We start from the raw sequence: 109,029 nt of genomic DNA, 5'->3' as shown, positions 1-109,029 counted from the left end.
GTCAAGAACAGTGGAGGTTTAGGTGAAAGGCAACGGGGAGGAGATTCATAGATTTTTAAGAAAACACAGCCTAGACAATAGGCTGGCTAGTTTACGTAAGAGAACCATGGAGTAAAACAGCTGGGACAACCCTCCTGGGGTCAGAAAAAATATCAAACACAGATTTCAGAAACTATCCCTTCAAAGGTGCTACACTTTGATTGGATTAGTTTGTAGGACAATTTATGCCCCAGGGCATTGTTGGAAACAATAGAGCAATCAACTAGCAATTAATGGAGTTTAACAGCTGGATGTGGTCCTGGAAAGAGAGAAAGAGAGCCCTACCAATACCATTGTCATCCCGAGGTGACTGGGGGTATACCCAAATTGGGCCTCCCTGAGGAGCAACATCGGAGGTTTAACACTGTATGAGAAGGAGGGAATAGACATCACTAAAATAATCCAGCCAGTCACCAAAAAACAAACAAGCAAATAAAAATAAATCCTGGGGGGTAGGAGGGGCAGTACCCAGAGTTACTACAATTCATTATCTAAAATGTTCAGTTTCTAATAAAACAATTATGAGGCATGCAAGAAACAGGAAAATAGAACCCATATACCATGGAGAAAAAGAGTAACAGAAACTGCCTGTGGAAACAACCAGATATTAGATTTCACAGAAAAAGACTTCAAAACATCCATTATAAATATGTCTAAAAATGAAGACATTCACAGGTAAATAAAAACTGAGATAATTCATCAGCAACAGACTTGCCCTATAAGATATACTAAAAGGAGTTCTTCAAGCTCAATTAAAAGGACACTAGACAGTAACTCATATCTACATGAAGAAGTAAAGAACATCAATAAAGGTAACTACAGAGGGAAATATATAAATGTGTTTTTTATTTGTAACTCTTTCTCCTATTTGACACATAAAGCAATAATTATATATCTATGTTGATGGGCACGCAGTGTACAATGATGTAATTTACACAACAATAACAGCACAAAGGAGGGAGGATAGAATGCAGTACATAGGAGCAAAGTTTTTATATAATACTGAAACTAAGTTGGTATTAACCCAAACTCGACTGTGGTAAGTTAATATGTTAAGTATAACTCCCAAGACAACTAGTAAGAAAATAATTTAAAGTATATAGTAAAAGAAAAGACAATGGAATTGATATAGCACACTAGAAAATGTCTATTTAACACAAAAGAAATAAATAGTGGAGAAATTGAGGGGAAAAAAGAAGACATATAGAAGACAAATAGCAAGATGGCAGACATAAGTCCTACCTTATCAGTAGTTACGTTAAATGTAAAAAGACTTAACACTCCAATTAAAAGGCAAATATTGGCAGAATGGATTCTTTTTTACATGACCCAACTATCTGTGGGCTGCAAGAGACACATTTTAGATTCAAAGTCACAAACAGGTTAAAAGTAAAAGGATGGTAAAAAGATATACTATGCAAACAGCAACCAAAAGAGAACTGGAATGACTATACAATAAAAAACAAAGAGACTTTAAGAGAAAATTTGTTATTGGAGACAACATTTCATAACAATAAAGGGATCAACCTATCAAAAAATCTATAACAGTTATAAACATATATGCACCTAGCAACAGACCCCAAAAATACATGAAGTAAAAACTGTCAGCATTGAAGGGAGAAATAGACAACTCAACAATAATAGTTGGAGATTTCAATAGCCCATTTTCAATGATGGGTAGAAAAACTTGACAAAAGATCAATAAGGAAATTGAAGATTTGAACAACATTATAAACCAACTAGACTTAACACACATCTATAGAACACTCCATCCAACAACAGCAGAACAGCACATTCTTCTCAAATACACATGGAACATTCTCCAGGACAGACCAAACATTAGGCTATAAAACCAATTCTAATAAATTTTCAAAGACTGAAATGATACAAACTATGTTCTCCAACCACAGCAGAATGAAATTAGAAATCAATAACAGAAATAAATTTTGGGAATTCACAAATATGTGGAAATTAAATAACATACTAATGGGTCAAAGAAGAAATAACAAGGGAAATTAGAAAATATTTTGAGATGAATGAAAACAAAAACGCAACATACCAAAGCTTATAGGATACAGCTAAAGCAGTGCTTAGAGGAAACTTATAGCTGTAAATACTTATATTTAAAAGAAGAAAGATCTCAAATCAATGACTGAAGAAACTAGAAAAGCAAGAGCAAACAAAACCCAAAAAAAAGCAGAAGGAAGGAAATGACAAACTAGAGAGGAAATAAATGAAACAGAGAATAGAAAAACCATAGAGATAAAACAACAAAACAAAAAGTTGGTTCTTTGAAAAGATCAACAAAATTGACAAACCCAGACTGATCAAGAAAAACAGAGAGAAGCCTTAAATTACTAAAATCAGAAATGAAAGCAGGAACATTACTACTGGCCATACAGAAATAAAAAGAATTATAAGGGAATACTATGACCCACAAATTAGATAGCCTTCTAGGACAAATTCCTAGAAAGTCACAAACCATTGACACCAAGTCAAGAAGAAACAGAAAATCTGAACAGACCTGTAGAAAAGGTAAGCAACAAAAAGTCTGAACAGACCTATAACAAGTAAAAAGACTGAATTAGTGATCAAAAAAACTTCCTACAAAGAAAAGCCCCAGACAAGGAGTCTTCGTTGGTGGATTCTACCTACGTTTAGAGAAAAATTAACAATAATCCTTCACAAACCCTTCCAAGACATAGAAAATATGGGAATAATTCCTGTTATGGGTTGAATTGTGTCCCCTCTAAATCACATGTTGAAGTTTTAACCCCCAAGTACCTCAGAATGTGACCTTTTTGGAGATAGGGTCTTTACAGAGGTAATAAGTTAAAGTGAGGTCATTAGGGTGGGCCCTAATCCAATATGACTTGTGTCCTTATAAAAAGGAGAAATTTGGACACAGATACACATAGAAGGAAGACGATGTGAAGAGCCTTAGGGAGAAGGTGGTCATCTACAAGCCCAGGAGAAAGGCCCAGAACAGATCATTTCCTCATAGCCCTCAGAAGGAACCCACCCTGCTGCCACCTTGATTTTGGACTTCTAGCCTCCAGAACTATGAAACAATAAATTTCTATTGTTTAAGCCACCCAGTTTGTAGTACTTCATTAAGGCAGCCCTAGCAAATTAATATACTTCCCAACTCATTCTATACAGGCAGTATTACCCTGATACCAAAACCAGACAAAGACATCACAAGGAAAGAAAACTACAGACCAATATCTTTTATGAATGTAGGCACAAAAAATCCTCAATAAAATACTAGAAAATTGAATCCAGTAACATATAAAAAAAATGTTATACATCATGACCAAGTGGAAAATTAATGCAATATACCATATTAATAGAACAAAGGACAAAAATCACATAATTATCTCATGGATGCAAAAAAAAAAAAAAGCATATGACAAAACCCAACACCTTTTCATGATAAAAATACACTAAAAATTAGGAATAGAAAAGAATTTCCTGGGCTGGCCCTGTGGCTTAGCAGTTAAGTGTGTGTGCTCCGCTACTGGCGGCCCGGGTTCAGATCCCAGGCGTGCACCGACACACCGTTTCTCCGGCCATGCTGAGGCCGCGTCCCACATACAGCAACTAGAAGGATGTGCAACTGTGACATACAACTATCTACTGGGGCTTTGGGGGGAAAATAAATAAATAAATAAATAAAATTTAAAAAAAAAAAAAGAAAGAAAAGAATTTCCTCAATCTGATAAAGGGCATCTATGAAAAACCCATAGCAAACATCATAATTAATGGTGAAAGACTGGATGCTTTTCTCCTAAGATCAAGAGGAAGACAACGATGTCCGCTTTCAACAACATTGTACTGGAGTTCTATTCAGGGCAATTAGGCAAGAAAAGAAATAAAAGGCATCCAGATTGGAAAGGAAGGATTGAACTATCCCTGTTTACATATGACATGATCTTGTATACAGAAAATCCTAAGGAATCCAATAAAAAATTAGAGCTAATAAATGAATTCAGCAAGGTCACAGGATACAAGATCAATACATAAAAATCAATTGTACTTCTATATCCTAGCACTTGAAAAATACAAAAACAAAATTAAGAAAACAATTCTATGAATAATACTTTCAAAAAAGGCTAAAATACTTAGGAATAAATTTAACAAAAAGGTGTAAGTACACTGAAATACACTGAAAACTAAAAGACATCATTGAAAGAAATTAAAGAAGACCTAAAGAAGCAGAAAGACATCCCATCTTCATGGATTGGAAGACTTAATATTGTTAAGATGACAATATTCCCAAAATTGATCTATGGATTCAGTGCAATCTATATCAAAATTCCAACTGGCTTTTTTTTAAAGAAATTGACAAGCATATCCTAAAATCCATATGGAAATGTGAAGGATACAGAAGAGCCAAAACAATTTTGAAAAAGAACAAAGTTGGAGGACTCATACTTCCCAATTTCAAAACTTACTACAAAGCTATAGTAAACAAGACTGCCATAAGGATAGACATATAGATCAATGGAATAGGGTTTAGAGTCTAGAAGTAAACCCATACACCATGGTCAACTGATTTTCAACAAGGGTGCCAAGTGAACAGTGAAAGAAGAGTCTTTTCAACAAGTGGTGCTGGGACTGGATATCCACATGCAAAAGAAAACAGTTGGACCTCTACCTCACACCATATATAAAAACTAACTCAAACGGATCAAAGACCTAAATGTAAGAGTTAAAACTATACAACTCTTAAAACAAAACATAGATGTGACTCTTCCTGACCATGGATTAGGCAATGGTTTTTAGATATGGGACATAAAGCACAAGCACCAAAAGACAAAACAGATGAAGTGAACTTCGTCAAAATTAAAAGCTTTTGTGCTTCAAAGGCCACCATCAAGAAGTGAAAAAACAACCCACACAATGGGAGAAAATATTTGCAAATCATTTATCTGATGAGGAACTTGTATCCAGAATATGTAAAGAACTCTTACAACTCAACAATAAAAAGACAACCCATTTTTTTTAAATGGGCAAAGGATTTGAATAGAGATTTATCCAAAGAAGATATGCAAATAGCCAAGAAGCACATGAAAAGATGCTCAACGGGGCCGGCCCCGTGGCTTAGCGGTTAAGTGCGTGCACTCTGCTACTGGCGGCCCGGGTTCGGATCCCGGGCGTGCACCGACGCACCGCTTGTCCAGCCATGCTGACGCCACATCCCACATACAGCAACTAGAAGGATGTGCAGCTATGCCATACAACTATCTGCTGGGGCTTTGGGGGGGAAAAAAAAAGGAGGAGGATCGGCAATGGATGTTAGCTTGAAGCCGGTCTTCCTCAGCAAAAAGAGGAGGATTAGCATGGATGTTAGCTCAGGGCTGATCTTCCTCACAAAAAAAATAAAATAAAATGTCTAAAAAAAAAAAAAAAAAACTGATCCAACAACTTTAGAAAACAATCTAGCACTATCTTGTAATGTCAAATATTTGCCCTTAGAATGTGCACTTAGAAAAATTCCTGTAGGTGTACAACAGTAAACGTGGATAAAAATATTCAGGGGGATTCTGGGAAGGCAGCAACCGTGGTGGTGTAATGTTTAATCTCTCCAAACCCCCCAGAAGGATACACACAGCAGCCAGGATTGCAAAACTAAAAAACCCACACACAATAACTATGACAAACTAGATGACACGGATCCCGGAAACCCTAAAACCCGAGTGGGTGGAGAAACACCTACCAGACCTGCAGGCAAGGCAGCGGTGTCAGAGGAAGCAGAAGGGAGCAACAGGACACCTGACTGACCAGAGGACCTCAAATAACCAACTGTCAGTCACGGAAAAGCCAGCGGGCCAACTGGAGAAGGGCGCCTGCTGCCGGAGGGGATCTGCTTATTCTGATAGCAGCTGAGGACAAGTGGCAAAATCTGAAGGGGCCGGCAGAGACAGGGCCTAAGAAACCGTCAGAACTGACCAGCCCAGGCTCCACTCAGGACGAATCCCAACTGAGCAGTAACTGCTAGAATAAAATCCAAATGGGGCAAGTCAGGAAAAGGGAGAAAAGAAAAAGAACCTCCAGATAAAGGTACAGGAGGAGAACAGAGTCAGAAGATGTCTGGAAGTGAGGTGCCATGGTCTTTACTACCTAACAAAAACAGCAGAGAGGGTGCTCTGAAGTTGTGAAATTAGAACAACTCTTAAATTAGACCTCCTGTAGTTCAGGAAATTTAATCTTATGTCAACGTAAGTAACAGAAAAGAATTGAAGTCAAATCCTGTACCGTTAGTCAAGGAAAAAATAAGGAGCAGAATAACATCCCTGCAGATAATAGAAGCAAACCAGAGAAACGCACAGGTGCAAACTATCGCCTAATATGTCAAAGTGGCCCAAGGAAGGAGGGGAGGTGGAATGGGAGCCTACCGATTAAAGGGGACCTAAAAGACACTTCAAAAAACAAAATAAAAAACTGGCACAGCTAAGTGGTAGTGTTTAGAATTGGTGACACTACAGCAAAGAAAAGTAGAAGTGATCAGACAGAAGTCAGGCTGGAGGAGGAGGGCGTCGTGCTGGGAAAGGGAGCACAACAGGTGGATGGGGTCAGAGTCGGTCTCCTTTCCATGGGGCATTTAAAAGTGTTCACTTTTTCATTCATTAACTTTTCATTTTTGTCTTATGCTGTATATATGTGTGTGTATAATGTTATTTTAACAACTAAAATTTTTTTAAAAAGAATGTTCATAGCACTATTGTTCATAATTGCCCCAAAGTGGAAACAACCCAAATCCCACTGACAGGGGAAAGCAAGAATAAATTGTACTGTTCAGCTGATGGACTATTTATTATTCAGCAGTGAAAATAAACCATCTCTTGTTCCAGTGAAACTTAGAAACATAATACACAGTGAAAAAAGCAAGTAGCAAAAAACAATAAGCTGTATGATACCATTTTTATAAATCTCAGAAACCAAGTAAAAACTAACAGTACAGTGTTTAGGAATACATACGTACATGATTTTAAAAACTATTTTAAGGAAGCAAGGGTCATAAACACAAAATTTATCATGGAATATGTACATATGTGATTTTTAAAACTACACGTTTAAAATGCAAGGGAATGATAAATCCAAAATTCAGGATGGTTTTTATTTCAAGGGAAACAAGGAGGACGGGATAGGGGAGGTACACACAAGCTTTTTTCTTAAGTTGGGTAGTGGGTTAACAGTGTACCTCTCATTATTATGCTCCATAATTTACAAATATGTTGTATATTAATAGTTTATCAGACCTGCACACAAAGAATTAAAAATGTAATTCTCCCTTTCATCGGCCACTCGTTCATTCATTCAGCACTCAACAGATAGTTACTGTGTGTCTACTATATGCCAGCACTGTGCTAGGTTCCAGGACAGAGCAGTGAACACGACACACACTGCTGCCGCCCTGTTGCAGCTCACAACCTCCTAGGACTTATCATGTCCCTGGAGGTGGTGCTGAGTGTGAAGTCGCTTTTTAAAAATCTGCAGAAAGTATGGCGCCAGCCCCGTGGCCTAGTGGTTAAGTTTGGCACACTCCCCTTCAGCGGCCTGGGTTCATGAGTTCAGATCCCAAGTGCAGACCTACACCACTAATCAGCCATGCTGTGGTGACGAACCACATACAAAATAGAGGAAGATTGGCACAGGTGTTAGCTCAGGGTGAATCTTCCTCAGGAAAAAAAAAAAAGTCTGCAGAAAGTAAGGGCCAGGACAATCCACAGTCAGAACAATCAGTTTCAGGATAACTGGAAGATACTTTCTTGGTATCATTTGAAGGAGATAATTTTAAAATTAAGGTAATTAAGCAGCCAACAGGAGAGAGCAAAAACAGCAGACAGGCACTCCCAGACAGTGGTTCCCCAACACTGCCAATTTGGTTTCATAAAGAAGAAGTTTTCATTTGTCTTAAAAAATATGATATACATAGACACACATACATGCCTACACACAGATTATTCCGAGTTTGTGTCCTCCCTATGTTTCTGTGTTCAGATCTCCTTTCACTTATGTATTGACAGTGATGATAGACGGTTGTTGGACTTGGTTACTGTTTAGTGAAGTATGGATTTGTTTTTAATGTCCTTACTTGGTGAAATAAACAGCTGGCAAATCCAAATCAATCTCTAAAATTTAAATTATTTACTATTTAAATCCCAGAGTCTCAGAATTGAGGTCCAGAGTCACGTTCAGACCCAACATTTTCTTTTTTGGAAGAGAATGCAGGAAAACTGAGCTCACTTTTCAACAACAAATCACTGACAGCATAACGCCTTGGTTAAGAACTTGCGTGGTTTCAGGAGCGGCCTGGGCTGATCTCCCAGCACAGCTCCACCCCGTCTGAGGGGCCCTGGACAAATTCCCTGGCTTATCCCGGGCTCCACTTCCTCACGCAGCACTGGGGATAAAAACCACCACATGGGCTGTCGTGAAAATCAAAAGAGATGATACATGTTAAAGAAAATAAGGAATGGTGATGATAATGCTGTATGGCTCAATTCCTGGGGCACAACAGCAGTGAAAGCAGCCGTGTGTGTATGCATGTACGTGCGTGTGTGTATATGCCCGCATTTGGGTGTGCGTGTATATATTATTACAAATACATTACTCCTGCAGGATGTCTCCAGTACAGAATCAACCTGCAAGAAGTTTTATCTGAAGCTCCAGGGATCCTTTGGGTGGAGTGTGCTGTGTCTGAGGTCAAGTGTCAATCGGCTGTCACTTCTTCATTCTGTAGGCCAGGGTAGCCACCAACTGCACTCACTTTAGTTCACCTTCACAATCTGCCATTTCCAATAGTGGGTGAACCTTATTTTCTTTATATCAATGTTTTCTTCAAATCAACTCACTTTTTTCCTTGAATACATTAATTTTTAAAGTGTTCCTTCCAGAGAGGCAGCATAGCACAGAGGTTAAGAACACAAAGCCCGGGGCCAAGCCGCCCTGGTTTCAACACTGCTTCTGTCACTTCCTAACGATTTAACCCACTTGTGCCTCAGTTTCCCCAACTATAAAATGAGGGTGATTATAGTTCTTATCACAGAGGTTTACAATTCTGTTATGAGAATCACAGCATTTTTCTTTGTGAAGCATTTAAAACAAGCCTTCCACAGAGTAAGTGCTATGTGTTTGCTACATAAGCATCCAACGTAAATGGAAAACCAGTGTTACTTGACATAAAGTCTTAAAACAAATAAAACCTTAAAATAAATAAAAACAAAATAGTGTTATTAAGTTCTAGCTAGATATTTACCTGCTCAAATGCTTAGTGGAGTGGCCCTGGTCTCTTTAAAAATACAGAAGAGACAGGAGGGAATGAGGCTGAGGGAATCTTAAGGACACGCCAAGACCAACCCAAGGCCTCCTCCTCCACTCAACCAGGAGATGGGGAGAGAAGTGAAACAACTAACTTTCTCACTGTGCTACCACCGGAAATCATCCCCAGATGCACCACGAGTAGGCTGTTCCTGCGCTGGAAAGTTCTGGAAAGGCCATTAAGATGTAAAAACTTGGGAAAGTGAGGTGTCCCGAGTAGCACACACAAATGAAAAATGGAACCAGGCATTCCTGGGTCGATCTATTCATCACAAACATCCCTGAGCTGAGAGTGAAATATCTTACACTGAGAGGTCGGCTCCAGTGCAGAGAATCTGTTTTCACTTTGAATTGAAGCTTCCTTGCACAAGGCACTGCCGGGGGGACTGTCACTCACCAAACCTCCTCTCTGTCCTTTGTCTTGGGGTGACTCAGCACATCCCAGTAGGTGATTCCAGGTGACAGCCTACAGCCAACTTGCCTTCTTTCTCTTTTGCAGGCAGAGCTAGCTTAATCTTCATGTATTTATTCTTTAAACCACCAGTGTCACCTGAGACAGATGGCTAGAGGGGTGGGCAATGGATTTGGGATCTTGGTGCCTCGAAACCTCCTGTTCTGTGTGGCCCAGGTTATAAGCGCCTGTAAATTGTCAATCTTGGCGGGCCCTGATGGATGGGGTGAGCACCCTGGTACGGCCTCCCTCCAGAAGAAGATTAAGGGAATGTTTAGATAGCAGAGCTCTGTCCCTGGAGGGAAGGTGCCAGAGAGACATCAACACACAGTTCTGCATAATCAGTTCAACACCAGAACAACAAAAATGGGAAGGGAAGATTAAAAAATAATCCCAATTTCATAGCAATGAGGGGTGTGATGAAATGGGGAATAGGGTGAAAGCATAAAGCCCAGAATCACAAAACACTCTCATTTCACTCTTAAAACCTCAAGGCTGAGGTAGGAAACAACATTCTTGCCCTTGAGAGAATTCTTCTAAGTCCCTCTGAAAGAGTGTCCACTTCCGAGGCTCTCTCTTTGTGGGTGAGCACAGGAGGAGCTGTGAAAGCTGAACACCTTAGGTGAGTATCTCGAGTAAGTAACTGAGCCGTTCACAGTGGAGCATGGTCCTAGTAGGCCCCCTCCCAACCGGGGACATCTCTCTATGGGGCCCTTGGCGGGAGGCCAGGATCCCTGAGAGATGCTGGCGGCCATCTCCTTCAAGGCTTCAGGCTGGATGCCAGTGGTGGCACAAAGGGCATGGGCAAGTGGGGGCCAGGGGGTGTGCAGGGGTTTAGCCCTCAGCAGCCTCGGTTGGCATCCCCCCTGCCCTCCCAGTCTTTGGCTATGTAATGTGCTAGCCCCCCCGCCCCCAATGTTGCAACCCCCTCTCCTGACATTCCTGGGCGTCCAGCCCAGGGTTTGCGTTGGTTCTGACTTTCTCCTCTGTCCTTCTTGCACTCCTCCCATCTGCTCCTATTTTTTCCCTTTCTCTTCTCCTTGTCCCATTTCTATTTTATAATATAAAATTTAAAATTTTATTTAAATTAAATTTACTTAAAGACTGAGACTGGAGGATTTTTACTCTTCTATTATCAAATCCAAAAATCAGAAAATGAGCTTTCACGAGCGGACTGAATCTTGGAATCTGAGACTTCTCAGAAAGTCCAGAATACAAGCCCTATATGACTGCATGATGCAATGACCACAGACATTCGGGAGCACAACCAAGACATTCAGTGTTGGCCTCTTGGGAGAAGCCAGCTTTTCATCCCACTCATCCATGATATGAAAACGGTTTCAGAGATCATGCTCACATCTCCTCTAAGCCATGTCGTTTCTCCCTCCAAACACGAGGGTTCCCAGAAGCCTTCCGTGATTACCCAGCAGCCAACTTCAGTTTCTCCACGTCCTCTCAATCTTCATAATGAGGAGAGCAAACCTCGCTAACTGAAGCAAAGGAGTGTGCGTACCCAGCCCATGACAACAGCCACCTACCCCTCGCTGAGCCATACTATGGACAGGCAGTGTGCTAACCACTTCACAGACATCCTGATATTTAATCCTGACAATACCCCATGCAGTAGATGCTATTAGTCTAGTTTTACAGATGAGGAAAATGGGGCTCAAAGTAAATTGCCCAGAGTCATACGGACCCCAGAGTCTCTGCTCTTAACTACTGTGTCACTGTGCCCACAGAATCCCCGAAGAGGTGTCAATGAGTCATTGGTTTTATTGACTCATTGGCAATATTGATTTAGGTATATATTGTCAAATTACCTGCACCCGAAATACTATTCCAGGTTTCTTTATGCTATTACTACATGGAAATACTGAGGCACATCAGCCTGTGTTTATTTTGTATACTGTGCATCTTTTCTTCAATCTAACAGCTAAAATATTTTTCACGTTTAAAACTTAAATACATGTATATAGATAAAAAATAAAAAGAAATAAATATACTGTGGGTATTGCCAACAGAATCTTATCGTTGACAATTTTCTAAAGGATTTAACCCAGAATTGCATGTAAATGAATTTAGATTTGAATATCTATAGGTAGCATAATGTAAAAAACCTCTAAAATTTGGAGGCTACACTCTGCGATATTGGGTGTAGAGACCTCAGGCAAATTAATGTGTCTGAGCTTTGGTTTTCTCATCTGTAAGGAGAGAACGCGATATCTATGTCCCAGGTTATGCAGAAGATCAGATAAGGGGGTTCATAGTCAAAAAGCCCACCAGAGTCCTCACTAACCATCACTGTCTTGTAATTCCCTTCTTAGGTTTCCTTAAATAAGGGATACACATTTGTTTTCATGTTCTTACCAATTTCTTAAAAATCAATAATTTAGTCAAATCCAACTCATCTATCTATCTATATATGTATAATAAAATTATCTGCTGTGCATAAAATCATTTGAAAAGAATGACACAATAACTATCAAGTGACATTTTATTTAACGTGATAGAGTGCCACAGTCTCAGAACAAAGTGACCTTAACTGCTTCGAAATTCCTTCCTTAGTTTTACTGCAACAAATCACATGGTGAAGGAAGACCTTCTTCAGGGTCATGCAACTCGGAAGGGCTTCTCTGGGGATGTGTGCAGACATCTTTGGGGACTTTGGAGGAAAGTCTCGGTAATTTGTTTTAACGCGGATTTTTTCCCCACAGCATCTGTCCTGTCTCCCTTTTTATGTGGCAGGTCCTCAATCACGGGACCACATTTTCTGTCTTTTGTATCCCACCCGCAACACCTTGCCAACCTAAATCAACAAATATGTTTTAAACAGGTAGTGCTTATCCAACACTGCATCAGGGCATGGAAAGAATATAAGAGAGGCAGAAATTGTGGCCCTAGCTGTGAGGCACAGATAATCTCATCAGGCAATTTTGGCAGATGCTGAATTATCTGGATATTATTGCTGGTATCTAAATTCTGTAAAATAAGTTCCAGAAAGTCCAGTAACTTTTAGAAGAGTATATGATGCAACAGGGAAAGCAAATCTATTCATTCCTACATAAATAAATAGATCTACACACTTATTAACTCCTGATATGTGCCAGGCAGTGGAGCTCCAACAGTAAATAAGACCCGATCCTCAAACTCGGGGAGAGCCCCATCTTGTAGGGAAGATCAACATACAAAAAGCAAGGCCACAGCATGCAATAATTACTACAGTAGACTGGCCAGGACATGGTGAGGACCCAAAGGAGAGCATACTTGCGTCTACCGACCATGAGTTGGTGGGAGGGGTGGGTCAGAAAAGATCTTAGAGACCAGGTGATCCTTGATAGTGTCTCCCAAGATGGATGCTAGTCTAGTGGAGAGGGGGTGGAACATTCCAGAGAACAGTGTGAGAAACCTGAGGTATGTGACCGCATGGTGTGTCCAGAGGGAATAGGTGATGGGGACAGAGGAGGGCTGTGGGAGAGAGGAGGGAGGTGCCAAATCACATAGCAAGAGAAAGGTGGGAGATGTGGCTAGAGATTAAACCAAGAAGTCCCCAGTGCCATGCTAGAATGTGCACTTTATCCTGAGGGGGCCCATCAGGTGGTTTTAAACAGGGAGGGACATAGCCAGAATCGCATTTTTAAGAGATAGCTCTGATGGCAAGCGTGACAGATGGACTCGATGGATGCGAGTCTGCAGTAAGGACACTAGAATGGGAGACTGTCTCGACGGGCAAGATGAGAAATGATGAGAGTCCAAACCAGGGCAGAAGCAGTGGAAAGAGAAGAGAAGGGTGTTCTTATGAGATGGCAATTCCAGGAGTCCTGAGCTGACTCTTCTTGAGGAGATATCAGAAAGTAGTGAAAGGCAAAAGCACTCACTCTAGCTACAATTAGAAAATGTTTTCGAGTACAGTCGGTGAGTATAAGGACCCTCTCTTTTACCCTTAGAGTCCTTTCTGCCTTCCCTACAAAGACAGTGTGATGGTTGATTACAAGCAGGCTTGAAACTCCAGCTCCACCCCTTACCAGTGGGTAACTGAGTAAACCTACGTGAAGTGCTTTAGTGAGGTCCGGCCCAGAGTATGCACTCACTAAACGCTAGTTGTTAGCAACTGTTACCTGGCTCCATCTCTCTTCTGATGGCCTGGCTTGTCCTGCAGAGGTTGCTGAACCTGGTTGTGGGAAAGAAACCCAGACTTGGTATTTTTAAATATGGCTTTTGTCATTCATGGAGGGTCTACATGAAGGGAGCAACCACCAGGCAGAAACCAAGCAACTAGCACACCCCAGTTCTCAACACACCACAGGTTCCCTCTACATACACAGCACCACCAAGGTCCACCCCTCACTGCCACCCCTGCCATGAGGGCCTGTGCCCACACGTGCACACAATTCAGAAAGTATCTGAAAGGATGGCTAATCATATATTTTTTGATACAAGGTCAGATATACATTTGAAAACAAGGGAAATTTTTGTTCAGAGTAACAAAGGGGAGTATGACCTTAAAGGTCTGTAAAGGGGACATGATGTTTGTTCAAAGACATTAAAGATCTTTTTTGATTACTTGAATTTTTAACTAAATATGTGATATGAAGTTCTGTTGATTATGGAGGCATTCCTCAAAAGCCTTTCTAGGTAACAATAAACTTCTCTTCACTCCTGACAAAGGAGGTTAGATTTGGACAAAATTCTATGCTTACTTTTTTTTTTTAATAAAATAGCATTGCTCTCACTTAAATTCCAATTTCTTGTAATAATAGAGCTGTTCTTCAGTTAGTTAACTTGGGAGAGTGATTTGTACTGTATATATATTTCCCTCAAACATTCAAAAATGAGGGCCCCAAACTCATCCATGTTGACAGAACAGTGGCTGTTGACGGTGGAGAGGCAGGGAGGGAACTGAAAAGGGCCATGAAGGAAATTTCTGGAATGATGGGCATGTTCTGGAAAGATATAGATTGGGATGTAGGTTACACATTTGTCACAACTCATAGAACTGTACACTACAGATCTTTGCATTTTACTGTATGTAAATTATACTTCAATTTTTTAAAAGGAAAGAAGCAAGCAAGCAGACTTCCAGTTAAACATGACAGGCTGACTACATTCACTATATCATCTCCTCTGGAACCCCACTAAAATGAGAGTAAAAGGATAATACAAGTATAAGCCCACGAAGACAAAGGGACCAGGAGAGAAGACATCAGGGACAAGAGAGTTCATCCCATTTTGAAGATGGAAAGTGGATAGAGGAGTAGGAATTGCCAAGATGGAGCTGAGGAAGCTCCGACTGAAGTGCTGGCAGAAAGTGAATCCCTAAAATGCTGGCTTATCCACCCGTCCCAATCCTGGGAGCCTCAGGCCATTCCCAGGCAGGAGACTGGAGATTTATCTCCAGACTCTCGAGGAAGAGCAGGTCCCACCCGAGCATACAGCGCTTGTAGGAGCTTTATAGCACCTCAAGCTTAAATATAAATGGACAGACATTTGAGGAATACCTCAACCATGTAAGAAAGAAACCAAAGCAAACTGGGAATAGGAACCCAGAGGAAACACACAATGTGACGAGCAGAATAAAACATTTAAGTGGAACTACAGCTAACATCTTCAGAGAGAAAAGAGAAGACATCACACCCATAAAATAAGAAAAGGATACTGTAGAAAAGAAATAGAGAACTAGAAATTGGAAATATGATAGCAGAAATATTTAAAAATTAATAGAAAAATAGGAAGATAAAACTTAGTCAATTTCCCAGAGAGGAAAACCGGAAGATAAAAGATAGAGGCCTTAGAGGAACAATCCAGGAAGTCTCATTTCTGGCTAATAAGAACGCCAGAGAAAACAGGGAAGAAAGAAATCATCAACCCATGCAAGAAAATTTCCCCAAACTGAAAGACAGGAGTTTCCAGATTAACAGGGTCCCCCAAACACCCAGCCCAGAGGTTTAAAGCACACCCTCCCCAAAGCACAAAGTTGTGAGATTTCAGCACACCTGTGATAAAGAGACTATCCTAAAAGCTTTTAGAGAGAAAAAATAGTTTCCATACAAAAATATGAATTAGAATGGCACTGGCCCTCTCAACAGCTTCCTGTAAGCAAAAAGGCAATGGGATAATGCCTTCAAAAATCTGAGCAAAGGTGTTTTCAGCCTAGAATTTAATAGCCACCAACAGTATCTGAGAGAAAAATAAAGACATTTTCAAACATTTTAAAACATGTATCATCTATGCACCCATTTTTAGGAAACTGTTAGAGGCTATTGGTGGTCTAGTGGTTAAGACTTGGGGCTCTTACCACTGCAGCCTGGGTTCGTTTCCTGTGGTCAGGGAACCACACCACTCACCTGCCGGTTGTCATACTGTGGTGGCTGTGTGTTGCTGTGATGCTGAAAGCTATGCCACCAATATTTCAAATACCAGCAGGGTCACCCATGGTGGACAAGTTTCAGCAGACTTTCCAGACTACACAGACTAGGAAGAAGGACCTGGCCACCCCGTTCCGAAAAATTGGCCATGAAAACCCTGTGAATAGCAGTAAAGCACTGTCTGATAAAGTGCTGGAAGGCCGAGAGGACGACGCAAACAGACCAGGCAGGGTTCCATTGTACTGTACACAGGGGCGCTAGAAGTCAGACTTGACTCCACAGCACTAATGACAAACTAGAGGCCATGCTACAGCCCAACAAGTGCGTGAAGCAAGAAAGAAAATGATAAAGGATTCAGGAAACAGGGAATACAGGAAAGCAAGGAAGGGAAGCTCTTTCCCTCCGAGGTCGGGCCTCCTCCTTGGAAGGCAGACCTACTAGGCCTCCATCTCCTTCCGCCTTGGGGAATCTCTCCAGCCTCCTAACCCCGCCCCCACTTCCCTCTACCTCAAGCCATCTAACAAAATCTGCCCGGCCAGCTAAGGCTCTCAGGAAAGACTGAAAGAATCTGTCTTCAAGCTCCTCTGCTTTCAACCCTTCAAGCGCCCCTGGGCTAGGACACCAAAGAGGCCAAGTACCTTGGAATGTGAGGAGAGAAGACAGAAGCACACACAAATTCCTGTCTCAGTAAACTACTCTGTCCCACTGATCTGCAGACCCTGAGGAAGGCCAGTTACCAGGACCTCTGCACAAAACGTCCCGACACATTTCTACCAAACATGGGAGACCTAATACCACAGAATGCTCACTAGGTCAGGGGAGTCCCCTTCAGCCCAGGGCTGTAAGAATTTGGAAAAGGGAGAGCTGGGGAGGGGTTGGAACAGCTCCTACCTCAAAGCGGCCTTCTTAGGATTCTCCTCTCTCCTTTCCAGCTTCCATTTTCATCTTCCACTTGACGAAGTCTCTCCTCAGCATCTTAGTCTGGAAGCACCTACCAGCTGTGATGCAGGCATTAAAGAGATGAGTGGCACAGACAGGACTGGTGACTGCAATTAGACACCAGTGGAGTCCCCAAATCTATAAAGAGACCCTGCCACCTCAGAGCTCCTCCGAGGCCCCGCTCCTAGCACCAACTCAGCCCTCTGCCCAGATAGTTTTCTTCTATCAACCAGACCCGAGCTGAACCATGAAGAGAACTCAGGGAGGCAGTTCTGCACCATGGCAGATTGATTTTTAAGTCAGTTCACTACCTTAAAGCTATATTTCTTAATTATTTAAATAATCTAGAAACAAACACAAGGTTTTTTGTAAACTAATTAAAGAGTTAATGACATTGCCTAACCATATGTAAGAACTTCCAGCCTTCAGAAGGGCAGAGAGACACCACTTCATGCAAAATAATTCCTATATCCCTGAGGTGGGAATCACCCTTTGCTCCCAGAGCTCTAGGCACTGCTTTACCTCTCACCTTTTCACACGCAAAAGAACAGCTTTCCAGTGCTTCCACCAGTAGAATGTATTCTCTAATATCAGTGGTTTAGGAAGGAATTTGTTTAAGCATCACCTCAGCCAAACAAAGGAAGCTACATATAATGCGGTACACCCGGAAGCTTTTAACAAAGGTTCTATTACAACTTGCTTGCCACCTTTCAATGCTTAGCTTTAAAAAGTCGACAAGTAAGCAGGGGCATTTTCTGAAATGTTAACACATTACTGTTATTCACTTCAGAAATAAGATTATAGAGGTCTAACTGATTAAAGTTAGGTATTGGCTTTGAAATAATTAGGCACTGACTTTTGAAATAAATCAAAATTTTAGGCAGTAGTAAGCACATGATCGCTTTTGAAGACGAGTACATTCCATACCATTTACAGGCTGAAGGCTTTGACTGTCAGCTGAAGGACTCGCAAGGCTGACTTGACAGATGGACAAACCTACCGGGTAAGCACAGTCACGGACAAACGCCCAGCCCTCTCCGCCCTCATCTTTGAGGCCCAGGCAGACTCTGCTGACCCCTGGTGGCAGACAGCAGGCAGACGGGACCCAGTCCAGAGCATACTTCCCTCCACCTGACCTGCTGCCTGGACTTCTAGTCTGTGTGATGAGTATTGGCTAAAACAGCTGGAAAGGTGTTATATTGGAGGAAGAGCTGCTCTACAAGATCTACAGATTAATGGCGGGCATTAATCAGCACCAGTAAAGACGCCTGAGCAGGTGTCTAGAAAATTCTAACTGCGAAACCTGCCTCTGCAAGATTTTTCCTCCCAAAGATTATATTTGTTTGAAGAACTTCTGTATTCACCTCTGCATCTATTTATTCTACCGTCCCCACCCCTACTCCCGTTTTAAGTAAATTATGTCCAGAGAATAGAAAAAGGGATAGCCTTATTCTTACAAAAAGGAAATTTAAATTGTTCTGCTATTGTTAATTACCTTCGTCCTAATTGGGAACAATTCCAACCAGAAGAAAGAGGACATATACAAGAAACATGTGACAGGTCATGTGCTAAGGGTTAGTTGCATCCGAGGGCAAGGTACCTCAGGAAAGGGAACAGGAAGGGCAGGTTTCTTGGAAAATGAAAAATGAGTCCTTCCCTGGGTTCCAGGAGTATTGCTGGGCTTTGTTATTGGAGCCGACAGGTCAAGGAGAGAGAATTGGCAAGAAGCGGGAAACACCTGACTTGTAGGAAAAGGCCTGGCTCTGCTGCCCAACATCTAACGTGGGAGAGCCCCTCATTCTGTGTCTAAATTTTCCCTCTGTGTAATAGGATGAATAGTGTTCTTTGTGAGACAGCAACGCGACAGTTCTCCCCCGACAGAGTATGTGTGTGCCAGACACCGAGCTAGGTCACCAAGGCCTCAGAGCAACTCTGAGAGGTCCGTGTCATTGTCCCCATTTAAGAGGAGAAGAAACTGAGCCCCAGAGAGGCTGAGCGGCTTGCTCAAGGTCACACGTCCAAGCTAGTGGCATCCCCCCTGCATTCTTCCAACCCAGGGCTGCCTGACTCCAATGCTCTTGCCTCCTCATCAGGCTTGCCTAAAGCAAACACTGAAAGATAAATAATTCCAATACACACAAAAGTGCCCCATCTGCCTTTTTCAATTTGTCTAATTTTAAATGTCACCATGAGTTCAGTTCTAGGTCACTTTTAAAACAAGTAACTTTGCTTTAAGGCAAGTGGGGAAAAAATCCTGCTGTAATTTGTACAGTTGTAGAATCGACTGTTTAGATTTCTACTCAGCTTTCCAGGGACAGTTCAAACAGAAACAAATGACAATCTAGGACACTGATCTCACCGATGGTGAATAACCGCCACAGTGTTTCTTCCAGCTGGTAGAAAAGCCCCCACAGGAGGTGCAGGATCGCCTCCGGCACACACAGGAACCGCAAGGCACAGAGGAACTGTCAGGCGCAGGAAAAAGCAGGTGTCGCAGCAACCAGGTTCAGACCAGCAAAAACAAACTGAGTGTTAACATTTTCAATCTCGTCTCCTCAATTCCCGCGGAAACACATATGTATTTAGGACCGCTGAGCAATTTCTCCAGAGCCCAGTCTACACCGGGGTATAAATCCGGAAGACCATTCTTCAAGGAAAGAAGCTTCTAGAGTTGATCCAATCTACATAGGTCTACTTTGCTAAGAGATGAGCTTCAAGAATCCGTGAAGTTTAGCTTTAAAATTCAAATACAATCTCAAAGTCATTCATTCATTCAAGAAATATTTATGCTGGCCTATTAAGTGTTAGGGACTATTTTATATACTGGGGACATTCTAATAGCAGGAGACAGACCAGAAAAAGATTTTTTAAAAGTAGAGTGCTGCAGGGGGCAGGCATTTGCTATTTTATGTAGGGTGAGCAGGAAAGCTTTCTTTAATGTCATTTGAGCAGATGCCTGACAGAAATGAGGGGACAATGCCACAAATAACTGGCAGAAAAGGCATTGCAAGCAGAGGGAAGAGCAAGTGCAAAGGCCCTGGGGTATGAGTCTGTTTGGCATGCACCAGGAAGAGAATGAAGGCCAGGTGGCTACTGCAGAGTGAAGGCAGATGCTAGATGAGGTCACAGAGGTGGTAGGGGCTGATCACGTAGAACTGTGTAAGCCTCGGCAGGAAACTGGCTTTTCTCTGAGTGAAGGTTTTAAGCTGAAGCATGACAGGATCTGATTTATGTTCTAGAAGAATCACTCTGGCTGCTGGGTGGAGAATTGTAGTGGGGTAGGGGTGGGAGCAGGGAGCCCAGTAGAAGGCGACTGCAATAATCCAGGTGATGGATGGTGGTACTTTGGACCAGGTGGTGGTAATGAAAAAGGTGAGACGAGGCTGGCGGCTGCATATACTTTGAAGGTGGGGCAAACGGGACTGGCTGATGCACTGGATGTGCGTATAAGGGGGAAAAGAGAAACGACTCCCAAGTTTTTGGCCTGAACAAATGGACAACTAGAGTTCTTTCCTCTGGTGGGAAGACTGAGGAGGGGCCAGGTTTGGGGAGAGAGCTCAGCAGCTCAGTGTCTAACATGTTCCGGTCTGTGGTATCTATCAGCTGGCACCTATTAACCACACTAATGGAGATGTCGAGTTGCCAGTGAGATATAAGTGTGGGATTCACGGGAGAGATCTGGACTGTGGTCTAAAATTGGGAGTCTGCAGCATCTAGTTGTTATTTAAAGCTGTGAGATGCACGAGATCACTGAGGAAGTAGATGTGTTTATAGAGAAGTGAGAGGACTGAGCCCTGGGCGTCCCAGTGTTGGAAGGCTAAGGAGATGAGGAAGGACCAGAAAAGGAAATGAGGACAAGCGACCAGTGGAGCACAAGGAAGCCAAGCGAAGAAGGTGTTTGCAAGAAAGAAGGTGTCAACTGATTCCGTGTGGCAAATGCTGCTGACAGGTTAAGTAATGTAAAGACAGAGACTCTTATTCCTTTGCTAATAGCAGAACCACTGGTGACTTGACCAGAGCTGCTTCAGTAGAGTGATGGGGATGGAAGCCCAACTGGAGCGAGTTCAAGAGAAGAGGAGAGCGAGTGGGAAAAGGAAGGTATGGATTACTCTGTTAAGGACTTTTGCTGTAAAGAGAATATGGGACGACTGTTGTGGGAGGGTCAAGATGGGAGAGATGACGGCTTGTTTATATGCTGGTGAGAATGATCCGGTGGACAGGGGAGATGTGTGATGCCAGAGAGAGCGTGGACAAGCGCTGCGGTGGCGCTCACGGGTGCTCCAGGAGGTGGTGGCATGGATGCACAAGTAGAGGACAGACTTAGAAAGGAGCACTACTAGTTCACCACTGCCACAGGAGGGCAGGCAGAGTACCCAGCACAGCTACGAGGAGGGGAACAGGAGCAAGCCATCTTCTGATGGCCTCTGTTTTCTCAGTGAAATAGGAAGCAAGGGTAGCAGCTCAGAGTTAGGAGGAGAGGAGGTGTTAGGATTGAGGGCCAAGAACCCGGGAGAGTGAAGGAGCTAGGGAAGTGGAGCACCGCAGGGCAGCGTTAGGAACTCACCTAAAATTCACAGTCGTGACTTAAAGCTTTGTCAGTCAACGTGCTTTCATCCAGCCACGTGCAGCTATTCCACGTCAAGTGTGGAGAAGGCAAAGTGGAATTAAACCCTCAGGGTGGTAAGAGAAATGAGGATCTGTACAAAGGAATGATGATGGAGAACCAGAGAATCTCAATTAGTTAGGGGAAGGGACAGTGAAAAGATGGGAGGGTCAATGAACTAGGTCCAGTGGAGTGGAAGGACTGATGGACGGGGGCACCAGAGGGAGAGAAACGGAAAGACAGGAGGCAGTGGTCGCAGAATGGGAGGCGTGATACTGAGATTATGCTGTAGACTAGGCTGTGGTTACTGACGATGACCGCGGCTATGGTGTGACTTTGGGAGCAGGTCGCTGAGACAGAGTAGATGATACGAATGTTACAGTCGAGCTGGTCAATGACTTGAGAGGCCCCGCGGTACTAGAAGCCCTGTCTATGTCTCTACTGAATTACGACAGGAGGAGTAGTGGAGATAGTGACAGTGAGCCAGGAGCTAAGATGGTCAAGGAACAGAGGGAGCGGCATGGGGCCCTGCAGGTATCTGTGATAAGGGGGTGGGGAGGCAGGCAATGTGCAGTCTGATGGCATAGGGCACAAAGCTGGGGTTAGAGGGAGGAGGAGGGGGTTAGAGGAGCTGAAGGGCAAGGATCAGGAAATTAAATGAGATTTGTTTTTTGCTAAACAGAATCTAACACTGAGAGGATTGAAGACGACAGCTCTTGATCTTTCTGGCTCTCCTTTCCCACCAAGTGAGAAATGAGGGGGAAGAAGCCCTCACAATCCTCGTCCTTACCACTTGCCTTAGTCCTGTTAGAGTCGGAGACTTAAGGGTACTCTGGTCACTGCTTTGATTCATCACAAGACTATCCTTGTTGGCGAAGGCATTCTTCTCATGTATCGGACTTAATAGGAATGAGGCTAAGACTGGATGCTTGAGTCTCTAGGATTTGGGAAGGCATTCCCAAACCGTCTGCCTTCACTTACTTCAAGAGTCATATGACATCACCTGGGACCTGAAACGATTTTCTCCATCTTAATCTTGCTGCCTATGAACGACATTATCTACCGCATACTCACATGAAGTGCCAAAAGCACAGAATGGATCAGGGTCAGTGCTCCCTAAAAACCACACTGCAGAGCAGCACGACACACATCCTGTGTTTCTTCTAAATCACTGCACATTAGATGATCCTCTCACTGACCAAGGATCAAAAAATGAGTCTCCAGGGCCGGCCCCGTGGCTTAGCGGTTAAGTGCGCACGCTCTGCTGTTGGCGGCACCGCTTGTCCAGCCATGCTGAGGCCGCATCCCACATACAGCAACTAGAAGGATGTGCAACTATGACATACAACTATCTACTGGGGCTTTGGGGGGAAAATAAATAAATAAAATTATAAAATACATCAAGTGACAATGCTTTAAAATGTATGTTTAAATAATGATGTATTTGCAGAAAAAAGAAAAACTCTGGAAGTATGAACCCCAAGTTATGCAAAGGAGTGACCCCTGAAGAAAGGGATTTTTACTTTTATATCTTAGAGTTGTTTTTAACATGCCAATATTATTTGTATAACTTAAAACACACCAAGATCAGAAACATTAAAAAATCTAGAAAAAATAACCTAGATGGAATATGCCAAAGTGTTAATGCCAATTGCCTGATGGTTTTTTTCCTTCTTCTTTTAATTTCCACACATGTATTAGTTTTCACTAATTCTATTTTTTTTTGCTGGGAAAGATTCGCCCTGAGCTAACATCTGTTGCCAATCTTCCTCTCATTTTTCCCTCCCCAAAGCTCTAGTACATTGTTGTATATTCAAGTTGTTAAGTCCTTCTAGTTCTTCTAAGTGAGCTGCTGCCACAGCATGGCTACCGACAGACGAGTGGTGTGATTCTGCACTGGGAACTGAACCTGGGCCGCCACGGCAGAGTGCGCCAAACTTGAACCACTAGGCCATCAGGGCTGGCTCAGTTTTTACTAATTCTTAATGCAAATACATTCTCCTTGTAAAGTTAAATATTACAGATCAGGCTTTTTACCACCCTCACCTTCCAATCCTAGTCCCCTCCCCAGAGTGATCAATGTTATCAATTTGGTGTACATTCTTTTGTGTATATGTGTATATATATGTGTATATTCATATACACATACATAAATACACATTGTATACATTATCGTTTTGTTTTTAAAGTGACATCACAGTTTATGAGTCGCTCTGCAATTTCACCCATCAAGATGTCTCAAAGACTGTCCTGTGTCAGTAGATAATATGGATGTCCCTCATTGTATTAGATTAAGTAGTAATCCAGAATATAGATATACCAGACTTTATTTAGCTAATCTCCTATTGACATCATGTAGGTGGTCTACAGTATTTTTCTATTATAAGTAACACTGCAGTGAATTCCCTTATAAATGCCTCCTTCTGCAGGCATGAGAAGGTTTCTTTGGGACAGATTCTAAGTGGAACTGCTGGGTCAACAGAATATGCACATTTGTTATTTTAACAGATACCACAGCAAACTGCTTGCCTAAGTGTCTGTACACAAGTCTACTCCTACTGGCAGTGTAGGCACACACGCCAATACTTAAACCTTTTACTTTTTGCCAACGTGATGAATGAAAATGGTACTCCGTTGTTGTTTTAATTTCCTTGAATAACAGGACGTGCATCTTTTCACGTTTGTAAGTCATATATGTTTCCTTTTTTTACGAATTTCTTCTTTATAAAATGTGTCCATTTTTCTGTTGTTTGTCCTTTTGTCAATGACCTGGAAGAGTTCCTCATATATTCTGGAAACTAATCTTTCGTCTACTTTATAAGTGCAAGTAGTTTCTCCCAGTCTTTGTCTTTCAACCTTATGATTTTTTTTTTTTTGGAATCCAGTTTTCCACAGATATGTCAAATTTAGTAAATTATGGCATTTGCATTTTATGTTTTAAGAAGGCCTTCTCTACCCCAAGGTCATAAATATAATCCATATTTTTTTCTAAGCTCATCATCTTGTTTTTCATGTTTATTTAACCCAGATGAAATTTTAGTGAATGGTAGGAAACAGGGCCCTTAATCATTTTGGTAATGCCTAGCAAGGAGCTAAACATCCTTTTCTCCACTGATTACAAATACTACATTATATACTAAGTTTCCAAATACATTAGTCATTATCTCTATTCTAGTCCACTGATTTTTTTGGTCTATTTTTGTACCACTACCAAGTTGTGTTCACCACTACAGCTTTAAAATATATTCTGATATCTGGTAGGCGATCCCCCCTCCTTTTTGTTTTTCCAAATTGATCTTGGCTATTCTTGCACCTTTACTTTTCCAAATGAATCTTAAAATCAAATCTGTCAAATTCAAATATAAATCCTTTAGGATTTAGATAGAGGTTGCACTCAATTACAGGTTAGGTATAAATCTACACCTGAAATACACCAAAACTTCCATCTTTGAACACGCAACCTCTCTCTCTTTACTTAGGTCTTTTATATCCTCTAGTAATATTTTATTGCTTTTGTGCACGTTTCATTTTAGGTTCATTATCAAGCACTCCTGAAGTCTCTCATTAGTTTTCATAACTTGTCAGTTGATTCTCTTGTATTCATGTTGTCTGCAAATGAATGTTTTGTCTCCTTTTCAATATCTGTGGTTCTTACTACTTTTCTTTTCTTATTGTATTGGCTACAATAAGACCAGCAGAACAATTCTGAATAGTACTGGTAATGGTGGTCCCCCTTGTCCTTTTCATACCTAATAGGTTTGCTTAAACACTCCTCCATTCAGTAGGTTTTCTGTAGGTAACCTTTGTCAAGTTAAGGGCATTCTGTTCTATTCCTAGCTTTTATTCGCACATGGAGTTGCATATCATCAAATGCTTTTTTGGTATCTACTGAGATAAGCATAATTTCTTTCTCCTTTAAAATATAGATTTTGTGAATTACATTGATAAATTTTCTATAGTTTTGAACCAATCTTCTATTTCTAGTAAAAGCCCTTTTTAGTCATATTTCTATTTTTGATTTTTACATCTAAGTTTATAAGTGACAAAAGCCTATGTGTAACTTTCTAATATGGAAAATAAATACACACCAAAAAAAGGATTATATATAAATATTTTTGCATTATTTGTTAAAAAGAAAATATATAGGTAAAGATATACTTAATTTTACTTAAAAAAGAAAAAGCTAGTGTGTAAATTGAATGTTTGCAAAATGAACAAATGGAATATGCTTTGACGTGTTCTTCTATTTATTAAATTCTCTCTTTGGGTCAATGCTGTCACCATCAATTGAGTCACTCACTCCAGCAAGCATCACTGAAGTCTCCACACAGCCTTCTCCTCTACCTTCCACACCCAGCCATTCACCAAGCTCCAAAACTCCCACTGGTCATTCCACCTCACACCTCTCCTGGGAGGCCACCACACGGAATGAGCAAGGTCAGGATTTTAAGACAGACCTGGCTCCAATCACACTGCACATTACTGCATTGCCTTGAGTAAATTACTTTACCTCTGTGGGCCCCAATTTCCTCATCTATAAATAGATATGATGCTATCAAGACTGCAGTTTCGGTAAAAATTAAACGAGATAATATGTGTAAAGTACCTACCACAATGCTTGCCATCTACTGCATGACCAAACATTAACACTATCTCAAGATTTCCTCTCCTCTCCTTCTCCTCTGTTGTGCCTTAGGTGGGACCTTCCAGTCTTCACCTGGTCTGTGACAACTGTCTTCTAGTCTTTCTGCCATCTGTACACTGCTGCCAAGCTCACCTTCCAAACTACAAATCTAATCATGTAATTCACCAGTTTAAATCTTTCCACTGGCTCCCACTACCTACTAAAGTTCCGACCCTGTAGCACGACTTGTAAGGCCCAGCTCAACCTACCTTCTGGCCTTATCTTCCTCCACTCTATTCCAAGTGCTTTACACTCCAGTACATTGATACTTATATTTTCTATTGAAAACCCCAAGCTTTTTGACTGTGCTTTGCCTTTACATATGCTGTTCCCTCTTCCTGAAAGCCTTTCCTTTATTTTCTGCTACGCAAAAATTCCTATGCAATCTTTTAAGACAAAGCTCAACTGGTACTTCTTTTAAAATAAAAATTAATCCCACACAAAAGTAATTACCCCATCATCAACATGGCAGTTTTCACTGCTATAATATTAAAATTACTCACTTATATATCTTTCCCCACTCACTGAGGCAAAAACTGTGTCTTATTTTACTCTTTATTAACTCCCCAGAAGCCTAGGTCATTTGTGCATTCAGCACTTTGGTTAATGAATGACACAATGAATGAAATAAATAAAATTTGGTTTTAACAAGCCTTTATTAAATCTTTCAACAAAGCAGAGTATCTTCTGATTATGTTAACTAGACTTTGAAAGTTGATATTTTTAAAAGAATGAGTTTTCTTAAGTTAGCCTTTACCACAATGAAACCAATTTGCCCTACTGGCAATTTTAAGGGTTCATGGAGTAATTCTGGAGCAAAGGAACCCCTCTGGGAATTCTGATTAGCTACGTGCTGGCTGAGAGGCCGCTTTGAAACTACTACTCTTCAGGTGCTGACAGTCAGCCATTATTAGGAGCCAGAAGTATTACATTATTTTGAAAGAATGTATCTTCCATGACTTAGACCTGTTCTCAATGAACAACTTTCTTCCAAAGGTGCAAACATCCTGCTACCTTCTCTCTCCAAATAAATGAGTTTGCTCCTGAAGTCAGGAAACATAGCTCAGACAAAAACATTTCAGCAATGTTATTTGTGTAGGCTGAAATATGAAAAGAAGAAGAAACCCTCTTACATCAGAAAACCTCCCTAAAATATACACAATTCAATTTCATGTGTGGTGGTGTGTATTACTGTGAGCGAAAAGATGGCATTGACGGCCATAAGAGACTCATAATCTCTGCTAGCCAAAGATAATAACAGTGGCTCTAATTAGAAACTATGGAAAAAATACAAAATAAACAGAATGACCTTAGTCTCATAGTCTTTTTAAAGAACCCAACATACAAGTCACCAAAATAACCTCTAATTTCAGAAAAACAAATTATGACTAAAGAACCGATATTCCACGATGATTTTTGAATAATTCTTTCACTTTAAAAAAAATCAAATGTTTTTCTCATAAATAAATATATTATTTTACAACAAGAAAGAAAGAAAAAATGAGACCTGCAGAGAGAAAAAAACACCACCGATTTTAGCTCAAATAGTAGAGCCTGGGATTAATTTTTTAAGTTTATTTGTCAATTTCAAAAACTCAGTAGTGGAATAAAGAACTTAATACAGGTATGCAAAAAGGAAGCCCGTGCCGTTTTCACCAGGATGAAATGGGATTAGCTTTGAAGTTCTTATAATCTTCTTCACAGAAGAATGCAATTTCAGTTTCATTGGCTGAAAAAAAGAAAAACAGAAAGTGGAAAAAAATTTTAATGTTAAACTAGATTTTAAACAAGTATGGAAGTCCGTATTACTTTGATTCAGTGCGTTAGACACCTAAAGTGAGAAAGATGAGTCATTTGTTTGGTTTCACATTTCACCAAATAAACAAGAAGCATAAGTTGTAGTTATAAGAATCTAGAATTCAAATAACTTAAAAGTGAAAAGAAAAATAACCAAAAAAATTAAAAACAAGAATTAACACAAGAATCTGGTTCTCAGGAAATCATAAAATTGCTCATTTATAGTCCTCTTAACAGTCCTAGAAAATAACAAACCTTTTATTTTTTTCAAATTTGCTACTCAGTTGCTGAAGGAGGAGGAAAATCTCTTTTTTTCTCTGAAATTAGCCTGTAGGTATAATAATTTAATACTTAGAGGATCAGTAGAATATTTTACAGATCACTTTACATTCTCCCTCATGACCCATCAAAATATGTGTCTGAGGAAGTTAATTTTTTGTCTGCTTATGATTAATTCATGAGGCTTCAACAATATGCAAAGTGAAAGACACAAATTGGCTTCTACCGCAATACCTTCAAATACCTCTAATTATTCACAGGGGATATGGCACAGCTAAAGGACTCACAAAGGTTCAGAGCAGTCACAGTTCTTTCAACTTAGCAGGTCAAGGACTCCGTCTTCTAAAACAATAAGTCAGCAACATTATTAATTCAGACTGGAGACAAATCTGACGGAAAGCCTTCCAATTATTAAACATGCAATTCTTTAAGGTGTTGCGCCAACAAGTTGCACATTCGTTTTTTAAATTAAACCAGAAGTTAATACAATCTGCTTAGCTTTTACAGAAAGAGCAAAAGGGCCTTCAGAATCTCGACAAGAAAACAGACAAGATTATTTGTAATGAATACTGATCACTCAATTAACATATCCTCTAAAAACAGACAAGTAAAACTCTTCAAGCCAAATAAACAGGATAATAAGGAAGGATGCCAAGAATTACCACCGGTCTCTTGGTTTAACACCCATCTCCTCAATAGAATTTATCACAAAAGAATGAAATTAAAGAGCTCAGCATGATATTTCATTAAAAATGTTTTTGCTGAATACGAAATTTAATGTTTCTCAATTGTAAGTTACCCGTGCTCATTACAGGAAATACAGAAATGTTGAAAGAAGAAAATAAAATCACCCATAGTTCAGATTAAATGAGGATTAATTCTGATGAAAATCAGATTGCAAACTCCTGTCACAATAAGCCTGGGGGTGGGAGGTGAGACACAGCAGAGAGAAACTGGGCATTAACGAGGAGGGGCTGTAAGCAAATACACACTGGCAAACAGTAAGTTAATGGACAGTTAAATTTTACAATAGCATTTAAAAGAATGGCTAAGAGACTCCACGCTTGGAGTCAGTAAAATGTTGAAAAGGAGGCTTCAAAAAATTCAATATTCAAAGAGAAGATATTTTGAGATCTGTCCTTCATATAAAAAGCTCCTGGGGTTTCCTTTTTTGAAGGGAAGCAAGCCCAAAGGTAGACCTATATAATTTGCAAGTGATTCTAATCCTCCTCCTAATGGAGAAGGAGCAAAAGCACTGTTCTTAATAATCACGATGCCAGGTTTTCTCTAGATGTGCTATTTACATACAGAACATCACATCGTGCTTTGCCCCCACAGCACTTGGCTCCATACACACGAACTGTAATTACAATGTTCACTTACTGCAGTTGACATTTATCTGTACCCCTTTTGAGAAACTAATACATCATACAGCTCTTCAGTATGGTAATAAAAGGTTCAAAATACGCTGATGTAAAGAAAGGTCAAAACAAAAATGCTTTGTCAGTCACGTAGGTTCTCTTGGGTCTAATTAACTTATCGATTGATCCATTCTTTATATAAAGTATTTACGCCATCTCTCATAACACAGGCTCAAAATGAGATCATCTAAGGCAAAGATTTTATTTTCAGACAAATGCGTTTTTTCAAGAAAACTAGATTGAGAAACAGGTTAAACTCAAATATTCCAGGTTGATAAAATTTTTCACCCTTAACAAACTGGAAAACAACACATAAATTAAAAGTTAGTTACTCTGAACATTGAAAAGTAGGATATAAAATGGATTTTAAACTTTAGTAATGTGGTCCTCAAACAGAAATAGAATACGATGTTTTTTGAAATCTGTAAATCTGCTGAAAACATCGGAGAGAATGATTTCATGTACTTCTACTACTGCAAATTTACTTGCCAATTAAAGTGGAAATGAATTATGAAAGATTTTTCAAGACCTCTACATAATCACTCTTTCCACCATTATCCCTTAAATTCTTGCTTCCCCAATTCTATTTAAAATGGCTCCGGAAGAACCCTCAGGAAGTCTACCGTGTGCCGGTCCCCTAGGGCACCTGATTTTAAATTAAATGTGCTGCAGGCGGCAGTGCACTCAGGTGCACAGTGCCTTGGCATGCGAATCTGAAATGAATGTGCAATCTAAAATCCAATAAATACATTGCCAGTTCATCCCTTTGTCTTACTATCTAATCAAATCAAGTAAGAACCCTCCAAATACATCTGTGGATCATTTGAATACAGACTTGCAAGTTTAATGAAATGAACACAAGCCAGGACATTCAAACTTTGGATATTATGTTGCCAAACAGGTCAGACACACAGGCATACGCCTTTAACAGGAAAATAATGACTTTAAATAAAAGAATATAAGAAAAAACAATTTAAATGTAAAATCGCAAGAAAAATTACATGCAATGTATTTAACTCCTCAACTAACTTAAAAAATTCGCCTGTGGATGAAGATTTATTGCATGGTTTCTAAGTCCCTAGCCTCGTACTAGTCACCAGCAAAGTAGCGTAAGGCACAGCAACTGTGTCTGAGAAAGGAGAGTGAGACATGGGCACTGACTTTGTGGCACAGATAATGAATGACCAGGGCAGGCTGTAGTACGGCAGGCTATAATATGATAATAATCGCAGATTATTGGCCAAAAAAATTTGGGCAGAGCAAGGTGTGGCTTCTCTGGTCTCAGCAATTTGGTCTCAGCAACTTGAGACCAAAAGGACAAAGTTTCACCCTGTCTCCTGTCCAGGAATGTGCCCTACCCTTCCAAGTTTCACAAAATCCTAATCTACAAATCTTTCAGAACAGTGCTCACAGCTGAGTTATACTTCTAAGTTTTTGCTGAAGGAGGTCAACAATCCAGTGAAGAGCTCCCAACTTCTGTGCTTTTTATTTCATATTTGCTTCAAACGTCTGTTTTAGATCAGCTGGCAGAGGAGATTTCAAACTACAGTTTGAAGAAAACAAACAGTAAAATAAATTTGACCTTTGACAGACAGGACACTGTGATTTCCACCATGGCGAAGGGAGCGTGAAAACAGAAGAACAATCTCTGGGAGGTTCACTCTGACACCTTGCTCTGGAATCCCAAATTCCCTACCCTATCCAGTACTAGACTATGGCTGTTTCGATGTTAACATGAAGAACAGTCACTTTAACATGCGGTCAGAGGAGAGCATGTATGCCCTAAGATGGTACTACCCACAAAACGAATGAGAAGGGGACTCAAACCCTAAGGAAACACAAACTGAACATGATCCTGATGAAGAAGTGAGTCAGAGAATCCTACAATATTAGCTGTCCACTCGACACAACCAAAAGGTGCTGGGCACAGAGACAGAGTCCGGTCGTGGAGAGACAACAGGAATGACACGCAAAATGAAGATAAACCACAAGGGAGTTTTGGAATTATTACAGCACCTGGCTTGACTCGAACTATGCCCTCAGATAACCATTCAGGGTTTGGCCCCCTGTATCTTGTTCTAAAATATTTCCACTAAAATACAACTGGCTTTAAAAGAGTTCCCCTGCCACAATTTCTTTCCTAAACCAGAAGATTCAAAAGACAATAGCAGCAGAATGTAGCAAAATGAGAGAGATGAAGTATCACCAAACGAAAACTTACATGCAAATTTATTACTTAGGGGAATTAGTCTATAAAACTACAATCGTTAATAAAAAGGTATGAATCTCTAAATTATAAATAACAATTCTAGGTAAAGCCTCTTCCTTCCACAAAGCAAATCCTTTTACTTACGTGTTTCAGCACCAAGTCCACAAGCAAAAACTTCCCCCACATCAGGCATAGAATGTATAATTGGGATCTGCAATGCAGATAAGAGGCCAGAGAAGGAACCAAGAATTTCTCTGTGAAAAAAGAAATCTTCAGACAAGTTTGTTCACCTAATTTCCCCCCTCACAGTCTTTCTTTTCCTTTCACGAAGTTTACAGAAAAGTCATAATGATAAATTTGTTACATGGGCATTATTCCCATGGCAACCAGCTGTGATAGCAGAGTGACAACTCCACAGCAATATCAAGTGATAAAAAAGGAGAGAGTGATGACTTAGAATTTTTCTCTTAAACCTCTTAAAAACTTAACCAGACACAGCACCAAGAGAGAGAAAATTCTCTAGGAAAATCACAGACTTCAAGTATCATTTTTACAACTCTACTCCCACTTAGAATTTTTTGTTGCTCTCCAAGGACCATGACCTCCTTTCCACGTATAACCGTGGCTTGTTCTCCAGGGTATGGCAACACTGCTCCAGGTAGCAACGGGGAACACGCAGGAGAGGACATTGCTCCCGGCAGGGACTGAAGTCTCCCTTGACCAGGGCTGCGGGCTTGCCAGGGCAGGAGGGCAGTTTGAAGTTCTAGTGGAGAACCCGTGAAAAGGATCTGATTCTGACCCAAGACCTATGGCCTTAAAACAAGAACAACAGAAAGAGGGATCTGATTCTTTCCTTTATGGGTGGTTCATTACATAAGTCTGAAATCAATGATAATTAAACCAACAACTTAATATTTTAATAAATTCAAAACATTTGCCAGTTGCCTTCTCCAAAATGGTTTCTAAATGAAATAAGTATCTTTGAGGGCCTTTACATGCATTGCTCCAGATGCTTTCATATGCGTTCTTTTTTTCTTTTGCTGAAGAGGCGTCACCCTGAGCGAACATCTGTTGCCAATCTTCCTCTTTCTGCTGAGGAAGATTAGCCCTGAGCTAACACCTGTGCCCATCTTCCTCTGTTTTGTATGTGGGTCACCGCCACAGTGTGGCTGCTGCCAAGTAGTGTAGGTCGGCACCTGGGAAACGAACCCAGGCCACCAAAGCAGAGCACACCAAACTTAACCACTAGGCCATGGGGCCAGCCCCTCATATATGTTTTTACTCAACCCTTATGACAAATAGGGTTTAATCACTTCTGTTTTGTTTTACAGAAGTCAAAATAGAAGTTCAAAAAGGCTAAATGGCTTACAGAAGGTCATAAAGCAAGTAAAATGTAGAGTCTTCATTCAAACCAATGTTCTCCAACTTTAGGAGTTTATTCTTTAAAATTGGTACCTTAATTTACAAGTAATACATGTAAACTGTAGAAAAAATTTTAAATTACAAGAACAATTACATAATACAGAGAAGAAAGGAAAAATCAATTGCTGGCAATGCCACCACCCAGAGAAACCATTTCTATAATTTTGGTATATGATCTTTTCTCCATATACACATACAGACATGTAAATATGCACATTTTTAAATCATAATGGTATCACACAATATATTCTATTTCCATTTGATAAATAAAGCTCTACATCAGGATTCACAGGCAGAGAAGGTGAGAGAGAACCCCACCACCCCTCTGAAGGCATATCACAGCCTCAGGGGAGTCACAGAGCTTGAGGAAGCACAGTCCCATTGGTTGGTCACAGATAGGACAGAAAGTTAAGTTCAAAAAGTCTTACTGGTCAAACCGACCTACAGAAAGTTAGAGGTCACATACATTCCCACAGCAGTACAAGAGAGTACCCATCTCCCAGCACTGCCTGGGATACGACCGCTTGTCTGCATCTCTGCTAGTCTTATCATTACTGCTTGTCCAAGGTCACCCAGAGAGTAAGTGGCAGAATCAGGTTGTGAACCCAGGCACTCCGGCTCCAGTCTCTAATTCTTAACCACCAGACTAGTACACTACATAAAATAGTATCTATTTTCATGTGCATTTCTCTCATTACTAATAACGTTGAACTATTTTTCATACGTTAGCTATTTCTTCTATCAGTAGAATTTCTTATCTTTTTCACACTAAGAGTCCTTTATAAAGTCAGGCTAATTAATAACTTTTTACTTGTCATATATGCTGCAAATATTTTTTCACAGTTTATTGCTTCTCCTTTAACTGTGTTTAAATGTTCTTAGTTTTTATGTGGTCAGATCTATCACTTCTCCCCGCTTTCTGGCTCTACCTTCAAGGTGTGGGAGATCAAGATTTGGCCACCCTGAAATATATCTCTTTACCTTGGTTGTTTTCTCTGAGAACATTTGACCTCCCCCACTAACTGCCTAAAGAATTTGACATGGTGGCTCCTTCCTGGAACAGATCTTCTATCATGATGGCTGTAAAGATAATGTAGGATAAATGTTACAATAGGAAAGGCACCAACAAGCCCATCTTATCGGAAGTTCTGTCTCTCTGGCCACATTCTCTGGATGGCCCTGCAAGGAGTTGCCAGACAAACATTTACATTTATAAGGGAAATCTCCATTTGTAAAGGTATCTCCCTCTCTGTTTTGGGAAGAGGGGGGATGGCCTCATTTCTAAAGACTTATCAATGTGGAAGGTGAGGCCTTAAATCTGCATAATAACCTTACTCTTGTTTACTGTGCTTTAGTGGTAATCTCCTGTAACCGACTCCCCCCACCCCCAAAATCCTCCTTTGTCATTGGCTGAATATGGTATTTAAGACAAGAATTTCTGCTATTGTGTGGAGAAACGCAGTGTCCCTGCTTTCTCCCATGTATACGTGTTATTAAACTTGGTATTATTTTCTCCTGCTAACCTGTCTTGTTAATTATTTGGCCAGCCATAAGAACCTTAAGGAAAAGGGCAGAGGGAGATTCTCCCTCTTCCCCCACAAAGGTCATGCTTAGAGAGCTCTTCTCCTCCCGAAGATTATGAAACAGTTGAGCTACGTTTTTTTTTTAAGTTTTTGCATTATGACATTTAATCCATCTAGAATTTATTTTAGAATAAAGATTGAGATAAGAATTTAAGTTTTATTTTCCTGAATGCTTTGGCAATAGACCCGACATCATTTTCTGGCTAATTCATTCTTTTCCCACTTATTTGAGATGTCAAAACTTTATCATATTGCAAAATCTTACTTTTTTTTTTTTAGTTTGTTTTTGGATTTTCCTGTTTTTTCCATGGAGCCATCTGTCAATTCCTACATCAATACCAGTCTGTTATATTCATTATTGTTTTATGCTTTAACAACAAGCAGGGCTAGCTTCTAGGTGCCACCTACCTCAATAACACAGGTGCCACCTGCTATCATAACAAAATAGCATTTGAAGAAATAAATGCCAAAATAAAAATTGTTTTTTCAAATAATAGCAATCAATCTTATGTATTCCTAATATGGAAAGACACTAAATCTAGCAAATAGTGTAGACGAACACAGAAAACAAAGTCTAAGATTTCATAACATGTTATTTAAAATCCTATTTAAGTTGGAAGATATGTCAGAAACTCACTTTGAGCCACACGTGTCATTCAAAAGTGAATTCCTGACATATATGACTAAAATAACTCAATAGAACACCTGTCAAAAAAATTTAAGGCTTCAGAACATAGACCTCACTTAGAGTGCCCCCTAACCAGTGCATATAAATAATCATAAAGTAAGTGTGCTTTGTGCTGTTTCATTAGAGTCACTGACCACAAAGGTATGTCAGAGGCATAATGCATTCAACCTCTCACACCTCTCAAAATCTTCACTCTTCTTGCCAGATAATCTTTAGTTGTACACATAAGTAGAATTAGAGTGACATCTAATGGTCACAAAACATGTCACAAAGCATTTCTTTACAACAGAACTACTACATGCATATTCCAGGTTGCGAGGCCAAATCGGGCAATTTTTCAACAGCACACACTAGGCTCCTATTTGAAATTCCATGACCTGGTCAGCCCTGAGCGATCTGGATGACTATCAGAAACCACGCTACATGTTGTACAAACAATATCTCACTTCATTATTCCACATTAGTTCTACCAGGTCTGTTTCTCTCAAACCATCAGTTCAAATGATGCTGATAAGAGTAAGTAGGTTATTAAGTGAGTAATAACCTGTCAATCACTTAAAATAACCCTCAGCAGAATTCTGAGCGTACCTTCTGAGAAGAACTATTTGCATTCTAAGCATTTGGAGAGCAGATATCTACTGCCCTCAGTCAAATGATCTGAATGTACATCATTCTCGTCCTCATCCTGTGAATAATTATCAGGAGGTGTAAAGAGCACCAAGGGTAACATTTACTCTGCAGTGAGTTATCCAAATATAATCAGCCAGGCGTCCCCACACAGGCCAGGAAAGCGAGAGCCCCCTCCAGCACCACACGGCACTCTTTCTCACCGATTCCAGCTGCTTGCAGAGTGCTGTCTTCTTTCAACAGGAGTCTGTCATCATCTTCCAAACTCAACACAAGTTCATTTGTCTAGAAAGAAAGAAAATCTGCAGTTTATCAGTTGTTACATGTCTGTCATATTTGGTAGGATTTCTCAAAGACATAGAATTGTTACTTTGGGTCATAGCAATAAGCTAAGTCACATTCTACTCCCATTACTGTAAGGAGAGAAGTGGACACATGGTAGGTACCTACTAAGTGGACACAGTATGCAAAGCACTGGGGAGACAGTGCTACAGCTCAGAGCTTTGGAGCTTGATCTGGGTGAAAATCCAGTCTCCTCCAATGCCCAGCGGTGTGTTCTCAACAAACTACACAGTCTCTTAGACTCAGTTTCATCATCTGTAAAAAACATGAAAAGAATGCATCTTCTCTGTTGCCTTGTGGTGAGGATGACGTTAGATGAAGCATATAAAACCCTCAGAGCAGTGTCAGATGCATAGCGAGCGTTTTCCACGTTAGCTGTTACTGTTCTATTGTTGTTGTCATTGTCGTCATCGTCGTTGTCATCATCATCATCATCTCATCCTCACAATATTCCAGGGGGAATCGGAGATGTTAAGATACAGGCCTAGAGTACATGGCTGGTTAGCCATGGAACTGAGGTCCAAGCCCTGACCAGTGTGACTTCTGAGAGGAGCAAGTTTGCATCAATGGCTAAAAGTCCAAGTATCTAAAAACCTTGCCCTAGCTAATAAACACTTGATCGCATGTCATATTAACTGTAACATTTCTCTACGTGATTTGGGGCCGGGGGTGGATGAGTTTCTTCTCCAATGATATTTACAAATCCAGTTAAACATTATAAATATAGGAGAAAATTTTGAGATGATATCTGCCCCTAAATAACACAGGGAGGTGACTACTAGTTGGGTACACAGTACCACTTGTCAACCAGAATGCAGCTGTTTAGCAACGCATTCTACTTCTATAATATGGCTGAGAGGAAGAGGCAACAGACAGGCCTCTCAGCAGCCAAAATAGCCCAGAAGCCATGCTCCATGGTTCACAACTTCACTTCCTAGAGAGCACAGGGGCTTGACCTCCAGAGCACACAGATTAAAAGGGAAATAAAACTTTATTTAAAAAACTCATTTTAGGGGCCAGCACAGTGGCACAAGCGGTTAAGTGCGTGCACTCCGCTGCAGCGTCCCGAGGTTCGCCAGTTTTGATTTCGGGCGTGCACCGACGCACTGCTTGGCAAGCCATGTTGTGGCGGCGTCCCATGTAAAGTGGAGGAAGATGGGCATGGATGTTAGCCCAGGGCCAGTCTTCCTCAGCAAAAAAAGAGGAGGATTGGCAGATGTCAGCACAGGGCTGATCTCCTCCCAAAAAAAAAAAAACCTCATTTTAGAATAGGTAATACATACTCATCATGCAAAATTCTCCAAGTACATATGGACAGAGAGTGAAAAGTCTCCTCCCAATCGCTATCCACCAGCTACCTAGTTCTCCTGCAGAGAACTTGTATTAATTCTTGTATATCCTCTCAAAGATTGTCTCTGTACTTGTACACGCAGGCAGAGATGTGCAGGTAAACTTTTTCACACAAATAATAGCATATCATATGCTGTGTTCTAACACCTTACTTTTTTTCTCTTAAAATATAGCTTAAAATCATTCAAAATTAGTATAAGAGCTGCCTCATAATTTATCAAGGCTGCAGCATATTCCATTGAAGGGATACAAACATACACACACACCCCTAGTCCCTACTGATCGCCATTTAAGTTGTTTCCAATCTCTTGCTACCGTAAACAATTCTGCAACCAATATCCTTGTACATATATCATTTTACATATATACAAGTTTTATCTGTAAGATAAATTCCTAGAAGTAGAACTGTTGGGTCAGAGAGTACATGCAATTTGTATTTTGACAGATATTGTCCAATTACTCTCCAGAGAAGTGGTGCCAGTTTACACCAATGCTACCAATTGCTGAGAGTACCTGTTTCCCACACCCTCACTGACACAGTGTATTATCAAAAGCTTCTGATCTTTGATCAGATCTAACAGATGTAAATTAAGTGTAGTCTTAAGTTGTATTTATTTTATTGTGTGTAAAGTTGTGAATATCTTGTTTTGTAATGGGCTTGGAGGTTAACTTTTTACATGGAATTGTAGAATACTGTTATATACTAATAAAATTAGGCCTTTTCTGTAATATAAGTTAGAAAATTTTCCCCCAGTTTTCATTTGTTCCTTGATTTTTCTTACAGCGTTTTTTTAATAGAAGGTACTGAACGTTTGTTGAATAAATTAACGAAGTAAAATGTATCAATCTTTTGTGGTTTCTGGGTTTTCTATCAAACTTAGAAAGACCTTTACTCTACGATTACTTTTAAAATTCCATACTTTCTTCAAATATTTTTATTAATTTCATTTTTTAAACTTTGAATTATGGAGAATCTCAAACATACAATGTATACAGAATAGTATGATGAACCCTCCACATAACCATCACCCGGCCTGAACAAACTATCCACTCATGTTCAATCTGTTTCATCTCTATCCTCAGCTGTGGGTTTCATTTTCACATTTAAGTCATTAATCCAAGGGGTATTTATTTTGGCATAAAGAAAAGGATATGGATTCAACTTAACTGTTTTCTAGATGTCTACCAGTCGTCCCAATACCATTTATTGAATCCTCCATATTTTCTCCACAGATTTGAAATGCCACACTTACTATACACTAAATTCTCATATATATGGGTCTATTTTTGGACTTTTAATTCTGTGCCACTGAACTAACAGTTCACGTGACGGTACCATACTGTTTTGATTACTACAGTTTTATAATATGTCTAATATATGCTAGGGCTAGTCATTCTTCTTCTCTTCTTTTTCCTGACCACTCTTCATTATTTATTTTGCATATTAGTTTTACAACCAACTTCTTTAGTTTATATTTTTATATATATATGCACACAACTGTTGTTATTTTTTTATTGGGGTGGCATTAAATTTGCAAATTAACTAAAAGAGAACTGACATCTTCATGCTGCTGCATTTTCCCATCCAAAATACCCTAAGCATTTCCATTTAAGTCCTATTTTGGATCTCTCTTCATGTTTTATTTTTTGTTAAACTGAGGTAGAATTTCACATAAATAAAATGCACAGATCTTAAGAGTAGTTCAGGTCAGTGAGTCTGGAGAACTGAATACCTTGACTAGCATTTCAAAGCTTTCTTTTTAAAGATCTTGCACATTTCTTATAAGGTTATTCCAGGGTATGACTTCTTCCTTTCATAAACTTTTAACAAGTGTAACTATCTGGTTTCCAAACTCAAAAAACATAAGATAGAAATTAGGGTTTTTATTTCAAATCTTTCTGACTTTACAAATAGCCTACTGATTATAATCCATAATATACGCACAAATATATTTTCTTGATAACCATAAATCATATTACGGTAATTATTTGCACTATACTATTGATTCGTTCATTCAACAAACACTTGGCTCACAGTCTAAATAGGAGGCTCTGGTGGGAAGCTATCCAGACAGGCTTTTTATTGTGTTGATGGGAAGAAATTTCTGTGGATACCTGGTAATTGTAATTAAGAAAATCTCTAAACCTAGAAAATTCGGGAAATGGGGAAAATGCCTTCTGTGAACAAGTTCTTTAAAACACTGGAGTTATTTGGAAGTCTCTTCCTTTGGCTGAGGAAGAAGATTAAAATTACAGCTGGGTTGGAAAACTGACAGGTTAGGCCAGTGATGCTTATAGGCCCTGCAGACAGAGAACAGAAGGCTGATGGGGAAAGGAGAAAAATGTCTGGGAGCTAGATAAGGCACAAATGAGGACATGTCGATGAAGTTTTAAAATTGTATCTGTAAAAATATATTGACTCCTTTCCTTATAAAAGTTGAAGAGGAAACTTGAAGAATCATTCCCAAGATACACAGTCTGTACTTAACTAGAATTGTTACGGTTTAGATGAAAGTTTATAAGGCAGATTCCAGAAACATTCTAAGTGACTTATTTGTTTTGGGAATCCCTCCTTAAATAAATACATTGTTCAACTGGAAAAATAAGCCCTAATTTTACAACTCTAATATGCCAGGATGGAACATGTGTTTTAAATATAAGAAACAATTCTAATATATTTACAACTATAGGAGGAAAATTTACTGATTTTTAAAAATGTCATAATATTGATTATTTGAATATTATGAACTAGGTCTTCATTAGGATAAAGGAATAATTTACTAATTATTCCTTCTGGGAAACACGAGCATATGAACAAGCCCAACAATGTAAAAATGCAAATGGAGAATGACACGACACACTTTATTGTACAACATTTTCAAAGAGCACATTGTTTCATTTTAACTTTATTTTTTGTTGATATACATTTTCCTCCTCTACAATAAGACCAAGCTTCTTATTCTCCACATTTTAGGGACAAGGTTGTAAACACTCCTGGTCCACAGAAGAGAAAATGGATGGAGTCTGTGGTCAGATACAGTGGAGGGACATTCTAGCAAACACACAAAGCGCAGATTCCACACCACAGCCCCAGACACATGTGAGCACTAAATTTTATTTATTTATCTACTTATTTATTTTTTGTGAGGAAGATTGCCTCTGAGCTAACATTTGTTGCCAATGCTCTTCCTCTTGATGACGAAGAGTAGCCCTCAGCTAACGTCTGTGCTCTTCGTCCTCCATTTTGTATATGGGACGCCGCCACACATGATTTGATGAGCAGTGCATCAGTCCACACCCAGGATTTGAACCTGCGAATTCCAGGCCGCCGAAGCAGAGCATGCAAACTTAACCACTGCACCACTGGGCCAGCCCCAGTGTTGAATTTTAAAGCATCTGACAATGTACATTGTCAAATTTGTATATACAATCCTTGGTATAAAAAAACAAAGTTACTGGGTGTGACGTCAGCAACATGGTGGAGTGAGCTGTTGCCTGTATCTCTCCCGCTTCGACCTACAACTAAAAGGACATTCATCGATCATGGGAGGATATCCACACAGCACACCAGGATGCCTGAGAGACCCGAGCAGCTGTATATCTGAAGGTGGATGGACTACCCGCCCCGAGGAGGTGGTGGAGATAGGCGAGCACCCTCTGGACCCCAAGCACCCCAGCACACACATACAACTACTTTCCCGGCTGGAGCAATCACAGCACCGCTGTGGCCCTGACGGTGGGAGCGTACCTCAGCACAACTGTGGCAGCCCTGAGCCCCTTGGGTGATCACTTCCCCGTCTAGTGGGGGAGCCCTCAGGGCCACGCAGCCCACAGAGAGCGGCAAAGGCTTGGACCCAGTGGGGAAGCCCCACCCACCAAGCACAAAGGCCAGTGCTACCTAGGAGCAGAGGGCAGCTGAGCTGCCACTCAGGCGAACAAGCTCCCGGCTGCCCTGAACATTCATAGTACCGCTGTGGCCCCAAAGGTGGGAAGCGTGTCTCGGCGGGACTGTGAGAGCAGGTGGCAGTAGCCCTGAGCCCCTGTGTGACCACACTCTCAGCTGGTGGGAGAATCTACCTTCCCACCCAGTCCCAGGAAGTAGCTTTGGCTTGGTCCCAGAGGGGAAGTCCTGCCCACCAAGTACAATGGCTGGTGCGACCCAGGAGCAGAGGGGGCTGAGATCCCAGTCCGGGCAAAGAAGCTCCCAGCTGCTGTGAACACCCATAGTACCACTGTGGCCCAGAAGCAAGGAGCACAACCCCCAGGGTCTGTAGGAGCAGGCGGCAGTGGCCCTGAGCCCCTCATGGGACTACTTTCCCATTTGGTGGGAGACCCCATAGGGCCACTGCGATCCCAAGGAGTGACCCAGGTTTGGACAGGCACAGCTGACAGGGATAGGTGCAGCGGGCTCAGATTACACAGCCCCTGCCCCATCCCCAAGTGGCAGCAGACAGAACCTGCATCCAGAAACTATCACTATGTGCTGGCACAAATCCACTCCATCAAATGGTATAAAGAAATTTATTAATACTCCAGACCAGAAGGAAAAAGACAAACACCCAGAAACCAATCCTGAAGGCATGGAAATCTACAATCTAAATGACAAAGAATTCAAGACAGCCATCATAAGAAAACTCAGTGAGCTACAAGAGAATTCTGAAAGACAATTCAATGAAATCAGGAACCAAATTACTGAACAGAGGGAATTCTTCACAAAAGAGATGGAAACCATAAAGCAAAACCAAACAGAAATGTTAGAAATGAAAATAACAATGGATGAGATAAAGAAAAATCTGGAGTCCTTAAACAATGGGGCAGATAATATGGAGGACAGAATTAGCAATCTGGAGCACAGAAACACAGAAATGCTTCAGATGGATGAGGAGAGAGAACTTAGACTAAAAAAAAATGAAGTAATTCTCCAAGAAACATCCAACTCAATTAGGAAATGCAACATAAGGATTACAGGTATTCCAGAGGGAGAAGAGAGAGAAAAAGGAGCAGAGAGCTTGTTCAAAGAAATGATAACTGAGAACTTCTCAAACCTGGAGACGGAGCTGGAATTACATGTAAAAGAAGCCAGTAGGACTCCTAATTACATCAATGTAAAAAGACCTTCTCCAAGGCATATATTAGTAAAGCTGGCAAAAGTCAACGATAAAGAAAAAATATTAAGGGCAGCAAGGCAGAAGAGAACAACCTACAAAGGAAGCCCTATGAGGCTTTCAGCAGATTTTTCAGCAGAAACCTCACAGGCTAGGAGAGGGTGGAATGATATATTCAAAATTTTGAAAGAAAAACTTTCAGCCAAGAATACTATATCCAGCAAAAATACCCTTCAGATATGATGGAGAAATAAAAACTTTCCCAGATAAACAAAAGCTGAGGGGGTTCATTGCCACAAGACCATCCCCCTACAAGATTTTAACAAGAAAACCCTTACACCTGAAAAAAAAAAGAAAGGGTTTACAAAGCCTTGAGCAAGCAGATAAATAGGCAGACAACATCAGAAACTGCAGCTCTCTATCAGAACAGATGAGCAAACACTTAATCATAACTCTAAAGATAAAGGAAAAGAAAACAACAAAAATAAATATTATCACTTCATTTTCACCACAAATTCACAACATATAATGGAATAAGTTGTGACAACAACAACTTAGAAGGGGAAGGGGAAAGGGATGAAATCTGCTTAGACTAAGGGAACAAGAGGCTATCAGGGAATGGACTATCTCATCTACAAGATCTTTTATACAAGCCGCATGGTAACCACTAAACAAAAAATCAGAACAAAGACACAAATGATAAATAAAGAGAAAACTGAGAAAACCATCATAGAGAGCCACCAAACTGAATTAGCAGTCCAAAATATATGGGACAAGAAGAAAGGGAAATATATGACAACTGAAAAACAAGAGATAAAATGGTAGCATTAAGCTCTTATATATCAATATTTACTCTAAACGTAAATGGGGTGAATTCCCCAATCAAAAGACACAGAGTGGCTGGATGGATTAAAAAACAAGACCCAACATTTGATGCATCCATGAAACACATCTCAGCTCTACAGACAAACACAGGCTTAGAGTGAAGGGATGGAAGATGATACTCCAAGCTAATGGCAAACAAAAGAAAGCAGGTGTTGCCATACTTATATCAGACAAAATAGACTTCAAGATAAAACAGGTAATGAGAGAGAAAGAGGGGCAGTATATAATGATAAAAGGGACACTCGACCAAGAAGACATAACACTTATAAATATATATGCACCCAAAACAGGAGCACCAAAGTACATAAAGCAACTATTAACAAACCTAAAAGAAGATATCAACAACAACACAATAATAGTAGGGGAACTTAACAACCCACTTACATCAATGGATAGATCATCCAGACAGAAATTCAATAAGGAAATAGTGGACTTAAATGAAAAAATAGACCAGACAGACTCAATAGCACTTCATCCAAAAAGAACAGATTACACATTCTTCTCAAGCGCACATGGAACATTCTCAAGGATAGACCATATGTTGGGAAACAAGGCAAACCTCTATAAATTTAAGAAGACTGAAATCATAACAAGCATCTTTTCCGACCATAATGCTATGAAACTAGAAATCAATTACAAGAAAAATGCTGGGAAAGTGTCAAAGATGTGGAGACTACATGCTACTGAACATGCTACTGAACAACCAATGGATCACTGAAGAAATTAATGGAGAAATCAAAGAATGTCTGGAGACAAATGAAAATGAAAATACACCATGCCAACTCATATGGGATGCAGCAAAAGCAGTCCTGAGAGGGAAACTACTAGCAATACAGGCCCACCTTAACTAACAAGAAAAATCCCAAACAAGCAATCTTAAACTACACCCAACAGAATTAGAAAAAGAAGAACAAACAAAGCCCAAAGTCAGCAGAAGGAGGGAAATAATAAAAATTAGAGCAGCAATAAACGAAACTGAAACCAAAAAAACAGTAGAAAGGATCAATGAAACAAAAAGCTGGTTCTTTGAGAAGATAAACAAAATTGACAAACCTTTAGCCAGACTCACCAAGAAAAAAAGAGAGAAGGCTCAAAAAAATAAAATTAGAACTGAAAGAGGAGAAATCACAACGGATGCCACATAAATACAAAGGATTATAAAAGAATACTATGAAAAACTATATTCTAACAAATTGGACAATCTAGAAGAAATGGATAAATTCTTAGACTCATACAGCCTCCCAAAACTGAATCAAGAACAAATAGAGAACCTGAATAGACCAATCACAAGTAAAGAGATTGAAACAGTAATCAAAAACCTCCCAAAAAATAAAAGCCCAGGACCCAATGGCTTCTCCAGAGATTTTTACCAAACATTCAAAGAAGATTTAATACCTATCCTTCTCAAACTATGCCAAAAAATAGAGGAAGATGGAACACTTCCTAACACATTCTAGGAAGCCAATATCACCCTGATACCAAAGCCAGACAAGAACAATATAAAGAAGGAAAATTACAGGCCAATATTGCTGATGAACATAGATGCAAAAATACTCAACAAAATATTGGCAAACCGAATACAGCAATACATTAGAAACATCATACACCATGATCAAGTGGGATTTATACCAGGGACACAGGGATGGTTCAACATCCACAAATCAATCAATGTGATACACCACATTAACAAAATAAGGAATAAAAACCACATGATCATCTCAATAGACGCAGAGAAAGCATTTGACAAGATCCAAAATCCATTTATGGTAAAAACTCTCAACAAAATGAGTATAGCAGGAAAGTACCTCAACATGATAAAGGCCATATATGACAAAGCTGCAGCCAACATCATACTCAATGGGGAAAAACTGAAAGCCATTCCTCTGAGAACAGGAACAAGACAAGGCTGCCCACTCTCAGCACTCTTATTCAACACAGTACTGGAGGTTTTGGCCAGAGCAATTTGGCAAGAAAAAGGAATAAAAGGAGTCCAAACAGGCAATGAAGAAGTGAAACTCTCGCTGTTTGCAGACGACATGATTTTATATATAGAAAACCCTAAAGAATCCATCAGAAAACTATTAGAAATAATCAACAACTACAGGAAAGTCATAGGGTACAAAATCAACGTAAAAAAATCAGTTGCATTTCTATATTCTAATGACGAACTAACAGAACGAGAACTCAAGAATACAACCCCATTTACAATCGCAACAAAAAGAATAAAATATCTAGGAATAAATTTAACCAAGGAGGTGAAAGACCTATACAATGAAAACTATAAGAAATTATTGAAAGAAATCGATGATGACATAAAGAAATGGAAAGATATCCCATGTACATGGATTGGAAGTATAAACATAGTTAAAATGTCCATACTACCTAAAGCAATCTACAGATTCAATGCAATCCCAATCAGAATCCCAATGACATTCTTCATGGAAACAACAAAGAATCCTAAAATTCATATGGGGCTACAAAAGACCCTGAATAGCTATGGCAATCCTGTGAAAAAAGAACAAAGCTGGAGGCATCACAATCCCTGACTTCAAAACATACTACAAAGCGATAGTAATCAAAACAGCATGGTACTGGTACAAAAACAGACATACAGATCAACGGAACAGACCTGAAACCCCAGAAATATAACCTCACATCTGCGGGCAACTAATCTTTGACAAAAGAGCAAAGAATATACCATGCAGAAAGGAAAGTCTCTTCAACAAACGGTGCTGGGAAAACTGGACAGCCACTTGCAAAAGAATGAAAGTAGACCATCTGCTTTCGCCATACACAAAAATTAACTCAAAATGGATCAAAGACCTGAAGGTGAGACCTGAAACTATAAAACTCCTGGAAGAAAATGTGCAGTACACTATTCGTCATTGGTCATAAAGGGATCTTCTCGAATTCCATGTCTACTCGGACAAGGGAAACAAAAGAAAAAATAAACAAGTGGGACTTCATCAGACTAAAGAGCTTCTGCAAGGCAAACAAAACCAGGATCAAAATGGAAATACAACCCACCAGCTGGGAGAAAATATTTGCAAATCATGTATCCGACAAGGGGTTAATCTCCATAATACATAAAGAACTCACACATCTGAACAACAAAAAAATAAATAGCCCTATCAGAAAATGGGCAGAGGATATGAACAGACATTTTTCCAAGAAAGAGATACAGATGGCCAATAAGCAAATGAAAAGATGTTCAACATCACTAATCATCAGGGAAATGCAAATCAAAACTACACTAAGATATCACCTTACACCCATGAGAATGGCTATAATCACCAAGACAAAAAATAACAAATGTTGGAGAGGATGTGGAGAAAAGGGAACCCTCATTCACTGCTGGTGGGAATGCAAACTGGTGCAGCCTCTATGGAAAACAGTACGGAGATACTTCAAAAAATTAAAAATAGAAATACCTTATGATCCAGCTATCTCACTTCTGGGTATTTATCCAAAGAACTTGAAATCAACAATCCAAAGAGGCTTATGCACCCCTATGTTCATTGCAACATTATTCACTATAGCCAAGACGTGGAAGCAACCCAAGTGTCCATCAACAGATGATTGGATAAAGAAGATGTGGTATATATATACAATGGAACATCAACCAGCCATAAAAAAAGACAAAATCGTCTCATTTGCAACAACATGGATGGAACTGGGTATTATGTTAAGTGAAATAAGCCAGACAAAGACAAATACCGTATGACCTCTCTCATATGTGGAATATAAACTAACACACGGACAGAGAGAAAAGTTTGGTGGTTACCAGGGGGAAGGGAGTTGGGGGTGGGCACAAGGGGTGAAGGGGCACATTTATATGGTGACTGACAAATAATAACGTACAACTGGAATCTCACAATGTTATAAACTATTATGACATCAACATAAATAATTAAATAAAGTTATTGGAAAAAAACAGGCCTGCCGACAACTGGATTTTAGCCCAGTGACACTGATTTGGGAATTCTGGCCTCCAGAACGATAAGTGAATAAATGTGTGTTGTTTTAAGCTACAGGAAAAAAAAATTTTTTTTTAAGTTACTAATTCATAGTCAACAGACATACCCTCATGCCATTTTCTTGGTAATCTCTGGTATACATTTATTTGAAAGTTGACTGAGTTTATGGAGGGTATCTATGACTAGAGAAGAGAATGAAATTAAGTGAATTCATAAATAAATACTTCATTCAAAAACTGTTATGAAACACTCCTATGAATGAGGCATTGTGCTAGGTATTGGAGCTATGGAGACTAAGATATGGTCCCTTGTCCTTGAGTAGTTTGTATAATAAAGTAAGATTACTGCTTTAATGAGGAGTCTATACAAGGTCACTGAGATTCAAGATAAAAGACCACTCTAGTCTGTCTGAGAAGCTAACCTTTGATTGTGGCTTCATAAAAACATTACTCTAAGAAAGTAAGAAGACAGAAATGTAAACACACGATAAACACATAAATAAACAGTCCTCTTTGGGACAAGTCAACATTCAGACTGCAGGCCGTGCCCTCTGTGGAACTAGGAGGTTTCTTCCCAAGAGCCACAGTCCTTACACACAGAAGGAGTCAAGCCAGAATAAGAAGATTTTTTTTATCTGCTTTTGGCTCTTTTCTTCTGGTACAGAATTAAGAAAATCAAAGAGACTGGATTGCCAGATAATAAGTGGCTTCCTTTATATGTAACCTGAATGTACTTTACACCAAGTTTTATGCTTATTTTATGTTAAATATTTGTTTGATATATAACATGTATGCTTTTTTTAAAAATTAACACTTTTTAAAGAATCTAGTACTAACAGAGATATGACAGAACTTTTTCTTTAACGGGAAAGGAAGGCTATAGAAAGGGTACCTACAAAATAAAAAATGCTATTATAATGGAAAATATTTTAGAAGTACATATTTTCATTCATTTATTCACTAAGTCAACCAGTATTATTTGCTATGTACCAGATACTGTACATATGAAACGTACCTTTGATTTATGTGCTTGATGAATAATCTTTAGTTTATCTGAAAGAAAAAAAACAAGTTTTCTTTTTACAAAGATTATTCTAAAACTTCATTTCAAATTATTAAAGTGAGATGGGGGTGGCTATGAAATTGAGAAATTTAAGTTCTTACCTTATAACCAGGTTCACTTAAAAATCTAGTATACAGTAAAAGAAAAATTACTTTTGCATATCATTAAAATTAAACATCATTGTATAAAGGCATTTTAAAGCCTTGGTCTTTGACACACGCAATTTTGTATTTGCCATAACCTGAAGTCAACTCAGCACATTTCCCCTTAGAATAGAAGACAAGTGAACCACATTACTCCATCCTGTTTTTTGGAGTTGCCAAAGGCTATGATTAGCAAATAAAGACAGATATTAACAAAATCATTAACAATTAATGTTTTAATTTAAGATTAAATTAAGATTCACAATTTATCAACAAATAATGAACTTAAATAATCTGTCTTAAATTAAGATAGATATTAACAACAGCAGTTCAAAAAAATCTACTGACTTCTCAGAATAGTTACAGTTACAGGAAGTCAAATGACGAGACTGACAAGTTGTTACCACTCTCAGAATTCAAACACTTTCAAGGATCACTGGTCATCTGGGCAAGGCTGCTGATGCCCAAAGAATACCAAAATCTGCCTCCTGGTTTTCAAATACTGCACAGGCTCACACCATCTAATCTGCTTTATTCAATCCCTCCTTCTCTCCTTAATCTGTTTATCTTCAAGTCAGGCTACACTGTGCTTTTCCAATAAGTAATTTCTCCACACTGGGTAAAATTCTAACTCTGCAACAATCAGGTCTCAATTATATAACAGAACTAGCATTCAACAGGTTTAAATTCAGAAAGCTTCAAATTTTTCATTCAGTTTTATTTAACCATTTAATTAACGTATTGTGATTATAGGTATTATTATATCTGAATAAACTCAACTTTAAATTAAAATTCATTTCTATCAAGCACGCTGTTTGATTCAATGAGGAATTCCAACAGTGAAATGAAATGAAAAGATCTATTTAAAAAACAGACCTTGATTTAACTATGCCCTAATAATACAGAAGAATAGGGTACCTATCCCAGCTAAGAACTAGCACTCTGAATTACCCATTATTTTAAATAGTCAACTTTCAATTACCCATCATAATTTTTAAATAAGGTCAGCCTAATCCTAGGACTATAACTATGCATTGTTAACAAATAAAAATAAATCTAACCTAAGTGAAATAAGCATGTTAGGAATGTAAATATGCCACAATTACTACTCAAAATAAGCTTACAATGTACACAATAAACAAAAGTGACTTTAAGACGATCTATTATTCTGAGTTACCTATTACACTCTTTTTCTCACTATAAATAGATACTAGTTTATTACTGGAGACAAGTTAGAGAAAACAACAGTAGAGTTTTTTTAATAAAAAAAAACTTTGCTTAAAGTCTGTTCCAATCAACCTGCAAAACTGCAGTTTGACCCTACCAAATATTAATCATGTTCTATATATTTTGCTAATAAGTCTTTAAATTAGAAATATCTTTGCTCTAATAGGTTCTGCAACCCCACAATAAGAAGGCCACATTTTTAGCAGAAGAAGAAATGCTTTGAACAGGAAGTTTCACCAGATTTTTCTCTCCAACAGAAATTGGTTAAGACTTGGGAAGAGGGTAAGAAAAGAGAAATGGCAAGCTAGCAAAAGGTGTGGTATTAATGTCCCTTTCTTTGTTAATCTCTTTCACTTGTTTTTACTTCTTAAAAAAAAAAACTTCATTATTAACAGAAACAATATCTGTGGGTATTGCTTCCTTAATGCAAATTCCTTGAGGAAAGTAACCTCATAAAAATAAAAATAATATCTTATATTTGTGGAGTATTTAATGTCTTCACACGTGCATTGTTTAATCTAATCTTACACAGCCTTATGAAATAAATAGGATTAGCAGCCCTGCACTGCACAACAACCAACATTTATTGCACACATGCACAATGCCTAGGCAATAAGGATTTAAAAATAAGACAACGTCCCCTGTGCTTTAGGAACACACAGTCTGGTCAGGGTAAATCAGCAATAAATGTAGATGCCAATGAAGTGCGAGGAGGGGCTCTGAGAAATCTCAGACTCCAGGAGGCATGGCTGACAGAGCCAGCCCTCTGCCCAGGGCACGGAGACAGCAACTAGCAAAACTGAATTTTGACTCTGTGCCCTTCCCACTCCCCAACACCCATGCGTTCTATTCCCACAGAGCATGTAGCACTACTGGAGGACAATGACAGGCAAGAGAGTAACACTTTGGCCTTTCTTGTTGAACACAAAGCAGCAGGTTGTTAGAGCCAAACTCAGACAGAGTCACTTGAAGTCTATCAAAACCTAGTGGTTCTCTAATTTCTTCACAGATAAACTTCATTTTTTCTGCCAATTCATCTGAATAGTACAGAAATACTAAGACAAAAGGGTGTTAAATAAGGTGGAATAACATAAAAGGTACATTACTGCCGTGATGATTAGCAGTCAGATATTCTGATGCTTTCATGATCTAAAACTTATCTTTCAAAATAACCTCCATGGAACACAAGTTTGAATATACACATCATGCCAAAAGGGAAACCATATGTAGCTATTTTAATTTGAAATGACATCTGTAGGTTGATTCAAGTTTAGGGTTATGTTTCAAGTCATTATACTTTAAAAGCCACAAAAGCCAGAATTGAGAAGTTTCATATTTACTTAATCATGCTTTTTATTCCTTTCTCTTATCCAATATTAAGTATGTAAATTCTTTAAGTCCAATAAATCAAAGTACTTTCTACTCAGCGCTTTCAACTTCTGCTTGACTACCCCTTATGACCTCACAATTAGTCTCTGGATATTAAAATGCATACACACGGTGAAGACTGTGATTTCAAAGTATTTCAGGTTGTAAGTTGCTCTACCAAATGGGAACAGAATTAAAAGCCACTTCAAAAAATGATCTACGGTAAGGTAATAAAAAATTTATACTTTAAAATGTCTGCATCAATTAACAGAAATATTTGTTAAGTGCATCATAATTCTCAAGTGAAGTCTCAAAGTTTGGTGACTGTCACTATGCTGAAGGTTAATAACTGTATCATCTTTATAACAGATATTGAAACCTAGCTTCTTGCCTTATTAGTACATTTTAAAATCAACAATTGCAATATATAAAATTACTATATATAACATGCTCAAGTTACTGGCATTTAAAATGTTAAATCTCTTCTTTCAATTCCTAGTCTTTAATCATTTCTCCTTTTTTGATTACCTGGCACAGAAATTCATTTTAGACACAATTTGCCAAACATGCTTTTCCTCACAAATAGGCTACTTCCCTACACTATTACAATTTACTTTAACGATATGCTAGAATTCCTATATTTCTACATAAACTTCCATACTGGTTTTTATTTACAGATAGTAAACTCATTTTTGAAAACCAAATTTAAATTCATATCAACATAAAACTAATGTGAAATTATATTCATATATGCTTGAAAAGAATAAGAAAATTATTGATTACCATATTTATAATTTCTGAATGGTGGTGGCAGGCTGGTCCTTAAAGGGACATCTGTAAGAGAAAGGTTATTTTTATTGTAAAATATTCAAATAGACACTCATAGTATACGCATAGTCTTTTGGTTCTGTTCCCCTATACCTCCAGACTAAGCTACTTTGAAAAAACTGACAGGACACAAAATGAAGCTAACATGCCATCAAAATCCAAGGGTCATCTAAAACAATGGAACCATTGATCAGATGTGGAGCTGCTATTAGCTGAACTAAGAATTCAGTAACACTATTAAATGAATTGGCATTTTATTAAATACATTAGCATCTACATACATTTGAAATATATAGTATACATGTGTGAGCCGTTATTTTCTACATAGCTGATGTTCGTTTAGCATATAAATCTGAGAACCTTTTGAGGGTCTTTGGCCAGTAGCAGAAACCAATGATCTAGAACAATCTTATTACTCTTACCAAAATTCAGATAACCTGCAATATGACTACTCTAACTCAGCAAAGAAAACAAAACAAAAACAGAGTAACTATTCTTTTTAAAACAGTATTCCAAATACTAGTATTCGTTTTAATTAATGATATCTGATGCTACAACCCCTACAGAAGGCAATTTGATAATATATCAAAATTACATATGCCTATACCCTTTGACCTAACAATTGCACTTGGAGAATTTATCATAGAAATATACTTTGCACACTTGTGTGTGTGTGTGTGTGTGTGTGTGTGTGAGAGAGAGAAAGGCCATGCATACAAGGGTACTACCTGTAGAACTGTCTGCAATAGCAAATGCTTAGAAAAACCCAAATGTCCTTCAGTGGGGTTACTTGTTAAATAAATTATAACATGCTCAAACGATGAAACATACTTTTCAACTGTAAAACAACCAAAAAAAAAAAGGAGGAGGAGGAAGCTCTCTACTAACACGATAAGATCTTTAAGACATGTCAAGGGTAAAGAAGGCATAAGGCAGACCATTATTTTTAGTAAGCTACTTTTTGAGTAAAAAGGGGAAAAAACAAGAATATATGTTTGAACTTGCTTCTACTTTCACGGGAGGAGGCAGGGTGGCCCAGTCAGATAGAGAACATAAGTAGGAAGGAGGCTTTTACCTCTATTCCTTTTTATATTTTGATCTTAAAACCACATGAATGTGTTATCTATTAAAGAAAACTTTAAAAAAAAAAAACCCACACAGTTGAATTAGGAAATATGTTTTCTTAAATACATTGCCTTTTAGAGGTCAAATATATACCAAAATTAAAACATCATTCATTCATTTATCTTACAAGCATTTAAAGTGCCTAGTGCCAGGTATTCCAGGGACAGGGTACATAAGAAGTTACCAAGACAAGTCCTCACTCTTGACACGCATGCTCCCATGTGAATCTCGCAACAAGGTATGTCCACAGCCATGGCTATGGTCTTACGAGTGTGGTTCTCACCTGCTGCACATTAGAATCACCCAGCCCAGGACTAGTAGATCAGGCTCGCAGCAGGCTGGTCCCAAGCATAAATGTTTACACACAAAACAAAAACCTCCTGAGATGATGCTTAGACAAACAAATTCCCACGGGGCCTGACAAATGACATAAGTGAGTGCAGCAGGTCAAACAGGAGGGGGCTGTGAGATCTGAGCTGCTGCCGTTCAGTTCTAATTGGTCACCTAAAGATTTAAATGGAAACGCTGCAAATCTGGGGGTGCAGGTGAAATTTTCTGACTTTTAAAACACTGTAGGCCAGGGCCGGCCCTGTGGCTTAGCAGTTAAGTGTGTGTGCTCCACTACTGGCGGCCCGGGTTCGGATCCCGGGCACGCACCACTTGTCCGGCCATGCTGAGGTGGCATCCCACACACAGCAACTAGCAGCAGGACGTGCAACTATGACATACAACTATCTACTGGGGCTTTGGGGAGAAAAAGGAGGAGGAGTGGCAATAGATGTTAGCTCAGGGCCGGTCTTCCTCAGCAAAAAGAGGAGGATTGGCATGGATGTTAGCTCAGGGCTGATCTTCCTCACAAAAAAAAAAAAAATTTTAAACTTAAAAAAAAAAAAAAAAAAACACTGTAGGCCAAAGGAAACCTCTCTGGAGTACAGATTTGCCTGCCAAACCCCCATTTGAAACCTCTGGTTTAGGCTTACCAGAGCACATTCATTTTATCCTTTGTTTCTCACTCACTTATGAATTATGGGTCAAAAAAGTATTAATTACACATCAGAAGGAGAACTAAATCCGTTTAATTTATTGCCATTTGTTTTTCCTAAACTGGACAATGAAACCCCCTGAAGAGAGGCGTGAGGTAAAGATGGCTCCATGAAGCTACTCTCATTTAGAGATGTCTACAATTGACGAAACCAATCATTGTGTTAAGTTCAATCTAAACTTCTGAGAGAAGAGACAATGACAAACAAGAGCCCCTTTTCTCTTTCTTCCTTTAGATCTCAGCTCAAGTGTCACCTCCACAAAGAGGCCTCCCCTGACAGCCCTGCTAAAATAGGGGTCTCCCCTCATACTGTTTCCTTCATAACAATTTTACAATTATAGTTTTCTCTGTTTACTTATTTTGGTCTCTCTCCCCTACTAATTCATAAATTCCTTGAGATTAAGACACCATGGCCTGTCTTCCCAAAACCCAGGACAGCATTCAGCACAAAATAGGTTAATAAATACTGGTTCCACGAGGGCTGAGACCACAGCCTATTTTCTTCATTGTGTTGCCAATACCTAAAAGAGTACCTGGCCAACAGCAGGTGCTCAGAAATATTCATGAATGAATACATATAATGTAATCCCTTCAATCAGCAGCTAAGAAAGTTGAAGTTCCAAGAAGACAATCAGTCAGCTCAGTGTCGAGAGCTAGGACTAGAATTCAGCTCTCCTGACTCCCATTCTGCTGCACTGAGAAGGGTAGGACTAAAGCAGTTATCTTCCACAGTGGCAGAAGAAAAGACAGATCAGATATTAAATGCACTACAGTGAGATGAGAGCTTTAGTGGAAATACACATAAAAATGCTTGAAGAGGAAGAGAAAAATAAACACTTCCTTATGAGAAAGGTCATTTCCCACTTTGCACTACTACAAACAAGGCTATGAGTATGCAAACGTGGACATATACTTTCATTTCACCTAGAAGTGGAACAGCTGGATTGTACAGTATGTATGTGTTTAACTTTTCAAGAAATTGCCAAACCATCTTCCAAACTGGTACCTTTTTACATTCCCACTAGCAGCATATGAGTTCCAGTTTTTCCACATCCTAGGCAAAACTTGGTTTTTAATTAATAAAACCTTTTAAGCTTAGCATTTGAGAGAGTGTATTGTGCTCTCATTGTGGTTTTAATTTGCATTTCACCAAAGGCTAACGATGATGAATATCAGTCAATGTGTTTATTTGCCAACCATGTATCTTGTTTGGCGAAGTATCTGTTCAAATCTTTTGCCCAGTTTTCAATTGGGTTGCATGTCTTACTATTGAGTTGTATGAGTTTGGGTTTTTTTCAGTTATTATTATTCTAGATACAAGTCCCTTGTTGGATATATGTTTTACAATATTTTCTCCAAGTCTATAGTTTGCGTTTTCATGTTCTTCTTAACAGTGTATTTTGAAAAGCAAAAGTTTTTAATTTTGATGAAGCCCAACTAATTTTTTTCTTTTATAGTTTGTGCTCATTGTGTTGTATTTAAGAAAATTTTACCAAAATCAAAGTCTCTAAGATTTTCTCCTATGTTTTCTTTCAGAAGTTTTATAGTTCCAGCTTTTACATTTGGGTCTTGACCAATTTCGAGTTATTTTTGTATATGGTAGGAGGTAAGAGTTGAGGTTCATTTATTTGCATCCAATTGCTCCAGTATCATTTTTGGAAAGATCAACTCTTCCCCGAAAAATGTCTTGGTCAAAATCAATTGAACATACATGTGCAGGTCTATTTCTGGACTGTTTTCCATTGAGATATAAGTTCATCTGTCTATCAACACCACACACAGTACCTTGATTGGAGTAGCTGTACAGTAGTAAGTCATGACATCAGACAGTGTAATTCCTCCAACTTTTTGCTTCTTTTTGTGAGTTATTTTGACTACAGGTCTTTTTTACTTTCCTTATAAATTTTAGAATAAGTTAGAATGATTTATTTCTAAACTTTAGAAATGTTTGACATTATCTGAAGGAAAAAAAGCCTGCTGAGACTTTGATTGGGATTGGAATCTACACAACATTTTCAGGCAACACGGCATCTTAATATTGATTTCTCTGATCCATGAACACAGTATATTTCTCCATTTATTTAAGATTTTAAAAATTTCTCTCAGTGATATTTTAGAGTTTTCAATGCAAAGGGTTTACATCTCTATCAACTGTATCCTATTTCATATTTTTTGAAGCTATTATTTTTTTTTCTGTTTCCAACTGTATATTGCTAGGAACACAATTGATTTTTGTATGTCGATCTTGTATCCTACAACCTTGCTAAGCTCAGCTTATTAGTTCTAATAGTGTCTTTACAGACTCCGTAGGATTTCCTACATAGATAATTATATCACCTGTGAACAATGTCAGTTTCACTTCCTCCTTTCTAATATGGATGTCTTTTATTTCTTTTTCTTGCCTTAATGAACTGGCTAGAACCTCCAGCACAATGTTGAATAGCAGTGATCATGAGCAGACATCCCTGCCTGGTTCCTAATCTTAGGAGGAAAGCACTCAGTCTTTCACCATTAAATATGATGTTGAGTGCCACTTTTTCATAATAATCCTTAATCAGGTAGAGAAGGTTCCTTTCTATTCCTAGTTTACCAAGAGTTTCCAACAGGAATGGAGGCTGGATTTTGTCTTCATTATCAAAATAATCATATGGTTTTCCTTTCCTTAATCTATTAATACAATGAATTATATTGATTGATTTTTGAATGGTAAACTATCCTGGTATTCCTAGGATAAATCCCACATAGTCATGATGTATTATTCTTTTTTAAATATTGTTGGATTTGATTTGATGAAATTTGGTTAAGAATTTTTACATTTCTATGCAGGAAGGAGACTGGTCAGTAGCTTTTTTTTTTCCTTCTAATTACTTTCTCTGGTTTTGGTATCTGGGTAGAGACAGCCTCAGAGAATGAGGTGATAAATGTTCCCTCTTCTTTAATTTTCTGGAAGAGTTTCTGTAGAATTGAGATTATCTCTTCCTTAAATGTATGGTAGAATTTACTAAAGAAGCCATCTGGGACTGGAGTTTTCTTTGTAGAAACGTATTTTAACTAAGTTCATTTTAAAATATAGAATTATTCAAGTTATCTATTTCTTCTTTAGTGAGTGTTGGTAGTTTGGGTCTTTCAAGGAATTTGTCCACTTACCTAGAATAACATATTTATGGCAACAAGTCATTCAAACTATTCCTTTATTATTCTTTTAGAATCTGTAGCGATATAATAACTGTCACTCCTGATACCGATAACTTGTGTCTTCTTTTTTTTTTCCTGATCAGTCTGGCAGTGGTTTATCAATTTTATGGACCTCAAAGAACCAGCAGCTTTGGCTGTTATTGATTTTCTCTATGTTTTTTCTATTTTCTGCTATGATCTTTATTATTACTTTTATTCTACTTACTTTGGGTTTTATTTGCTTTTCTTTTTCTGGGTTTTTTTTTTTTTTTGTGAGGAAGATCGGCCCTGAGCTAACATCTGCCAATCCTCCTCTTTTTGCTGAGGAAGACTGGCCCTGGGCTAACATCCATGCCCATCCTCCTCCACTTTATATGGGACGCCACCACAGCATGGCTTGCCAAGTGGTGCATCAGTGCGCACCCGGGATCCGAACTGGCAAACCCTGGGCCGCCGCAGCGGAGCACGCACACTTAACCACTTGCACTACTGGGCCGTCCCTGCTAGTTTCTCAACATAAAGGCTGAAATCATTGATTTGAGACCTCTTCTCTTTTTTACTTCAGGCATTTTTAGTACTACAAATTTTCCTCTAAGTACTGTTTTACCTGCATCCCACAAATTTTGAAAAGTTGTGTATTCATTTTCATTCAGTTCAAAATACTTTCCCTTTTGACCTCTGCTTTTATCCATAGGTTATTTATAAATGTGTTATTTCATTTCCAAATATTTGGGGATTTTCCAGAGATATTTCTCTTACTGATATCTAATCTAATTCCACTGTGTTAAGAAGACATACATTAGGGCCGGCCCTGTGGCTTAGCGGTTAAGTGCACGTGCTCTGCTACTGGCGGCCCGGGTTCGGATCCCGGGCGCGCACTGACGCACTGCTTCTCCGGCCATGCTGAGGCCGCGTCCCACATACAGCAACTAGAAGGATGTGCAACTACGATATACAACTATCTACTGGGGCTTTGGGGGAAAAAAAAAAGGAGGAGGATTGGCAATGGATGTTAGCTCAGAGCCAGTCTCCCTCAGCAAAAAGAGGAGGATTAGCACGGATGTTAGCTCAGGGCTGATCTTCCTCACAAAAAAGAAAAAAAAAATTGAAGAAATAAAGAACAGTAGAAAAAAAATTTTTTTTTAAAAAAGAAGACATACATTATATGATTTAAATTCTTTTAAATTTATTAAGACTTGTTTTACGGCTCTGAAAACGGTCTCTTGGTAAATGTTCTGTGTGTACTTGAAAGGAATATGTATTCTGCTGTTGTTCACTGGAATGTTCTATAAATGTCAATTTGGTCAATTTAGGGTGACAGCGTTGTTCAAATTTTCTATATCCTTACTGATTTTCTGTCTACTTGTTCCATCAATTACCGAGAGAAGAGTGTTAAAATCTCCCATAATAGTTGCAGATTCATCTACTTCTCCTTGCAGTTTTATTAGCTTGACTTCATGTAGTTTGAAGCTATGCTGTTAGGTGCATAAATATTTAGGATCATTATGTCCTTTTGATTAATTGAGGCCTTTATCATTATACAATGATAATCTTTTTCCCCAGTAATATTCTTTATTCTGAAATCTACTCTATCTGATATTAATATAGTCACTTCAGCTTTCTTTAGATTAGTATTAGCACGGTATAACTTCTTCATCCTGTTACCTTTAACTGCTTTTCATCTTTATATTTAAAGCGCATTTCTTGTAGGAAACATATAAATGGGTCTTCGTGTTATAGGTTGCTCTTAATTGGGGTGTTTAGACCATTTACATTTAATGTGATTATTGATATGGTTGGGTTTAAACCTACCACTCCGTTGTTTTTCATTATCCATCTGTTCTTTATATCCTCTTTTCCCTTCTTTTAAATTGACTCTTTGACAATTTTTATGATTCCATTTTATCCCTTTTGTTGGCTTATTAGCCATAGCTTTTAGGGTGCGTGTATGAGTGTATGTGTGGTTGCTTTAAAGTTTGTAGTGAACAAGGGCCGGCCCCATAGCGTAGTGGGTAAGTGCACACGCTCCGCTGCTGGCGGCCTGGGTTCGGATCCTGAGCACGCACCAACGCACCGCTTCTCAGGCCATGCTGTGGCAGTGTCCCACATAAAGTGGAGGAAGATCAGCCAATGTTAGCTCAGGGCCAGTCTTCCTCAGCAAAAAAGAAAAAAAAAAGAGGAGGATCGGCATGGATGTTAGCTCAGGGCTGATCTTCCTCACAAAAGAAAAAAACGGGGGGGGGGGGCCGGCCACATAGCTTAGCAGTTAAGTGCACGCACTCCGATACCGGCAGCCTGGGTTCGGATCCCAGGCACACACTGATGCACCACTTGTCTGGCCATGTTGAGGCTGCATCCCACATACAGCAACTAGAAGGATGTGCAGCTATGACATGCAACTACTGGGGCTTTGGGGAGAAAAAGGGGAGAAAAAAAAAAAAAAAGGAAGATTGGCAATAGATGTTAGCTCACGGCCGGTCTTCCTCAGGAAAAAAGGAGGAGGATTGCCATGGATGTTAGCTCAGAGCTGATCTTCCTCACAAAAAAAAAAAAAAAAACTTTGTAGTGAACATCTTTATCAGTCTACCCACAAGTGTTACTATAACACTTCATACATAGTAAAAGAATCTTATAAAAGTATGATTCCATTTCTCCCCTCCTGGCCTTTGTGCTACTGCTGTCTTATATTTCCTATAAACACCACAACAATTGTTACTGTTTTTTTAATGGTCAAATAACTTTTAAAAAATATTTTTAAAATTAAAAAAAAAATTTTATATTTACCCATGTTTACCATTCCCAGTACTCTTCATTTCATTGTGTGCATCCAGATTTCCATCTGGTATCATTTTCCTTCTGGTGGAGGAAGGTCGTTTAGCATTTCTTATAGTGCAGGTCTCCTGGTAATGGACTCTTGCAGCTTTTCTATGTCTCGAAAAGTCTTTATTTGCCTTCATTTCTAAAAGACAGGAATAGAATCCTAGTTTAACTTTTTTTCTTTCAATACTTTAAAGATGTTGTTCCACTATCTTCTGGCATGCATTGATTCTGATGAGAAGTCTGTTGTCATTTTCTTCTTTGTTCCTCTTTAGGTAATGTGTTCTTTTTTCTCTGGCTGTTTTTAAGATTTTCTCTTTATTACCAGTTGTAAGCAATTCAATTATGATATGCCTTAATGCAGCTTTCTTCATATTACTTTTGCTTGGGATTTGTTGAACTGCTTGGATATGTGGGTTTATAGTTGTCATCACATTTGTAAAATTTTCAAGCATTATTTCTTCAAGTATGTCCTCTATCCTCCCATCCCAGCTGCTCTCCTCATGGCCTCCAATTATATGTATATTTGGCTAGTGGAAGTCACTCCATACCTCTTTACTGCTCTATTTATTTTTCTTTCAGTCTTTTTCCTCTCTGTGCTTTATTTTAGCTTTTGATGCTATGTTTTCAAGTTTACTAATCTTTTCTTCTGTCCCATCTGATCTGCATGTTAATCCTATCCAGTGTATATCCATCTCAGACATTGTATTTTTCATTTTTAGTTGAATTTGGGTATTTTCAAAATTATCTTCCATCTCTAATGTGTTCAGTCTTTCCTCTACCTGCTTGAACATTTGCAATATAGTTATAACTATTTTAATTTTCCTTGTCTACTAATTCTATTATCTGCAGCATTTCTGGGTTGGTTTCAATTGATTTATTTCTCTCCTAATTATGGTTCATATTTTCTTGCTTTTTTGCATGCCTTGTAAGTTCTGATTTGATGCAGGACATTGTAAATTTTATCTTGTTGTGTGCTAGGTATTTTTGTATTCCTACAAACATCCTGAGCTTTGTTAAATTACTTGGAAATAGTTAGATCCTTTTGAGCCTTGCTTTTGAGCTTTGTTAGGTGACAGCAGAGTAGAATTTAGTCTAGGGTTAATTTTGCTCTACTATTGCAGAAATACCCTTCTATATACTGTACCCAATAACCTGTGAATTACAATGTTTTCCACTCTGGCTGGTGTGAATAAAAGCTAGTCCCAGCCCTCTATGAGCTCTGGGCATTTCGCTTTCTGCTACCTTCCAGTGGTTCTTCACCTGGCCTCCAGTAGGTTCCTTACACACTTGTGCTGATCATATTCAACTGAAGACTCACTTCTCCAAATCTTCAAAGACACTGAAAATCTTCAGAGCTCTCTCTTTGTACAGCTCTCTCCATTCCAGTTCTCTGCCCTGTGAACTCTTCAGGCTCCACTGCAGACTGCCAGCTCTGCCTTCTAAACCCATGGAATTCATCAGGCTCCGCCTGGATTCCCCCTCCCTGCTCTGTGGCCTAACACTCTCTCTAAGCAGTAGGGTGGCACAATCGTAGGGGTCAACTTGTTTGTTTCCCTTATCTTGGGGACCACTGTCTTGTGCTGCCTGATGTCCAATATCTGCAAAACATTGTTTCACATATTTTGCATAGTTTTTAGTTGTTTCAGGTAGAAGAGTAGGTCCAGCCCCTGCTATTCCACCTTGGCTGAAAGCAAAAGTCTGTGGCAAATCCATTATATTCTGGAAATTGTTTCCCACTTTGCACACAGTTTTCCTTTCATTTTATGTTTCGCTACCTTTGAACTTAACTTTGGCACATAATGAACATTTACAGAAGAATTCAGGATTGCAGCATTCTACAAAAACCAATTTAATATATTATTATTGGAAAGTTCACAAGGAGTTAATCACTAACTTTACTCATTCATTTAGGTCTGTGTAAAAGGCATCTATAGAAAAATTAATTATTAGAAAAATAAGGCAACTTAATAAATATATTGCTGGCAATTAGGATGCCACAAAGGAGTCTGAAATGTTAAAACACATTTCAATATAAAAATCAATAAAGTCTGGAAATTATTAAAATATCAATGGGCAATAAAATAATTCTTCACCTCATAGTAGAGGCTCTAAAAATAGAAGGGGTACAATTTACAATTTATTTTTAGTTGCTAGATCTACACTTGAAGACTTTTAGGAAAGCACAAACACCTAAGGAATAAAAAGAAACTGACTCACTCAATGGATGATCTGTGTGGACAATACCACCAAAGACCTAACGTTAATCAGAACAACATGCCAACATTATAACTTGATAAGGGGTCATGTCAAATATTATAGTAAGATTCCAGGGTGAAGCTATATCAAGATGCTTTTTACTTTAGTTATGAAATAATCTAAACATAAAAAGTACAGAGAGGGGCCAGCCCCACGGTGTAGTGGTTAAGTTTGGTATGTTCGGCTTTGGTGGCCTGGGTTCGGATCCCGGGCGTGGACCTACACCACTCGTCAGCCATGTTGTGGCAGCAACCCACATACAAAATAGAGGAAGAGTGGCACAGATATTAGCTCAGGGCTAATCTTCCTCAAGCAAAAAAAAAAAAAAAGTATGGAGAATAGAACAAAAAATTCATTTAACTCATCAACCAAATTAACAAATGTTAACATATTATCATAACTGCTTCAGATTCTTTACTGTTTTTTAATTAAATAAAACAACATGGATAGAGCTGACTTTCCTTCTGTCTTCTCTTAGTCCCAGTACCCCCCTTCCTAGAGGTAACCACTAACCATCCTTAAGTTAGCATACCCTGTTTGTGGTTACACTCTCATTCCATAAGTCATAGACACAGAAAATAGAGTATTATTTTGTGTTTTAAATTTGTGGAGTTAAGTATTTTAAACAGAAGAATCTACAGTACATTTTGTAGTACAAACAAGAAAGCATCACCTCAACACTGTGTGGAAGGAACAATCTCTCGGTGATAAGGTGATAATGTGCTACTGCAAAATTATCCTGTTCCTTTTCGTAAAAGAGGGGCACCAGAGGAGGGCTTCTTTACAGAAAAATGCCAGATAATAAATGTAGAAGGAATCACAGAGTAAGAAAAATCCCAATTTTGCAACAACGATTCAGGTAAGAATCATCAACAGATGCTAAAACCATTTAAAACAAGATATACGAATGGTCTTCATGTATATCACTCCATACACTACTTGTTAGTTACAAAGATACTTTTACAACGGAGAAATCTAGTGGACAGTGCCTTAACCAAATGACTTAAATAAGTATCACAGTAACAGCCAGATCTTAAGTTAGCATGAGGGAAGCCATCTTAGGGAAAGGAAGCAATATTGTACCTGTACATGACCCTAACGCACTAGTCTCTGTGAATGTGTTCTAGCCTGCATGTAGCCTAGAGGACTAAGCACCTCTCGCTTTTGCAATACACACAATCTGCTAGTTTTAAGACTCGCTTACGTGTACCTGACAGCTGCAATAAGATGATAACTTTGTTCTCTGAGCTCCCCAAGCACATCATGACCCTCAGAAAGAAAAATTGTGCATTGGTACCCACCACAAATGACAGAAGAAAGAGATAATGTGCCGCCTAGAAGTTCATCACACCTGATGGTCGACATTCCTAAAGCCCCCTCCCTTGCCCATTTCCCCTATATAACTGCCTCAAGATTCTGTATAATTTTAAGGTGGTTCTCTAGGACACTAGTCTGCCATCTTCTGATTCTGCTAGCTAACTGTATAAACTTTCCTTTCTCAATCACTGGCTCATTGCAATTGATTGGCATCAGATTGCAGCAAGCAGAACGAAACCCTATTCACTCTGTTACATCACCAATAATGGGACACAGTGACATCAAGTGCTTCCTGATATAACGCAATGAGGAGGAATCACCTACATCAGGAGTCAGCACAGTCTTTTTGTAAAGTCCAGCTAGTAAATATTTTTGGCTTTGTGACCCATACAGCCTCTGTCACAACTATGTAACTCTGCCACTGAAGCACAAGAGCACTACATATAATATATAAACAAATGGGTGTGGCTGTATTCCAATAACCTTTATTTACAAAAACAGGTGGCAATTCAGATTAGCCCACAGGTCGTAGTTTGTCGACCTGCAACCTATGTGGTAATCCTGCCAAAAATGTTTACCTTGAATCCAATTAGGAGAAAACAATCAGACAAATCCAGATTGTAGGATGCTCTATAAAACACTGACCTGCATTTCTCTTTAAAAAATCAATATAGTGGGGCTGGCCCAGTGGCGTAGTGGTTAAGTTCGCGCTCCACTTCGGTGGCCCAGAGTTCACAGATTCGGATCTCAGGCACGGACCTACACACCGCTTATCAAGCCATGCTGTGGCAGGCGTCCCACATATAAAGTAGAGGAAGACAGACACAGAGGTTAACCCAGGGCCAACCATCCTCAGCAAAAAGAGGAGGATTGGCAACAGATGTTAGCTTAGAGATAATCTTCTTCACCAAAAATAAATAAATAAATGAATAAATGACCACATACATACATACATACATACAATGAAAGACAAAAGAAGGTGGGAGACTGTTCCAGATTACAGGAGACTAAGAAGACACGACTTGCCATGAAAAGACACAGAGGAACCTTAAGTGCATGTTTCCAAGTGAAAGAAGACAGTCTGAAAAGGCTACATATTGTGTGATTCCAATTTTATGACATTCTGCAAAAGGTAAAACTATAGAGACAGTAAAAAGGTCAGTGGTTGTCAGGGGCTTGGGGCAGGGGATGAATAGGTGGAGCACAGGGGATTTTTAGGGCAGTGAAACTATTCTGTATGACACTGTAATGATGGCTACATGACATTATTCATTTGTCAAAACTCATAGAACTTTACAGCACAAAACGTGAACCTTAATATATGCAAAGCAACAAACCATTTAGGAGAACTGGGGATCCCATGAAAGAATGCAAACAGTGACAAGAGAACCTAGCTGTATCACAATTGTATGAAACTACCTTACCAAAGGGGGTAGAAAAAAGGTGTCAACCTAAATAACTCTGGCAGTGAAGTGATTTTGTAAGACTAAGGCAAAAGGAACTGCACAAAAGCACTGTACTCTAGTTAACATCAAGTTGTTTCCCACAGAGTAGAGAATAACAACTCTGATACTGCTCCACACATACAGTCATGCATCGCATAACAACATTTCAGTCAAAAACAGACCACGTATGACAGTGGTCCCATAAGATTAGTACTATATAGCCTAGGTGTGTAGTAGGCTATTACACCTAGGTTTGTGTAAGTACACTCTGTGATGTTCAAATAATAATGCAATTGCCTAACAATGCATTTCTCAGAACATATCCCTATTGTTAAGCAATGCATGACTGTATATTGGAATTGAACAATTAAGTAAATGAATGGCAGGTAATGGGAGCCAGGTTTCTCACTGTTGGAGTGGGAATGTACAGATAAGCAGAGGAGGAAACTAGAATGATCCATGTGGTAATGTATAAGAGTTGGAAACATCAGTGAGAATTCATGTTTAACACATACACACAGATGGTAACACAAAAATATTTATAGGTGTGTGTATATTCATGGGTTGATACATTTCTTTGCTCTGTCAGCTGAGACAGCTTAAAGGAAATGACACCCCAGTACTAAGGAGCACACCTAGCACTCAGAAATTGGTTTCTAATACCATTCACCAACAAAAGGAACCAAGGCTCCTTGGAGAATTGGCTAATTCTAGAACTGAGACAGCAAATATACAAGATGATCCTGGAGCATTATATAGTACCAGAAAGTAAGAAAGTACTCAACACACACACACACACACACACACACACACACACACAGATGATATATGTCACACAGGAACAGAAGACAAATGAAAGAGTTCCCAACGGCCAAAGCTAGAAAAATATGAACAACAATATAAATAAAATCTCTCATGCAGAAGAATTCCAAATAAATTACATAGATATTCCACCCTAAGGAAGGGGGTACAAAATTCCTCCCTCCTTAACTGTGGACTGTTCATAGTAACTTCCTTCCAAAGAGCATGGTACGAAAAGGGAGACAAAAAAGAGTAACTTGAGAGGAGTGATGTCAGCATCATGGCAGAGCGAGCTTTCCCCCTTAGACTCTCCCCCTCAATATACAACAAAAAGGACACTCATATACCAACAGAGAACATTCACACAACACAAAAGACATCTGAGAGATCCATGAAGCCTTATGCCTGAAGGTGGAGGTGCTGGTACCCCGGGACGAAGTGGAAGGAGGTAAGGAGAACTTCTCTCTTTCCCCAATGACAGTGACTCTGGGGCTGGGACCACATGGTTCTCAGAGAGAGAGGGGGGAAGGGCAGCCCTCCACAGGAAAACCATCCCTCTCCAAGGTCTCTCACAGCCTGTGGGAAATTCCCATATGGAGGGGACTGAACCGTTGTGGGGGTGCCTTCACCAAGCTAGCACCCCAGGAGAGCAGATAGCGAGGGAAGAGTGAGAAGCTCCCGGGATTGGGTGGGGGAAAGAAAGGGTCCCTATCCCTGCCTGGAGCACCAGCACAGCCAGTTGGTCAGAGAGCTGGCAGATCGTGGTGGGTTCAGAATACACAGCTCTTGACCCCCACCCAGTGGCAGCAGGTGGAAGCTGCAACCAGATATTTTCAGAATGAGGAAAAATAAGCCCATCCCTCAAGCAGTATGCAAAAATATATTAAATCTCCAGACTAGAAGGAAAATGACAGGCACCCAGAAATCAATTCTGAAGGCACAGAAATTTATAACCTAAATGATAGAGAATTCAAAATAGCTATCATAAAAAAGCTCAACGAACTACCGGAAAACACAGACAATTCAATGAAATCAGGAACTTTTTCACAAAAGAGATTGAAACTATAAAGAAAAACCAATCAGAAATTTTGGAGATGAAAAACACAATGGAGAAGATACAGAAAAATCTGGAATCTTTAAAGAACAGAGCTGACAATAGGGAGGAAAGAATTAGCAATATTGAGGACAGGAATGCAGAAATGCTCCAGATGGAGGAGGAGAGAGAACTTAGACTAAAAAGAAATGAAGAAATTCTCTGAGAAATATCCAACTCAATTAGGAAATGCAACATAAGGATTATAGGTGTCCCAGAGGGAAAAGAGAAGGAAAAAGGAGCAGAGAACTTGTTCAAAGAAATAATAGTTGAGAACTTCCCAAACCTAGGGAAGGAGCTAGAAATACAAGTGAATGAAATCAACAGATCTCCTAAATATATCAACATGAAAAGACCGTCTCCAAGGCATATAGTAGTAAAGCTCAAAAAAGTGAATGATAAAGAAAAAACAGTAAGGGAGGCAAGACAAAAAAAAAAAAATAATAATGTACAAAGGAATTCCTATCAGGCTCTCAGCCGATTTCTCAGCAGAAACTTTACAGGCTAGGAGAGAGTGGAACGATATATTCAAAATTCTGAAAGACAAAAACTTTCACCCAAGAATACTCTATACAGCGAAAATATGCTTCCGATATAATGGAGAAATGATAACTACCCAAGATAAACAAAAGCTAAGGCAATTCACTGCCACAAGACCCCCACTATGAGAAATGCTCAAGAAGGCCTTCATGGCATGGAAAAAAAAAAAGAGAAAGAGGATACAAAGCTTTGAGCAAGGAGAAAAATAGGTAGACAAAAATCAGGAAAATTGCAGCTATCAGAATAGGTGAGCAAACACTTAATCATAACATCAAAGATTAAGGGAAGGAGAACACCAAAAATAAATATAATCTCATTGCTTTAAACACAAACTCACAACACAAGATGGAAAAGGTTGTGACAATAATAACTTAGAAGGGGAAGAGGAAAGGGATGGAATCGACTTAGTCTAAGGAAATAAGAGGCCATCAGAAAATGGACTATCTCATCTACAAGATTTTTAATATAAACCTCATGGTAACCACTAAACAAATAATCAGAACAGAGACACATACAATAAATAAAGAGAAAACTAAGAAAATCATCATACAGAACTACCAAACTGAATTGACAGTCCGAAACACATGGGATGAGAAACGAAGGAAATGCAAAAGAACTGGAAAAGGAGTGATAAAATAGCAACATTAAGCCCTCACATATCAATAATCACTCTAAATGAAAATGGATTGAACTCTCCAATCAAAAGACACAGAGTGGCAAGATGGATTAAAAAAACAAGATCCAACAATATGCTGCCTCCAGGAAACACATCTCAGCTCTAAAGACAAACACACGCTCAGAGTGAAAGGATGGAGGACAATACTCCAAGCTAATGGCAAACAAAAGAAAGCAAGTGTTGCCATACTTACATCAGACAAACTAGACTTCAAGATAAAACAGGTAATGAGGGACAAAGAGGGACAATATATAATGACAAAAGGGACACTCCACCAAGAAGACATATCACTTATAAATATATATGCACCCAACACAGCAGCACCAAAGTACACAAAGCAACTATTAACAAACCTAAAAGGAGACATTAACAACAACACAATAATAGTGGGGGACCTTAACACCACATTTACATCAATGGATAGATAATCCAGAGAGAAAGTCACTAACGCAATAGTGGACCTAAACGAAAAACTAGACGAGATGAACTTAATAGATAATTATAGAGCACTCCATCCAAACACAGCAGATTACACATTCTTCTCAAGCGTGCATGGAACATTCTCAAGGACTGACCGTATGTTGGGAAACAAGACAAACCTCTAAAAATTTACAAAGATTGAAATCATAACAGGCATCTTCTCCAGCCATAATGCTATGAAACTAGAAATCAACTACAAGAAAAAAGCTGGGACAGTGACAAAGATGTGGAGACTAAACAACATGCTACTGAACAACCAATGGATCACTGAAGAAATTAAAGGAGAAATCAAAAAATATCTGGAGACAAATGAAAATGAAAATACACCATGCCAACTCATATGGGATGCAGCAAAAGCAGTCCTGAGAGGGAAACTACTAGCAATACAGGCCCACCTTAACTAACAAGAAAAATCCAAAGCAACCTTAAACTACACATAACAGAATTAGAAAAAGAAGAACAAACAAAGCCCAAAGTCAGGAGAAGGAGAGAAACAATAAAAATTAGAGCAGAAATAAATGAAATTGAAACCAAAAAAACAGTAGAAAGGATCAATGAAACTAAAAGCTGGTTCTTTGAGAAAATAAACAAAAGTGACAAACTCTTAGCCAGACTCACTAAGAAAAAAAGAGAGAAGGCTCAAAGAAATAAAATTAGAAATGAAAGGGGAGAAATTACAATGGATACCACAGAAATACAAAGGATTATAAGAGAATACTATGAAAAACTATATGCCAACAGAGTGGACAATCTAGAAGAAATGGATAAATTCTTAGACTCATACAACCTCCCAAAACTGAACCAAGAAGAAATAGACTCTGAATAGACCAATCAAAAGTAAAGAGATTGGGGCCGGCCCGGTGGCGCAAGCGGTTAAGTGCGCGCGCTCCGCTGCGGCGGCCCAGGGTTCGCTGGTTCGGATCCCGGGCGCGCACCGACGCACTGCTTGGTAAGCCATGCTGTGGCGGCGTCCCATATAAAGTGGAGGAAGATGGGCACCCATGTTAGCCCAGGGCCGTCTTCCTCAGCAAAAAAGGAGGAGGATTGGCGGATGTTAGCTCAGGGCTGATCTCCTCACAAAAAAAAAAAAAAAAAAAAAGTAAAGAGATTGAAACAGTAATCAAAAACCTCCCAAAAAATAAAAGTCCAGGACCAGATGTCTTCTCCAGAGAATTTTACCAAACATTCAAAGAAGATTGAATACCTATCCTTCTCAAACTATGCCAAAAAATAGAGGAAGATGAAACACTTCCTAACACATTCTCCGAGGCCAACATCACCCTGATACCAAAGCCAGACACAGACAATACAAAGAAGGAAAATTACAGGCCAATATCACTGATGAACATAGATGCAAAAATACTCAACAAAATATTGGCAAACCAAATACAGCAATACATTAAAAAGATCATACGCCCTGATCAAGTGGGATTTATATGAGGGACACAGGGATGGTTCAACATCCGCAAATCAATCAATGTGATATACCACATTAACAGAATGAGGAATAAAAACCACACAATTGTCTCAATAGACACAGAGAAAGCATTTGACAAGATCCAACATCGATTTATGAAAAAAACTCTCAACAAAATGGGTATAGAAGGAAAGTACCTCAACGTGATAAAGGCCATATATGACAAACCCACAGCCAACATCATACTCAACGGGGAAAAACTGAAAGCCATTCCTCTGAGAACAGGAACAAGACAAGGCTGCCCACTCTCACCACTCTAATTCAAGACAGTACTGGAGGTTTTGACCAGAGCAATTAGGCAAGAAAAAGGAATAAAAAGAATCCAAATAGGCACTGAAGAAGTGAAACTCTCACTGTTTGCAGACGACATCATTTTATATATAGAAAACCCTAAAGAATCCATTGGAAAACTATTAGAAATAATCAACAACTATAGGAAAGTTGCAGGGTACAAAATCAACTTACAAAAATCAGTTGCATTTCTATACTCTAACGATGAACTAACAGAACAAGAACTCAAGAAGACAATCCCATTTATAATTGCAACAAAAAGAATAAAATATCTAGGAATAAATTTAACCAAGGAGGTGAAAGACCTATACAATGAAAACTATAAGAAATTATTGAAAGAAATTAATAATGACATAAAGATGGAAAGATATCCCACGCACATGGATTGGAAGAATAAACATAGTTAAAATGTCCATACTACCTAAAGTAATCTACAGATTCAATGCAATCCCAATCAGAATCCCAATGATATTCTTCATAGAAATAGAACAAAGAATCCTAAAATTCATATGGGGCAACAAAAGACCCCGAACAGCTAAAGCAATCCTGAGAAAAAAGAACAAAGCTGGATGCATCACAATCCCTGACTTCCAAATATACTACAAAGCTATAATAATTAAAACAGCACAGTACTGACACAAAAACAGACACACAGATCAATGGCACAGAACTGAAAGCCCAGAAATAAAATCACACATCTACGGACAGCTAATCTTTAACAAAGGAGCTAAGAACATACAATGGAGAAAGAAAAATCTCTTCAACAAATGGTGCTGGGAAAACTGGACAGCCACGTGCAAAAGAATGAAAGTAGACCATTATCTTTCACCACATACAAAAATTAACTCAAAATGGATCAAAGACTTGAAGGTAAGACCTGAAACTATAAAACCCCTGGAAGAAAATATAGGCAGTACACTCTTTGACATTAGTCACAGAGGGATCTTTTCAAATTCCACGTCTACTCGGACAAGGGAAACAAAAGAAAAAATAAACAAGTGGGACTTCTTCAGACTAAAGAGCTTCTGCAAGGCAAATGAAACCAGGATCAAAATGAAAAGACAACCCACCAGCTGGGAGAAAATATTTGCAAATCATATATCCTATAAGGGGTCAACCTCCATAATATATAAAGAACTCACAAAAGTGAACAACAAAAAAACAAACAACCTGATCAAAAAATGGGCAGAGGATATAAACAGACATTTTTCCAAGGAAGAGATACAGATGGCCAATAGGCACATGAAAAGATGTTCAACATCACTAATCATCAGGGAAATGCAAATCAAAACTACACTAAGATATCACCTTACACCCATGAGAATGGCTATAATCACCAAAGCAAAAAGTAACAAATGTTGGAGAGGTTGTGGAGAAATGGGAACCCTAATTCACTGCTGGTGGGAATGCAAACTAATGCAGCCTCTATGGAAAACAGTATGCAGATACCTCAAAAAATTAAAAACAGAAATACCTTATGATCCAGCTATCCCACTACGGGGTATTTATCCAAAGAACCTGAAATCAACAATCCAAAGAGGCCTATGCACCCCTATGTTCATTGCAGCATTATTTGCTACAGCCTAGAAGTGGAAGCATCCCAAATGTCCCTCGACTGATGATTGGATAAAGAAGATGTGGTATATATATACAATGGAATACTACTCAGCCATAAAAATAAGACAAAATCATCCCATTTGCAACAACATGGACAGACCTGGAGGGTATTATGTTAAGTGAAATAAGCCAGAGAGAGAAAAAGAAACACCGTATGATCTCACTCATAAGTGGAAGATAAACTAACAAACAGACAGAGAGAACAGTTTGGTGGTTACCAGGGGGAAGGGGGTTGGGGAGTGGGCACAAGGGGTGAAGGAACACATTTATATGGTGACTGACAAGCAATAATGTACAACTAAAATTTCACAGTTTTATAAACTATTATGACATCAACAAAAAAAAAAAGAGTAACTTTACAGTGGAGAGACCTAACACTACTTCAACCAAGTGATTAAGGTCTACATCAACAATCATAAATCATGTAGAAAGTATGTACCCTTGATATGATGTAATAAAAGTGACACTCAATCAGGGCTGGCCCAGTGGCGTAGTGGTTAAGTTCTCGTGCTCCGCTTTGGCAGCCCGGGGTCCGCAGGTTCGGATCCTGGGCGCGGACCAATGCACCGCTTATCAAGCCACGCTGTGGCAGGCCGTGCCCCATATAAAGTAGAGGAAGATGGGCACAGATGTTAGCCCAGGGCCAATCTTCCTCAGCAAAAAGAGGAGGATTGGCAAGGGATATTAGCTCAGGGCTAATCTTCCTCATACACACACACAAAAAGAGTATCACTTTATCTTTGTGATCTTCCTCTCAAAAACCCATCACCCCAGTCCAATCAAGAGAAAAGCATCAGGCAAATTCCAATAGAGGAGCATCCTACAATAGGCCTGACCAATACTCCTCAAAACTATCAAAGTTATCAAACAGGGAAAATCTGAGAAATTGTCACAGCCCACAGGAGCCTAAGGAGACATGACAACTAAACATAATGTGGCATCCTAGAAGGGATCCTGGAACAGAAAAAAGACATTAGGTAAAAACTAAGGAAATCTGAATAAACTATGGCCTCTAGTTACAATGCATCAATATTGATTCATTAATTGCAACAAATGTAGCACAGTAATGTAAGATGCTAACAATAGGGGAAATTGTGAAGGGGAGCATTAAATATAAAGAAACATATAAAGATAAAAAAGATATAAAGAAAATCTTTCTAACTATTCTAGTATTCACCCAATAGAATAGATTGCTTTACAAACACACATATAACCAGAAGTAACAGAGTATAAAGAAGGAATTCTGAATTGGAAGGTTGGAAAAAACTTCCACAGCTTTCTTCTTTTTCATAGGTGAAATGATTTTACATTCAGAAGCAAGATCTGAAGTATTACAAAGTATCAAAATGCTTCCAAATCAAAGAATAATTAAAATGTCTTCTATTATCTAGATAATTGGTTTGTATACTAGTCTGAATCTAAAAAATTAGTCATCTATATAAGGTAATACATATATGGTACCTCTGTGATCAGAATATTTGATTAACACCCGTTCCTCATATGTTAACAATAGGTTTATTTCATTTATTTTATTTATCATATTTATATATAATCATATATTTATTATATTTATATTTATAAATATGAGTTTATATTTATTATATTTGTACAACTTTAGGTTTTAATGGCATGATGTTGTGGTACAGTGATTCTCAATGGAGAATGAATCAAATTTAACCAAATTAATCAAATTTCTTGGCTGAGGGAAAAATACAAACAATTATGGCAGGTGACTAGGTTAAGCTACGGGTGGCAAAAAGTGACTATGATAAGAGAAGAACAGACAGGCAAGAAGGCATCTAAAATAACCCCCAAAGATCATTCACCACAATGACCATTTCTATCTGTGTGCAAAATTCAGCCAAGTCAGCTCAGGCAAGTTACTTAACTTCTCTGTTCCTTAATTTCTTCACATGTAAAACGGGGATAATAACAGTTCCTAATTTAGAGGGATGCTGTGAGAATGAAATGAGATTATCTAGTTAAAGTTCTTAGCACAGTACCCATAGTAATGTTCACTATTATTAGTATTACTTCAAAAATTCCTCAGTAATAAACTATTTGGTCTTTGCTATGTACACAATTCACAAAAGGTAAATACGAATTCACCTTCATTCACCAACTTTCCAGAGTTCCACAGTATCTCAAATCAGATGACAAAGATAGGCTTGGGCACAGAGCCCACAACTCAAAAAAGTCTGTACCCCAAAAGTTCACCTTTTAGTCACTGGAACACATTTCCCACATGCACAACGGAAACGAGTAGTAGCTATATTATTACTAACACAGGTGAAGGATGTGAATAGGCAGGGCTGAGCATCTGGCTGTGACCCATAACACTGCTCTCATGGGGAGGGCAGTCCAGGGGACCCAGGGAGAAAGGGACTCACGGTGGGGAGGGGACAATACATCTTCCCCTGCCACCTTAGCTGCTCAAAGATTACATCTGATCCTCAAGGACTTCAGGAAGAACCTATTCTGCACTGTACCAAGGACATCACGGCACTTACTGTATCTACACTAAGACACACTGTAACTCATAATACACATAAAAATTTTAAAATAAAATATGTAGGGATTTGTTTTTATTTCCAAACTTGAATATGCTTTTGGTGACATACTTTCAAAAGCAGGACACTGTAATTGGCAATATCTTAGTACCAACTCTCAATCTGCCCCTAACAGTTAAGAACACAGCAATAAAAATATATACTCTGTATGTAAGCCTATAGTTACTGTAAGGAATAATTATGTTCTTATAAAATCTTTTATAGTCACCACCAAGGAGACTGACTAGTCTGTCTTCTCTATAGGTCTATATACCTCACTTACTCCTTACTCAGGTAATACTGAGCAGTAAAACTACCCAAAATTAGAGGAAAAAAAAAAGTGAGGGAGAAGAGTTTAGAAAATTTACAAAGCCAATCAGGAAGTAAAATGTCAAGAATTCACTACATTTTAAAAAGCTAGCTATACACACTTACATTGCACATCTATAAACCAAAATCTTGGTTTCCCAGTACGACTCTCTAGTAAGGGAATCAGAGCTCCTCAGAGAAATGGGTGATCCCAGGCCTGGGGCAAGGAAAAGTCTGGAACATCTTGCTGTACCAAAAAGTAAGGGGGTGCTCAAAGAATGATGGGGATGTGTTAAAAGGACACAAGCTAGACTGAAGGGGCTACAACTAGCCAAAATGGGGATAACTGGAGCATCAAAATAAATAATGATTGTAAAGAAATATAATCCTTTGAATAAATAAGAATCCATGAGTCCGCAGTGATATAAACAAATGACTAAATAATTTAATTAAATAATTAAATAAATTCTTTATTGTAGAAAAACAACTAACATATGTAAAAGGAATGATGGAATAAGGAAAATCGCCATTTGCCAATCATCATAATTGATTCAGGCAAGAACATCCAACAATGCTAAACCAGTGGATGAAAGTTTGAGAAGTAACAAGATATTCACATAGTCTCAATATATACCCCTACAAGTTACTTTTCAATTACAATTAAAATTTACAGTGGAGAAACCTGGCAGACATCCCCTTAACCAACTCATCAGTGTTACCATAGCCAGTAACGGGGCTAGTCGACAGCACGTGCCTCCTGGTGGGATGCACTGAGACGTTAGCATCAGGTCTATGATTGCTCTGCCAAAAGGCATAACCTAAATCTAATGGTGAGAAAAACCCAATGGAGGGGCATTCTACAAAATAACTAGCCTGCACTATTCAAAATTGCCAATGTGATGAAATACAATAAAAGACTCCTGATTGAAGAAATTAATTTCAGGTTCAAGAAAGAACATAACATGTGACCTTGGATTTTCTTTTGTCACAAAAGACCTCATTGGGACAATTAAAATCTCAATAAAGTCTATGAATTAGATAACAGTATTGTTTCAATGTGAAGTTCCTGATTTTCATCATTGTACTGTGATTTATATAAGAGAATTCCTTATTTTTAGGGAACACACACTGAAATATTCAGAGGTAAAGGAGAATCATCATATCAGTAACATACTTCTAAATGGTTCGGAAAGAAAAAAATGGGGGGCAGGGGTAAGGAAAAGTTGAGAGGAAAGGGGGAAGAAAAGGAGAGACAGGGAGAGTGGAGGAGGGAATAAAACAAATGTAACAGGGCCGGCCCGTGGCGTAGTGGTTAAATGCACGCACCAAGGCACAGCTTGTCAGGCCATGCTGTGGCTGCGTCCCATATAAAAAAAGTGGAGGAAGATGGGCACAGATGTTAGCCCAGGGCCAGTGTTCCTCAGCAAAAAGATGTTAGCTCAGGGCTCATCTTCCTCACAAAATAAACAAATAAATAAATAAATAAACAAAACAAAAAAACACCAAAGAAAAAGAGTGAGAACACTTAAAAAAAACAAATGTAACAAAATGGTGACATTTTGGGAATCTGTGTGAAGAGTATCTAGGAATTCTTTGTCTTGTTTCTGCAACTTTTCTGTGTCTGAAATTATGTCAGTATAAAAAAAATTAAATTGGCTAAAAAGTGATAAATTTGTCAAAATTCATGTAACTGTACACTAAGATCTATACATTATACCACACATAAATTACACTTCAATTAAAATAATAAAAGCTTATTCTACGTTTTATCAAATGTTGATGATTGGAACACGTCAATAATTAAAAACAGAGGTTAAGGGGGTTGGAGGGATAAGACTGATGGTATTTAAGGGTACACACTTGTAACTAAGACTAAAATAGCCATAGATATTTAATACACAGTTTAGTGAACATGGACAATAATCTTGTCCTAATGTTGTCCATACTATAAGTATGTAAAGCAATAAATATCCTTACAACGGCAACCATATTACAAATAAAATACATATAAATGTATCAAAGTAACCCGATGTACACCTTAAATTTACACAATGTTACATGTCAAATCTATCCAGTTTAAAAACAAAAAACAGAGGTTAGAAACTCATCAAGGACTTATTAAAACGAAGACTAACTTCATGCCTATTGTTTTTTAAGCTTGAAATGATAAACTATCGCCAGTTAGTCTGGTTGTCATTTCTGTGACCGCAACGACCAGCAGCTCTCATGATTTCCTGGCTGTACAGACAGAGGCCTGCCACCTTCCTGTCATGCTCCCCATGAGGCCCTCTGTGTGCTCGGCCGGTAACACAACTAGCTACGCTACACTCCCTTATTAATCAACCTCGAAATACCTAGGCCTGTTACAAGCAAACCCAGACCTTAAAATTTTTTAATTAAAAAAGAAAAAAAAAGGAGAAGCCAAACACGATGGCAACGATCCCTGATGAGAGCACACACGTTGCTAAATGAGCCTTGGGGAGACACTTCTGCTGATGCCAAGGACCAGAACAGGAACTAGCCTAGCATCAGGCTTAAAATCTAGATTACTATCTTTCAAAGTATTTTTTTTTTTTTTAAGATTTTATTTATTTATTTATTTATTTTTCCCCCAAAGCCCCAGTAGATAGTTGTATGTCGTAGTTGCACATCCTTCTAGTTGCTGTATGTGGGACGCAGCCTCAGCATGGCCAGAGAAGCGGTGTGTCGGTGCTCGCCCGGGATCCGAACCCCGGCCGCCAGCAGCAGAGCGCGCACACTTAACCGCTAAGCCACAGGGCCAGCCCTATCTTTCAAAGTATTTTTAAAAAATTACTAACAACGTAATAGTCAACTGTTTTTTCAAAATACTAATAAAACAAAATGACTAAGACGTCTCATACCTTGCTTTAGAAATACTATAAATTCCTTTACAGTTTGATCCAAATTAACTCCGTGATAAACTACAGGTTTGAAATTGCGATGCTCAAAGGAACGAATGAGGCGAACTGTAACGGTCACTTCTTCAGAAGCCATGTGAAGAAACTCCTGTGGCAAGGGAGATGAGAACAGGCTAAATAACATTAACTCAGGATTATCTACAAGCCTGCATTTATGCCACCAGCTCTCTGGCATCCAGCCCATCTCTCCCATACTGTATGGTTACTGACCGAGTCCCCAAACCCAGGCCCGATACTGGGGCTTCCACAAGGGTCCCAAGGTCACTTCCACCTATCCACTGTGATCTCGGACAGCTTTGTCAGTCACTGATGTTCTGACCGGCAGAAAACTGACAGGGCACAAAAGATGAACACAGGTGACATGGGGGGCGGGGGCGGGCATAAGGAGAAGCAGGATTGCCAAACACAGACACATGGCATACACCTGACCGCTTTGGATTTGCGAGGTCAGTGGTCTCCTCACCTGGCCCTGAGATGAAGTATGTTTATATTAGAGTCAACTATCAACAGGTCGAACTGCAATCTCACAAATGCTGCCAGATTTCAGGACTGATTTAATTATATGCCAATGTATTATTCATCTTTCATACTATTGTTTAATTTGTGTATGTTTATTTCATCCTAACTATGTACTAATCTTATGTGCCAGGTGTTGATGTTTATCTCGGTTAATTCTATCACCAAACCATGAGGTATTATGTTCATTTTAAGGATGAGGAAACAGACTGAGAGAGATTATACAAACTGCCCAAGGTTAAAGCTGACAGACAATGGAGTCAGGATTTAAGCATCAATTTAAATCCAAAGTCCATAAATGCTCCAATTAAAAGGCATAGGGTGGCTGACTGGATAAAAAAACAAGACCCATATATATGCTGCATATAAGAGACACACTTCAGACCTCAAGACACTCACAAACTGAGAGTGAAGGGATGGAAAAAGATACTCCACACAAATGGCAACAAAAAGAAAGCTGGGGTAGCAGTACTCATATCAGACAAAATAGACTTTAAAACAAAAACTGTAAAGAGAGACAAAGAAGGGCATTACATAATGATCAAGGGAACAATCCAACAAGAGGATATAACACTTGTAAATATCTATGCACCCAATGCAGGTGCACCTAAATATATAAAGCAATTATTAACAGATATAAAAACAGAAATAGACAGTAACACAATAATAGTAGGGGATTTTAACACTCCACTTACACCAATGGATAGATCATCCAAACAGAAGATTAATAAGGAAACATTGGCCTTAAATGACACTTTAGACCAGATGGACCTAGTAGATATATACAGAGCATTCCATCCAAAAACCGAAGAATACACGTTCTTTTCAAATGCACATGGAACATTCTCCAGGACTGATTACATATTAGGCCACAAAACAAGTCTCCATAAATTTAAAAAGACTGAAATAATACCAAGCATCTTTTCTGACCACAACGGTATGAAACTAGAAATCAACTATAGGAAGAAAATCAGAAAAGCCACAAATACGTGGAGATTAAACAAAATGCTACTGAACAACAACTGGGTTAATGAAGAAATCAAAGAAGAAATCAAAAAATACCTGGAGACAAATGAAAATGAAAATACGACATGCCAGAATTTATGGGATACAGCAAAAGCGGTTCTAAGAGGGAAGTTTATAGCGATACAGGCCTATCTCAACAAACAAGAAAAATCTCAAATAAACAATCTAACAATGCACCTAAAGGAACTGGAAAAAGAAGAACAAACGAAGCCCAAAATCAGCAGAAGAAGGGAAATCATAAAAATCAGAGCAGAAATAAATGAAATAGAGACCAAAAAAACAATAGAAAAAACTAATAAAACCAAGAGCTGGTTCTTTGAAAAGATCAACAAAATTGACAAACCTTTAGCTAGACTCACCAAGAAAAAAAGAGAGAAGGCACAAATAAGTAAAATCAGAAATGAAAGAGGAGAAGTTACAACAGACACCTCAGAAATACAAAAGATTATAAGAGAATACTATGAAAAGCTATATGCCAACCAATTCGACATTCTGGAAGAAATGCATAAATTCTTAGAATCATACAACCTTCCAAAACTGGATCAAGAAGAAGTAGAGAATTTGAATAGACCAATCACCAGTAAGGAGATCGAAACAGTAATCAAAAACCTCCCCAAAAATAAAAGTCCAGGACCAGACGGCTTCCCTGGTGAATTCTACCAAACATTCAAAGAAGACTTAATACCTATCCTTCTCAAAAATTGAGGGGGGAGGGAAGCTCCCTAACTCATTCTACGAAGCTGACATTACCCTGATACCAAAATCAGACAAGGACAACACAAAAAAAAAAGAAAATTACAGGCCAATATCACTGATGAACATCGATGCAAAAATCCTCAACAAAATACTAGCAAATCGCATACAACAATACGTTAAAAAGATTATACACCATGATCAAGTGGGATTCATTCCAGGTATGCAGGGATGGTTTAACATTTGCAAATCAATCAACGTAATACACCACATTAATAAAATGAAGAATAAAAATCACATGATCATCTCAATAGATGCAGAGAAAGCATCTGACAAGATACAGCACACATTTATGATAAAAACTCTGAATAAAATGGGTATAGAAGGAAAGTACCTCAACATAATAAAGACCATATATGACAAACCCACAGCTAATATCATCCTCAATGGTGAAAAACTGAAAGCTATCGCTCTAAGAACAGGAACCAGACAAGGATGCCCACTGTCACCACTCCTATTTAACATAGTACTGGAAGTCCTAGCCAGAGCAATCAGGCAAGAGAAAGAAATAAAAGGGATCCAAATTGGAAAAGAAAAATTGAAACTGTCACTATTTGCAGATGACATGATTTTATATATAGAAAACCCTAAAGAATCCACCAGAAAACTTTTAGAAGTAATAAACGAATATGGTAAAGTTGCAGGATACAAAATCAGTTGCATTTCTGTACACTAACAACGAAGTAGCAGAAAGAGAAATTAAGAATACCATCCCATTTACAATTGAAACAAAAAGAATAAAATACCTAGGAATAAACTTAACCAAAGAGGTGAAAGATCTGTACACCGAAAACTATAAAACATTTCTGAAAGAAATTGAAGAAGACACAAAGAAATGGAAAGATATTCCGTGCTCTTGGACTGGAAGAATTAACATAGATAAGATGTCCATACGTCCTAAAGCCATCTATAGATTCAATGCAATCCCTATCCAAGTTCCAACAACATTTTTCACAGAAATAGAACAAAGAATCCTAAAATTTATATGGAACAACAAAAGACCTCGAATAGCTAAAGGAATCCTGAGAAAAAAGAACAAAGCTGGAGGTATCACACTCCCTGATTTCAAAATATACTACAAAGCTATAGTAACCAAAACAGCATGGTACTGGCACAAAAACAGACACACAGATCAATGGAATAGAATCGAAAGCCCAGAAATAAACCCACACATCTATGGACAGCTAATCTTTGACAAAGGAGCCAAGAACATACAATGGAGAAAAGAAAATCTCTTCAACAAATGGTGTTGGGAAAACTGGATAGCCACATGCAAAAAAATGAAAGTAGACCCTTACCTTACACCATACACAAAAATTAACTCCAAATGGATTAAAGACTTGAATGTAAGACCTGAAACTGTGAAACTTCTAGAAGAAAACATAGGCAGTACGCTCTTTGACATCGGTCTTAGCAACATCTTTTCAAACACCATGTCTGACCGGGCAAAAGAAACAATACAAAAAATGAACAAATGGGACTACATCAAACTGAAAAGCTTCTGCACAGCAAAGGAAACCATCAACAAAACGAAAAGACAACCTAACAATTGGGAGAAGATATTTGCAAACCATACATCTGATAAGGGCTTAATCTCCAAAATATATAAAGAACTCATGCGTCTCAACAACAAAAAAACTAACAACCCAATTAAAAAATGGGCAAAAGACCTGAACAGACATTTCTCCAAAGAAGATATACAGATGGCCAACAGGCACATGAAAAGATGTTCAAAATCACTAACTATCGGGGAAATGCAAATCAAAACTACAATGAGATATCACCTCACACCCGTCAGAATGGCTATAATTAACAAGGCAGGAAACAACATGTGTTGGAGAGGATGTGGAGAGAAGGGAACTCTCATACACTGCTGGTGGGAGTGCAAACTGGTGCAGCCACTATGGAAAACAGTATGGAGATTCCTCAAAAAATCAAGGATAGAACTACCATATGATCCAGCTATTCCACTGCTGGGTATTTATCCAAAGAACTTGAAAACACCATTGCATAAAGATACACGCACCCCTGTGTTCATTGCAGCGTTATTCACAATAGCCAAGACTTGGAAGCAACCTAAGTGCCCATCAAGGGACGAATGGATAAAGAAGATGTGGTATATGTACACAATGGAATACTACTCAGCGATAAGAAACGATGAAATCCAGCCATTTGTGACAACATGGATGGACATTGAGGGTATAATGCAAAGTGAAATAAGTCAGAGGGAGAAAGTCAAATACCGTATGATTTCGTTCATTAAGTAGTAGATAATAACAACAATAAACAAACACATAGGGACAGAGATTGGATTGTTGGTTACCAGAGAGGAAGGGGGGAGGGAGGAGGGTGAAAGGGCTAATTCGGTACATGTGTGTGGTGATGGGTTGTAATTAGTATTTTGGTGGTGAACATGATGTAATCTATGCAGAAACAGAAGTATAATGATGTACACCTGAAATTTTTACAATGTTATAAACCAATGTTACTGCAATAAACAAAAAATTAAAAAATAAGTAAATAAATAAATCCAAAGTCCATGCTCTCTCTAATATACTATTGGAAAATCACTCCAAATTACTTCCTCCAAAAAACCCGCGCAGTTGCCAATGTTTTAAAGATACAATTATGGTATATTTCTACTTAGTGGTAACTACTTCATGCTACTTTCAACTTTGCATACAACTTTCAGCCATAATATACAATAAGTACTAGGAAAAAATACCTGTAATACTAATAAACATAAGATATCCAACTTCACTAGTAATCAGAGAAATTCAAAATAACAATGAGATATATCACTCATCAAACTGACAAATTTAAAAGTCTGACAATATCTAGGGTTGGCAAGAGTGTAGAATAACAAGAATTTAACCAGTGAAGGTGGGCATCCAAACGGGTACTACTTTTGGAGACAATTTGGCAATATTTAGTAAAGCTGAAGATACACATACCTTTCGATCCAGCAATCTCACTCATAGATAGGTACCCTAGGGAAGCTCTCACATATGTGCACAAGAAGAACTGCAAAAGAACATTAATAGTAATACTGTTTGTTAATTGCAAAAACAAGAAACAACTAAATGTCCATCAAAAGAAGAACAGTTAAGTAAATTATGGCATACTCATACAATGGAATAAATAGTACAAGCAGCAAAAATGAATGGACTAGAACTATACACACCAACACAGAGGAATCTCAAAAATATTATGATGAATGAAAAAAAAAGCAAGTTGCAAAAGAATCAGCCGTACTCTATCATTTATACAAAGTCCAAAAGCATCGCTTTCAGGGGCCGGTCTGGTGGCGCAAGCGGTTAAGTGCGCGCACTCCACTGTGGCGGCCCGGGGTTTCGCCGGTTCAGATCCGGGGCGTGCATCGACGCACTGCTTGGCAAGCCATGCTGTGGCGGCGTCCTATATAAAGTGGAGGAAGATGGGCATGGATGTTAGCCCACGGCCAGTCTTCCTCAGCAAAAAGAGGAGGATTGGCAGATGTTAGCTCAGGGCCGATCTTCCTCACAAAAAAAAAAAAGCATAGCTTTTATTTATGTTTAAAAGGAGGAAAAGGAAAGGATTGTTATCTCCGAGGAAAAGGAAGGATTATGCAATTATGGAGAAGTACACAGGCACGTTAATTATACTGGTAGCATTTTATGTCTTAAGCAGAATATTAGGTATACGGATAGTATATTATTCTTTATGCCTTTTAGTGTGTCTAGAATATTTTATAATATACAAAAACAAGCCAAACTAATTTGGCCTAGGAAGTCTCTCTGAATCACAGAATGCTTCCACAAATATTTTACTAAGTTTGAGAGAATATATAGCACATTATGTATGAAAAGCAAAGGTTCAAGCTGTTTTAATGCATAAAATAATTTGTAATTTTAATTAGCATACTGCTTATAATTAAATGGATGGTTCTTAAGAAACTGAAAATAATTTTTTCTCTCTAAAATAAGATAAGGATTCAACTTATAATCTTGTTTAGTGGTTAATGAACTTAAATTAACAAGTCTTTTGATAATTTCAATAGTAGCTATTACACTATTTCTTATTAAATCTCGTTTACAATACTCCCCAAAAATTCTGATCCCAGAATCCACTAAGTAGCAGCAGTTCACCAGACACCTACAAAATTACAATTTAAAATATACTGAGGTACTTAATAAAGACTATCTCTTGAGAAAGGAATATTATAAAACTCTTCTGTATTTTACAAGCAGTGTTAACAGGTTTGTTAAAATTATGATGACTTCCTCCTCTCACCTAGCCCCCAAAACAACAAAGAAGTCCTCCAAAGCACACCCAGACACATACACCCATGCATGCTGGAAAGCCCTATACTGCCATCCAAGTTCCCAAAGAGTTCAGAGCCGGACAGATCAATATGTGTCAATATCAAATCAGATTAAATATCAATTGTACCTCTTAGCCACCACACAGTTGGATCTCACATAGTAGGATCTCAATAAATAGTAGCTGCTTTTATCAACAGTCAACTCGGGATAAAATAGGTCTGGGCATAAAGACAGCTGATGTAGGGAGCAGATAAAGATACTAGATTCCCAGGTGCAGTGAAATAAATCATGTAAATGACCTAACCAAGGAGGCTGGGCAGGCTGGCACATGCATGCATTATGAAACTTTTATAATTGTAGGTTTGTTTTTTTCACTTAATAAAATGCTGCCCAAATGCTGTACTTAAATAGACGAAGTTTTCAATTTAAAACTCCAAATTTGCATTAATGTCTAATTTTGGTCAACAATGTATTGTCATCCTCATCAGAAATTTGTTATAATTTATACTCAGTAACTAAACAATAATAGCTACTATCAGAATGAAACCATGATCTCATTTGCCTTAAGGACTGTGGGAAATACAGCTTGTTAGTCTAGGGAAACGGACATACTAAAGAGACAGCTTAGAAAGCCAATATTATGGACTATAAATGTGACATTTTCCCAGAAGGTTTGATCTGATCAAGTTTAAAAGGCATTCTTCAAATGAAGGGACAGAGAAACCAAAAACAAACTTAGGGATAAATTAGCAAAAAATATTCAAGGACCTGAAAAAAGATTTAAATATATTAAATGACAAACTATGTTCTTAATTATGAAGGCTCAAAGCCATGAAGAAATCAATTCTCCCTAAATTAATCTATAAATTGAATAAAATCCCAATCAAAATATAAAAGAGTAGTTTGGGGAAGTTGTCACAAATATTTCTAAAATCCATCTGGAAGAATACATTTGTGAGCTTAGTCAGCAAAGTCATAAAAAAAGAAAAAAGAGACTAGTGCACCAATTATTAAAATATATTACAAAGCAACAGTCAGATGTATAATAGAAATACATGAATAAGCTTATGTGATTTTCACATATCTACAAAATCCAATAACAAAAATTTTAAAGGACTATCAAACTAGAGTAATTTAAGCTGTGATACTGAAGCAGGAATAAACTGACAAAAGCAGTGGAATACAATAGAAAACTCAGAAATAGACTAAAGATTAGAGAATTTAGTACAAGATAAAAGCGGCATTTCACGTTAGTGGGGAAAAGATAGTTTAGTTAATAAATGGGATTGGAACAACTGGGCAGACATTTGGAAAAAAGTAACGCTACATTCTTACCTCATCTTTATATAAAAATAAACCATATATGGACCAAACATTTAAATTTAACTGCAAAATCATAGAGAGGCACTGGAAAAATGGGTATATATTTTTATAATCTTAATGTAGGAAAGACCTTTCTAAGCAAATAAAAATCAGCAACCATCAAGGAAAAGGTTGATAGGTATAACAACATGGAAATGTAAGAAAAGACCAATACCCTCCCTAATAGAAACATGGGTAAAGGTAATTAATGGGCAATTGGCAAATTTTTAAAAAGTCAATAATGTGAAAAGATGATCAACTTCAGTAACTAAAGAACTGCAAATAGAAACAGTAAGATATCAATTTTGCCATCATATTGATAAAATTTTTAAAAATTAAAAACTGGCCAAACCAGTGTTGGCAAAGATGTGGAGAACTAAACATTTTTATATAGTATTGTTAAGAACATAAAATGGCACAGCCTTTCTGGAGGGGGGTGGGGTAATCTGTATCAAAATTTTAAATTTGCCTATCCTTTGACATGGTAATTTCTAATAATCTACCCTGAGAAGATAATCACATCAAATATTTTTAAAATCCATGAGTTCATAACGATACTTTTTAAAAAGCCAATTGGTCACTCTGGAAGCCAATGGGGCACTTACTTGTTTTTCTGAAAATTGGCTTACAAGGTGGGGGGGTAGGGAGCATTGAAACGAGAAAAATAATCAAATATTTTATGCCTTTCTTATACAGACTATATTTCAAGGTTGCCAAATGGCATGAAGAAAAGTTCTTCTTTATGGAAGAATTACAGCTAAAAAGCACTGAAAGAATGATAGAATTTAAAAATCATGATTTACACACCTATCAGAATGGCTAAAATAAAACACAGTGATAACACCAAATGTTGGTGAGGGTACAGAGAAACTAGATCTCTCGTTCATTGCTGGTGGGAATGCAGAAGGGTATGACCACTCTGGAAAAGAATATGGCAGTTTCTTACAAAACTCAGCATGTGCTTATCATATGACCCAGCAACTGCATCCTTGGATATTTATGGCAGAGAAATGAAAACTTATGTTCACACAAAAACCTAGCATATTCATGTGTAATACCCCAAAACTAGAAACCCAAATGTCCTTCAATACATGAATGGTTAAACAAACTGTGGTATATCCATATCATGAAATACCACTCAGTAATAAAAAGGAACAAACTATTGATACACATAACAATCTTGATAGATCTCAAGGGAATTAAACTGAATTTCAAAAGCCAATCTCAAAAGGTTACACACTGTAGAATTCCATTTATATGTCAGTCTTGTAATGACAAAATTATGAAAACGGAGAAAAGATTAGTGTTGCCAGGGTTGGGGAGTAGGTAGGGAAGGAGGTGGCTGTGACTATAAAAGGGTAGCATGAGAGATCCTTGTGACGGAAATGTTCTGATTCTCGACTGCAGTGTTAACCCACATTTATCTACACTTGTGATACAAGTGCATAGAACTAAATACATGTGCATGCATACACACACAAGTGCATGTAAAACTAGTGAAATCTGAATTCGGTCCATGGATTGTCTCGACATCAATTCCCTGGCTGTGATACTGGACTATACTCAAGCAAGACATTACCACTGGGGTAAACTGGGTGAAGGGCATAAAGGATCTCTCTGTATTATTTCTTACAAATGCATGTGAATCTACAATTATCTCAAAACAAAAAGTTGCTAAAAATCATCATTTTGAAAACCCTAATGAAATAACGAATGTAGGCAATGATCATAAAGGGGTGCCAAAATCATTAGGTAAAATATTGATGGGAAATTTTAGAATGGATACATGAGGGGCTAACCACACCTGAATTTACTAATCGACCTTAACAAATTAATCAAGCCTCCAGATCTAACTCCTGCTTCATGGGCTATGACGGCGTGTGGAAGAACAGGTTAAATGACACCATAAGGAGGCCATCAGCCAAGTTCAGACTGTGGAAAATTCTACTGAATAAATGACTTGATTTCTTCAACAAATAAACAGCACAAAAAATAAAGAAGGGGAGGAAGATTATACATTAGAAGAGACTTAAAAGAGACATATCAACCAATGCAACATTTAGACCTTATATGGATCCTGACTTGCATATGGCCGCGGCTATCTCTGAATGGTAGAAATCCAAGAGACTGTTACATGTTTTATATATTTTTAGTATTGTGTAATGTTTTAATAACGACTATGTGTTTTTAAATTAGGCTATTTCCCTGTATACTTATATTTGCATTTTTCTGATGTATGTGTTATGCACCAACACAAAGTTATTTTTAAAACTAAGTTATTTCCATTTCTTTTAAGAAAAAAGAGACAACAAGAACAAACAATACAGAACTTATCAAACACTATAAAGGACAAAGAGAGTTAGAAATTTAGTTATCCCAAATAAATCCAAAAAGAATTCAGCAGTCAGAGGCACCAGAAGCAGACCACATACCCACAACGAGTCTCAACTTGTCTAAGACGGCACAAAGGGCCTTCCATGCTCAGCCTCTCCCTGCCTCTCTGATCGTATTTGTCACCATGACGATCCACCTTTCATGTATCACTCCAGCAGCAATTACAGCCCATAGTTTCCCACACATACCACACTGTTTCCAAGCCTCTGCCACAACTTTCCACTCCTGGCTTTTCTCCAAACTCCCTCTGTCCCTCACCTCTTCCGCCTTACCATGTAGGCATCCTTCAAAACTCAGCCCGGGCCATCTGCTCCAAGACATCTTTGAGGTCTGCTCCTCCTCTGCCCCAGGCTCAGCTAAAGGCCCCTCTGTCATACCATATTGAAGTTATTTGTTTCAGGGGTCTAGCCTGCAAGGTCGTTGAGGGAAAGAACGCTGCGTGGTTTATTTTTGTATACCCAGCAACATGTCTGGCCTGAGGCACATCAGAGCCCCATAGATGTCTGCAGAACTGAAGAGCAGCTGAAGGGCTAAGGAAAACCTGAATTCCTCCCTTGCCTAAGGACACACTGACGCGTCAGTCCTGCATACAGCCACGGTATCTAGGGTCCATGAGCTTTTCCAGTGCCCAGGACAATGTGTGAGACCTGGAAAAAAACTTATTTCTCGAGAATATAAAGTTTTTTAAATCAAAATTAGTATTTAACTAAATACCTACAACACATAACATTTCAACAGCAGCTCAACTCTATTCATAATTATATATGTCAGATTTAATACAGGATATGGGTACATTTTAGTACATTTTATACGATATAGGGTGGGGATTTGAAAAGTAACAGTGCCTAGGGCTTAGGAAGGACTTGAAACCTTCCTGCCTAAAAAAAGCCGGTTCTGGCTGGTACCTTAACCAGCTAGTTTGTGATAATGAAGAAAAATCCATATCCAAAGCAAAAAAAGCCTCTTAAAAACAAATATACAAAACAAACACAAAATCCACGCAGGAACCCCATCACATGGAGCTCCCAGGTCCCTGACAGATAGCCACTGTATCATCAGAGCCAAGAATGGAAGCAGCCCATCACCCTTGCTCTGGACCAGAACTCCCTGGTCCTCCAGGTCAGGTCGGGCCTGCTTTTTATGGCCCTGGATGCAGCAGGGTGAACATGGAAGGTGGAAATTCAGCAAGAAATGGTCAGGGAAAGCCAAGAAAAGCTGCATGCCAGGTTCCCTAAGGGCCCAACTGCTCTCCCTCCCAAGTTGGTTCCTCCCCTCATGGCAAAGTTCTGAGCTGAAGAGCTGTAAACCAGCTGGGATGGGCTCCTGTGGAGAAAAATAGGCACAGTACATAAAAGCTCGAAGCCCAGCATTACGATCAACACAAAACATGCATACTCACAAAATACTTGATTGTTGACTTTAGATTGATATTTATCAGCTCAAAAAAAAAGTAACTACAACTGATACCGGTTATTCAAAGAGGATATGGTTTATAAAGTGGTTGCGAACACTGAAGTAACGAATACTGAACTCCTTCTCCTGGGGAAATACAGGGTTAGGTTCTTGCGAGCCTCTGGTGTATCTCGTCACAACATTTTCATCAGCCAATCAATACACAACCTTGTTTATGTGTGTTTCTGTTTAAAGACACCTTATTTAACATGTATTGTTGATTCACTAACATTGAACTCCCAGCCAACAGCACTATAAGTCAAGCCTGAGCAAAGCTTATCCAATCCACATATTTTCTCTGTAAGGCACACATAGCCTTTGTGCACTTAGGAAAACGAGACAGCACTTCAGCACCGCGCTTGGGGGCTGTCTTAAACAGCAAAATCACCAACAAAAAGCACAAAAATGTGAAAAGCGTGGCACCAAATAGAGCACAAACTGGACACTTGTTTACAGTCTGAGAGCTGAAACACGAAGACAGCAAGTCGTCTTGTTTGACTTCAGCTGGGAACATGAACTTTCTTGATTTAAATTTTTCACTGCTCTGCACGTGTCAAGGAATGACTGAGAAAGTGCTCTGAGACTGCTTTGGGGGTTACAAACTTCATTAAGCAGGCAAATTCACAAATATAGAATCTGCGAATAATGAGGACTGACTGTATTACCAAAGAAAAAGTACACGTACCTTCCAGTATTTGAAGAAAGCATGCTCTTGACCCCTTTGCAAAACAATGGAATCCAAAATGACCTAAGTATTGGAAGCTTTAGGTGTAGGAAAGCACTCAACTAACTAGGGCAGTAAACATGGAGAAGATTCTATAACCACAGGGATAGCTGACTTTCCTTTCTGCAACAGGCAGGTTTCTGAGAAGCGGTGGATATGACTTGAAATTTAACAGACTCCAAGGGTCAATCATTTTGAAAAACTAAAATATTTTGTAACGTTGTATCTACTCCCTAAATTTAAGTACTGTAAAATCAAAATTGTCATATATCAGGTTTTCTGTAAAGCTTGTCTTATCCATATGAAAAAGGTAAAACTTTCAAAAACATAATGTTCTAACCACACACAAAATATATATGTGTATATTACACTAAATGCTTAATTTTCCTCTATATTTAGGAACTAATATTATAGGGCAAAGAGTCCATTTGCCTTCCTTTTGAAATAAATCAATAAAGATAAAAAATACATTTTACTGTTCTCGTACGTGAGGAAACTAAACTGGTATAGATGATCACGTATAAAAGTAGGAAAAAGAAGAGTTCTGCTAAGACAAAAATCACTGAATATGCAAATGATTCTGAAATTGCACCTTAATGATTTTGGAGTAAATAATCCTATGTACTACTATCATCTGAATATGTCATTTTACCAAAAAAAAAAAAAGTGTTGTTTAAGGCCAGAGCGGGAGGGGGCAAAACTTACATTCTTTTTTATTACTTTTCTTAAAAACACTAAGCACCTAACATACTGTTGAGTAGGTGAATGATAAATTTTCACATTTTAAAGAGAATTCAACCTTGGAAAATTACTAACTTTATACAAAATTACAATTTAACTAAAGTTCGTAAGAACGACAAATTATAATCAAGTCACATTTAAGACTATGACTAAAAGTGAAATGATAATTCCATTTTAATCTACTGTGGCCTACTTCAAAAGCATAATATTTTTTTAAAACTTTTAGATAGAGAACAAAATTTTATTCTAAAAATAAATCTTGGCAAAAACGAAATACCAAGAGCTGGTCATTATAATTAAAAGAAAAAACAGTTAACAGTCATTTGCTTTAAATTTTTTCAACTAAGTACACATTTATAGACGAGGACCATGTAAGGATTAAATAAACACTTGAAACCCTGTTGGCCTTTCTCTTCCAAGTGTTTAGTTATACAATTCAAATCAAAGCCCTATTACATATATTAGAAAATTCAGTTTATTCATCTTTCACTGACATAAAACTTTTGAGAAAGACATTTTCAATGTATTAACTTATTCATGAACGATTTTAAGGTCTTTGACCTCAACCGTTTTTAGATAGGTTAAAAAAATAGTCTTCCACCTTAGGTATTTAGATAACATAGGAGATGCAAAATAAACATTGGCTAAATCTGATGACCGCACAAGTGCTTCTCCATGCTGTAACTGCTTTATTGCATGACATTAGCAGCTGGCCTTTCCCGAGGAAAGGTCATAATCAATTCTAATAAATAAACTGTTGATTGCTTTTCACCCTGAGTACACCACCCACTGACAAATCAACAGCTACAATTCCACAGACCTGCCTTTGTGACCTTCAATTTGGGGCAGATACACAAAGTCATAATTTGTTTTCTCTACTCAAGGTAGATAAGACTTAGAGATCTAACTATTCTAGACAGTCGAGTTTTCCAAAGGGTTAGAGACTTAACCATTTGGAAAGAATATTTCACACACGTTCCTTCTTAAACAAGGTATAAATTCTTTTTCTTGATTCACAATCATCAGTGAGAATGTTAATCCCTGTACAGTGCATTGGGAGACAATTCTCCATGAGTCTCGCATGCTTCTGCATGTCTTATGAGCAGAGGCACTGGCTGCTTTAGCTCTGAACTATCTTTTCAAGGATGTGTGTACAGCAAACAGCCTGGGAAGACAGATTTTATCTCCCTCCAGAGTAGAGGGCAGGTTTGTTTACTGTCTGGTATAATAAAAATAAAGACTCCCTCCAGGCTAAGGTTGGGCAGGTTTGCTTGTAGCCCTTTATAAAACATTTGGATTACCTAAACTCAGGGTTCTACAGCTGTGGACTTATGGAGCAAGAGGAATTGACTCAAACATGAAGCTCATGCTGTTAGCTACACTATAATGCAGTTCTTTGTCTCTGACCCAAGAGTCTCATGTCTTCTGCCAGCATCCAGACTTCAATTACCTAAACTCGGGGTTCTTCAGCTGTGACACAAATACACTGCATGGGCAGCATCCATCTGGGTCACTCTGCATTGCCCCTGTGGCACTTATGGGGCAAGAGGAATTGACACAAACATGAAACGCATGCTGTTGGCTGTACTGTAATACAGTCCTTTGTCTCTGACACCGGAGTCCCACGTCTTTTGCCAGAGTCCAGTAAACTATCACAGGCTGACTTGTCAGCTTTCAATGAAGTACGATAAAATCTCAGACTCTTCACAGTTCTTGACAGTTGTTGGTGACAGGAATGGGATGCTGGCAGAGACATGGCTTTCTGGAACAGAAAAGACAAAGGTCCCACGGGCTTAGGGGATATAAGAAGATTCCCTGAGATCCAGTAGCAAAAGTTCTTGTCCAAGTGGTGGGTGTGGGGGAGTAAGTAAACCTCAGTCTCAATGGTCCTGACTGTGCTGTTATCACACCTTCCCCAGCAGAATCCAGGGGTCTACTTGCCAAGTAAGTTTTTTGGGATTATGTGGGTAGATTCCTTTAGCCATCAACGAACAACAGCTGTCTCTTCAGCATTCTGTCACCAAAAAGAAAGCCTAGCACCTTGTTGGACTCTTTGGGTAGTGGAGACAATGTGTTCTTGAGATGGCTTTGTGATGTGTCAGCATGGCCAGTCTGAACTACAGTCCCCAGAACGTCCTTTCTAGTATGCTTCTGGTTACACTGGGCCACAAGGGATATTTTCTCCTTCGAGTTAGAGAACAGAACAGGGCAGTGACCATTTTGAAGGTTATACACTTTGCAGATATAATTAAATCCCATAATCAGTTGACCTTAAGTTAATCAAAAGGAAGATTTTCATAGGTGGGCCTGACTTAGTCAGTTAGAAGCCTTCTAGGAGGACCTGGCCTTCCCTGAGCCCAGAGACTCTGAACTGCAGCCGAGTCTACAACTGCTCTCCCTTCCCCTGGATCCTCTCTCCTGACCACTGCCTGGAACCAGCTTCAGCTGGTGTCTGTGGGGTCCAGCCTGCTGCCCTTGGCCCTTCCTGACAGTTGGCCTTCCTCTGGACTTCCAACCCCCACCTCCACTCCAGTATCTGCAGAAGACATATGGGGAGCAGCAATGAGGCACTCTTATCCCTCTCAAATAGGGAGGTATCCCATGGAGGCCTAGTGGGGAGTCAGAACGCCTACCCCCACCTCAGGTGTCAACAAGGACCGCATAAGGAATCTGAACTTCTACCCCCACCTGGTAGTATCAAGTCAGTGCCCCTCCCTCCCTTCCTCTGTCAGAGTGGTGTCAGAGAAAGTCACTAAAACAGGAGATTTAAATAAGATCCAATCTCAGAATGTAATACCTAAATGTCTAGGTTTCAACTGAAAATCACTTGGCATACCAAGAACTAGGAAGATCTCAACCTGAACAAAAAAAGACTATCAACTCATGCCAAAACCAAGATGACAGAAAAGTTAGGATAATATGACAAAGGTTTTAAAGCAGACATCATAAAAATGCTTCAGTAAGCAATTACAAATATGCTTGAAACAAATGAAAAATTAAAAGGTCTAATAAAAGAAATGGAAGTTACAAAGAAGAACCAAATGGAAATTCTAGAACTGAAATTTTAAAAACTCAATGAATGGGCTCAACAGCAGAATGGAGGGAACAAAAGAAAGAATCAGTGAACTGGAAGATAGAAATCACCCTATCTGAACAACAGAGAAAACAGACTTAAGAAAAAATATATGAACAGAGCCTCAGAACCTGTGGGACTAGAACATTCTGCCATCAGACTTCCAAAAAGACAGGGTAAAAGGGCAGAACCAAAAAAGTAATGGCTGAAAACTACACAAATTTGGTAAAAGATATAATCCTATAGACTCAAGAGGTTAAGTGAACCCCAAACAGGACAAACCTTAAAGAAATACTCTCCAAATAATAAAACATTTGAACACTAAAGAAAAAAAATCTTGAAAGCACCCAGAGAGAAGAAAACAATACCAATAGGGGGAAAACATTTAAAATGACAGCGGGTTTTTCATCACAAATCATGGAAGCCAAAAGGGAGTGGCACAACATTTTTCAAGGGCCGAAAAAACAGAACTGTCAACCCAGAATCCTATGCCCAGTAAAAATATTCTTCAGAAATGAAAGTGAAAGAAATCAAGGCATTCTCAGAAGAAGGAAAACTAAGAGAATTTGTTACCAGCACACCTACCCTAACAGAACGGGTAATGGACGTCTAAGTAGAAAGAAAATGATAAAAGAAGTAAGTTTGGACCAACAAGGTCAATCCACCAAGAGGATACAGCAATCCTAATGTGTATGCAAACAACAAAGCTGTTACATATGCAAAGCAAAAACTGATAGAACTGAAAAGAGAAGAGACAAATCCACAATTATAGTTGGAGATTTCAACACCCCTTTCTCAAGAATTGATAGAATAACTAGAGAGAAAAGCAACAGGGATATAGAAGAATTCAACAATACCATCAACCAACAGGATGTAATGGACATCTGTAGCGCACTGCACTAACAATAGCAGAATGCACATTCTCTTCAAGCAGTCAAAAAATATACACCAATAAGACCATATCCTGGGCCACAGAAAAAAAACCATAACAAATTCAAAGAAGTGAAATCAGACACAGTGTGTTCTCTGACCTCAATGGAATCAAATTAGAAATCAAAAACAGAAAGATAACAGGAAAATCCCAAACACTTGGAAACTAGGCAAGAGAGGGCTAAACAATCCCTGAGTCAAAGAGGAAGTCTCAAAAGAAATTTAAAAATACACTGAACTGAACGAAAATAAAAGCACAACATAACAAAATTTGTGCGACACAGTTAAAACAGGGCTAAGAGGGAAATTTATAGCACTAAATGCATACATTAAAAAAGAGAAAAAGTCTCAAATCAATAATCTAAGCTCCCACCCCAAGCACCTAGAAAAAGAGCAAAATAAGCAGAAGGAAAGACATAATAAAGGAGAGAACAGAAAGAGAGAAAAACCAATAAAAAAAAGAGCTGATTCTTTGGAAAGATCAAAAAAATTGACAAACCTTGCACAAGACCATCAAACAAAAAAGAGAGAAGACACAAATGACCAATATCAGTAATGAAACAGAGGATATCATCAGACTCTGCACACATTGTGAGGATAATAAGGAATACTATGAACAAATCTACATACGCAAATTTTACAACTTAGATAAAACAGACCAGTTTCTTGAAAAACACAAACTACCACCACTCACCCAATATGAAATAGATAATTTGAATGGCCCTATAACTATTAAGGAAATTGAATTCATAATTTAAAAACTCCCAGAAAAGAAATCTCCAGGCCCAGAAGGTTTCATTGGAGAATTCTACAAAACATTTAAAGAATTAACATCAATGCTACAAAATCTCTTCCAGAAAACAGAAGAGGAGGAAACATTTCCTAATTCATTTTATGAAGCTAGTATTTCCACGACAACAAACCGAAGACATTATTAAAAAAAAGAAAAAGAAAACTACAGACCAATATCCCTTATGAATATAGACATAAACACCCTTAAAATATTAGCAACTAGAATTCAGCAATATATACAAAGAATTATATACCATGACCAAGTGGGGTTCCTTCAAAGGAAGCAAGACTAATTCAATATTTGAAAAGCAATCAATGTAATCTACCATATAAACAAGCTAAAGAAGAAAAATCATATCAATCAATGCAAAAAAAAGCACCTGGCAAATTTCAACATCCATTAATGATAAAAACTCTCAGAAAAATAAGAATAAAGGCGAACTTCCTCAACTTGATAAAGGGCATCTATTTTTTAAAAATCTGCAGCTAACATTATACTCAATGGTGAAAGACTGAATGCCTTTCCCCCAACATCAGGACCAAGGCAAGGATATCTACTCTCACCAACACTCTTATTTAACATAGTGCTGGAAGGTCTAGCAAGTGCAATAAGGCAAAAAAAGGAAAGAAAATGCACATAAATCAGAAATAAAACTGTCCCTATCTGCAGATGACATGATTATCCACACGGAAAATCCCAAGGAATCGACAAAAAAAATCTAGAGTAAGTGAGTTCAGCAAAGTCACAGGATACAAGATAAACATACAAAAACCAACTGTATTTCTACATACTAGCAATGAACACATGGACACAATCAAAAATATAATACCATCTGCAATCACTCAAAAACAATGAAATATTTAGGTGTAAATCTGCATGCACAGGACATACATGCTGAAAACTACAAACTGCTCATGAAACAAATCAAAGGAAATCAAAATAAATGGAAAAACGCGCTGTGTTCATAGATTGGACGACTCGACATAATAAAAAATATTAATTCTCCCCAAATTGATATACAAATTTAACACAACTCCTATCAAAATCACAAGATTTTTTGTAGATATACACAAGCTTATTCTAAAATTTATATGCAAAGGTAAAGAAACTAGAGTAGCTAAAACAATTTTGAAAAAGTAGTAGGAATCAGTTCACCCAATATCAAGACTTATTATATAGCTACAGTAATCAGGACTGTATCAATAGAACAGAAGAGAAACCCAGAAAAAGACCACGTAAATATGCCCAACAGATTACCGACAAAGGTATAAAAGCAGTTCAATACAGGAAAGAGATCTTTCCAACAAATGGTGCTGGAACAATTGGACATCTAGGGCAAAAAGAAGTGAACCTCAACCTAAATCTTACACCTTATACAAAAAGTAACTCAAAATAGATTCTGTTACTTGTAAAATGCAAAACTATAAAACTTCTACAAAAAAAAAACAGGAGAAAATCTTCAGCATCTAGGGCTAGGCAAAGAGTTATCAGACTTGACACCAAAAGTGAAATCCATAAAAGGAAAAAAACCGATTTCATCAAAATTGAAACTTATGCTCTGTGAAAGACTCTGCTAAAAGGATAAAAAGACAAGCTAAAAACTGGGAGAAAATATTTGCAAACCACATATCCAACAAAGGACTAGTATCTAGAATATATAAAGGACTCTCAAAACTGAACATTTAAAAAAAATCCAATTAAAACATGTGCAAAAGACATGAAGAGATATTTCACAGAAGAAATATACAGATGGCAAACAAGCACATGAAAAGATGCTCAACATCATTAGCCATTAGGGAATGCAAATTAAAATCACAATGAGGTATTACTGCACATCTATCAGAACGCCTAAAATAAACAATAGTGATAACACCAAAGGCTGTAAAGATGTGGGGAAACTGGCTCTCTCATTCATTGCTGGTAGGAATGTAAAATGGTAGTCACAACAGCAGTTTCTTACAAAGCCAAACAAGGAACTGCCATACGGCCCAGAATTGCACTCTTGGGCATTTATCCCAGAAAAATGAAAACATATGTTCACACAAAAATCTGTACATGAGTGACTAGTGGTAGAATAGCCAAAAAGTGGAAACAATACAGATGTCCTTCAACAGGTGAATGGTTAAACAAACTGGTTCACCTATATGATGGAATACTACTCAGCAATAAAAAGAAAACTATTGGTACACATAACAACCTGGATGAATCACAAGAGAATTATGCTGAGTTTTCTGAAAAAGCCAATCCGAAAAGGTTACAAACTACATGATTTCACTTATATAACATTCTTGAAATGATAAAATTATAGAAATAGAAAACAAATTACTAGTTGCCAGGGGCTAAGGATGAGGTAGGCGCAGGAGGGAAATGGCTGTGACTATCACAGGCAATGTAAGGGATCCTTGATGATAGAAATATTCTGTATCTTAAATATGTCAATGTACTGATTGTGTTATGTATTATAGTTTTGCAAGATGTTATAATTGGGAGAAACTGGGTATTCCTGGATTATTTTAACAACTGCATGTGAATCTACAATTATCTCAAAATAAAAATGAGAAGTTTTTTTTTAGAAAAATGGCATTATCTCAAAACAAAAACAAAATTTAAAATGGCATTGTCGCCAAAGGAATTATCAGCCAACACATTTGTCATCAGATTTTAATATTTCTAATTTTCTCGTTGACAGGAAATAGAAGAGCTCACTAGAAAACTCATCTCTAACAACCTAGTTCCAAAGCATTTATCAAGCGCTCATCACATGCAACCAGGGGCTAGGGAAATAGGCAAAGATGAAGAAGACAATGTCGATTTAGAAGAGTTTATACTTCTAATGACATTGAACAGGAACTACAGTACTAGACTCCAGTTATCTTTGTAAGCTGCTTCATTATTCCTACCCATAATGAGAAGTATTCCTAAACAGAATACAGGCAGCACCTGACCAATATATGATCAACTTATGTATAGCGCAGGACACTTCCCCACCAGGACCCCCTGCTCCCAAGCCCTGGTCTCTGTGTCTCGCCTCAGCCTAACCCATGCGCCCCACCCCCAAGTGGCTAGGCAGAAACAGGTGGGGGGGGGGGCTGTAAATCATACACACGTGTGATAGATTCTCATTCTCTCCCTCTCTCCCTCCCTCCCTCTCTCTCTCTCTCCCTCTTTCTGCAATTCCTCTGAATATGAACACTCAAAGCAAGAAGAGAATGGCAAACAGCAGGGAGCTGGTTAGATCTCCAGCTGCCAGGCCTCCTCTCACTACAGTTATGACACCAGAAAAAGAAAAGAGACAAAGGAGGAGAAAAGAAGGGGAGGCAAGGAGGGAAAGGAGAGAGAAGCTATGCTCATTCTTATCCCATCCCCTCAGCTCTTACCTCCCTCTGCCCACCTCTCCCCACTCCTATCCCAGAAGCATTTCCCAAGAGCCTCTTTCCCTTTAAAGCACACTAGTTTCCTCCAAGCTTCGCTGGAGCCATGCCTCAGGAGTCACATTCCAAGAAACTGGAAAATAAATACAAATGAACGGAATTCATCATTTGTTAATACTCTAACCCTTGCCTCCTAGTAAAGCTTTACTGTAACTGTAGTCTATTTTTAAATGATTAGGTTACTTTTAGAAATTACAGGTTTAGTTTATACCAAGAAACCTTAAACTACTATTCACACCCATGGGGCAAGAACTGCTTTCGCCTCTGTTAATCTGTCTTGCCCCTAAGTCTGGCTTTACCCTGACACCCCAGCAAGTGAAGCCTGTGAGCAGCCAAAACTGGTGTCCAAGAACGTGAGGGCAAGCTGCAATAACCACAACGCCTCTCTACTAATTGGCAGAGTCAATTAGGCTGACTAGTTGGCTCACTGGGTTCCCCATCTTCCCTCAACATTTCAAGTGTTGTGTTTCCAAGGTTGGAAGTAGTACAAAGAAATGACACGGTCTTTGCACCAGAGTTCATCTATTTTACTCAAGCCCATAGTTTCACATTCAGCTCTAATAAACTTAGCTGGATTCCAAGTTCACTGCTAATCAGAAGGCATACATTTCCTACAGAGAGAAGCACTCTGTTCATTCACCACCATTTGCTGAGGGCCTAAGAAGTGCCAGGAACTTGGAGATAGAGCAGTGAGCAACACTCAGCAATCCCTATCCTCTCTGGCTTATGTAGGCAAGGGAGCTCAGACAGTAGAAGAGTAAAGTAAAACAAAAAGCACTTTAAATAAAATAATTACAAAGTATGATAGTTGCTAACAAGAATATAAACAGAGCTGAGGAACTTGTACTTTCTCAAGAATATAAACAGAGCTGAGGAACTTGTACTTTCTCGGGATACGAAGAGCAATTTCCCTTCCAGTACTGTCAACATACAGAATAAAAAATTCATATAATTTACTGACCCCAAATATATTCTAAAATTTACTTTTAAAAATTAAATCCAAGATGCTGGCTTGTTACCATCTTCTTATGTTAAAAGCTGAATGCCCTTTCAATTCCCTAGAGTAGAAGTGGTAAGAGGAGGGCTTAAGGCAGTATTTGCATAGATGGAGATGACCAAAAATCGGTCACTGAGAAGTCAGGGAAGGAAGCAGGAAGTATGCCAAAGAGCACGCCTTAACTCTGCCTAAGGTAGGCCTTGTAACAAGGAAAAACACCTCCTTCTCTTCTTTGTCAAAATCACTTAGCATCCAGCTCCATGGGATCCACAATCCTTACTAGTTCCTTACTTCAGTTGCTTTAAGCAACTTTTGCAGACTCACCTGGGCATAAAAACACCATGTGGAAAATTGGGTGGTTTTTTTAGGAAAGTGGAGTATATTCTAAACAAGAAACCAACAAACCAACCCCACTTAAACTGGAGACTGCCAAGTTACGTTCAAACACTATCCTTGCTTTCTACATTTAACTCCAGTCAAAAAGCAATCACTCCAACCAATCTTTGAGGAAAATAAAGAAAATTACATTATCAAAGGTACCTAACGTTTTTAAATGTGCCAAACACAATAACCTAATGTTAAAACCTACTGACTGGGAGATACATTTCACTACAAATCTGACCCACACAGCCAATCATCTGAATTTCCATTGAAGAAGCTATAAGCACCATGATGGAGCAAATATGAATCCAGCCTTCATCTAGGCCTCAGAGGGAAAAAACAGCTCTGAATTGTCATTTTGGAAGAAACCCTCCTTTCCTACACTTCAAATGTAATTTCCCCAAATTTAAATCCAAGATTTTTGTTAACCTGTTTGGCTTTGCTTTCTCAAACAAAATTATTCATAGACTGAAGACTCTAGATTTGTTCCCTGCTATTGCATCTCCACTTCTTCCCAAACATTTCATAAAGCGTGACCTACATTAAGCTAAGAAGTTACGTCTGAAAGCTTCCACCCAGCCTTTCTTTCTAAACACCTACAGCTGTAAATTGTGAGCGGGGTGTCTGTTTTTATTTACTGGAGTGCAAGACATGCTTGACACAGTGAGTTTTTTCTCCCATGTATTTAAGGTGATATATTTGCCTGAATTACTCCTGTATCATTGCTGGTAATATTGGGATCTAAAATAAAACCTAATTGGAAACCCTTAAAAAAAAGGGGGGGGGGGGGCGGGATGAAGATTTGTAGTCCAGTCCTCTTGTCACAAATAGGAACTGGAGAGGAATGAGCTCTTTTTTTCAATGATGTCCAGAGAATTCTCCACCAATTCTCTCCCTTCACCCAGTTCCCTTGTAACCACTACCAGAAAATTCTCCTTTAGTGTCTTGGGCATCACCCTCAAACTCTTATCCACCTGTGCTGCTCCTTTCTGTTCCCATGGAGAACATCAGCCTCTGTAACAACCTTGCAAACCCTGTGATACTCAAAATCCTCTGATGACTTCCCTTCTCACCCAGAAGAAAAGTCCAAGTCCCCACAAAGGCCAAGCTCTGCATCATCTAGCCAGCCCACGACCTCCTTAACTCTCCAGCCTCATCTCTTTCTGCTCTTGCCCTCACTCCCTGCTCACACCATTAATTTCTGCCTGGAATGCTCCCTCCCCTCCTTGGGGGGCTTTCTCAACCCTCCACCCCTCACTGTGAAACTAAAAACTTCCAACTCCCTACCCTCTAACCAACTTCCTATTTAACTTATTTTAGAAACTGTTATCCCCACTATTAGTTCCAGGAAAGCAGGGATTTATCTGTTTTGTTCATTGACGTATCCCCACAGCCCAGCACAGTGCAAGTTACCTGACAAGAGTTTAGTAAACATTTGTGAATGAAGCAAAGTCATTCATTTAACAGATGTTTGCTAGGCACCTGGTCTGGGCCAAGCTGGTGAAGTCAAGACAAGACACTGTCCTGCCTTTAATGCACCAGATGGAGAAGTGCACCACACACATGTTCAATACAGGACTGCAAACTAAGGCCACGGGCAGGTCACAGAATACACCAAAAGATAAGAGGAAAAGGCCTCGGCTTCGCACTCCTGGGGACCAGCCCAGCTTCCCACCACCGCGCAGCTCACCAGAGAGCATCCCCCCAGAGTCTCCTCTAGACCCCTGAGACGAGCGGGACTCACTCGCCACCCCCAGGGCTGAGGTTACTTGTCCAGGGGCGCAACTTCACGCCTAGCGCAAAACTTAATGAAACAAATTTAAAAGCCTCTCCTCTTCAGCCTCCGCCCCCTCTCCTTTGCCCGGCGGCCACCCCACACTGCCCCGCCACTTAACCCCGCTCTGACCAAACACCCCTCACAACCTAGCGCGCCCTACTTCCGCGGTCCGCACCTGCTCCCGGCGTCCCCTTCGCCTCCTCCCTGCGCGTGCGCGATCAGACCCACAGGGGTTCGGGCGAGGCCGGCCGCGCGGCAGAGGCTGGGCACGCCCCCAGCGTAGAGCCGGCTTCTGATTGGCTGCCCGGCGCTCACCAGAGCGGAGTTGGAGAGGCCTGCGGCTGCGCCTCTAAAGGCGCTGCCAGTCGAGTCTTGTGCCACAGTGTCTTGCTCCTCGCCTCTTCCGCGCGCTTCCTGAAATCCGTGCAACCCCCCGGCATGTCTCAGGTATGACGCGTGCCGAGCCTGGCAGCGAAGGTGCAGCGGGAGGGGAGACCGGTGTGGGGATCATCGGACAGAATCCCGCAGGGTGTTCCCTTCCAGCTCCGCAGTTCCTCCTGGACCCATGCCCAGCCCTGACTCTTTGGACAGAGCCCCGTGAGCGGAACTTTCCGGTTTTAGACTCCCAAAACCGATACCCAGCCTCAACTGCTGGAAAGTTGCCCATGAGTGGACTTCGCGGTGAAGCAGAAAGAGGGGTCGGAGGCGAGGGTCTAGGCAGAAAATGGGAGGTAGAGGGTTGCATGGATTGGAGGAGCAAGGGGACCGAGGCCCCCATCCGGAAGGACAGGGCAGGACTAGGGACGCCATACAGAGTGGAGAATCAAGGAGGCCATGGCTGAGAGCTTGGAGGTCAGGGGAAGTTCTAGCCAAGTGTCCGGCATGCGGGAAGGAGAGGGTCGCAGCCTGGGGAGGGGTAACTCAGAGGCCTTTCCCTTCCGTCGGATGTAGACGCTTTTCTGAGACCCAGCTGTGTGGGGCGATCTCTGGCTCCTCGCACCTCTCTCCCTTCCGGTCACTGGGACAGAGGTCAGCGCTGGACGCCGTGGCCCCAGGGGGAGGAGGCCAGCGGGCCCTGGCCGCTTACATTCTTGCCCTGTCCCCTTCTCAGCTGTTTCACACACGCTGTGCCTGCCCTATCCACACGTCAGGGCTTTACTGGGACCCCGGTCTTGCCCGTGGCCGGGCAGTTGGCCGTGCTGCTTTTCCCGTGAAATGTATGCCCACTGCAGGCAGTCTTAGCCTGCCTCCTTCACCACTGTATTCCCAGCACTTGATACCTGGTACAGTGAGAGCGTCCAATGCCTAGTTGTCCATCCAGTGAGTGAACCGGTGTGCTTCCCCTCCTTGTTTTGCAAAATCTTTCTAGCTGCTCTGTTGGGGAGATGAGGGGAGACACACTGCTTTTCCTCACCTGCATTGCGGGAGGAGTGCTGCCTTTCGAACCCCTCCATCCCCATTACTGAGTTCTATTCAGCCCTCTCCTCTCCCTTGCATTTAGGCCGAGTTTGACAAAGCTGCAGAGGAGGTTAAGCACCTCAAGACCAAGCCTTCAGATGATGAGATGCTGTTCATCTACAGCCGCTACAAACAAGCCACTGTGGGTGACGTAAATACAGGTATGCTGAGATGAGGTTGGGAGGGGCCCTACTTTTCAAAGCAGGCTTAGCATCCTTGATTCGTAGCTCAGATAGCAGAATTCAAATCCTGGTTTTGGAAGGACTTTACAGATTATCACCAGCATTTCCCATCTGCTTGGGAAGAAGCAAAGACCCCAGCTTGGAAGAGACTTGCTCCAAGCTCTCTGCTCAGTAGTAGCTTTGTTGAACCCTACTGCTTCCGCCCCAGCTGCGCAGGATCAAAGTTGGAGTACTTGGCAGCTGGGCCAAGGCTAATGTCAGGAGCAGAGAGGCAGCTGGCGTCCTGGGGCAGGTCAGAAACATTTTTGCTGACAACAGTTCCTGATGACCATTTATTCTCTGTTGAAAAATCTTGGTACAGATTTTGAGGCCACGGTTTGGACTACTGTATTCTGTAATACTGTCTTTCCTGCCTTGGACAGATTTCATTCTGCCACCAAGTCCTGGAGACTCGGGTGTATGCTGAGGCAACAGCATGATGCAGTCTGTGCAGGGACTCAGGGTGGTGGCCATGGCAGCATAGAAGGAGGTCACCCCTGCCCGTTCTGGAGAGTGAGCTGTGCTCACTCTCCAGACTTGGGGTGGAGGGTGGAGCAAGTAGGCTGGCTGCCAGGCAGTTGGAATCAGGAGATGGTGGCTAGAGCTAAGGATCATAGGCAATATTAAACAGAGTTCACAGGGAGGGCATAGTTGGGAAAGGTCTTGTGGTGAAGGTGAGTTTCACGCTGGGTTTATAAACTCTAGATCCTCCCAGGGTGGAGGAGGAGAGATGAAGTGGGGGTGACCAGCGGGGCTGAGATGCTTTTCTGCCCAACAGGATGTTCGCAGAGACTGGCCTCTGCCCTGTGTCCACATGGGTATCGGTAGACTCGCTTGGGAACCTGTCACTTCCTGATCAGGGAGGTATCAGCTCACTAGGGCTGAACTGTCCAATACAGCAGCCACATGTGGCATATCTAAATTTAAAGTGAAAATAGTTAAAATGAAATAAAATCAAAAGTCCAGTCCTCAGTCACACAAGCCACATTTCAGGTGCTCAGTTGCCACGAGTGACAAGTGGCCCCCGAATTGGACAGTGCAAATGTACAACATTTCCATCGTCACAGAAAGGGCTGCTCTAGGATTCTGATGATGACTCTGCAGGTGCAGTTTCTCTCAGGTATCCCTGGGAATGCTTCCTTGAAGGCACTTGGGGGGACTTGATGTTTCTCAGACACAGTGGTCCAGGCTGTGGGCGCTGTGATTGCTCCCCTTGGCTTTGTTCTCAGCGTGGCAGGGAAATAGGTCAGCAGGGAAGTAGTCAGTGTGTTTCCCAAGTGCAACTGATAACAGATCTGTAAGCGTAAAATCATGGTATAACTTAAAGAAACCTTGCCCTCAGGAAAATATGCCCAGAAACAAACCAGAAATCGACTAACAATCTGGTAGAAAAATGGAGCAAGGATATAAACAGACTGTTCACAGAAAAGGACACCCAGAAAACTGCTAACAGTGATGCATGAGGGAGAGACATTGGGTGGCTGAGAGTAGGGTGAGAGGGGAACTTTAGAGTATTCATCTTGGTAGCATTTGAATTTTAAGCCATGTGAATGGATGTAGTAGTTGTTAAAAAAAAATTAATGTACAGTTTTTAAAAGGAGAAATTTTGGAGTTAACTTGTAAGACAAGGCCTGTGTAGTAATGAGGACAGTTTTTCTCCTATTTTCTTTAGCGTTTAAGTTTGGATTTCTGTACACTGTACTAGACCCATTTAGCTCCATGACACCCTAAAAGGAGTAGATGTAGTAAAGGATGCCTTTCATGGCAAGAAAGCTGATGAAGTTCTCCATTGGAACTTGATGCAGATCTAATGTCTTTCCTTCCCTTGTTTAAGAACGGCCTGGGATGTTGGACCTCAAAGGCAAGGCCAAGTGGGATGCCTGGAATGCACTGAAAGGTAATTGTTCTAGTCAGTTTCCCTCGTTTATAAAGCCCAATAATGAAATACTTTTCTTTAAGGAGTGTAAGGGGTGAGAGAGAAAACAAAGTGGATGAGGCACATGCTGGAAACTAGCTTGACCTGGGCCGGAATGGAAAAAAACTGGGCCACCTACTTTTTCTCCTAATACCATATATGCCTTTTCCAAAAGCACCATCTCTGAGCAGTGGTATCACCTGGAGAGGAGCAGCTGGGGACCAGGCCACTGAAAAACAGATTGGGATGCTATATAGTTGGCGTGGGCTTTATATGTATTCAGAATAAGGGGTGGTTTCCTGCCCACACCTTCCTCTCCCCGCCAAGGCCAGGCAGTCACCCTCTAGCCCAGGCAGCCCTCTCCAGTTCCCTTCTAGCCAGAAAGGCACATAAAAGAAAGGAATGAGCTAATGCATGGCAAGCTGCTGGCACATCGTAGACTTGGTGAATGGAGCTATTGTATGCTAAGCAACAGCAGCCAAGAAGTATCCCAGCGCCGACTTAATCACGTGCCACCTGCCGCAGCAAGACCCAAAAGTTGGCACGAAAATGCCTGCTAGCTTTTGTGTCCTCGCTAGCTAGTTTCTGAATAAGCCCTCTGTCTTCCTGCAAATGAGAAACCCTTAAATCCAAAACGGGCCAGAATACAATAAATACACTCCTAGGATTTGCAAGTAACTGGAACAGGAATGCCCGTCTGGCTGTCCATTTTCATTGGGCATTTCCATAGCACCCTCAGGCCCCATGGACTCCCCAGAGCTTCCGAATGTGCTCCGATTCCCAGTGAGTATCTCCTTCTCCACAGAATCCAGGAACCTGGGTGTTACTGTCTCTGAGGGATATAGTCAGTGTCCTTTGTGCTGCAACAAGAAGGCAAAATTTGTCTCCTTCTCCCAAGAGCCAGCTGCTTTTGCTCAGAGTTCTCGAAGCTTGTCTCTGGGGAGAAGAGGTTGCCTGGCTTTGCTTTTTCACTACCAGCTTAACAGTTATGGGAGATAAGAGCCCAACAGAGAAATACTTGCTAGGTCAAAGCCACCCATGAGAGTCAGCAAGACCAGTAAAGTCACCACAGCTCCCCTGGTTGGGCTTTCCTGCCAGCCTGGAGTGCTCAGCCTTTCTCCTGAGGCTCCGGCTGACCACTCGTTCATAACAGAGGAGGACTTACATGGCCAGGACAGCCCTACACACATTATGGGTCAGTGCTTTAGAGAGCATTCACTGTGGGCCCAGCTCCTCGAGTACTTCACGTCAAATCCTGGCCAGGTCTGTGAGGTGCGGGCAGTAGAGCCCCCACTTTAGAGGTGAGAAACTGAGCCTCAGAGGCTTAAACTGGGGCTGTTTGGGGCTCTAAAGTCTGCTGCTTTTCTACCATGCTGCCTCTCTGACAAGTAATCCTCTTGATTCCTTACAGGGACTTCCAAGGGAGATGCCATGCAAGCTTACATCGACAAAGTAGAAGACTTAAAGAAAAAATATGGAATATAAGGGACTGGATTTGGCTGCTAGCCACACAGTTCATCTAAACTGATATAATGCCTTGTTTTTTTAATACTGTGGATCAAGTGAAATAATGAAAATAACCAGTTAACCCAGTTCCTCAAGACTGTCCAGGATATGGCTGTAACTGATTAGGGGCTGAAACGGTTACTGACCTTTGCTGAGTAGTTTTTATCTGTAGGTCAATTAAAAGTACATTTGTTACTTTGAGTCTTTGGTAATCTGGGTTCTTGAAATAATTTACTCTATTCCAGTCTCTCTTCCCCACTTCCTTTTTCTAAAGATTTCATCTGGGGCCGGCCCCATGGCTTAGCAGTTAAGTGCGAGTGCTCCGCTACTGGCGGCCCAGGTTCAGATCCCGGGCGTGCACCGATGCACTGCTTCTCCAGCCATGCTGAGGCCACGTCCCACATACAGCAACTAGAAGGACGTGCAACTATGACATACAACTATCTACTGGGGCTTTGGGGGAAAAAAAAGGAGGAGGATTGGCAATAGATGTTAGCTCAGAGCAGATCTTCTTCAGCAAAAAAAAAAAAAAAAAGGACTAGCACGGATGTTAGCTCAGGGCTGATCTTCCTCAAAAAAAAAAAAAAAGTTTAAAAAAAAAATTTC

The 109,029-nt window shown here is 39.3% G+C and overlaps 2 protein-coding genes across 2 annotated transcripts; one reads left to right on the top strand and one right to left on the bottom strand.

Moving 5' to 3' along the window:
- Nucleotides 1–27,753: 27,753 nt before the first annotated feature.
- C10H2orf76 (chromosome 10 C2orf76 homolog) lies at nt 27,754–103,539 on the bottom strand. The gene is made up of 7 exons (XM_058548826.1): nt 103,499–103,539; nt 83,919–83,988; nt 78,613–78,757; nt 52,674–52,724; nt 49,105–49,142; nt 36,635–36,716; nt 27,754–28,134 (listed from the first exon to the last, which is right to left on the bottom strand). The coding sequence occupies exons 3-7, from the start codon at nt 78,743–78,745 to the stop codon at nt 28,058–28,060; spliced, it is 381 nt and encodes a 126-aa protein (XP_058404809.1). The 5' UTR covers nt 78,746–78,757; nt 83,919–83,988; nt 103,499–103,539; the 3' UTR covers nt 27,754–28,057.
- A 115-nt stretch (nt 103,540–103,654) lies between these two features.
- Nucleotides 103,655–108,624, top strand: DBI (diazepam binding inhibitor, acyl-CoA binding protein). Its single transcript, XM_058548827.1, has 4 exons — nt 103,655–103,770; nt 104,825–104,942; nt 106,837–106,899; nt 108,329–108,624. The coding sequence occupies exons 1-4, from the start codon at nt 103,762–103,764 to the stop codon at nt 108,400–108,402; spliced, it is 264 nt and encodes an 87-aa protein (XP_058404810.1). The 5' UTR covers nt 103,655–103,761; the 3' UTR covers nt 108,403–108,624.
- The last annotated feature ends 405 nt before the right edge of the window (nt 108,625–109,029 follow it).

Source organism: Diceros bicornis, chromosome 10 (genome assembly GCF_020826845.1).
Source record: "Diceros bicornis minor isolate mBicDic1 chromosome 10, mDicBic1.mat.cur, whole genome shotgun sequence".
In the NCBI taxonomy this organism is placed as follows: domain Eukaryota; kingdom Metazoa; phylum Chordata; class Mammalia; order Perissodactyla; family Rhinocerotidae; genus Diceros; species Diceros bicornis.
Note: the sequence above shows the minus strand (reverse complement) of the source record. Positions and strands in the feature narration are given on the sequence as shown.

Bases quoted from the DNA above. Each gene is read 5' to 3' on its own strand.
- C10H2orf76 (XM_058548826.1), bottom strand. From the start codon at position 78,745: ATGGCTTCTGAAGAAGTGACCGTTACAGTTCGCCTCATTCGTTCCTTT. The intron at 49,143-52,673 runs GTAATCAATAAT...TTTTTCTTTCAG, and splicing joins ATTCAGAAATTATAAATATG to ATAAACTAAAGATTATTCAT. The intron at 36,717-49,104 runs GTACGTTTCATA...CTTTCTTTCTAG, and splicing joins ATCAAGCACATAAATCAAAG to ACAAATGAACTTGTGTTGAG.
- DBI (XM_058548827.1), top strand. The intron at 104,943-106,836 runs GTATGCTGAGAT...CCCTTGTTTAAG, and splicing joins TGTGGGTGACGTAAATACAG to AACGGCCTGGGATGTTGGAC. The intron at 106,900-108,328 runs GTAATTGTTCTA...GATTCCTTACAG, and splicing joins TGCCTGGAATGCACTGAAAG to GGACTTCCAAGGGAGATGCC.